The following is a 134,707-nucleotide window of genomic DNA, read 5'->3' as shown; positions in this document are numbered from 1 at the left end:
GTCCATTTTTTATTCTCCCCCACTTACTAACCCACATTCAACATAATGTTTAACATGAAAATCCAAAAGCTTTCCTTTGAGCCTAAACCACAAGAATCTACAGTTTGCACTGCATTGCCTTACTCAACAGGAGGAATAATAGTCCTTGCATTTGAATACGTGCGCCGCGCAGATAAAAGCATTGCAACCCAAATTCACTGCTTTAGAGAATTCAGTATGCAACTCATTCCAAGCCAAGTGGACCAGGAATATTCCATACACAAGAGGGTAGAAAACCAAGAGAAGATGGAGTGGAAAGGACCAGGTAGGACAGTAGCCCCAATAGCAATTAATAGCCCCATATCAACATCAATGACAACTCTACCAAGGTGATGAGCAGCCTGATGAGACTTGTTAGCACAGTGACAACACCAGACAGGGAGACAGACTGGCCAAAAACAGTACCCAGTCCTAAATGTGGTTTAATTCACAGACAATATATGGAAACTCCACAGCTTTGTCCTGGGAAGGGAGAAATCACCCTATTCTAATTTCTATTTTCTAATTATATTCTAATTTCTAATAATATTATATTCTAATTTCTATTCTGTTTCCCCCATGACACTTTTTTTTTCCAAAGTGGTTTGAATCTTTTGTTTTAAAAAAAACCACAGGTTTTTTGCTCTATCGAACAAGTCAACACTTAATTAATTTTTTACCACGTAAATGGGTTCGGTGGATGAATGCAGTTTTTAAGGTGCTTTAGGTGACTAAATATTGATAGAACAAACAAAATAAAAATATATAACAAGTATTAATACAACAACCAACCAGGTAATGGGTTCTGCAGATGAATGCAGAATTTACAAGACTTCACTAAAGTTTTCTCTGCCAGAAAAAAAAAACTTTTTTGTGTGTAACTCGTTCAAACAGTAAAAAACTGAAACCAAACGTTGAAGGTGACCCAAGAAATTCACACACACACACACACAAAGAGAAAGAAAAACACCAGGTGGAGCATTGCCCATCACCACCTCTGCCCCAGCACTGAATTGCTATGGTTTGGTTTCAATCAATTAACTGTTTTTTTTTTGGTCCCAGATTTCCAACTCAAGAGTTAATTTCGGATCTCACGAGTGGGTTAATTAAGCATTGGTTTCCTACCTTGCGTTCTTCCATCCTTGCTCTTTAATGCAAACGTCTCAGCAAAAAAAAAAAATCCTCAGCACCCAGGGGTGCAGTCTGCACACCAACACTGGGTGATGGGGTTGGGGTTGGGCTTTGGAGACCCACCAAACCCAACAATAGCTACTTGTTTCGTCACAGAAAGTCACAGTCACAGGTACCTCCTCACTTACACCCCCCTCAAACCACCCCCACCCCCCCACCCCCAAAAAAAAAAAAATTCTCTTTCTGTTCACATCTCAAACTTTCTATATGGAGGGTTGAGAAAAAAAAGTTGGGGGTTTATCAATATTCCTTTGCAACTGGGGGAGTTTGCCTGGAATAAAGCAGTGGGTGGGGTGGGGTTGGGGGGGGGGCAAAGAGTTGGGGGGTGGGTTTAGGTTCAATCTAATCTCAAACTTGTGCCAGTGAGGGGTGCCCACCCTTGTCAAGGGGGTGGGGAGGGGGGGGGGAGGGAGAAGCCTGGCTGGTAAGATGGTGACTTAAATGTATTGCATCCAGACTCAGTGTTGCCCAGAGCTACAGCGTTCCCTGTTGCTAAGATCTCCAGCTGACAACACTCAAATGATCTGAGCTCAAAAGTGGTCGGATCCAGTGTCGGAAAACACGTCCAACATGTTCCTTGGCCAACACTCTTGTTAGACACTGATAGTCCAACTTACCCCCACCCCTCCCCACACTCCCCCCACCCACCCAGTTACCTGGTTACAAAAGTGCCCTGTTCAGCCCCACCACTAATTGTTTTTTAAAAAATAAAGGAAATTGTTCTTGGAAAAACCGCTCCGAAGGTATTCTTATTGATGTCAGTTAATGTTACCGACCTCTTTTTATTCGACCGGAGCGGTCCTTTAAATTCCGGTTAAGTCTTCTGCCTGCGGGTTGGCCGGGTATTGCTCCGCGGTTTGGTTTTCACAAGGATTGTCGATTAGTTTTTTCTGGTTTTTGTTTTTAAAAAAAAACCAAAATGAATTGTTTTAACGGTTCGTAGCTCGGAGGGAAAGGAGGCGAGGCGGAGAGAAATAGGACATGGAATGCGGTGTCTGTCGGCTGGGCTGAGACTTGCAGAATGCTGCCAACTGAGGGGTGTGGGGTGTGTGGGTGGTCTAGTGTCCCCACTCCTTCAATGACCTCTGCTGGAAAGTGCCCACGTGTGCTACTGTACACGATTACATAAGGCGCAGTGCTGTACTGCGTAAGTTCTTTTCCATTTCCGTTGAATTACAGAATCGTAGAATCTTACAGCTCAAAAAAGGAGGCCACACGGCCCATCACGCCTGTGCCAGCTCTATCCAACTAGTCCCACTCCCCCCTCTCTCGCTTACCCCACAGACCTGCAGAATTTTCCTTTTCAAGTGCCTATCTGATTCCCTTTCGAAAGCTATTATAGAATCTGCTCCCCCCGCCCTTTCAGGCAGTGCATTCCAGATTGTAACTAACTCTGGGTAAAAAAAAACTTTCTCCTCGTCTCCCCTCTGGTTCTTTTGCCAATTATCTTAAATCTATGTCCTTTGGTTACCGACTCACCCGCTGGAGGAACAGTTTCTCTCTATTTACTCTGTCAAAACCTCCCCTATTCGGACTGTATTTTTTTTTGCTGGAACAGAGGAGATTGAGGTAGAACATCAAGGGTAATTTACTTCTAATCGTTGAAGTCATATTTCATTGAGAAATCCAGGTGAAAGGTTAAGATTATGCTGCAGGGGACCCAAGGTGAAAAATTAACAGGAAAGGAAATGAGAATGAACATAATAACAGCAGTTGCATTTGATATACCACCTTGAAACGCCCCGAAGCACTTCACAGGATTTACTGTAAAGCGTAGTGACTGCAAAAAACATAAAAGTGAAAAATAAATAACTAAATAATAATTTGGTCACTCAACCAGAGACTCTTTGTGGGACACTGCTGTGCACAATTTGGCTTCTGCGTCTCGCCCATAAAATATACAGTCAATTCAGTTTAAAGTATATTCCGTGAAGAGGTTTGAGACGGCTTGAAGACGAAATAAGGTGCTACAACAACAACAACAACAAAATTACATTTGTGCAGCGCCTTTCACATCGGGAGAACATCCCAAGGTGCTGGACAATCAGCGTTTCCGACCTGAGCTGGGGGCCTGGATCGGGGAAGGAGGCAAGGGAGGGGGCGAGGAGGAGGGACTGCGGGTTGGAGTTTCAGAGGGTGGGGGCAGAGTGGCAGAAGGCCCACACGCCAATGGTGGGGCGGAGTGTGCATCCTTGGATGGTGGTGCTGCCAGTGCCTGAGGTGTAGAGTCAGGAGGGCCTTGGTCTTGTTGACTTTCAACTGCAGAAACTGTGGATGATGTCACCAAGAGGGAGCATATAGATATTGAAGAGGAGGTCAGAGCCCTGAGGACCGCCGGAAGAGACGGTGCGGGGGCTAAAGGAGAAGTTGTTTGTGGAGATGAAGTGGAGATGGTGTGAGAGGTAGGATCTGAACCATTCCAGGATAGAACCATGAAGGTTGAGATGAGAGGGAGAGCGGTGGATGAGGATAGAGTGGTCAACTGTGTCGAAAGCAGCAGAGAGGTCAAGGAGGATGAGGAGGCAGAGATAGCCCTGGTCGCAGATGGACAAAATGTCATGTGTCACTTTAACCAGAGCGGTTTCTGTGCTGTGGGCATCACTGATTGGAGGGGTTCATAAATGGAGTGGAGGGGAGGAAGGAGCGAAGCTGGGAAGCAACAACTCGTTCCAGGACCTTGGAGAGGAAGGGGAGGTTGGAAATGGGATGGGTTTGTTTGAAAGCAGGGATGGGTCCAGGAAAGTTTTTTTAAGGATAGGACTGATGACAGGCGTTTTTAGAGGGGTGGGAATGGTGCCAGTGAACAGGGAGGGGTTTATGCCGTCTATGAGTATGGGGGCAGGGAGGTGGAGCTGGGAGGTAAGGAGAGGGGTAGGGATGGGGATGAGGGAGCAGGTGATTGGTTTCATGTGGGTTATGGTGGTGATGAGAGAGGAGGGGGAGACAGGATCAAAGATGTGGAGGGAGGGATGGGTAGGGGCCGGGGTGTGAGGGGGAGATGGGTGGGGGGGGGGGGAGTGGTCAGAAAGGCAGAGGCAGCTGAGCGGATCCCCTCGACTTTGGTTTCGAGGAAGTCCAGCATCTCCTCGCAGTTGGCATTGGAGGAGAGGATGCAAGGATTAGTATTATAAATTTAATTTTGTTGTTATTATTGTGTCTGTAAACCAGAGTACAAATCTCCTGCAATAGTACCTCCCATTAAACATTAAACATAATTCGGACACTGCTCAGAGGTACGCATCATATTGCCATGTTTTATGCATAAGTAGACAGGTCATGCAAAACCCATCAACCCGCAGTGCATAGAGAAGGCATACGATAGGAGGTATTAAAAGCAGTTAAACCTTAAAAGTGTCAGATTGCTTTTTCGGGGGTAATAGACCCTTCAAAGGTTTTTTTAAAATATTCATTTGGTCACTTCAATCCACGACTGTTTGTGGGACGCTGCTGTGTGCAATTGGCTGTCGCATTTCGCCTACAAACATACAGTCAATTCACTTTACAGTGTATCCTGTGAAGCACTTTGAGACGTCTCAATGACGTGACAAGGCACTATATCAAATGCAAGGATTATTATTACTATTAATAATAGTAAATCATTATTATTAATAATAATAAAAGTGTACGTCTCATCAAATTCATACACCACTTTCCTTCTCGCTGCAAATTATGGGATACTCCAGGTGCCATTCCTCCTCCTACATTCATCATTGTTCCATGTTAAACCTTTAATAAATAAACAAACAAACAAACAAACAAATAAAGGGTGGTGAAAACACACAGGTTAAGTAAATTCAGTAACAAGGAGAAATTATTTCTATTAATATTCTATAGGAGAAATTATTTCTCCTTTGATGTGTTGGATACTTTGAAACTTAGTTCGTTCCATGTTTTCCTGTAGTCTGGGGGAGGGCAGTGGTGGAGGGTGGGGGGGGGGGGAATTGCTGAGCATCCCCCCCTTTTCTCTCTCTTAGTTTGTAAGAAATTGGTGAATGCAAAATTGTATTGACTCATGCATGTACCTTCTGGATGATTTTGATCAGCTGTGTGTGCTGTTTCCCAGTTAGTGGTTGGTGTCAGTGGTTGGTGTTAGTGTTGGTGCTGCTCTGAGCCACTTGTGTGCCAAGCTCCTACCTGAAGGAGGGACCAAGGGTAACCCCCCTTCACTTGCTGCCTCCCTCCCTCCTCCAAAGGCAGGAGAGATGCTCCCTCCAGTTGCAGTGTAGAGACTGTCAAGCGATCCCACCATGGTCCAGCCTTTCCCAGACCCAGCCTCACCTCCTCTCTGCATGTGGATGCCCTGCGTTTTGCTACTGCTGTGTCTGGTGGCTTCTCCTGGACAGGTAAGGAGCAACCCTCACCCAGGTGGGGCTTGTGTGGGCAGCCTGTGGACCCTCCAAAACAAGTCCAGGTAGAGAGAGAGAGAGAGAGAGAAGAGAGAGAGAGGCAATGGCTTTCAACTTTCAGTTTTAAGTAGCTTAGGTTGGAATCTGATCCCATTCAGGGATATAACTACAATATGACTCTAATATAGAAATACATATAATGTGTAAATATATATATATTAAGTGTGTTTTAAAGTGAGTAAAGTCAACACTTCTTAAGATATCATCTATAGTCTTTTTATCTAGATGTAATCTAGATATATGATCTATAGATATACCAAATGCAAGGATTATTATTATTATTATTAAAACGTTGCAAGTCATTGCAAAGCTTTGCAAGTTTTTATAATTATTATTAAAACCTTGCAAGTTTCAATGCCTTTCTTTGGTCAGCTGGACGCAAGCGTCTCCAAACTAATTTCCAGAGTTTCACGTGTTTGCGAAATGATCGGAACCCATCGTTAGGAACAGAGTAGCTGAGCAACTGGATAAATATCACACAAATCAGAATGGTTTGGCAAAAGGGACAACGTTTCTCAGAAATCGAGTTGTTTGACAGAATCACTGTCTAGTTACGAGGAGCACTGGTCAAACCACAGTTGGAATATTATGTTCAACTTCTCCCTCTGGTAGAGGGATCCAAAATGGGGGAAGAGCGCGGCAGTCTTAAAGTTAGAACTCGGACGGTTAGACGTGAGATTAGAAAACATTTTATTCACACAGAGGCTGGTGAGAGTACGATAGATACTTGCTCCGAACGTTGTATAAACAAATCATTCGAGGTGTTTAAAGGAGAGATAATAATACTAATCCTTGCATTTGATATAGCATCATATTACATCGCCAATGTTAACCTGAGGTCAGCCTGTTCAGGTGGATATTATAGATTTTATGATACTATTCGAAAAGAGAAATGAGTTTCTCTCAGTGTCCTGGCCAGATTAATTGGTTATTCACCTCAACAACACAACGTGCATTTACATAGCGCCCGTCGTGCAGGACTGCGCCTCGTGGGTGTTTATTGGGACCTGGCTGTGTGCAAAATTGGCCGCTGCATTTGCTGACAAAATACACATCCATTACATTTGACAGCAATTTCCTGTGAAGCAATTGGATTTGTTTCAACTTTATAGGCCATCTATCAAAGGATTATTATTTCCTTATGCTATGATATGATATATACTCTCTCCAGTCTGGACAGTGCCCCAGTCTCTGTGGGTCCTGGTGTGGTCAGCCCTTGCCTTGTCCTGCCATGTTCTGTCCTTGGAGGCAGCCTGAAGTTTGTCCTGCGGTTTGGGGCATATCAGCAGTTATAATGTGAGCACACTGTAAAAGCACCCTCATATAGATAAGCTGAACGTCTTTGGGTACTGACAATATTGACATTCTTTTCTTATAGTTGGCACGAGATCACGTCAGTTTGCCTGAAATTCCCAGTCTGAGCATTTTTACCAAAGATTAGCAGTAGTTGCAGCTCACATTAGGAGCCAGTCCTTGCTGCCCTTGCCCTTGTCCTGGCAGGAGGTCCCACCTGCTCCTGGTCACCTTTCCATCAGCCCCACTGACACACGGTTGATGACCTTTTTATCCGAAAATGTACGGGAGCCAGTGTTTAATAAGCTGGAGCTGGTGTTTAACAAGCCTGGCTTACAGGAAAGTTATTGCGCTGCTCAGCAACAGGTGCGTATTCAGGTATCTGTCCCCTCCCCCTCTCCCCCCAGCGAGAGGGAGTTACACACAGTGGTTGACAGCCCGGCCACCAGTGTTGGGTCAGAGGGAGCAAGGGAAGTGCAGTCGGCCCGTGTTTATGAAGCCGGGTGTAAGAGGAGATTGCAGGGGTGGGGCAAGGACATGGAGGTCAGCATGAGGATCTTGAAATCAATCAGCTGGGAAATGGTGAGCCGTTGAAGCCTTGCGAGGACAAGAGTGTGCTCAGGTGGTGGGCTAGCGAGTGGGAGGGGATAACGGCTGTAAAGTTCTGAATGAGCTGGCGCTTGTCAAGAGCAGAGTTAGAGTGAGGCCGGCAAGGGGAGCAGTGAAGAAGATCAAGTTTAAGTGGTGAGGAGGCAGGAATGAGGTTTAAGACAGAAGGGTTGAGAACGCAGCAGAGCTAGGTTTTTCCAGTGGAGGGAACACAACGGCCTCCAGTCAAAGACCTGATATACAGTTTGAGAGTGAGATAACGGTTAAACAAAATGGTAAGATTACACATGGCCTCAGTGAGCTGGAGTGATGTTAATGAGGCCAGAAACAAGGAGGGGGTGGTAGAGCCAGGCAAGAAGGCTTTGGTCTTGTTGACTATTGGGTGTATGAAGTTAAAGTCCATCCAAGTCTTGGTTTGATAGAATCAGGACAGCAGTGGTCCTCAAATCGATGGTGGGGGCAGTGAAGTATAGTTGGGTTCAGTGTACATGTGGAAGTTGACCCCATGCGTGAAAGAGACTTAGGGGTACTGTTTAACTCATCCCTTGTCAAAACAGTGTAAAAAAGAAGTAAACAAGGTAAAGAGCATACAGAGTTAGACTGCCAAATCAGTTGAGTTCACATCCCCAAAGGTCATGATCGAGCTACGTAATGCTCTGGTAAGGTCGTACCTGAAATATTGTGCATCATTTTGTTTGCTATGTCGTGTTGGGTTAGTCTAGTTCCTACAGGTATCACAGAGAAGATGATCCCCAGTGATATGACAATTCAATTTGAGGAACAATTACTTTCATATATTCCAGGGTAGAAATTCCAAGGCAGGGAGAGAAAATGTTCAGAGTGCAAGAGCGGACAGTGCACTTACGGTGGTAGTTAATGAAGTCCATCAAAGCAATCCGAGATACTACCCCACTAAATATAAATACAAATTATTGTATCTTTCTGGGCTGGACCTTTGAAGAAATAACAAAACTGTTGTGAGACCCCGCACTGTGAAGCGCTTCGGGACGCTACCCCACGTGAAGGGAGCTATATAAAATGCAAGTTGTTGTTGTTGAACTGGTGGACACGAGGAACTCGGTACAGGTGTTGCCTGGGTTTGGGGCCAGGCTCAGAGCCTGCACTCGGAAACCAGATTTCAGGAAAGGTAGTGAAGACACAGCAAACCATCCAGATACAACAAGTGACTTGGGCAATGCTGGTTATTTTGAGTGGTCTGCCTGCCAGCTCTGAATGTAATTAACATTTTATAGGATTTTATGTGGATTAGGGGCTGGAGTTGTTTAAACATAGGCTTGGTCTCCTGATTGAATTGATGGTGAACTCTGAGCCAATGTTCCCTATAAGCAAAACCAACCCTATGGAGCAAGTTACAGCGAGTTTAACTAATAAAATGGTTTGGTTAGTTGCTACTGTATATACAATGAGGTAACCCCAGGAGTTAGTTACAGACTGGAGTCTAAACTGGGTGTTTAGATGGTTTATATATAAATATAGAATAACAGATTCTGAGTGTAAGTTACGGGTTGGAATCTAATCAAGGGATTCAGGAGGACACACGCACCCACCCACCCACCCACCCATCCATCCACACACCCACGCACACAGTGATTATGGGATCTTATTGTGCATAAAATAGCTGCCATATTTAACTATAATAAAACAGTCATTAGGTTTGATAGCAAGTTCTATCTTCTTTCAGGCTGCGTCGTTTTCACTCTACGAGGACACTGTCCGAAAGTGGTGGCAATATCGCAATGAGTGCTTCCAAAAGATCACATCTGAGCCATATCCACTGACAGGTAACAAACACTGACAGCGTGCAACCCGGGAACATTAACTAACACACTAACTGGCAGGTAAAGCAAAATAGTCCTTACATGGATGGCAAACTAGATGGACCTTGGACTTTTTTCGTCTAGCATTTCTTATGTTTTTATTTGATATAAGGCTTATCAAGTCATCGAAACTTCTCAATGTACTTCACAGTATTTTACCGTAAAGCCTAGTGACTGTCTGTAGTCAACTCTGACTAACATACTTACTATCAGGCAACACTGACCAATACACTCGCTTTTTAATACAGTAAATTTGTCATTCACTTCATGGCTGTCTGTTAGACGTTACTGAGTGCAATTTGGTATCAGGTCTGCCCACAAATACACAGTCACTACACTTGGCAACGATTACCCGTGAAGTGCTTTGAGACATTTTGATTTTATAAGCGCTCTATCAAATAATATAGAATAGAGGCTGCACTCCCAGAGAGAAGGAAGGTAAAATCTTAACTCCAAATCGAGAGAGAGAAACGGGAGCTGCCTACGTGAAACTGCAGTGAATGTGTTTGAACTGCACTTGAACTACACTTGTGTGGCAACTGATTAACTTATCTGTAAGAATTAAAGAAATTTTTATTTGAACAACATTTTACAGCCCGAGACACATTATTGATATTTCCGCTTTTAACAGACTAAGAAGAATACCGCCACAACATTTGTACTTACGGGAATTAGTGCACAACCCATAGGCTCATAGAGGAGCCATGTTTGGGTGCAACTAAAAAGAACTAGACTGGGTAGAAATGAAGCAACCACTGAGGGCATTAGATAAGTTCAACTCACCACAAAAATATATCTCCTGTGGCGCAGATAAATGTAAGAATTACTTTTTATATCATGTAATAACAAACCGTCTCTAATTCAGCCCGTCCTAAACTTGGTGTTTCCTTTTGCTCAGGAGTGTTCTGCAATCGTACATTTGACATGTACATTTGCTGGCCGGATGGTTTTCCTGGAACAACAGTGAATGTTTCGTGTCCATGGTACCTTCCTTGGCAGAGTCGAGGTAACACACAATTTGATTCAATCCGTATCCCCAGTCACTGGTCTCCATCTCCAAGTCTTGTTAATGGGTCAGCACAGCTGTGTCACTGAGTAAAGTCTATGCTCTTGGTTCCAGTTAGGGATCGCTACGCTTTCCGGTATTGCAGTGACAATGGGAGCTGGCTGCTGGATTTGGTCTCACAGGGGCCTTGGGCTGACAGCTCGCAGTGTGCTGAAGATGATGCCTTTCTACATCAGCAGGTAAGCAGATAGACAGGGCCTGGGACGGACACGTTTCTCGAGCCTCAGGTGACATGTACCTTTGTCTACAGGTTGTAAGGCACAGTATCCAGCGCAAGCTACGCTTTGTGTACACAGCAGGCTACACACTTTCCCTCATCTCACTCGTGGCAGCAAACCTCACACTCATCTCATTGCGGTAAGTTTTTCTACTTTTCTCTATAGCACATTAGGTTCTGTTCTAGCACAGCGCGGGTCAGCTGGCTGTAGGGTGAAAGGGCAGAATTGAGGGCCAAAAGTTAACCACAGGGTAAAAGCTGATCAGTTTCTCTTGTCGCACAGGAAGCTCCGATGCACAAGAAACTACATCCACGTGAACCTCTTCAGCTCGTTCATCTTGCGGGCCATCTCGGTGTTGCTGAAAGACAGCTTCACTGACAGCCCTGACTCTGAGAGCGTCCCGACAGAAGGCACGCACAGCACTGGCTCCGACACGGTGAGGAAGTCCATGCTTTTCATTGCCTCGGGCCCAATACTGTGGACGCAGGGGGAAGAGTTACAGTTAGCGCCTCTGATCTGGGCTGAACTGCACTGCCTCAGCTGAAGGGCTACAGTATATTATACTAAGAGCATCTGTAATACGGGCAGAGAGAGAGCGCATTCCATTCCAACAATCTAGCTCTGGGATTTCCATGTGTAGGGTGGGATGCATGGATATCTCAGCTTGGTTTGGATACTCTTAAACACGGTGATGGGTTCCCGCATGGGTCAGACACCCGACTAACCCCCCCCCCAAAAATGCATTGTTTCATGCAGGAAGCATCTGTAAAACACTGTGTTATTCTGGGAGGATCTAACAGTTATATGATACCTGGAGTATCTGTAATACAGTGTGTTATACTGGGAGAGTTTATAATGGGCTCCATTATACCACTATTACTACTAATAATAATCCTTGCATTTGATATATTTGATATAATGATATAACGATTTCACAGAATATACCGTAAAGTGTATTTTTCAGCATAAATGAAACATTGATTATTTCGCACTTTAGTTGCGCCGTGAGATCAATGTACTGTAAAGTGAATTGACTGTATATTTTGTGGGCGAAACGCCCATACCCAATTGCGCACAGGGAGTATCTGTAATATAGTGTGTGGTACAGGGAGAGTGTAAAACAGTGTGTTATATGGAGAGCTGCGAGGCACTTTGGAGAGGAAGATTGTGTATCTGCTCATGTATCTTGTTGCTGCAGGTTCCTTGTCGGGCTGCACAGCTGCTATTGCATTACTCCGTGGCCAGTTCCTGGTACTGGCTGCTGGTGGAGGGAATCTTCCTCTACACCCTCCTCGTCCTCTCAGTCTTCTCACCAACCAAGAGTTACAGACTTTACCTGATGATAGGCTGGGGTATGGCAGAAGGAATCAGTGTCATAACCCCTCCCCCCTTCTCACACCTTCCCCTTCAATCCCTATATCCTCCCCGTCATACAACTTACAACTATATAGCGCTTTTCACGCAGGGTAGTGTCCCAGAGTGCTTGCCTTTCCCCTTCCCTTCCCGTCAATACTCTGGACCTGTATAAATAATATTAATAATAGGCTTGTATTTCACATAGCACCTTATCATGTCGTTGAGCCATCTCAAAGCGCTTCACAGCAAAGTGGATTCACTGTGTATTTTATGGGCGAAACACAGCAGCCAATTGCGCACAGCAGTGTCCCACAATCAGCCGTGGATTGAGTGACTAAGATTTTTGGGGGTCTTATTACCCCCCACCCCCGGAAAGCAATCTGCCAATCAACTAACAACCGGGTTCCATAATACCTTCCCACCAATATTGTCTCACTGGTCACCGTGAGTGTCCTGTTGCCATTGACGGGATGACTGAGGAATGTTGAGACCTGTTTATAACTCTCTCCACTGTTTACAGGGCTGCCCCTGGCCCCTCTCATACCCTGGACGCTTGTCAAGTACTTTCAGGAAAACAGTGGGTAAGTGCACAACGTTGCAATCCCATTGGTGTCTGAGCCCATGTGTCATGTCCCATAACCGTCTACTCTCTAAACACACTGAACAATCTTTATTCACCGAGTGTAGCTCAATCTCCTGGGACAATTTTAAAATTCTCTCATCTACACTGCAGTATTTTGTTTGTGTGAAAACAATGAAAAGGGTCACATCTTTTCAGAACAGATTCTTGTCGAGGGTGGACCTTTCTGAAGTTCTTCTTCACAGCGGGATGAGAACAGAGGAATTTCAGTGCCCATCTCTAGGGTCGAGTTCTGTGCCCACCTTACGAATAGTGCCACCGTTTAGGATTCCCGCTGATTGACAAGGACGATATGGTCACTTGGCATCTGCTTACAAACGCTGCCCTGAGATACTGTACAACAATAAAAATAAGTTGCATTAATGCTGTACGTCTGCTTGATGCTGTGCCTGGTCAAGCCAACGTCAGAGTGTGTTTGTGTTTGTGCAGGTGCTGGAGGCAGAACAGCAACATGGGATTCTGGTGGATACTCCGAGCGCCACTCCTGCTGGTGATCTGTGTATGTAACTAACAACAACAACTTGCATTTATATAGCGCCCTCACACGTGGTACCGTCCTAGAGCTCCTTAACTAACTGAGCACTGAAACTAACGCTCTGACCACTGCGAGGAACAGTGACTGACCAGCACATTGAACAAAACACTCATTACTTAGCTGCTGACACAGAGACTAGAGAGCAGCTCACACCCACACACCTAGACTCAAACTCACGCCATCCCACTCACACTCTCATTACCACACATGCTAACACTCTCACACTCAAATGATAACGACACTCACAAACTCTTACCCAACTGCACCGACACACACACTCACGTTCATACACGTTCTTACAACGCAGCCCCAATTATAGACTATCAGTGTACCACATTTGTACATAAGATGGTGTCAGAGTGGACAGTGACCTGATGGCGGTGATTTGCTGCCGGTCAGACAATGGGGACTTAAATCAAACCCCACCCCGTGTTCTTAAAGAGATGTTCAAACTGCGGGACTTGCTAGATGGCAATGGTCTTTGCCTGTCCTACTCCCTCTGTTGTAACCACCAATTCTCATCTTTCCTTCAGATAAATGTCGCAATATTTGTCCGAATAATGATGCTTCTGATCTCGAAGATGAGATCTCACCAGATGCAGAATACAGACTTCAGATATCGGTGAGCAAGCTTTAAATAATATAATAAATATTTTGCACTATACTTAGAGATTAGTATCTAGGGTATACCCCAGGGATCCCAACCCAGGAACAGAATGGCTTAGGTACAAAGTAAAGCTCTTCTTGTTTAGGCACAGTATGGGTTAAAGACAGGGTAATAACTCCCTCTACACTGTCCCATATAGCACTCAGTTCAGCTACTGTATTGATAGTTATAGTGCCCCACCCTGTTCTGTCCTGTTGTTTCTTCTATTGTTTGACTTTACAGGCTAACGAAATCCACACTCATTTTAATTCCCATGTTGGGAGTGCACGAGATTGTCTTGGCTTTGGTGACGGATGAGATGGCAGAGGGAACATTACGATACTTGAAGCTCTCTGTCGAGCTCTTCTTTGGCTCTGTCCAGGTTCAAACTTTATTGCACACTTTCTCAGTGGGGTTTACTATTGCTCAGATTCAGAGGGTGAAACACTCGGATGACTGAGTGAGATACCAGGAGGATTTCAGTATCTGACACACAGCAAAACATCACTGTGCTTAAGAATCTCCAAAACAAATTACCGAGAGTTCAACGTCTGCATGCTTAACAGTCCTCACTGTCCAATATTGCCTCACCTCTGAGTGCACTGAAGCACACAAGGCTAACAGACATTGTGTGCAAATTGGCTGTCCACATTCGCTAACGAAACAATCTCTACACACTACAGAAAATTCCTGTGAATCCTCCCGACGTGAAAGGCGCTAAATCAAATGTAAGGATTATTGGGTAATTTTAATGTCAGGGCTCATTCATCAACCTGTCCTCACTGTGCCATCCTCATCCCTTTGTTTTTTGCCTTTTAGGGTTTCTTGGTGGCTGTTCTTTACTGCTTCATCAACAGAGAGGTAAGTGGGCAGCAGGTCAATTCCTTTAGCCCATCAGAAATAACTTGAGCCAGGGGAAATGAGCAAAGGGGGGGGGGGGGGGGAAGAGAGGATGGGAGGTGTCCAACAGATCTCATCTAGACACAGCAGCGAGGCTATAGTGTTAGAGCTGGTATACCTCATGTTCACTGTGGACTGGTTTCTCTATCTCTGGTCTGTAAAGTGCTCCGAGACACTGCTCAGCATGAAGGGCGCTATATAAATGCAAGTTGTTGTTGTTATTATAGGTGGTTTCTTTTTCTATGCCCAGAGAATAACAATTTGCCTTCTTTCACACACTTAGGTACAGAATGAAGTGTGCAAGGAGCTATTCCAGTGGAAGGTGGCAAAATGCCTGAGCTGGAAGCGTAACAGCCCTGTCACTAACTCCAACTGCTGCCAGCAAAAAGGCACGAGGAGCCACGATGAGCCTGGAGCCCGTGAGGAGCTGGACTCCCCCTGTACCGATGAGGCGTTTCTCAGCATGGCCAGCTCCAGCTGTGAACTGGAGCTCTGCCACCAGACCCCCAACACCTTGCTCCAAGTCTCTGCAGTTTAGGTGTTCTACTCCCACATACACCCCTCCTCTCCATGTGCTGGGCTCGGTCTCTGCCCTGTCTGTCATACTCACCCTCTCTTCTTTCATCTTAGGAACGCAGAACTGGGAGCAGTAAAACCCGTGAGAAATAAACCACTTACCTGCATAAGTCACCACCTGCTTGTGGCAATCCTTAGCGTTCTTCAACTACCACAAGGAGTAGGTGAGGTGAAAAGCATAGATGCATTTCAGGGGAAGCTAAACAAGTACATGAGGCAGAAAGCAATAGAAGGTTATGCTGATGGGCTTAGTTGAGGAAGGGCAGGAAGAGGCTCACGTGGAGCATAGACCAGTTGGGCCAAATGGCCTGTTTCTGTGTTGTATATAATCTATGTAATTATGAATCAACCTATCTACATGTTATTACTGTTAAAATGTTTGGGTTGAATAACTATTAGTATAAAATACTGCAGAACTATTTATAGCATTTCTCCTACAATTTGTGGAGATCTTTTGATACTTTTATTTTCTAATTCCAGAGATGATTTACTTTGATTTTTATTTGTTTTAATCCTGTGTAATGTTATGTTGAGCTGTATTCACTGTTTGGCTCTTAAAATCTATCAATTGCTCCAAATAAATTTAACATTATTATTATTATATAACATTGATTGAAAGGCAACTAAAAACTTTCCTGGAGGATTGTTGGCCAGGACACTGGGATAAACGGCCTTCTGTTTTTCAATAGTGTCACAGGATCTTAAAACGTATAATAATCTTTGCATTTGGTATAGCGACTTATCACGTCGTCGAGACATTTCAAAGCGCTTCACAGATTGTATTGGGAAGTGAATTGATTATATTTTGTGGACGAAACGTCCATCTGTAGTACATCCAGACAAACATCTCCACCAAAGGACAGCACCCCTGACAATGCACATTCCCCCAGTGCTGCACTGAATAATTTAGACTGCAATGCAAGCTCAAAGCCCAGTGTGGAGACCTAAACCCTCAACCTTTAGACCCTCACGTTCCTAAACTCTCCAAAGAACCATCTCTCACCGCTCAGCAGGAGACTCACTCCACTTGAGATCATGAGTGTTGTGCCAAGGAAACAAGACATGTAGTTTTGAAAAAGCGCCACATAAAGGCTGACGCCCTGCTCATAAACCGAAAGGCAACGGAGGCGTGGGCCGGTGTGGCAATGGACTAGAATGACAATTAGACCATAAGGGTGGCATTCCTTCCTCAACTGAATCAATGCACTGGACGAAACTGCAAAGCAGACAGTCGGAGACAAGCACACAAACTGCATCGCTTGGTTTATTTACGAAACAGGTAAATTCCGACTTGGCAAGCCAGAAATTGCTGGTAACACGAGCCCTTGTACTGTACTTCAGCCGAGGGAAATGGCAGCAGTGGGCTTAACAGAGGGTCGGAGGTGGAAGGTGGGAATGTACCAGCTGCTCCGTGGGCCTGTGCCTGACGTTTAACAGGAGGTCCTGTTATTTGCGCATTCTCTGTGCTACATTCGGAAAGTACCTCTGTACCTCCAGTGACAATCACAAGCCAGACGGGGTGGTGGCCCTTTAAGGCATGTGTTTAGAGACACTGTGCAACCTCACCGGCCTAACGCCCAGCACACAGCGGGCCTGCCCGCCGTTCACAAGCCACCTCCTCTCCAGGGAATCCCAGCTAGTCCGTTTCTTTTCCATTCATAGCAGCGCTGAGTCGAGCGAGCCGTCAGTCAGTCCAATGCCATGCAGCTACTTCACCCTCTGGGTCACATAAATAGTTCATTTCTCACTTCACACTTCACGAGGAGTTCTCGATGTTGGCCAGGAATTGCTTTGCCCACCACTCCTCCAAATCAATGGGGACAAAACCTGTCCAAAAATAAAACAAGCACAGAGTTAAAACGGTAAACCATGGAAAAGCACAACATCCTCTACACTGTCCCTTCCAGCACTTACAAGTCAGGTACAGCAATGTTAGATAAAACAAAACCCCATGATGTTTAACATGGACACTTCTTCATCAAGGCACAGACTCGATTACTTTACACAGAACACACTGATCCTGTGGAAAAAGGTTATTCAAGGAGGTGGTGAAGGCAGATTGTGTCCATATGCTCGATCGGACAACGGAGGGAATTAGACAGCAATTTGGTGAAAGAACCAATTGAGTGGGGGTATTAAAGTGGATTCTTCTTTTGTGTTGATAGCAAACACGGACAGATTGGTCTGGTCTTAAAACACTCTGTGTTGTTGCTTCTCAAGCTTTGCACCTCTGACTGCTGGGTCACACAAGGAGGCCTGGCTGTGGGCTGGAGGCTGGCACAATGTTCTCACACATCACGTGCAGCTTTTGCTCATTATAACGCTCCCGAAGTTTGCTCAACAACAAAATTGTGACTATCCTGCCTTTTGGCTCCATGGTGCCTGGCAAAGGGAGCAAAGCAGAGCTCTGTGCCTCAGTGATCGGATAACCAAACCAGGTACCTCTGCAGCACTTCAGGCTTCTGGATTTGGACATTAAAGGACAGTTTCCCCACCCCCCAAACTGAACCAATCATCTTTATACCTGAGGAACCAAACCTGGGAATCACTGCAATGAAGTCCCATAATCTGTCACAAGGAGATGCTCATGTTGTCCTCTGAGAGACTCGCTCGCTACTTACCCTTGAGGCTGGGGTTGGGCGTGTTCTCGACATACTGCACAGTACCGTGCCTGCTGTCTGGACCCTCACTCGCTCCCAGCTCCTCCTCCACCTGCTGCCACGCTGCAAGAGTAACCAGAAGCGATCGCCCATCAGTACAGCTACACAGTCTTGCTCGTGGGGTGTACAGGTGCAATGCAGGGCACAGACAGGCTGGTTAGTATTCGTCACTCTTAAAATTATGCAATTTGTTTGGTTGGTAAAAGAACAACGCAATGCTAACTCAGAGTTCAACCCAGGCCAGAAAGATCTGGTTTGTGCAAATATATGCGGTACTGCCCCATTTACTCTTCCAATTGCGCCACTCACACAGACTCCTTCATTCCAAATGCAGTTTCAACCCTGATCTCTCTACTGATGCCATGTGTCCTGAATGCCTCTGCTCAGAAATCTGGACCAGAAATGTGGAGCTTTCTTTTCTCAATTACTAGAGCACGTTGTGACCAGTGAAAATAAACAAGCTCTCTGTTCTCAGAAACTTTTAACAGTTTTCTGAACTGAACTACATTTTTCTGAGCTTTTTTTTTGATAAAGAAGGTTCTTTGGCTCATTATTTTAGAATATGCATCCTACCATCTACCCATTAAAAATTCAAACGGTTTCTTAAACAAGTCGAGAATCCAGCCTATACCATCCACCTCTCCTGGTAACCCACTCAAGTTGTTCATTACACTCCATGTAAAGAAATACTTTGTGGTGTCTACTAAAATTGACCGTCGCACTCCTGAATATATACCCACCTGCCTCGCGTATTCCAACAATACTTTTCAGGATTTCCTTTCACTATCCCAATTTAGCTCTTAGGTTCCCGCTGAGATGTCTCATCTCGAAAGCAAAGGAGTGCTAGGTTATCTGCTCATTTCTCATAGCTCAATGCCTCCCACACTGGGGATTATCACACTGTTTTTCTCAGCTGCTGTATGCGAACACTAAGTTGTGAACTGCCCTGATTTGCTTTTCATTTAGTTGGGATTCCACTCTGCAGACATAGTTGCTGGAACCAGTTCCATGTAAATGATCAGAGTTCTGCATCCTCCATTTCTGGATTCTCCCTGGATGTTCCCCAATTACTGTCTGAAAGAACCCCTGGCAATGCTGTTTCCCTGCCACATGAATAGCTGCCTTTTGGCTCTCACGGTGGTGTGAGGCTACCTCCCAGACTTCCAAGTTGCAGGAAAAACTACCACGAGACTTCCGCAATGGGCAGCCCAACAGATGAGTCAAAGTGGTTAATGATTAAAGTACTAAATACACAATATCTGCTAACAGCGGCCATCTGAAGGTTACAAACAGACTAGAGAAAACTGCATTTCAAAACAGACAACACCAAACCTCCCAAATACATTGCAACCAAGAGTAGAATCTATCCAGATGTTGGCAACCAACTATCATCCTTAGTTATTGCTGCCTCGCTCACATGGCTTGGACACGGCGAGTGACAAGTCAACATACATCTCTAGGTCGCTTTCTCCTTCCACCTCAACCTCTTTGCCTATAAAAACTGGCATACATATGTGGAACTCTGTCAAATTTGGATACTCCTACCATTTCCCACCTCCACCCACTACCTTTCCCCTCAGGCCACCGAGACCCTACTCCGCACATCCATCACATCCATGTTAGATTACGCCAATTCCCTGCTCACCGGGTACCCACCTCTTCCCTTCGTAAACTGCAGACTATCCACAACTCTGTACCGGACCCTGCAAGCATATCCCCCCCATCCTCACCTGGCTACACACGCTCCACATCTCCCAGCAGATCAAGTTCAAGGTCCTCACCCTAACTATTAAACCCTTCCACGATCTTACCCCACCTGACCTCTTTGACCGCCCCCACCCCCACCCCCTCAAACCCTCCAAACCTGCTGCTCCCTCCGCTCGGTGGGCACCCACCTCCTTCGCGTCCCCCCTCAACCCACCCCACCCCACCCGCGCCCCCCCTCAGGAGTCAGCGTTTCAGCCCAACCGCTCCCGCTCTCTGGAACTCCATCCTGGAGTCCCTTCGACTGGTCCCTCTCATCTCCGTCAAGGTTCTGCCCTAAGACCTTCCTCTTTGACCGCACTTTCGGCCATCTTCCCCTACCCTGGGGCCCCCCCACCCAATCCCCCCACCCCATCCCCCCCTGCCCTGGGGCCCCCCCATAACTTGTGTTGTCTCTGAGCCTCACCCCCGACCCATCTACACCTCCCTCAAGGTCACTTGGGCCCCAAAGCAGTCGCTTTTACGACGACTGTACCGAGCGCGGAACCCACGCGACTCTTCGCCCTCTCTCTCTCTCTCTCGGCTGCCCCGGGGCCCGGGGCCTTGGGCCTGGGCCGCCGCCTCTTACCTTCGTAAACAAACCGGACGTTTTCCTCGTGCGCCTGAGTGGGCACCTCCTCCTCCTCCCGAGGCTCGCGGCCCCCGAGGCTCTGCACCCGCTTCCCGTTCACTCTGCTGAACACCAGCTTCGGCACCGGCCGACTGAGCGGGACACAGAGAGGGGAGTGGGGGGGTCAGGGACACTCACTGCGCCTGCGCCAACTGCCAAACGCCGACCCCGTGCGCGCGCGCGCGCGCGGAAGGGCTCAGAGCTCGCGTTGCCCCGCCCCTGAAGGTCACAGCCCCCCCCCACCCGCCCTTGAACGGCGCTAATCCCGCCCCCGAAGGTCACGAGCACACCCGTTCCGCCCGCCCCCATCCTCATCCCCACCACCACCGCCCCGCCTCTGAAGGTCACAGCGCCCCGCCCCCTGGAGATGACAGAGCGCCGCCCCCCCCTAACCCCAACCGCCTCCTCTCCTCCTCCTCCTCCTCCAGCCACGCGCCTGAAGGTCACCGTCACCCAGAGAGCGCGCGCGCACTTCTCGCTCACGCCGCCGCCTGTAACCTTCCTCAAGGCCGCCCGCCCGGCACTCACCTTCCCGCCGGCCAGGGCCCCGGCTTCTGCTTGAGCTCGCACCCCGACTTGGCTTCCACCTGCTGGGAGGGACCTGCGGGGTAGAGAGAGGTAGAGAGGGGGAGAGAGACATTGAGTTGAGAGGCCCCGCTGCTGGGGGGGGGAGGGGGGGGGAGAGAGACTGAGGGAGAGGGGGAGAGCCCCGGGGGGTAAGCGGCACTCACCGGTCCTGCGCTGGGTGGCCAGTCTGCTGGGCCCCCGGGTGATGGTGTACATCCCTCGGCCTGTCTGAGCCCGCGCCCCCCGCTCCTCACTCCCGCCACACTGACTGACTGACTGACTGAGACAGCGATGCCCAGACCTTCCTCCACACCTCCCCCCACCCCCCGCCACACACACACCCCCCCCACACCCCCCCCCCCCGAGACACTCCTCCACACTCACCACACACACACACAGCCCCTCCCACCCCCGAGACACTCCCCCCCCCCCTGAGACACTCCTCCACACTCACACACACACACACAGCCCCTCCCACCCCCCGAGACACTCCCCCCCCCCCACACCCCCCCCGAGACACTCCTCCACACTCACACACACACAGCCCCTCCCACCCCCCGAGACACTCCCCCCCCCCCTACACACACACACACACACAGCCCCTCCCACTCCACCCGCCCCGAGACACTCCCCCCCCCCCCCGCAGCCCCTCCCCCAAATACCCCCCATAACAAGCCAACATCACTCCCCCCCCGGACACACACAGGCACCCCTCTGCAACACACACAGATTCCTTCCCCACCCCCCCCCACACACACAACCTCACCCCCACAACACACACACACACAGCCCCATCCCCCCCACACACACTCTTCCCCCCCCCCACACACACACCTCACCCCACAACACACCACCACACAGCCCCACCCCCCAGACACACCTCCTCCCCCCCCCACACACACACATCACCCCAACACACACCCCACCCCACACACAAGTCCCACCCCAGAAATACTCTCCTCCCCCCCCCCCATACACACACACACACACACATCCTGTCCCCAGAGAACAAACATCTCAATGTCCATGTCCACGTGTTAATAGTCCTCAGGGTGACCTCACCAGAAACTAAATGAGAACTTTTCCTTCAGAGAAACAACATAGAAATCTGTCCCGGTCATTCCCGGTGGTTTAAAGTGCCGAATGTTGTACAACCTCAGATCCACAACTTGCCAAGTTTGCAAATGACATTCAAACGAACAAACAAAGGCTTAAATGCTCGTAAATCAAGCTTGGTGTACATTATAATTTCAATAAAACTTAGGCATATATTTACACGTTTTGATCAAATACATTGCCAGATAAGCAAATAAACTGGTAAACTAATTAATGTCGCAGAGAGATGATCTTTAGTTTCTGGGTGTGGTCCACTCAGGCTGAGATGTTGATGCAACCATCCACACCCTTTTGAAAATACCTCATTTGATTTATTTGTAGCACCTTGGGAAGTCCTCCCAAGATTAAAGGCACGAGATAAATGCAATATGTTATTTTTTCAAAGTGATGACCAATATTCTAAATGAGACATTACTTCTAAGATATGGGATCTCTCGTTCAGAATTCAACCCTATTGACCACCTTCGTTCTCCATTGAAAGGTCTATCAATAATAATCTTTGGATTTAATACAGAGCCTTATATTGAGACATATCAAAGCACTTCTCAGAATTTTAGTATGAAGTGTAGTGACTGTTTATTTGGAGACGAATGCAGCCGCCAATTTTTGACCAGCATAATTTGTCCCACAAACAGCCAAGCAGTAATCACTTAGTTTTTAATTTGGAGGATTGTTGGTCAGTATACCTGGGAAAATTCCCATTTTTCACGTCAGGAGGGCAGTGTTCCTGACATGAAAGGTGCTTTACAAATGTAATTTTGTATGGCATATAATGCCATGGGATATTTAACATCCACCTGAACAGGCAGATGGAGCCTTGGTTTAATGTCTCATCCGAAGGATTTCACCTCTTAACAACGTATCACAATCCCAACTCCGCATTGGAGTGAGTGTCAAGACTGAGTTCAAAGTCATGACATGGGTCTTAAACCCATAACTTTCTATTCAGAGGCAATCTGAAGCATACCCAATACCAAACTGCACAAGATAATAATATTAATTAATTGCATTTGCCTTAACACATTTTGGAGATGTCTCAAAGCCGGGTGTCTAAACGTATGTGGAAACCTATCACTGTGCCTAAGAATATCCAAATAAGACAGTTTGATATATGCCGCCTACATATGAAAATTCCTGCATCTGGAATGGAATTTGCATTCTCTGTCCAGAGGGACTCAACCTACTTACCTAATTCCAGAGAGTATTAAGTGCAGGTTGGCAAGAGCCGAGGCTTGAGGACCCCAACACGGGAGCAATGGGGTATTGCTGGAACTTAAACAGCTAAAACTTCACAGCTTGCCATTGAAAACGCTGTTTGACAGGCATCCTGCAGTTTGTCCGGGTAGAAGACCACTCTCCCCGTCGACACGAAACGCGTGAGAACTTTGCCACCATCTTCCTGCCCACAACTCGAGGAGCTGCGGTCGTGGAGGATAGACAGCACCACCACCACCAACAGCAACAACTTGGAATTACATAGCGCCCTCCACGCCGGACGGCGTCTCAGAGCGCTTCACAGTAACGGATCCCGGGGCCGAGCCGGGGGGGGGAGGGGGAGGGGGTGGGAGGAAGGTGACCAAAGGCGCGGTCGAAAAGAAAGGTCTTCAGCAGAGACCTGAAAGTGGGAAGGGAGGGAGGGAGGGAGCGAGACGAAGGGAGCGAGGAAGGCAGTCTCACCGTGGGGAGGAGGCGGCCACTGCAGCTCTGCGGAGGAACATGTGGACAAGTTATTGGAATGGCAATAGCCGGAGGGGGGGATGTGTGTGGGGGGATGTGTGGGGGTGTGGGGGTGTGGGGGGGTACGAGGAGACTAACATCGCTGCAGCCACTGACGTGGAACACCCGGTTGGGTTGCCAGTCTGTCAGGGAGCCCAGGGCTGGGAGCTCTCTGTGTGTGTGTGTGTGTGTATGTGAGACTGCGCGGGAGGGTTTGAATTTCCCGCCCCGCCCTCCCTCACTCTACCCACAATGCTTGGCTCGTTGCTACGGGAAACGGAAGCAGAACAACAGCGGGGCCTGTGCCTGTGTGTCATGGACAGAGAGAGGGATAGGACAGGTCAGAAGAGGGAGGGAGTGAAAGGAGAGAGTGAGTGAGTGAAAGGAGAGAGGGAGTGAGTGAAAGGAGAGAGGGAGAGAGAGGAGTGAGTGAGAGGAGAGAGTGAGTGAGTGAAAGGGGAGAGGACAGAGGGAGTGAGAACAGAGGGAGTGAGAGAGTAGAGAGAGAGTGAGAAAGGAGAGGAGAGAGTGAGAAGGGAGAGGATAGAGGGAGTGAGAGGAGAGAGAGAGAGAGTAAGAGAGGACAGAGAGAGTGAGAGGATAGAAGGAGTGAGACGAGTGAGTGAGTGAGAGAGAGAGAGAGGAGTGAGAGGAAGGAGTGAGAGTGGAGGCTCGGGCCGCCTGGAGAGACAGTGACCGGGAGCCTGAGGACAGGCCGCGGGTCAGCGACCGGCCACCATGTCCTTCCGGGATCTCAGGAGTGAGTATATCTGGTTCACAGTCAGTGTTATTTACAGCCATTGCCGCCCGTGTCCTCAGCCTTGGTTTGGTCAGGTCCTTGTGGTCTGCTTTTTATCTGACCCGCTCCTTACCTTGTGGGCGTCCTGTAGCTCAGCGGTCAGAGCACTCGACTGGCAAGCGAGAGACCTGGGTTCGATTCCCGGCCGGTCAGGGCGAAACCTTGGGCAAGTTTCCTTGCTCCACACACACACGCACACGCACACACACACGCGCCTGATAATAATCCCTCGAGGAAAAAAAAAACCATAATAATTTGGTCGCTTCAATCCACGACTCTTTGCGGGACGCTGCTGTGTGCCATTGGCTGCCGCGATTCCCCCACAAATATGCAGTCAATTCACTTTACAGTATATTCTGTGAAGCGCTTTGAGAAGTCTACAAGATGTGAAAAGCGCTATATCAAATGCAACGGTTATTATTATTATTATTATTATCATCACTATTATGACCTTTCTTAAGTATCCACACTCCTCTCCGGTGGCCGCTCTGGCCTCCCGAGCAACACATCTCACTCTGAGGACATCTCACTCTGTTGTGTGGGAAGACATGAATCGTGTACTCTGGAGCAGGTAACTTGAAAGCAAAAGCACTTTACTCCAGCAACGATCATAGCTCCTAATGGTTCTTCCCCCCCCCACTCAGACTTTACGGAAATGATGAGAGCCCTGGGGTACCATCGGCTGATCTCCATGGAGAATTTCAGGACTCCCAACTTCCCATTAGTAGCAGAAATTCTCGTCTGGCTTGTGAAGAGGTTAGTGTTCATTGATTAAATTGCTGGAAGTGAAGCGAGAACTGAAAGCCTGATATCAATTGTTTTAACTTAACCAGTGAAAAAAATTAAGATGTAAAGTTTGTACAGTGAGTCTTTCTCCAATCATCTGTTTCTTTCTGATTCTTTTGCTGCGTGCAAATTGGCTGTCATATTTGTTTACAAATACACAGTCGCTCTACAGTACTTTGTAGAAATCTTGTAAAGCGCTTTGAAATTTTTCAGTGTGATAAGGTGCTCCATCAAATGAAAGGATTATTTTTATAAGTGGGATTACACCAGATGGGCATATGGAGAAAATACTGAATCGGTCTGTGTTGTAACATTCTGTGCGAGTTAGAAAAAAGACAAGTTGTTTGCAGGTGTCTGTCTGCGAGCTGTGATACTGGGACATACTGGGCTGTCTGCCTCTGAAGAAATCAGTGACTGATGTTATTGAATTTTGTTTCCAGATATGAACCACACACTGATATCCCAACAGATGTGGATATGGAACAGGACCGTGTGTTCTTCATCAAAGCTGTAGCTCAATTCATGGTAAGTGACGCAAAGCAATTCCTGCATCCAGTGTAGGGCAGGTGCCTGGAGAGTACAGGCCTGTCTTTGCAACATTAGCCACTGCACGTCTTAAAGACTTAGCAGATTAGTAAAGGAGAATAGCAATTTGGAAAATAATGTTTTTTTTAAACTTCTCCCAGAGGTTATGAAGCTCCTGTTATTGACTGCACATGATAATTTTTTTTTACACACACACAGCACACAGACGTGGAAGCTTTCCAATTTAAAATATTGTCACAGTTTCTCAGTAATGCTGGTTTATGCTCTACGTTATATTGTTCATTCTCAGGCTACCAAAGCCCACATTAAGCTGAACACTAAGAAGTTGTATCAGGCGGATGGATATTCAGTGAAAGAGTTGCTGAAAATCACCACAGTGTTGTACAATGCAATGAAGACCAAGGGCAGAGATGCAAGTGAGGACACTGAGGAGGACACCAACAAATTTAAATTTGACCTGGGATCCAAGGTGAGCTTCTGCTCATGTAATGATTCTCACGGTAAGAAATTTGTGATGATGGCTAGGCTGTCTGTTGCCAGCCTCCTCCCCTTCATAACCAAACACCAACCCACACACAAATCTGCAGTCATGTTAATGATATTGTACCAAGACTGCAAGAGATCTGGCTGAGCCAGCAGCTGGTTACTTGCTTGTAAATAAGACAAGAAGTGGTAAGGTTTAATGCTATGTATCGTTCCCTCTACAGATTGCGGACTTGAAAACTGCTAGACAGTTGGCCTCTGAGATCACCTCCAAAGGGGCAACAGTATTTGATTTACTGGGAAAGGAGGTAGATTTGAGGGTAAGTAGAGACAATCCGGTTAGATTAAAGGGATAGATGTTGTTCTTTTAGATGAGATGTTAAATTGAGATCCCCTCGACCTGTCCGTGACACAATTTGAAAAGAGAAGGGAGATTCAGGTGGTCGCAAGATATTCATCACATCTGGGTGTGCTCTGGATAGTGTCAAACCCAACTTTAATCCTTAAATCAATAGCCTTGCATGGAATCATGCGGAAACCCATCACCATGCTTAAAGACTATCTAAACCAAACTATTTGAAAGTTACAAGTATGCGTGGCTCAGTTCCACATGTATACAGATAACATCCAACTCTACCTTTCCATCACCACCCTTGATTCCAGAATCACTACTGTTCTGAAGAGCTGCCCTTATGCGGTGGAAAACAGTAGGTAGTTGTCGGTGAGGGAAGAGTCCAACAATAAAGCATGTTGGTGGCAGGGATGGTAAACAGGAACTCCATATTTTGGTTTGATGAAGAGAAATTGCTACTAGGAGCAGGTTAAATGGTTGTGATGTTTTACAGGAGATGAGGACAGCAGCGATAGCTCGGCCTCTCGAAATCAATGAGACGGAGAAGGCACTGAGAGCGGGAATTAAAGGTATTATGGTGAGGAGCTTCTTTCATTCAAAGCTTGTAAAGAAGCGGGAGTTTCTTTCATTTTGTGATAACTGCTGGTCACTATATGTGTATGAGAGCAGTGAGGTACACAGGGGCAGAGGTGGTCCTGTTTGTGGGAGAGCACGTATGGTGAAGTGTTGCTGAGTGTTTGTAAGAGAGATAGCACATATGCAGTGAGATCATGCTGTTTGTGTGCAGGAGAGATAGCACATCTGCAGTGAGGCGATGCTCTGTGTGTGTGAGAGAGAGAGAGCATCCATGCAATGTTGAATCTCTGATATAGGAACAAGTTCAGAAGACAAAGGAGCTCCTGAACAACGTGGCGTCTGATGAGGCCAATCTGGAGGCCAAGATCGAGAAGAAAAAACTGGAGCTGGAGAGAAGCAAGAAGCGGCTGCAGACGCTGCAGAGCGTGAGGTGCATCTAAAAATGTTATCGTGCAATTGTGAAACCCTCCCCCCAATGCTGTTAGGCCTCCACTGCTACCATCTCTGTGACTCTTTTTTTTCCCCCTGTACTCCCTCCCTGCCACCACTACATTAGCCTTTCCCTACCCTCACCTGTGTGACCCCGATATCTCCCTCGCCCATTGCCACGTGGCTTACGCACAGTGTGTTTGATTGCCAGACCTGCCTTCATGGACGAGTACGAGAAGATGGAGGAGGAGCTGCAGCGTCACTACGAGATCTACGTGGAGAAGTTCCGCAATCTCTGCTACCTGGAGCAGCAGCTGGACGACCTGCATCGCATGGAACAGGAGCGGTTTGAGGTACGAGAGGAGCGAGCAGCCCTGCACAGTACAACAACTTGTATTTATATTGCACCCATCACACAGGGTAACGTTCCAGAGCGCTTGGGGTAGGGTAAAGTCCCAGTACCCTCTCCCCCATTATGTCTCTTCCCACCCCCAAGAATTCCTACGCCACCCCACAAGCACATCTACCCACTTGTGCACCAACACATGCATATGCCTGCAGATACCAGATAGTGGAAATCTTGTTGATCTTGCATTTTGACTTCAATCTTACATGGTGTTTTCTGAAAGTTCACGTGTGCAAAACCAACAACATTTCCCCACAAAAAAACATGTGCTCAGTCATTTCAATAAGTTAATTCCATTAGTAAAACTTGCAATTCTGCACTTCTGCCTGTGATCAATTTATTCTTCTCCAGATTTTTTTTATCAGTTTTTTTTCCCCACCAATATTTAATTTCTGTTCCTTAGGAAACCGAAAACACCCTGCGCCTAATGCAAAATAAACTAAAGGAGGAAGAAAAGCGTCTGATGAAGAACCCAGGTAAAGCACAACTGAAATGTCACGCTCTGTGTTTGAGCACCTTTCTACGTGGTCACCATGAATTTTTCTTTTGCTCCGCTCTGAGGACTGCAGTCCAGACTGAGACCGGGTAACTTTGCCAAAGACCGAGGATGGGACCTGGGTCTGTGTGTTTGACACCACCTAACATTGTATTTATACCCGAGCTGAGCATGTGTCAATATAAAATGTCTAATGTTTTGTTAACCAGATATTGAGATGAACTCTCCTCTCTAAAACAGGGAAGGACGATTACTCTGATACGGAAATCCCAGATGATGAAGGATCTGACAGTGACCTGGAGGACAGGCGGCCATTAAAACCAAGGCTCAGTCGGGAGCCACCTATCCAGGGTATGACCATCTTCCCTCCAAACCTAGCGCTGTAACCCAGGAGCCCGCAGCCCCAGCCTGTAAGGAGTTTGATCCCTCAGCCCCAGCTTGTACAGGACACGCTGGTCTCTGTGCACTTCCCCTGATAACTGGATGTAATATGTTGTCAGTAAAGCATTTGCAAAATGCTCTACCCTGTCGTAACCAGGATACTGAAGACTTCAACTTGTTGGCTTACTGTGAAGTTCTCCTCGTTGCCTCTCACTCCTGAATTTTCTTTCTTCTGTTGTGCTAACAGGGAGAGGAGGCGGCCGAATAGTTGGGACAATGCATGGCGGTGACACTGAAGACGAGGTAGAAGACGAGTGCTGCTCACTCTCCCTGCACTTGTCCCATCCATATCTTAGCTTATCATCTTGCTCATGTTGAGAATATGGGAACCCTCCAATCCATCTCTTCCAACATTTTCCTGCACCAGTGACCCTGAGCTGGAGCCCATCAACTTGGACTCCTTTCACTTCTCTGATCCCTCACCAGTTTCCTGACCTCAGCTCCTGCATCACTTGTGCTTCTGTTCTCGGCGCTTTTCGTTTTAATCTCTTTTTTTTTTCTTTTGAAGTGTGTAATTTCTCTCTCTCTGTTGCTCCTGTCATTGCATTACTAAAGCACAAACCTGCTAAACACAAGGGCTCATGGAACAGCAAGCAGGTTGGTTTCTCAGGCAAAGGCTGCACTTTGCTTACTCGCTCGGAACCCATCCTGTAGGGATAGCCTGGGTTTTACATCATTACATTGCTTCACTGATTTAATGTAATTTGTTGTTAATTCCCCAGCAGAACAAGGGGAAGTTCCGTATCTAGGGCCAATCATCTGAACCAACAGTGGCCTGAGGTGGCAGACAGTTTATTTAAAGTAGATTTACAGTAAGCTGACCTCTGCAGTAACAGGGACAAAAAACTAGCAATAAGGCAAATAGGGTTCCATGATTTATAACCGGTTGCATATCAAAGTAGGGAAATTAAGTTGAAATTGAACAGGGCAGTGATTATGAGTATTTTATTTAGTTTTGAGCTCCTCATTGAAGGAAGGCTGGGGAAGGGGCAAGTGCAGATTCACTAGGACGATAATGAGTATGAGACAATATTTGGGTGAAGAGAGGCTGTCTGAATTTTTTTTTACTACTGGAGCAGAGGCAATTGAGAGGGGTTATGGTTAGAGGTAGTTAAGAAGCAGAAGCATGACAGATAAGGGGGAAAACTTTCCTTTATTTGGGGATTTGGTGAAAACATTAGGGGAGAGATTAGTGCCGAGTAAAGCTGGAGCAATAGAATTGTTCAAGAGAAACTGAATAAATACCTGAGCAGCAGCATTACGGGATATGGAGAAAGCTGCAAAATGGATTCATTTAAAAAATAATCTAGAAAAACAGGTAACAGTGGCATAAATAAAGCTGAAAAATATGGAATGAGAAGTGAATCAGAAATTGGATCCATGTTCAGCAGGAGCTAGATACCTAAAAAGGAGAGAAAACCCACATGACAGATCTTCTTTCCCTTTCCCTAGGATGACTCTGATGATAGTGAGATTGATGTGGAGGATGAGGATGAAGATGAAGTTGCTGAAGATGATGACGACAGTGTTGACATCCAGGCAGAGAAAGCACCACGACGAGTGCACAAGCAGGAGCCGCTGGAGGAAAGTGACAATGACTTCTAGTCCTAGAGCAGTTTGGAGTTAGCGTTATGCTAAATAAATTGGTCCTTTGTTTCATGGCTGGTTGTCAGACATTGCTGTGTGCAATTGGGCTGCCATGTTTGCTTACAAATATAGTCACTCCATTTCGCAGTAAAATCCTGTGAAGTACTTTGAGACATCCTCCCATTTGGCACTACACCAAATGCAAGGATTATCATCACACCATCATCTTGTGCAGGGAGTCATGTTTAGGAAGTAAACCAATACCATTTTCTGTGCTTACCATTCCATCCTGTTTGTATCCTGCATGTGTGTTATACAGTCAATGTTTTCACAACTGATCAGAATAACTTCACTGAGTAGGAAGTTCATATTTGCTTTAAATTAAAATTATTTATATTCATTCCAATTTGTACCATGTGGATTTTGTTTTTAAATCAGCTTACACACAGCACTCGATTTTCTCTTGCTTTTCCTCTGAGCCCCACCACCCTGATCAATGCAAAAAAAAACATCAGGCTCATGATGGTTGTTAATCCGCATTTTAATTGCTTCATCACTGGGCATTTCCAGTAGTTACACTACACCACTCATTCCCTGCCCTACACCCAGCTGCCACTTATACAGGTATACATACACTGACTATTCATTTTTAGGGGTGCAATGATGCTTTCACAACTTGGCTCGTACCATAACTGAAAATACTTCTTAAATAACTCAGTATCTTAAGGTTCAGTCCTGGAGTTGCAGGATGTCACCTCAGGAGCCATAGCACTGACACCTCAGGGATTCCCCAAGCTGCTGGTAGCCTGGGGTTTGAAATGATTTCCTGTATAACCAACAAGCACAGGTGTTGAGCAATAGCTCCGGTGAGTGTCATGCCAAAACATTTTTCATATATAAAAACTACTGAAATGAGTTGCTCCTGATCACAACATCTTTGAGGCGAGTTTCTTCAGTCACAAGAACAGTACATTGATAGGACTTGCATTTTAAGACTTTTTCCTTTTTTTTTACATAATTAACAGCATCATCTTCAGTCGGGCAGGAAAGTACATCAACTCAACACCCATAAAGAAATCAGCATTGAGCTACTTTCCTCCCTCACACACAAACGTGAGGCTATATACTGTACTCAGCAGATAAGATTCCATTGGAGATAGCTTTCTATTCCAGCAGAGGTGCCTTTGTTCTATAAAAATAACTATTTCTACTCTGAGAGGATATAAAATTCAAAATGTACACAAGTTTCTTCAGCAGAATTTACAGGCACACACGGCATCCATTCTGGACACGCAGCAGCTACAGACGAACAAGAGACACAACCCCACCCCCTCCCCCATTGATGGGAGTGGGATGTTCGGATAGGGTTGGCCGGGGTGAGGGTTGGTGCAAGTGGAGACTGATCAATTCCTGCAGTCTCAGCTGTGACTGTTGTTGATGGGCACCAAGAACAAGTGCGTGTACAGATTAGGGAGTACCCATCATCTTAAATAGTAATTATCTGGTGACACACCAAGGAATGAAGAATAAAGGGTGGGATTCTATGAGAGAGAAGCTGGGTTGGTACCTATAGAGCAAGCTTGGTTCCTGGGAATGTGAAGTGGACAGGACGAGTTTAATTAAATGTAGATGGCTGGTGACCTGCCCAGAGCATCACGAGGAATTGCCAAGTTTCATAAAACAGCGACTATTAATGCGCCAATAAACGTGCAAGTGTGCTGTGTAATTAGTGTCCATGTGCAAATAGTGTTCTATCCCTGCTAAGGCCGGAGCAGTGCTGGAGATTCACCAGCTCGTGAGCCAAGTCCCAATGTATGAAGACCGAGATTAAACCAAGTTGAGCCTCCCCAGTGGGCATTTGCTTTGGTGAGTCGGGAGAAGAGATAGATAAGGGATCCCAGTACAACACTCAGGTCCAGCACACACGGGAGAGACCCCACACCAAGTGCTCACCAGGGATCTGCTCCAGCAGGGAGGTGGGTGGGGAAGGGAGGATATGGAAGAGAGGGATCCCAGTCCACACTGGAGCTGTGTGGTACTCCTCAGGACCCCGATGACAACAGGTGAAATGGTCAGTGTTGAGCACTACGTGCGTTCCTGCATATGCTTGATCTCCAAGATGGACGGGTTAGTCTCCATGATGGCGACAATGATACGGTCGATATAGTCTTGCAACCGGTAGTTGATCTCTTCTTGTTTGTGAATGGCATCCATCAGCTGGAATTAAACACACAGACAAATCAGGCAAAGCACTTTCCGCCCATACTTCTCCCTCCCAGCTCTGACACTATCCTAGTCATTGGAAGCTTTCACAGGAAGTTGGAAGCTCTCCAAAAAGGAATGAAGCACATTCGCGGACCAGGAGAGTTCCAGCATCCAGCCCCGTCTGTACTGATCTAAGCCTAGGGCAGCAGCCTGCAAGAGACTGTAATCCGCCTCAATTAGAAAGGAAAAAAAATCAGCCAACATTCCTGTCCTCATCCTTTTCAGTGAGCTCCCCATCTCCTCCTGCTGTTAGTTCTGGCCCCGTTGCCTCTTCTTCCCATTTCTGTTGACCGGGCTTCAGTTAGTCTTCTCCCGAAGCCATGGATAACTTCAGGTCAGTGAATGTTTGTGACATACCTCATCTCTGGAGACGGAGCTGATCTCAGACGCCAGTGACTCTGCCATAGATGCAGTAAAGAGGCTCTTTGCTCCTTGGATGCTCAGGTTAATGATCTGCCCATTTAGCTCATCATTCTGTTCCTTCAGAGCTCGATTATCCTGCAAAAGCAAGAGACCGACTCGTCAGAGGAGATCACACAAGGTGGGGAGGAGAGGAAGAGCGAGGGGAATTAAAATGCTGCTCTACCTGTTTGAGCCGTTTGACTTCATGTTCAAGTTCAGCCTCACGGGTTCTAATACCTTGGTACCCGCGGCCTGCACTGTAGCTGCGTCCTCGCTCCACGTCCAGCTTGAAGAGCTGCAAGTGCTCCAGCTGTTTCCTCAAGTCCTCGATCAGCTGGAGAGGAGAATGTGTAAAGGTCATTGTTAGCTCATCATCACTGATACAGAGAACGGATAGAGGTGGAACAACATTGCTGTGGGTATAGCAATGTTGCAGTGCCTATTCTAGGTACATGCAACCGAGCAGCACAATTCACAGTGACAGTAGTGAAAACAGGTAGACATTTGTATGATCACTAGAATAATTCTATTAAAAAAATCAACACTCCCCCCACCATCCCCTACTCTCACACACACACACACACATCATACTGAGCTTTTGGTCCTCTCGGCTAACAGGCATGAGCAATGCAAACCCAGAACTCTGCAGCCCGTGTCATCTCCCGCACCAGGCTCCATGACCCTATCAGCCCCTATGAATCCTCGCCTAACTCCACTGGCTTCCCATCACACAGAGGATACAGTTCAAGATCCTGGTGCTCATCTTCAAAACCCCCCCATGGCCTTGCTCCACCCTACCTCTGCGATCTCCTAACCCCCTTCCAACCTACCAGCTCGCTCAGCTCAGCAGACTCCGGCCGGCTTCATATCCCCCGCCTCGCTCACCCCACCATTGGTGGGCGGGCCTTCTGCCACTCTGCCCTCACCCTCTGGAACTCCATCCCGCAGTCCCTCTGCCTCGCCCCCTCCTTTGCTTCCTTCAAGACCCTCCTCTTCGACCGTGCCTTCGATCACCCTACTTGCCCCCCCCGCCCTCCACCCTCCCCAATTCTGACCCCCAGCTCGGGTCCAAAACACAGACTGACAGCCCCTTGGGATGTCCTCCCGAAGTGAAAGGTGTTACACAAATATAATTTTGTTGTTGTTGTGAATACTCAGTCAAGGCTAGGTTGGAGCTCACCTCCTGAGTGCCTTCCTTTTCCCTCTGGAACAACTGGCATTGGTGCAGCACTTTATCTGATAGTTTCTGGTTGCTTTTCTGCTCCTCGCTCAGTTTCTGTGACACGTCTTCAACCTCATCGAGTAATCTCCGCTTCTCCTGGAACACAAACCCAGTCAGCGAGTACAGGGACGGGGCCTGGCACCCCTCACAGCCAGTGACGCTTACGCATGCCACCAGGATCAAGCTAACTCAGTGGGCTCCTTAAACCCACAGGCAGAGTGGAGAAAGGCACAAATCTGATGGTGGTTAATAGTCAGAAGTTTGCTAACACTACTGAGCGCAGAGCAGCCAATGGGAAAAAGCAAATTTGCTTACCTCCTCAAGCCTCTGAATGTTGGCTCGAAAGCAGGGGATGCAAGCTCGCAGCTCCCCCGTCTCCTCATCCAGAAGCAGAAGCCTGTCAGGGGTAAAAGGCACAATGTAACATCATTCCTCACCACCTGCCCCTGCTTCCACTATCCAACAAGCACAGCGAATCACTGGGAAATTTCATTCCACTCTCCAGCTAATAATAAGCCTTGCATTCGATATGTTGAGACTGACTGAAAGAGCTTCGCAGAGTTTTTAAATAGAGTGTAGTGACTGTATTTGCAAGCAAGCAAAACAGATAATTTGTGTATAACAACATCCCATGCAAACGAGGGCTTTCCTTACCTCGCTTGCAGATTCTCAATCTCAATGTCCCGTTCTCGTTCCACTTTGCTCAAAGCTTCTTTCTGCCTTCGAATTTCATCAACTAACATCTGCTCTGAATGATTTTCCTGCTCCTTGAGTTGCTCCTCCAACGCATTTGCCCTGCAAAGATTCAGACAGCGTAAGCGGGCAGAGTCTGACACCGGAAAGGATTGGGGGAGAGTCCGACAGATAAGCGGGCAAAGTCAGGTGTGAATATAGTCTAATTGAGACAGTAATTAGTTTCATAAGCATTGAACTACAGTGAAGCCTCTGCAGTGCTCAGCCAATTCCAACAGGAGGTTTAGAAGCGCTGTTAACAGGCGTGGCTTTCAGTTGCATTTCTTGTTGCTCAAGATCCTACCTGTGCACCAGCTGTAAATTCTCATGTCTCAGGCGGCTCTGAGCTTCTCTATGGGTGGCGCTGTCCTTCTCCAGCTCAGTCACCCGCTTCTCCAGGAAAGTTACCTGCACAGGAAAAACACAAGGTTATTAACAGTAACAGTTGCATTGAGCCTAAGGAGTGGACACAATCCTGGTAATAGTGTGGGGATGAGAGAAGAGTGATTTGCTCTTGCACAAACCCATGTCGGTGTACGAAGAATGAAATCGTGACACTTATAAATAAAATAAATAATAATCCTTGGATTTGATATAGCACTCTCACGTCTTTGAGACGTCTCAAAGCGCTTCACAGAATGTACTGTAAAGTGAATTGACTGTATGTTTGTGGGCAAAACGTAGCAGCCAATTGCATTGTCCCACAAACAGTCGTGGATTGAGTGACCAAATAATTATTTAAAAAAAATTTTTTTTTAAGGATTATTATCCCCAGGAAAGCGATCCACCAATCGGCTGACAATCAGGTTCCTACTTATTGCTAGGTAAACAGGGGTATGTGGAGCAAGGAAACTTGCCAAACATTTCGCCTTGCTGGGAACAGAACCCAGGTCTCTTGCTTTCAAGTGCTCTAACCACTGAACTACAGGACTCCACAGGACTCTGCGAATGGCACTTGGCGCATTCACAGTGCAGCTGCAAGCTACAGAGTGGGGTAATGTTGCCTGCAGTGCTGGCAGATGCATGATCTGGAGACTCACGAGAGAGCCCATTGGAATATAGTCCCCGCAACACCTCACGCAGACTGTCCTGAGCAATGCTGCACCAGAGTCAATGCCTCATAGTACGAGTGGACCAAGTATGAGATGGTCACTCACTAAGTACATACACTGACGAGTCAAGGATTACACAAACATCTCTCTCCAAGTGTTATATAGTACTTGGACTAACCTTGTCTGTGAGGTCCAATGGAGTGAGATTCTGGAAGTCCTGAGGAAGCTCTTCCATGTTACCGAAGCCGAGTGCACTGCACTGTTGCAGATGCCTGCGATTGCAGAATCGTGTTTTAGTTACAGATAAAGACCAGTTGTACAGCTACTCGTGTTGGGAGATACTCCAGCTCACAGAGGAGCTGTGCCAGGCACCTCCTGCTCCACAATCACGGCTCAAATACAATGTGCCCAGCTTGTGGCTCCAGGCGCTTAGATCTCAGGATCCCAGCAGCTGGAGGCCAGTTAACCCAGTATGTCTTTGCCTTTGTTAGCTTCCCCATCAGAGCTATGTATTCTAATCCAATCCAATGTTCTTTCCCCAAACATTTTCATATTTTATTCTGTCTAATCTTCTTGTGTATTGGCTTCAGCGGTTACTGTGGCAACATTACACATCCTAATAACACATCCTATCGTGTATAAACAACTGCCCAAGTCAATCCCCCCCACATGCTCCACCTCCATCCCACCTTCGGAGCTCCCTCCCCACTTCCTCCACCAGGATTTCCCCTTTGCATCCCCCCACTCCCGTTCCACAACGTCCCCTCCCACTCCAACCCCATAAAGTATCGCAACACAAAGCTGCACCCCCATACAGCCAAACAAAAGCCACATTCCACCAGAAAACAACGTAATCCCCACTCTAGCACAGGCAGTAAACAAAATCTACTCACCGAGCCACCTTCTTGCTACTGAGCTTTTTCAATGGACTAAAAGGGAAAAACAGAATGAAAGTGAGACGCAGGCACCTATAGCCCCATCCTCTATGTCCCCTGTGAACCTTCTTTCCTACCCGCTCCTTCCCCTGTAAACCTACTGACCTACTCCTCCCACTCCATTCCCTGTAAAACACGGTAACAGTGTTTTGTTACCGTGGCCAAACAATGGCCAGTCAGGCCCCAGTTACCTATTCATTTCCAGATGGTTCAGACGTGAGGTCAGATCTTCCAGACGATTGATTTGCTTGTGACATTGACTGCAGTAAAATTCCAGCCTTTCTTCTCCAATAATGTTTTGCAATGTTGAGGCGAAGTTAGTAACACTAAAAAAAAATCAGAGGCAGAGGTTGACTTAGTGAAGCATTAAGCATAAGGCCACACCACATGCAACAACTGAACTAGAAGCAAGTGATGCAAAACTTAAGAGGAAATGCATTTCTTTATGCAGATTGGTGTTAGACTGGCTCAGTTCACAACACTTTTGCCTCTGGTCCAAAGGTTGGGGGTTCAAATCCTCCCAGTGGCCTGGCCAACAATCCGCCAGATAAATTTGTCATTCATATCCTAGCTGTTGTTGGGATTTTGCTGTACATAAATTGACTGCTATATTCACCTAAATACACTTTCAATAATTACTGTAAAGCACTTTGAGATGTTTGTACATTTATAGGCACTATATCAAATGCAAGAATTATTATTCCTAATTGATTATTGAGGTTGGAACAAATAGAATATTCAAAAGGGAACTGAATAAACACCAGAACAATAATACAAAACATTAATGAATATGGAAAGAGAGCTGGCAGTGGGATTAAAATGTGATTTAGAAAAGCCAGTAGTATTGGTTCAGACACAATGAATTGTGCAGCCCCCTTCGTACAGAAAATTTCCATATTTTTATGAACCCAGGGCTGGCTCCGAAGCTAACAGTGGATTCAGAACACAAACCTCCTGCCATTGTCCTTCTAAATCTAAAACTCTACCATTGCCATGTGTAACTCCATGATCCTCATCAAATGGTCCTAAAAACCAGAACCTGTGAAACAAGTTGGCTTAGTACGAAGTGGAGCATGATGAGTCTTTTGTTCATCAAAAAAGGGCAAGAACATTACACTGCAGTCAGACACTTAGGACTCAGGTTTAGGTTATTCAGCCCTAAACTTGCAAGACAGTCGGAGATGCCCATAGTGATAGCAGACACTTTTTGGCTCTTACCTGGGAGCCAGCAGTGCTGAGCACTCCAGGTGCCCGTTCATAGGTGAAGCTCCGTCCTGACAGAGACTACTGGATGCAAAACCAATCTCATCGTTTTCTCCATAATCTTCAAAGTGCTCCCCCGTGCCTTCCAGCGACATGTTGGAGTCCAAAAAGAAATCGTGCTGATGGATCCTTGCAATAAGAAACACCAGAACAAAGTATAAATAACAAAAACAGTATTGAATATTTTAATAAAGGAAGTGCAACTACTTCTGCAATGCTTTTCTTCATTGTTTGAGTTTGAATCTGCATATATGATGCAATACTCACTGTATGCTGTGCAACCATTGCAAATTGTCTTTTAAAGTAATGTCACCCTGCAGCTGGCCTTGTCACCAGAGCACAACCCAGGCTCTCCTCGCTTCTTGACTCAGCAATTATCCTTAAAGCTTGTAAAGTACTAACATAGGATTCCCACACAGTGATGACATGCAGCATGGGATTCGCACACAAAGCTGACATTATTGGGGCTCAGGCCCACTGTTCTCTTTCACCAGAGTTAAGGCTGGCTGAACGATTCCTCACACAAAGATCTCTTTAATGAGCCAAAGCCCAAACAGCTTGGATTGTACAGGTAGCTGAAAGAAAATCCAATCTATGCAAACTTTTAATCTAGAGAATAATTATTAGCACTAGAATAGTCTGTTTTTTCTTTTATATTATAGATGCCTTGTTATAAAGCCCAGGCTCCCTCCCATCAGCTTTCAAACTAGATTTTACTGATTTATGGATTTCGACCCCAAGATCCTTCTGTTCATTGACCCTTCCTGCATGTCCATTTGGAACTTCACTACCTCTATTCTCTCATCCAGAGTGTACTAACTTACACTGTATTAAAGCAAACTGCATCTGCCATTGTTTGGTTGACTCACTTAGGAAGTGTTAATTCCTTCACAATTTACCAGATCAATTTTCAGCAAATGTGGAAATACTCCTCTACATTCCAATATCTAGACAATTTTCATATGGGGCTCCAACTTTATGTAGTTTCACCTCCCCTTGCTCAGTCGAAGGAATTGAGGGTGGAGAAAAGAATGTTCAGTCTGGGTATGGCTCTGTGGGCGGGAGAAAAGAAAGGCTCAGTCCAGTGGGGCGGTTGGTCTGAGATAATCTTGGTCGAGGTCAGAGTCTTGGCTCAGGGGTATCAAACTGTCTGCAGTGGAAGTTAGCTGGGATATTCCCTTACAGGAATAGAAACAGAAGGTAACACTGGAATAAATTACTATCAGCACAGATTGTGGAAACTGAATGCGAAATCCATAATGCACACCACACCAAATGTGACATTTCTATCACTGCTTTTGATTTCACACCGTGTAAGAAAAGAAGTATTGCGTCACAATACAAGAGCAACAATTTTAGCATCACAAATAGCAGACCTGCAGCTCTCAGCAATGAAAGAGCCATTTAATAGGGTCTGAATCACTCATGTCGTTAATGCATCAGAACAGGAGCCATGAGCTGAACAGAGCCGATTAAGCTAAGCTGTCTGTACACAAGCAGAATCAGAGAGTGGGTCCCAGGGATATGTGGGCTGCAGTCAACGGGTGGTCAAGTAGGAATTTCAGCAACGGGTGACCATTTGGCCCATCGAGTTAAACTGGTACAGAGACTGTGCTGCCTGACCACATCCTGTGGTGCATAATCTCAGTGCAGACTCGATTTTAAATAATTTGTGGGAGCAGCTCCAATGGTGTTGTGGTCAGACCTACTGGAGCCTGTTGGCTCAAATCCTGGTTCGTGCTGTTGGCTCGATTCAACCAGGGATGCACCAGGAGTCTAAATTGGCCTTGGCTTTACCAGGATTGGGGAGAGGAAAAATCACAGTGAAGTGGCCTGCCGACACTCACTGCCAAGACTCACACGTGAATACTGCTATTGACGGAGTTCAGTTCCATTGGAACCGCACTCTAGCAACAGTAGGCCAGACCAGGAGCAGAGAAGCATGTCCTGGGAGTGGGGTTTCATNAAAAAATATAAATTAAATGCTTTGTGTGTAGCCTGGAACTAGAAAGATGCCACAAACAATCTTGCTACACCTATGAACTAGGGATTCCAGAACAATGATCCCATCCACGTTGAATTTGGAGAAACAGACAGGAGTCATTGTGAATAGTAATAAAATAATAATCCTTGCATTTGATATACCGCTTTTCACGTCTTCGAGACATCTCAAAGAAATGAGAATCCTAAAATCCAAGCCGATGACCCAGATTCAGGATCAATTAGATACGCTGCATTCTAACGTGGACGATTACTCACGTATTAAATAACCTCACAAGTGACGACCAGCACAGCTTCAGAGGGACAGATCCTGTTTGACCAACTTCAGATTTACAAAGTACCACACAAAAGACTACTTCACAACAGGCATTAACATGTCATTTATTTACCCAGAGGGTAATTAACAACTGGAATGGATTACCAGGAAGGGTGGTTGATGAAACAAAGTCTTGGACTCGTTTTGGCAGGGACTCGTTTTTTTAAAAAAATTGAAACTAAAACTGTGCAAACCATCTAGCTATAGGCAGGCTGCCGAAATACACATCTTCCAATCCCTGCACAAACAGCCTTCGTTCTACTGAATCTGGTACACGTACTCCCCCTTCTACTCTACTCACGTACACACACTCTCCCACTCTACTCGTGCATAGTTATCCACCACAATAGTCAATCCACAGACATTTTTCCCAAATCTGGTTTCATACAAACTCACAATTTAGGCAAAGACCTGCTTCACTTACCAACGTCCCTGCCCAAACCCCCATCTCTTTGTACCCCACAACCAGCGGCACTGCAGGTCACATACCTGTGTAGCACGCGGGCACTGGTCATGTTTAACGGTTGCTGTGCCGTAATCAGGTACAGCACCATGTCCAGGCGCTGAGTGCAGCCAGTCCCTATGCTAAGTGCCTTAGGCTAGCTGTAAGCAGCTTGTGTAGACAGCTGACAGGCCCCGATGCACCCTCCTCTGCTTATAATCTCCTCACACATTAATCTGCTAATGCAGCCTTCTAAATACACCTTCCAGAGAGGGGATTGTGAGGTAGAATTCAATAAGAACAAAACAAAGTTCTCCTTTGAAGTGTAATTTTAATTGGAATTTTTAAACAAACAATTTGTTGAAAACTCTGGGCAGCAACTTAATCAGTGGAATTGTAAGACTGGCAATGACTCTGGAGGGACAGTCATCTACCTTTGCAACTCTTAAAAATTTTGTCACCGACTTTTTAAATTAAAAAAAATCGTACAAATCTCTCATTGTAGAGTGTGTTTGCACATCCAAGATTGCAGTGGCACCAAGGGTTTGTTGATCATACACATTCCAGTGGTCAAAATGCTCCTGATGTACGAAAAAGGGCAGCTCCAGTGCCTGAAAGATCCCACCGTATGTTCATAATATCATGATTGGGCCTTCAGCAAACGACCCTTCAACATGCCATCTTCAATCCAACCCCCAAAGCTCCAGTGTGACATTTTTATTCCATTTGTGGTATCTCTGAGAAAGAGATTAAGTTTAGGGCTGTTCATATTGTGGTCTTCCTGGACTTTCCTAAATCTATTTCACATGCAGTCTCATAGCCAGCAGAGTTGCCTGTATTTTGGGTTTGATTCATGTAGGTGGACAGAGAGAAATTCCACTGACACTCAACCACAGAGAATTTAAGTCTGAGCGGGACTCACACAAGCCTGGAGTAGAGGAATTGGAAACGTTCCAGCGCAACTTACCCACTATCGCCATTAAATGGAAGCCCATTGTCAGTCTCCTGCAGCATGTCTGTGTGTTCTGAGTTCAATGTGGCATCAGTAGCACTGTCCGTTTCCACATCGTCGTGCATTCCAGGGTGCACCAGCGTCCCAGTGTCCTCATCTGTAAACGTCTCGCACTCACTGTAGGTGCTCTCAGAGCCCATGTATGCACTGTCGCTCACCTCATTCGGCTGAAAAACAGAACAGGTAGAAGCATAGATTACTAAACGTCCCAGTGCAGCGCTAGGAAGGCTGAGTTATGGTACAGGAGAGCAGACATTCAACACAGTATAGTATATACAGTTTGTGCTGCAGGGACCAAAGCTAAACTATAGTGTGTGTAACCAGTGCTGGATACAGGAAGTAAAATAGGAGCATATATACTCCATGGTCCAAGCAGAGACTATCGAGCGGGAATAATATCTTTTTCTCCCTCTACTGATTTATAGAATCATACAACAGTAACTTGTATTCATATAGAAAATGTTTGGTGAAATGTCTCAAAGCGCTTCACAGATATCAGAGAATTTAAATATTGGTGAAAGTGACATTTTTAGGAGCATTTTACGGCAGAGAGAGACAAGGAGCAAGTTGAAGGGATTTTAGGAAATCATTTGGAACAGAGAATTCCATATTCCACCCACTCTTGATGTAAAGATTTATTTTTTCTAACCTTTTAATTTCTTTTGTGATTAACTTACAATTCTGCTCTTGTGTTATTGACTCACTGCCCGATGCAAATGAGCTATTACTATCTAACCTTTCAAAATCTTTCATAGTCATGAAACCACCATCAGGCCACCATGTAATCTTCTCAGGATTAAGAGGTGTTCCACACTTACTTTAACCTTGACCCTTCTTGTGTCCCGTTTCCCCTCCTCCCCCCTCAACAGCCTCCATTTCCAACCCCAGCTTAGCAATTGAGGTGAGAGAGCGCTATCAACTAAACTCACCTCTACACACCTACCAATCAGCCAAGTGATTTGAATTTTCTTGGATGCAAATATAAAACAGGAAAGAGAATCAGGAAATCCACTAAATGGCCACCTGAACTGCAAGGACGACCAGACAGGAGTTAAATTAATGAATCAAAGGGAATAAAGATAACAATCTAGAAATAAACTCATATTTAACACTGAATCTAAGCAGTACATCAGTCAATAAGTGCCAGCAACATCCCACAGAGTGAAATGAGTATGGTATTCAAATTAATTTGAAATATTTTGGAATGAATTTGGATCGGAGAAGAATACTGGCCATGTATCACTACATATACAATTACAAGGAAGTAAAAGGATATTCAAACATTAAGGTTCGGTTGAAGCTACTCTTTTGGATTGGTAGCCTGTTGAATCCTTGTGAAGTTTTTTTTAAAAAAGAGAAGCGTTGAAATTTAAGTCTACATACCCACGAATCAGCTCTCTCCTATACAACCTGGACACTCTCAGCCCCCTGAGACGCTACCCTGCGTGGAGGGCTCGAAATAAATGCAAGTTGTTGTTGTTGTTGTTGTTGTGTGACACAGGTTTTCAGCATTGTTATTTCAGGCAGCTGTGTTTAATGCAGCGGGAGATTGTGAGCCAGTCGGGCACTCTTCATCCACTGCAACAAACTACTGTAAACACTGGGAGGAGCCACACTGCACGGTGGGACTGCAACACATTACAAGAACACTAGGCGGAGATATATTACTGCTGTACAGCACCACAGTTCGGTTTCTAGAGATTTCCTGGAGATGCACTGAGAATCACGAGAATCCTGTTTGCATGTAGCCAGCCTACCTCCAGTATTTTCCCTTTCTCGTTTAACAAATAATAATAATAATAATAATCCTTGCATTTGATATAGCGCTTTTCACGTCTTCTAGATGTCTCAGAGCGCTTCACAGAATAGACTGTAAAGTGAATTGACTGTATATTTGTGGGTGACTGCAAATTTCTGCCTTGCTGGGTACAACCTTCTGTGGCCAGATATATGCACAATTATAAATAAAGTCCTTGCATTTGATATAGCATCTTATCACGTCAAGACATCTCAATGAGTCATTAATGCCATTTACCAGGAGACTGCTGAGTCCTCTAATAATGACTTAATGCTGTATACACACCATGCAGCAATACAATTATAATCAAACACTGGTGCATACAATCTTACTGCCCTCTCTCACACACTTACTTCTGTCACGTTCTCGATAATCTGTTCAGAGAATCTAAACCTTCAACTCAACAGTAAGACACATCCTGAATATTATTTGTAACACAGGTCCTGAATATTAGTTGCATAAAATTAGTCTCAACAAATTTGGAATTAAGATTTTTGGGGGCAGAATGAAAATACCTTCCCTTTCCTGAATGGTATATTCAAATGCCTTATATACCCTGCAATCTAACACACAAGCACGATGTGACTGACAAGACTGTGTATGAAAAGCATGGACTGATGCCAACAGAGGTAAATTCTCTTTTTGAAGTGGAGAGAATCTGCTGGTGGTGGGGACTGACAACGCAGGCTGGGGCAGTTGGGCAGATAGGGAAGGCAGAGCAGTGGTGGGGGGAAGAGAGAGAAGGATGAACTGAAATCTAACCAAGCTGTAATATAGCAGGCAGCTTGTTCGGGAACTGAAATCTAAAACCTCAAGTCATTCTGGTCATATAAATCTGCATAAACCATGCGGGTTCATGTGGGCGAGGGGTGGGGTAGAGAGAGGAGGAGGGCGAGCCTGAGCAGATTTTATTGTAGTGGTCTTACCTCAAAACCTGCAAAGTCCTCAAATTCATCGGCACAGGCTGCTACATCCTCCTCATTCCCCAACCCCATGTCGGACGTCTGGCTGTCGGAATCTGTGCGACAAAAGTACAAGAATGAAGCAATGGAGGATACATACTTCTGTATAGTCATAATTATTTAGTTAATGGACATCACTGGGAGTGCTTCATACTAGTCAATAGGTGGCAGTGCAAAGCCAAGCAGGTGTATATGTAGATATAAAGAGAGCGTCCCCATACAATCCAGTGCGGCATTGGGTACAGGTTATACAATAATCCTACCATGGATATCCAAAATGGGAGGATACAGAATTTTAGCCTCAAAATAACGGTTTCTCCCAGTTTCAAGAAGTTGTCTGAATATCTTTCGAGAAATGCATTAGCATAGTAGTATCACTGGCACAGTGTATGTACTCAGGCAACAATGCCCCTAACAACTAAACATTCCCAGGAGCGTGGTTACCTTACATTCATGCTCCGGAACCTTTGGGATAACTTCTTCCCTAAACTACAAGTAGGCCAAGAAAAAAAAAAACAGGTGGGAATCTCCTGGCATCCATTACCACTATTTAAGCAATAGTCTATTACTAAGATCCACAGGACTTTATAGAGGGCTCAATGCTTTGGGCTTGTGCATATTTCATATCTGCTGCGGTCGTGAGCAAAGCCAGATAAGATAAGGGTCTTGGTCAGCTAACTTTTTACAATGCAAGTTTAACAGGTTTAACAGTCACCCTCTCCCAGCTATGACTCGCTCTGTTTTACATTGCAAAAGACAGGATTATAGAGAGGAATTCGCTTAGATAGCCACATTTACAGTAATGTAATGTGGTAGGCAAGCAGCTTCAGGCCATACGAAACCATTGGTGCATGGCGTGACAATGTGTAAATTGTCTTCTACAAAATATGCCACGCTGGCAATTTAGCCATAGCCCACAAGTAGAATTCTGCATGCTTTCTAATGGTGTTAACATATTATATTGCAACAACATTCAGTCTTGCTCCCCAAACCTCAATGTCACCCAATCAGTTACTCATTCAATGGAACAAACACTGATGTGTTAAAACCAAGAACTCGCAGAAGAGAGTAGTGGGGTATTAAGCACGCTGAGACTCTACCCTGTGTGGAAGGCTCTATATAAGGGCAAGTTGTTGCTGTTTATTACCTGAATCCCTACACCCATCGACGCTCCCCATCTCTGTGACCTTCTCCAGCATCAATCTTCTGTTCATCCCTACAATCAGAAACTCCTTCCCCCTCCCAGTCTTTAAAATCCGGAAAACCCAGCTCTTTGATGATATCACCGCTTACCTCCACCCATTCCAGCTCAGTGCCTGGCACAGTCTCGGTAAAATGCTTCGAGGCATTCCCTATATAACATAAGTGGTTGCCCCACATCTACTGAGCACAAACACAAAACTGACCTCCATTCCTTACCAGCTCTCTGTCAAGATGACTGTTTTGAAACACTCAGTTGTTCTACTGTCTCAGAGAGAAAGAGAGAGAATGTCACATCCAAATAACTCACCTTGATTTCAGATCTGATGCTGAATGGACCAAATAATCATCATAATCCAATTTATTAAATTAGAAGTGGGAGAAGGGCTCACAGTCTCTTGNTTTTTTTCACAAAGAAGATTCCTACTTTAACGTAACAGCTTTAAAGCATTCATGGACGTAGGATCAAAAGACATTAAGACAGGAGAAGGCCATTCATCCTATTAAGCAGGTTCTGAAATAAGCCATGACCTACGTACTATAATCTCACTAATCCTACCTACACATCATTTACCTGAATATTCTTTTTAATTCTCCAAGTATCTATAAATCTGTCTTAAATCTTTCAACTGATTTCACATCCATAGCTTTCTGGGGCACTGCATTCTCAAAGCACTTCATAGTATTTACTGTAGAGCATAGCGACTATGAACTTTGTAGACAACTGTATTTAATGCAAATATCAGGCTCTTTACTGTATTGAACTACATTTGTCAGTGATCAGAGCATGTGTTTAGCCTATTGAGCTCATTTTAGAAAATCCTGGCTCCTCTGATTTCACAATTCCACTAAATTTGTGTCATCTGCTAATTTAAAATGTAGTTTTCCAATTATTTAGGTCACATCAAGGGGTCTGTAGTTGCCAAGTACAATTCTGTCACGTTTCATTAACGATGGGAACCAATTGCTTCCAGCATGGGTGAGGTACGTGTGGAAAAATACCCCAGTGAAGGAAAAAGGAGTCAAAGGCTTTTAATCCTCACAGGATGTCTATTCCACCCACCCAACTGAAATAAGTTAATGCATAGAAGGTCAAAGTATAGAAACGTGGGAAACACTGTGCACTAGACTCACCTCCATTGCTTCTGATGGCAGCAATTCCTCGACAGAAATCATCAAAAGCGATCACTCCAAGTCCGGTAGGATCTAGGTATTTGGTCAGTTCTTTTACCTGAAAAAGATCAAGACAGCGTTTTAACATTGATACAAAACGATTGACAATTCTCAACTCTAAGCTGTGGGTCGGGATTGGGGAGGGTGGAGGGCAGGGGTGGGAGGAAGCAGGGTGATCGAAAACACGGTCGAAGAGGGGAGTCTTGAAGGAGGTGAGGGGGAGAGACTGTGGGATGGAGTTCCCGAGGGTGGGGGTAGAGTGTCAGAAGGCCTGGCCACCAAGGGTGGGGCGGGTGAGGGACATGAAGCAGGCCGGAGCCCACTGAACGGAGGGAGTGGGCAGGACGGTAGGGGGTCAGGAGTTCGCAGAGGTAGGGGACAGCAAGCCCAAGGAGGGTTTTGAGGTCAGGACCAGGATCTTGAACTATATCCTCTGTATGATGGGAAGCCAGTGGAGTCGGGCGAGGATGGGGGGATAGGGTCATGGAGCCTTGTATGGAAGAGGACATGGCTGCAGAGTTCTGGACGATCTGCAGCCTATGGAGGGAGGGAGTAGTTGAGGAGGCCAACAAGCAAAGAGTTTGCATAGTGAAGCCTCAATGTTATGAATGCATGTTATGAGGGTTTCAGCCGCCTGCAGTGTGAAACTTTAGCAGATCCGGGCAATGTTGCTGAGGTGGGGAAAGGCAGAGTGGGTGATGGCACGGATGTGGGGTAGAAAGGATAGTTGAGGGTCAAACAAGACGCCAAGATTCCAGACTGGCTTAGTAAGATGGAGTTTGCATTCATAGATGGTGAAGAAAGTTAGCTCTCATCCAGGACTTGATGCCTGACAGACATTCTGTCAGAACAGCAGTGGTCCAACAGCAGGTTGAAGGCAGAGAGGTACAGTTGGGTGTCATCTGCATACATGTGGAAGTTGACCCGATGTCTGCGGATGATGTCACCAAGAGGGAGCATATAAAATGTTGAAGAGGAGGGGACCAAGGACAGAACCCTGAGTAACGCCACACGAGACAGTGCGGGGGCTAGAGGAGAAACCGTTCGTGGAGATGAAGTGGAGACAGTGTGAGAGGTACAATCTCAACCATTCAAGGCAGAACCGTGCAGGTTGAGGTGAGAGCAGAGGCGGTGTATGAAGATAAGAGTGGTCAACGGTGTCGAAGGCACCAGAGAGGTCAAGAAGGACGAGGAAGCAGAGGGAGCCCTGGTCGCAGATGGACAGAATGCCATTTGTTTCTTTGACCAGGGCTGTTTCTGTGCTGTGGGCGGCACAGAAACCCGATTGGAGGGGTTCGTGCAGGGAGTGGTGGGAGAGGAAGGAGCGAAGCTGGGAATCAACTACTCATTCCAGGATCTTAGAGAGGAAAGGGAGGTTAGAGATGGGGCGGTAGCTTGAGAGCAGAAATGGGTCAAGGGTGGGGTATTTTAAGGCTAGGAGTGAAGGACGCAATACAAGTATAATTTGTTAATTGTTGTTATGCTCTACAACTGTCCCATTACATTTTATAAGCTAGAGCACAAACAAAAAGGGAAGAGAATAGCACACCTCCACAAGGAAGCACCTGCCCAAGATTTAGAAAAAGTAGGACCTGGTGAATAAATGGACAGTGCAATATTATAAAAGCCCTCTGACAGGTGGATACATACACAAATAAATCTCAACTACAAAGTAAATGGTGGAAACACTCTCAAGATACTGTAGTGCAGAAATGGTTAACTGGAGCAGAAGCAGAAAAAAATTCTGTCAACAGCTATGCTTGCAAATCTGTTGTGTGCAGGTATGTTCACAGGGTAGGTGACATGCCCCTGATCCACACTGCTATGAAATATTGATGAAACTGACATTGATCCTCTAACCTGGAGAAACAACAGCTCTGTATCTAGGCAACAAGTTAACTCATCTGAGAAACTTATCATTCACACCTTAGGCTGGCAGCTTCCACAGTCCCAGTACCACACCCACCCACTCACTCACTCACTCACTCCCCTGCTCTCACTCCACACCCGCTCACTTCCCTGGCTCCTGTACCCTCCTTGTCATGACTCCACATATACTCTCTGCCCTTGGCTCATATTCTCACCTCTACGTTGAGATTTTTCAATGTGATAAGGCACTATAAAAATATATGTTATTTACTTTCTGATGATTAAACCAGATTTCGACGAGCTCCTTCCCCTGAGAGCTACCAGTGTACACAGCTGTTATTTTTGTTACCAGTCATATAATTCTTTACCATCATGACTGGCTCAAGGTATAGCTGGGACCTTGGGGAGAAACTGGATAGCTTGGGGAAAGGGATGGCGGAAATAGAATTATAGTGGAGGAAAGCAGCGTAGTGAAAGGTAAAATAGGACATTTGAAAGAGGAAAGTAGAAAAATATGAGAAAGGTCATTGGTGTGGGGTCCAAGAGTGCAAAAATGTTAAAAGGTGGACAGCAGACAAAAGATAAACAACCAAATGATTTCTGTGCGATTTATAACACACGTGGAAGAGGTGAGGTCAAGCTCCTGGTGCACCTGGAGTAACAACTAGGCACATGAATTTGGAGTAACGCTACATCTCATGGGGAGGTAAGTTTCACCAATAAGAGGCTAAGGTTGTGCAATCTAGGCTTGTCCCTAAATAATGCAGTTCTGGTGGGGGCACGACACTAGTCAGAAGCCTGATTCATGCCCTATCCACCTCACCATCAATGGCCAAACTTTCTGCCAGTCTGCTCCCAATCTTTGGAATCCTATCCTGGAGACCCTCTGCCTTGCGCCCTCCCTCCCCACCCAACCTGCCCAAGGCCCCTCTTGTACGTGCTTTTATATAAATTGGTTGAGATGCCCTTCCCCTCCCCCTGACGTAAAAAGCACTATATAAATGTGAAGTGTTGCTGCTATGTTGTATAACATTCATACCTTGTAGGCAGGAATTAAGCATTTGACACAGTAGGGTACTATAAAGATGTAATTTTTTCATTCTTAATGACGTAATTCTAGATTACTTTCTACAGAAAATCCAGTAGTTACGTGATCTTTTTAGCAATACTGCAGAATCTTTGCTCTAATGAGAAGGTACAGAAAATATGGAGATTTTCCATTTTTAAAGACCTTCTGTATAAAACAATGGTTGGCAGCTGGATGGACAGAAGGTAGATCCAGTTCATGAATAGAGATTAATACTGGAAGCACCATTAAAACCAGTGCTTCATTCATTGAACTAAAACAGATGGAATGTGCAATAACGTGAAGCTGGAGAAGGGGAACCACATACGCAGGACGTGCTACCTCTCAAGGCTCATTAAGTCTGGGTCAAGTCCAGGAGACGCAATGTTTTTCTGTACTCTTAATTAGAAACAAACAGTACTAAAAATGACAGACCTCCAGTCAGGGAAAAACATTGGAGTCTCATTAGTAAACACCATCAACTCCCAGTAATGCCAACAACTGTACTTTCACCTAAAAGTTGCTTTATTGTGTTTTGTCTTCCTTTCTGAAAAGCACTAACTTATGCTTGGGGGCAGTTCCATGTGGACCATTCCAAAGGGACCATATGTACTCTGATAGCTGTGTTGTCCAAGTAGCTATTCCTCATGTGCGAGTCGAGACAAAGAGCATCAAAGGCTCTTTGTGAGCAACCAGATCACAGTTGAGGCCAATGCTGTTCTCACACAGACACAAATTGTAACAAGAGGTTCGGATTGCGACCAGAAGTAAGAACACGGCTGATTTTCCACTTCCCAAGCAAACTAATTGAGGCAAATTCGATATCTGCTGCCTAGGCTGAGATCAACTGACTCACAACAAGCCTGAATCCTCCTGCTCTGTACGACTGTCCCACAATGACAAGTGCTTTACAGTTCAAACCACACATTCGGAATTACATAGATTGTACAGGCCATTTAGCCAATTGGTCCATACCAGTTGTTATACTCCAAAGGTGTCTCGCACATTCTAATTCCTCTATTTCCTTCTCCCTTATGTAGAGTCATTAGAGTACAAAATTCATCACTGCAATAGTTAATTCATACTAGATCAGTAGAATAATTCAAAGGGCACCAGATAAGCACGTGACAAGTAAAAACGTTGAGACATGGGGAAAGGACTGGAAAATTGGATTAATAATAAAGGATGACCTAGAAAAATGTTGATGGATTCAATGGCCTCCTTCTGTATTAAAAAAAGTTTCTAAAACTTACCAAATTATAAGTAAAGTTGTGGATACTATTTGTAAATTGTCTCTATCCTGCATTTGCACAATGTGCATCCAAGACCTCAATGAGGGTTTTTTGTGCGCAGACTATCTAGTACTCCACCTCAGGAGAGAGCATTTGTACATACTATTAGTATAGTGTAGGCTGAGGTAACAATTCTGTTTTGTAGAATGATTAATAAACGAAGTGACGGGTAAAACAAATCATTCTTTCAGATCGGTAACTGTATATTAATACGTGCAACAAAAATCGCTGATTGTGTACCTAACCCAGACAGCACTGTAAACTCACTAATAACAGCAAAATTTAACTCCAACTTTAGTTGCTTTTTGACCAAGTTATGTGACTGAGGAAGAGGATTATAGCTCGAAGTGCATTTAACCCTCAGTTTCAATCCGAAGCCTCTCAGTTAGTAACTTATTAAAAGCACCAGAGCTTGGCTGCCTCAGAGGCTTTGTAAAACTGTAACAAGGTGCAGTACTATGCCATCGAGACCAAAAGATCCCAGTTTTGATCCCTTTCTATAAAGGGTTAGTGCCCAGGCAACTCAAGGACGTAAGGACCAGTGTTTGCACTCCTAACTAATATGCAGTGATCCTGACTTGAGATACCAGATGAAGCAGCAGGTCACATCAGCTAAAGAGAACAACGTCAGCATAAAAGGCCAGAATAGCCCATCAATCCAGCCATTCCTTCCAACTTCAGTAGAACATTCTAAATGATGTGAAAAAAGTTTAACCTTTAACAAAGTTCTCCACAATTTCTAAGGTAACTCCAGGTTACAAAACTTCACAGCCACCAAATTCCTGTGGTCTCTCCACCATATCATTATCCTCCAGTGCTAATTCACAACCTACACCAGAAGTCCTCTCAATCCTATTTATCCAGCTCACTTTAAGCAGATATATCCTTAGCTGTCTTTCCTGAGGGTCAAGGTTACATATCCATTATACGTTTTGGGGATTCATTAAACAAAACACAAAATACTGCTGATGCTGGAAATCTGAAAACAAAAACAGAAGTCGCTGGGAACAACACTCAGCAGGTCAGGCAGCATCTATGGAGAAAGGAAAGTGAGTCAACGTTTCGGGTCCATGACCCTTCGTCAGAACTGGGGCATGTTGGGAGGGAGAGGCGTTTAAGGGCTAACAGAGAAGGGGGAGGCAGGGCAAGGAAAATAAAGGAAAAAATGGGGTAGAGGATAGGGGATGATGGGTAAAGTACCTATCATCATTACCCATGGCTCGTGGACCCGAATCGTTGACTCACTTTCCTTTCTCCATAGATGCTGCCTGACCTGCTGAATGTTCCCAGTGACTTCTGTTTTTGTTTTGGGGATTCATTAATTTGGCACTTGCGTCCTGCAGTTCTGGATCAGAGTGTGTTAAATAACCCGCTTCCTTCTCTTGCACTAGGACTCCTCAATAACCACCCACCCCCAAATGAATTTATATAGCATCTTTCACATGGGATAATGTCTCTGAGCACTTAACAACAACTTGCACTGATATAGCGCCCTCCACGCAGGTTAGTGTCTCAGAGCTCTTAACAGTGGTGGAACCTGACTCCAANGGGGAGCAGAGAGGTGACCGTAAGCATGGTCGAAGAGGAAAGTTTTCAGCCGGGACTTGAAAATGGGGAGAGAGGGGGCAAGGCGGAGGGACTGAGGGAGAGTGTTCCAGAACTTTGGGGCATAGTGGCTGAAAGCACAACCTCCGATGGTGGGGCAGAGGGTGTGAGGGCCGAGCAGGTGGCCGGTGCCAATCGAGCACAGGCGCCGGGTGGTGGATTGGGGAGAGAGGAGTTCTTAGAGGTAGGGAGGTGCCAGAGAGTGAATGGATTTGAACATAAGTGTGAGGATCTTGAACTCGATCTGTTCGGTGATGGGAAGTCAGTGGAGCCTGGCCAGAACTGGTGAGATGTGGGTACGGAGTTTGGTCCGGGTCAGTATGCAGGCGGCAGAGTTTTGAATGAGCTGGATCTTTTGAATGGTGGAGCTGGGGAGACCGGCGAGGCATGCGTAGGAGTAATCCAAGGGGGAGGTGACAAAGGCATGCACGAGGGTTTCGGCTGCACTTGGGATAAGGTACGGGCGGAAGAGAGCAATGTGGTGGAGGTGGAAGAAGGCGGTACTGGTCAGGACAGCTGGTGGTCGAATTGGACGCCTAGATTGCGCACTGGTTCAGTGAGTCTGAGGAAGAGCCCAGGGAGGTTAAGGAGTTCAGATCTGCAGGAGTGAAGACGTTGGCGGAAGCTAAGGAGTATGGCTTCCGTTTTGTCCATATTCAGCTGCAGGAAGTTTACATTCATACAGGCGTTGATGTCTGCCAGACAAGCTGATAGAACATCGACGGACCTGGAGTTGGTACTGGAGGAGGCAAAGCAGTTTTGTGTGTCATGCGCATACATATAGAAGTTTACTTCGTCTCTGCGGATGACATCGCCCAGAAGGAACATATAGACAAGGAAGAGGACCAAGGATGGAGCCCTGGGGTACCCCAGAGGTGACCAGGTGGGAGCGGGAGGAGAAACTATTTCCTGAGATGAAAGGAGACGTTGGTTAAGCAGGATTCGAACCATGTGTGTGCGGTCCCACTGAGGTAGATGAGGGAGGAGAGCCGATGGAGGAGGATGGCATGGTCGACTGTGTTGAACACAGCAGAGAGATCCAGGAGGTCGAGGAGGAAGAGGGAGCCCTGGTCACAGATAGAGAGAATATAGTTTGTGACTTTGTGTCTCTGTCTCTCTGCTGTGGGCAGGGTGAAAACCAGACTGCAGGGGCTCAAGGAGGGAGTAGAGGGACTGAAGTTGACCTGCAACATTGCTCTCCAGGGCTTTGGCGACAAAGGATAGGTTGGAGATGGGATGGTAGCGTGAGAGATTAGAGGCATCGAGAGTGGGCTTTTTGAGGAGGGGTGTGATGACAGTGGTTTTCAGGGTTAGTGGAACAGAGCCTGAGGAGAGAGACTGGTTGACCATGTTGGCCAGCAGGGGGAGAGAAGGGGAAGTTGAGTGACTAGCAGCTGGGTGGGGAGGGGGTCGAGGTAGCAGGTGGTGAACTTCATTTGGGTGATCATGGTTGAGAGGGAGGAGGGATAAATGGGGGCAAAGGAGTGTAAGGAGGAGGGAGTGGCAGGAGCCACAGCAGAGGGAGAAAGTGGTGTGGATGTCTGGGTGGGGTGGAAGGGGACATGGCGGGGGGGTGGGCAGGAGAGGACGATTACATTTGAGGAGAAAACGTTTAGGACCTCTTCGCACTTAACTTCATTATGACAATAATAATTCTTTGATACAGCACCGTTCACGTCAGCAGGACATCGCAAAGCGCGCATGTCAATCTGGCTCAGTTGGTAGTACTCTTGCCTCTGAGTCAGAAGGTTGTAGATTCTAGCCCCGTGTCGGGACTTGGAGCCCATGTAGTCTATACTGACACTCCAATGCATTGCTGGGATTGCTGCATTGTCAGAGGTGGCATCCTTCAAATGAGACTTTAAACCAAGGTCCCATTTGCCTACCTGACTGGATGTTAAAAATCCCATGGCGCTATTCGAAAAGAAAAGGGAATTTCTCCCGGGGTCCATGGAATCTTTAAGTCCACTTGAGCAGGCAGACAGGTTCTCGGTTCAACCATCTCATCCAGAGGATGGCATCTCCAAAGCAGCGCATCGCCACTGCATTGGAATGTCAGCCTAGGCAATATGTGTTCAAAGCCCCAATGTGGGGCTTGAACCTACAACTTTCTAACTTAGAGGAGAGTGTGCTACCAACTGAGCCAGGCTGACAACTGAAAGTCAGTTCTGCAAATCTCTCTCTTGTTTAACTCAAAGCCCTAAGTTCCAGGCCATCAAATCTTTCAATTGAATCCTCTCCAATGCATCAATCATGTTTAGAAAATGAATCCAAAGTGCCAAATTGTATTTGCCAATTCATCCACAGGCAGTTATCAAGGCATAAACCACCAAAGTGTCAAGCACAAGCTTCCTGGCTCTCCTAATAGAGAAATGGTTACCTGCTACATGTCTCCCTATCCAGGGCAGTTTCACCCAAATTGAACAGCATGTATGAACTCTGGTGCTAGACTGCAAAATTAACCAACCTTTCAGCCAAAGAACAAAATAATGGAATTTTTAGATCAAATGCAGGGAGCACGGTTCTGGATTCAGCAGATGCTAGGCTTCCTCAACTGAAGCTTGAGAGATTGCACACGAGTGACTAATATGAACTACTGCATTTGATTGGTGCCTTTAAATCAATTATTTTGACAATCACACAAACCCTTCCACCTTTATATATGATTAGCTATACCCGTTGCAACCACGTTTGCAACCAAAAGATCCAATATGGAATGTAGATTTCACTGGCATGTGACATGCCATAAACACTGTGTGTACACTTAAGCAAAACTTGTGATCAGCTTGTTTAGGTCATTGCTTATCAACGATAGGAGATCCGCCCATGACACTCCCCCATGCAAGACCTTTCCAATAAGGTATAAATCATGCCTCTACGTCAATCTGTTGCGTTATTGGCAGACACACAGACCCACAGAAAGACATTTCGTCTTTATTAGTACAGAAGAAGACTAATTCACTAATGCATGTTGTACTACCGGTTCAAAACCAGTCTGTCTAATTCGTCCAGTATCCTTACACGTATCTCCTCTTCATCGGTCACCTGGTCACATAGCTTATCAATAGCAAATATTAAAATATCACATGTACATTTTCTTAATAGTGTGAGCCGCAGGGGACATGAATAATGAGCTGCAGAACACCCATCAGACAGAGTTTTCTGTTATTATTCTGTTATTTGCACCATTGATAAAAGTAAGATTTGCTTTCAGACGTCAACTTTTGTACTCATCAATATGAAGGTTATGAAGTGGATTCCTTTCATTCACCATAAACACTCCCAGGTCAGATGAAAAACTAAAACTTCCTCAACTCAGCAAGACAGAACTCAGAAGAACTCCCTCACAGCTCTGTTTCCATTTCTCACTCAAGGTTGAAATTTCAAATCACCAACTTGCCAGAGACTTTCAGCTCCTCTCCAGTGCACCAAAGCCAGAAGCATCACCCAGAGCTGCACCCAGAGGTATCACAAGAGAGTCCATGAATCATATTTAATGTTTCAAAAACAACTTCTAACTAATTATTTCTAAATGTTTAAAAGCTCCGTCACAACCAAAACAATTGCTGCCTCGGTGCACTTTATAGTTTATATTATATTCTATGAAGTGCTTTGAGATGTTTTGACGTGACGAAGCGCTATATAAAACACTAGGATGATAATAATTGAGAGGCTTAATAATAATAATCCTTGCCTTTGGTATAGCACCTTATCACGTCGGAAGGACGTCTCAAAGTGTTTTGAATAGTGCAAGTGATCTTTAACAGCCATGTGAACAGCCAGACCGGACCTCTCGTCCAAACATCTCATCCGTAGAACAGCACCTCCGACAATGCAACATCCCCCCCCCATCATTGCATTGGAGTGTCATCTTAGACTATGCAAATTCAAGTCCCAATGCGGGACTTTAACCCACAGCCTTCTGACTCAGAGGTGAGAGTGTTCCACTGAGCCAGGTTGACACACAAATACACGCTTTTCAAAGAGAGACAGTCTCCTGGAGGAGGACTGGTCAGACAAGCTTTGCACTTCACACTTTATACTGTGCTGCTTCAGAACCACAGCCAAGAATAGACTCACATCTGAATAACATGAAAGGACGCTCTTCTCACTCTTTGCAGTTTATTTTTAACCATAGTGGTTACAGGATATGATCCAATGACAGATTATAAAACAATTGAACAAAACAACACTCCAGGAGAACACAGAGCTGCTGCAGATTCCAAATGTAAACCACCATCTTCCTGAATACAGGATCACCCTGCAGCACAGTCTCTTATAAACATCTCAAACATTGTTCATTAGCCCTGCGGCCTTTGATGAGACATTACTGAAGTCATCGGCTCCACTTCTTCCTGCCTGGATGGTCTCAACGGGAATGGCTAAGTAGCTTTAACACAAGGGATTTCAGATGGGACAGCCCATAAAAGTGTGACACATAGGACAACTCTGCTATAAGGTGTCTCAAAATAGCACAGGACTGCCTTTAGTGTATTTGCACAGTGGATCTGCAATACACTTTCGGCTTCTAGTACTGACTGGCCATCTTCCTGCGCATGCATACCATACAGGAAGGGTCATAAGCAGGGCTTCCCTGCATAAGGCACTAACCGGTGAACATTTGTATAGCGTAATGCATTACAATGTAGGGTCCAAATTTACAAATCCAAATTTGTCTGTGTATCAATCAAGGAAGACACTAAACCCAGCATATGTTCAAAAACACGTACTCTACGTAACGTCTTACAGCAGCTGTCACCTGAAGCTTCAATTTCCTCAGAAGAATGTGTTTGGACACACGTTTACGTGCCACAAGCTTAACCTGCAAAGGAACTTTGCTGAAGAGAAATGAAAAACCGAGCGTCTTTTGCCCCTTCTAAACCTAACCCTGCTGATCATTGTCCAAGCAAAAGTTTGTATTCATCACCACCGATACCAATGTTCTCCATGGCGCTGTTGCCCTCATCCAGTACTGATATGGCCTGTCCAGAGATTCAATGGAATTGTTCATGAAGAACAGCAGAACAAAAAAAAGCACTGCATTTCAGGGTGTGGATTCATGACTAAAATTGACTAATACCCACCCTGTACTGAAACTATTAGATGATCCATTTAAGTCGGACGGCCCAACCAACCCAACAACGAGCTGCTACTCCAATGTCAAATTTCAAAACTATCTGATGAACACCCAACCTTCTGCATTTGGCATTCCTTCCCCCATAACCAATGAACATAAGCAACCCGGTCACACCGGGTATGACCTGGGACTGCTAGAATCCTCCAGCACAAAAATTAATTAGCCATTTTGGGTCAGAATACCCTCTGTACTACTGTGTGTAATTCACTAAGATGACACCCCCTTATCAACCCCAAAGCACACCCCTTGCCCACAACACAGTTACTTTGGATAGATTTACTATTGAATGTACTATACTAGGTTTCTGCACTCTACTTTTACACATCAAATAGAGTTCAGAGCCTGGAGAACACATCATCACATTGCTAAGCCACTTGTGAAATGACATGTGCTCATAAGCAGAGAGAGATTTTTTTTGTCCCTCTTTACTTTTAGCCAAATATCATACCATTGCATAAATTCCAACCCTTAAACCACTGACCTGAAACTGCTGTTTAAATAAAGTGTCTCACACAAAAAACACTAACACATACATCACACACAAAATACATATGCAGAAATTTGAATCTCATGTAAATTAAAGGGTAATAATAATAATCCTTGCATTTGATATAGCAGTTTTCACATCTTCTAGACGTCTCAAAGCGCTTCACAGAATATGCTGTAAAGTGAATTGACCGTATTTTATTTTGTATATGTAAACAAGTGTACATTACATCACTAGAGCTAAAGAGAACAATATTTAATAAACTATCAACATTTAATAACGTTTAATGTTACTTTCGACTCTGCCTGCAACTTAAGCAATGCCCACTGTGCCAGCAATGGCCAGATCTACATAGAGAAGGATGATGTCTCACTAGTTCAATAAAAGTCATCCATTAGGTTCCAATGTGGTAACATGGAGATGGGAGCCAATAGACTTCGTCCCTTCCTATACTGTTATAGGATTGTTAACTACCTCAAAATCAAGCAGCCTGCAAATAACAGGATAGAAGTTTCTAGTCTTATTTAGGTTATGAGTACCAATAAATTTGAGAGAAAATATTGCATTTAGGTCAATATACTTTTGTGTGTTCTGTACTCTCAACGCATTGTCTCATATTTCTTGCACCACTCCCAGCAGTGAATAGCTTGTTACCTCATCTACAAAGCCACAGGTTCACTCCTCAGACACAAATATCTGTGATTGCACTTAAAAAAACATTAACGTTATTATATTATTATTATTATTATATAAATTGTTTGCGCATAAGGGGGCATTTGGCCCATGTGCCACTGCTCCTTATTTTGATAGGTCACTCCTTTCCATCATTAATCCCGTTTACTATCAACATTCTTGCTCTTTCCCCATAATCACCTAATGGTCCACTCCACGGTTGGCTTGTCCCAGTAGCCTTGAGATTGCATCGATCCGATCTCAATAGTACTGAGTGATGTGTGTGTTAGAATTCAGGGGGGGGGGGGGCAGAGCGTCACTCGTTTACACCACCATACTTGATGAAAACCACAGTGAAAACACCAGACAGAGGTCCATCCTCGCCCCCCACCCCTCCACCATCTGAACCACCAGTTTATTGATGGGAACAATTTAGGACCATCCGACCGACAACAGCTAACGGAACATGCGTTAGTTACACACCAGGCCACTAACTATCTGCAGGATGAGTGCACAGATAACACTGTACGTGCGGAGAGGAGTTGAAGTACATTAGTAACAGTCAACAACCACCACCACCACCTCCTCCTCCTCCCGGATTCTCTTTCCACTGATTCATTCGGGTGGAAATTTCAAGAGCGTGTGTTTCCCACTGCCGTGTCCCCAACCCACGCAGAGCCTAAAACCCGGGGGCTCCCGCCCCTCTGAGACATCACACCCGGCGACCACGAAGTGGCATTTTTTTTTAAATTAAAAATAAAATAAAATTTTATTTTTTTAAATTTTTTTTTTAAAAATTTTTTTTTAAAAAAAAAGCAATTTCGAATGAAACGGAACGAAATGCAATGTAACGTAATGCAATGCGCGGTACATCGAGAGAGAGAGAGAGAGAGATGCGAGGGGGTGGGTGGGGGGGGGGAGGGCAGGTGTGAATCTTTGTCTGAGTCCGAGATTCGGGGGCAAGAAATTTTTTTTTGGTGGGGGGGGGGAGAGAGGGGAGGGGGAGGGAGAGGGGGGGGGAGAGGGGAGGGGGGGAGAGGAGAGGGGGGGGAGAGAGAGGGGAGGGAGAGGGGGGGGAGAGGGGGGGGGGAGAGAGAGGGGGGGGGAGAGAGAGGGGGGGGAGAGGAGAGAGGGGGGGGGGGAGGAGAGGGGGGGGAGAGGAGGGGGGGAGAGAGGGGGGGGGAGGGAGAGGGGAACAAACAAGGAGCTCATCCCAGCGACCCGAAAGTGACGGTGAACACCAGGGGCGAATAGGCCCCCGTGTGGGTTGGGGTTCCCACCTGCTCGGCTCCATAGCTGTTGGCGATCTCGATGAAATCCTCCATCCGCATGAGGCCCTCCCCGGCCGAATCGAACATGTCAAACACCTGCCGCAGCCCCGCGCAGTGCTCCAGGCTGGAGCCCGCCACCGTCGTCCCCCCCGCCGCCGCCGCCGTCACCGCCGTCTTCTCCTCCTCCTCCTCCTCGCGGCCCGGCTCCATGGGGAGGCGGGCTCGGTCTCGGCTCTTTCGAGGGCGGCTCTTCTCACTGAGGGTCGTCGCGCTCCATCACCCACACGGCGCTGTCCGGCCTGGGCCTCACGTCTCACTCCAACACTGCCTCCGCAGCCTTAGAAACAGGCATAGCAACCACCCGCGCCGCACTGCGCCTGCGCCACTGCCGAGTGAGTGAGTGAGTGAGTGAGCGAGCCTGGGCCACGCCCACTGCCGACCCCCCCACACTGTGCCTGGGCCACGCCCACTGCCGACGCCCCCCACTGTACCTGGGCCACGCCCACTGCCGACCCCCCCCCCACTGTGCCTGGGCCACGCCCACTGCCGACCCCCCCCACTGTGCCTGGGCCACGCCCACTGCCGACCCCCCCCACTGTACCTGGGCCACGCCCACTGCCGACCCCCCCCCACTGTGCCTGGGCCACGCCCACTGCCGAGCGCCCCCCTACTGTACCTGGGCCACGCCCACTGCCGAGTGCCCCCCCCACTGTACCTGGGCCACGCCCACTGCCGAGCGCCCCCCACTGTACCTGGGCCACGCCCACTACCGAGCACCCCCCCACTGTACCTGAACCACGCCCACTGCCGAGCGCCCCCCTCACTGTGCCTGGGCCACGCCCACTGCCGAGCGCCCCCCCTCACTGTACCTGAACCACGCCCACTGCCGAGCGCCCCCCTCACTGTGCCTGGGCCACGCCCACTGCCGAGCGCCCCCCCTCACTGTGCCTGGGCCACGCCCACTGCCGAGTGCCCCCCACCCCACCCACTGCGCATGTGCAACAGCCCAGCTCCACAAGCTGCTGACATGTCCGGTTTGCAGGTCGCTGTGGTCCACAGAGCAGCCACGGGGCATCTTTTTAAGGGTCGCTTTCTCCGGCACTCATCGCTCCACCGGAGAGCGCATCACTCAGTCTGGCCCGCACCGTGTTTCCACCGCCCATTTGGGGGGGGGGGACATTGCACCAGAGCGATATTGCGGGAGTTAGTCCGCCGGGACGTGTGCGCTGGGAGCTCACGGACAATGCTCGGGCACGATGCGATTATCTGAGACATAATGGGAAAGAACCACCTTATTTATGTCAGGGCCTTTGGGCGCCCTTCCGACTTGAAAGGCGCTTTATAAGTGTAATTTGTTGTTTGCTGTCCCCTCCGACTGCAGCAGCACTTGGGGTCAAACTGAGCAGAAAGTGACAGGTAGTGGGTTTCGGTTGCTTTATTGTTGAAAGTTTATCACGTGAGTAGACATTCTCAACAGCCTTTGAATGGTATAGAGACAGGATCCTCACGTACTTCACTGGCTTACATCTTGGAGGAGATGAGCATTGCTGCCGGGTTGTTGGCTGCAGTCAGCCAATGCCCACCATCTGCCACTAGGGTGGTGCCAGTTACATAGGAGGCTGCAGGGCTCACAAGGTACAGCACACCATGTGCTATCTCTGTTTTATTTCCCACTCGCTGCAGAGGAATCATTTTAAAATGTTCAGCTGCATCTGCCGTCAAACCACCTAGAGAGAAGGGGCAGAGGAACCAGGAATAGAGACAAGTTTGTGAATGAGGTGACAACGGAATCTGCTTATGGGGCTCAAATCATTTGTGAACACTATGAACCAACCCAGTTTCCCATATCCTTACCCAGCTTTCGAAAGCCCTCTGTTCCAGAGACAGGGCCTGGGGCCAGGCTGTTGATTCGGATGTTGTCAGGACCCCATTCCACAGCTAGGTGCTTTGTCATCGCCTCTATACAGCATAGACGAGGAAAAGAAACAGAGTTGGTGAGATAACCAAACAGGTGCTGGTCAACAATCCTCCAAATAAAAGTCTTGATATACCTTTCACATCAAGGCTTCAGATTTATAGCGATGACAAAATATTTTTTTTAGGTTGGGATCCAAAGAGTCATTGAAACAGCAGCTAGAAAGACAATACCAATAAGGGATAATAATGAGCAATGGTGATGCTAGCACTTCCTCCATCCCTCTCCCCCCTCACCATCTCATCTCCCCGGGGTACGACTGTTTGTGGGACACTGCTGTGCGAAACTGGCTGTTATGTTTTGCCCACAAAATATACAGTTACTCCACTTTAACGTGTATCCTGTGAAGCGCTTTGAGACGTCTCTATAATGTGATAAGGCACTTTATCAAATGCAAGTTTTTTAAATTATTTATTATAGTGAAATAATAATCCTTGCATTTGATATAGCGCCTTATCACGTCTTCGAGACGTCTCAAAGCACTTCACAGAAAATACTGTAAAGTGGAGTGACTATATATTATGTGGCGACACGGCAGCCAATTGCGCACAGCAGTGTCCCACAAATTCTAAAACTTAATCATAAAAAAATCCTATATTGACAGCAGAGGTAGAAGAATTTAAAGTGAAGCAACTTGTAAACTGTTAAGAGTGCATTATTAATCAGCGAGTCTCACACTGTATGTTAAGCAGTGAGTCTGTTAGAGATTAGGTAAAGAGAGAGTGTGCACTCCATACCAGACATACAAACTATAGTTACTGTATGTGGAACTCTTAGTAGTTTGATTTGTAGGCTCTTAAGCATGGTGAAAGGTTTCTGTGTGTGTCAGATACCCATTTGACCAAATAAAATACACTGAGTTCAGTCAGCAGTCTCCCTGCTGCTCACATCCTTTGTAGAGATCCTTGAGATTAGCTGTAACTGCAGGGCAAATCTTTACTGGAGTTTTTACCTATGGCAGCCTTGGCAGAGCCAGAGTGAACCTGCAGCGCCTGTCCTCTGTAGCTCAATGTAGCTGTGATATTCACGATAACTCCACCATGATCCTACAGTAACACAAAGAGGCGACATGTACCATTGCACAGAACCTTCTCTTTCAATATGATTACATAATGTTTAGTAATGTGAATCAGAACTAAATGTCCAGGAATTGAACATTCTCTACAGGTTACTCTGTACCCATGTAAAAGCCAGTTTAGAGAGAATAAGATTAGATGCTTCAACATGTGTTTTGAAAGATTTTTGAGAAACTGGACAGGATAGGAAGAAACTTTTTTTGTTTAGAAATTCAGAGAAATAGACTGCTTTGCAGAATTGGAAAATAGGTGACAGATCCAATTTAATGTAAATGGTGAGAAACAATGTGGGGAAAAAACACAAAGTAATGAAGTGTCTCCTGACAGTAAAGTTCTTAGTGTACAGAAACAAAGAGATCTAAAGGTGTAGAAATATAGTTCTTTAAAGGTGTTGGTGCAAGTAGAAAAGGCCATAAAAAGGCAAATAGTATTTTATATATCAGGACAATGACAAAAAAAGCAATTTCATTGGCTGTCAAACCCAATGAAAAAGGTGCCATGTATATTTGCGCAAATGGCAACAGGGATGAAGAATTGTAGTTAATGAGGCTAGGACTAAAATAAAAAAATCTGTTTTCACTGGAACAGAGAAGGTTAAGGGATCTAATAAAAATCTTCACAATTCTGAAATACTCACTTTGTTGTCCACCTTCTTGGTTAGGAGTTGTGCACTATGGACTTAAGGAGAGGCATCTGATTCCAAACTGCAATGAGCGCATCTCACCTTAAACCACTTTTGGTAAAGGACCTTGCTGGTGTTGAAGGTTCCCATTGTGTCGATGTCCAACACGGTCCTGAAGGCATTGAATGAAAGGCCGCTGGCAGGACTCAGGAAGTTCCCTGCAGCACCTAGCGAACAAGGAAGAGCATTGAAAATATTGGTAATACATTTAAAGCTTAGGGTGAGACGTTAAACCAAGAGTGCTTGAATGCTAGTGTCATGCATCTGGTGCTATGTCATGCCATGCTGTGCAGTGCCTGGCAGTGAAGTTCTGCGTTGCCTCAGACTTACTGTTAATCAATATATCAATTTTTCCAAATTTCGACAGGGTCTCCTCCACAGCAGCAATAATAGTCTGCGGCTGCCTGACATCAGCCTTCAGTGGTAAGCAGTGCTGTCCTGTTGCGATTTTCAGCTTCTCCGCAGCCTGCAGCACAGAGAGTTGCAGGTATCCATCATTCCAGCTACTTATTCTGACATCTGGCACCACCTAGACCTACCAAAGCAGATTCCCTGTCCTTCCCTCACACGATTACCCCAAACACTGTTCCATCTAACTCACCGCTTGCACTCTCTCCAGGCTTCTGCTCGCAATTGCAGTCTGACACCCATGTCTGTGACAGAAGGGGCATGATTAGACTCCAGTTGTGAGATACATGCCAAATACAATCATCACTGATCTCTAATCTGATCTCCTGTCTGCAGCATGTTTTGACACTACTCAACTACTGAATGGAACATGGTAAAGAAAGCTAATAACAGTGCTGAAAACTCAATAATGTAGAACAGTCATAGCAGCAAAGAAAACTCATCACAGAACATTCATATAGAGTGGGAAGACTCACTGTGGCATGTATTTACCTCATGAGAATCTCTACAATTCGGAATCCAATGCCGGAACCGCCACCTGTCACGAACGCCACTTTCTCCCTGCTCAATGGAAGCAGCAAGGTTCAAGAAGGATTTATATTCATAGAAGATTGTATGCAGAAGTATAAACCACACACTGATTTGTATAAGGTATCAAAATATGCTGGTTTATGAAAAAAGGGCTTTTTTCCACTATACCCATTCTGGACATCCACCCAATATGAAAGGCACATATGTAAAGATTAATCTTGTATTAATATCCTCCCCTCCCCCCACCATCTCCACCTCCATACCCCCATAGATTATGTTCTCATCAGGACTGTGGGGCAGGTTGTGGCTTTATTTTAGATTGGGGAATATCATAAGGCTCAGAGGAAACCCATCTGCATTGCATTCAGCAATTTTCACAAGGCTTTTGACCTGGTTACATTTCGTAAATGTACACAATGTAATCTTCTTGTTGTAGTTCCTCATGAAGAAACTGAAAGCTATGGAAATACATGGCCAAATTTTGGATTTTATTCAGAATGTGAACGTGTATTCCAGCTCCATAATCCATGTAAAGGTTGACTGTAACTCACCAAGCCTATCTCTCATGAAGGTGGTGGTGGGGGGTCAGAAGGCTGTCCACTGTCACCCACCTTATTCGATGTGTTCATCAATGATGTATTGGATGGCATTGAGGGGGGACAGACATGGTATACCTTTTCCTGATAGAATTGTGGCGCTTCTGTTTGCAGAAGCTATTGTGATTTTGACATCAAAATCTCTCTGCCTGTCAACCTGGACCTAATACTTTCCAGAATTACGTAAGCATGGGTGGGTGGGTGGGTGGGTGGGTGTGAGTGAGTAAGTGAGCATTCCATTCCACGCACAGCATGTGTAGGTGGGACGCATGTAAATTTCAGTTCGGTTCGGATACTCTTAAATGTGGTGACAGGTTTCCCGCGCGCGTCATACCAAGAAAACCTCTCCCCTACCCCTCCCCTCCCCCCCCCCCCCCCCCCCCCCACCCAGTCTTTTCCTACCTCGTCTACCTACACGCGACCTTCTAGCCGCCTCCTAGCGGGTAAATGCATATCTTACTTACTTCAAGACAGAAGGACTGAAAATGTAGGAATAGTTCACTAAGCACTCGTCACTGTCCACATCCTCGGGGACCGTGCTGCTGCCGGACATGTCCGCACTTTCAAGACTTATTTGAAATGAATGTGTGTCCCAGCAAATGACAGACAGACAGACAGACAGACAGACAAGACAAGACAGCCTGACTGAAGCAGCTTCTGACACGACTCCGAGCCCCACACACTGCGGCTGAAACGACTGAACTCTGGACCCAGCAGCTGAATCAGTGGCACACTCTCGGGGTTCGCTGAGTCTGGTTCAGTTCACTGAGTCAACGGCACCGGTGTCTCGTCTGAGACACTGATGGGGCCTCTTCCAGTGATTCCTTCCTCCCATCAGGAGCAAACCGTGACCTTTGCCCTCCTGGTCTCCCTGAGCCTGGGGGGGAGGGGGGGTTCGCGGTGGCCGATGGGATCTGTAGTTCGAGGCGGGGCTGCCGAACCGCATGTCCCAGAATGCCCGGGATTCTATTTAATATTTAATATGTAATATTTAATATGTAATACTCTATTACATTTGGATACAGGCTCCGTATCCGAGCGCTCCGGGACGTGCTCCTGGCGTGAGAAGCGCTGTTACAAATGTAATTGTTGTTGTTGTTCACCCGAGTGAAGGGCGCTATGTCAATGCAAGTTGTCGCATGTTCTTCGCTTGAAAGTGGATCGGGCATTGCGTGATCTGGAGCGAGGTGCTTTTGTGGTTAAAAATGGAAAGCAAGGTAAAGGGAGGCAGAGCTAGCTCTGAACTACACAGACTCGTTACTGTGGAGTCGTGTAGCTCAGTGGTTAGAGCACTCGCCTTGCAAGCGAGACACCTGCGTTCATTTCCACACTCCTAATAATAATCCCTCCAAAAACAATAATAAATTGGTCATTTTCAATCCGCGACTGTTTGTGGGCCACTGCTGTGCTCAATTGGCTGCCGCGTTTTGACCACAAATGTACGGTCAATTCAGTTTACAGCATATTCTGTGAAGCGCTTTGAGACTTCTAGAAGATGTGAAAAGCGTATATTCAAATGCAAGGATTATTATTATTGCTTAGCTGCCAGGAGTCCAAGAGGCAAAGTCCACTTTACAATGGGCACTTCTCTTTACCGAAGCTCCTTGCATAACGAATAAACAGTTGGTAAGGGATAATCAAGGACACAGCATTGGGCTTGGATCTCCAGAACATCAAGGTGGCTAGAATTTCATACGTTGCTCTATATAGATCCACCACATAGCTGATTAGGAAACTGAGACAGTGATGAAAGATATTAACTAGAGCCCAGGTTAATAATAATCCTTGCATTTGATATAGCACCTCATCGTGTCATTGAGACGTCTCAAAGCGCTTTATAGAATATACTGTAAAGTGAATTGACCTGATATTTTCTGGGTGAAATAAGGTTATGAACACATGCTGAAATGTCAAGGGAACGAGATGGGAATGTCAACGGGAAGTACGCCAAATGATAGGTTGTCTGGGTTAGACTCCAGAGGTACCCCAGTCCACACGATAGGGTCCCCAAATCTTGTCAACCCGTGTGTGAGTTGAGGGAGGGAGAGAGAACGAGAGAGCGAGAGTCCACGCCATTAGAAAACCGGGGCTGGAATGGACACCTCGCCCCCACCGCCCCGAGAGTCCGCGCAGATCCCGCGGAGGGGGCGACCGTCACGTCTCCCGATTTGCGGCGGGCAGTCCGGTCGGCGACCGCGACCCCGACCCCGGCCGAACCCGGTGGGGGTTGGGGGGGTGGGGTGGGGGGGCCCCGTCTCGCGTCTCCGCCGCCCGCAAACGAACCGAGCGCAAAGCAGTACGACGGAGAGCGACCAATCACAGCCCCAGAGAAAATAAACGCAGCCACGAAGCCGACACCAGGAATTAATTGTGCGGTGAGGTCAATGGTCTGACACGACGCTGGGATTCAGGGGCTGCAGCTCAGGGTGGGGGAGGGGGTGGGGGGGAGTGGGGGAGGGGGGTCGGGGGAGGGACCCAGCAAGACCGACGCTCCTCATTGGTCCTCACGGCCGCTTCCGGCGGCGCCCCTGGGCGGCGTTGCCAGGGTAACCGGGGAGGACACGGTTGGACGGGCCCGAACCGGAGCTGCCTCCCAGGCCGCGGATTAACGGTAAACGAGCGGCCCGGTTTAAGCCGCCGCCGCCCGCCGCCGCCGCGGAGAGAAAAAAAATCCAAAAAGCCAACACCGGGCTCTTCGGTGCGGGCGTGAGGTCGTAGCGGAGCCCCGCAACCCGCCCAACCCGCCCGGGGATTAGAGTAGCGAGGCTGCGGCTCGGTGCGCTGTCTGGCCCGGGCCGGTTGAGGCAGCGGCAGCGGCAGCGGCAGGTGGGGCCTAATGTCCGGTACAACTGGCAAATGATGGTGATGATGATGATGATAATGATCCTCGCGTTTGACACAGTGCCTTTATCGCGTCTTCGAGACGTCTCTCAAAAGCGCTTCGCGGTTTACACGGTAAAGTGTAGTGACTGCGTTATAACGTTATAACGCGGCAGCCACCTGCGGCCAGCGACGTCCCCGCAAACAATCGTGGGTCGAGTGACCGATCGTATCATGGTTTTAAGGTGCCGCAAAGCCGCTGGCCTCGGCAGCAGCGCCACCTTTAACCTTTATTATTATTATTATTATTAACCTTTAACCCGGGTCGACGTGAGAAAGTTTAGCGCTTTCCCCCTCGCACTAACCCGGTTACCACGGTCGGTGCGGGTTGGTACTGATTGACGTCTTTAACCGGTTCTGATGCTTTTCGTTTAATTTTTTTACTCATTGGTAAACCGCAGTTTTCGTGGAAGGAAGAAAAAAAAAATCCTGGGAAGCAATAGCCTTAAATTCACGATTCCACTATTTACCTAATCAGGTATTTAACAACAGAAAATTGACACGCATCGTACGGTGCGATTCTGCCACCGACACTGCAGTGCGATGCTGGGGGAGTGCTACATGGTTGGAGGTACTATCCTTCAGTTGAGACGTTAAACTGAGATCCCCGTCTGCCTGATTAGGTGGACATTAAAGATCCCATGGCACTATTTGAGAAGAGAAGGGAGTTTCTCCTAATGTCCTGGCCAACAATCCCCCCGATAAAATTGGTCATTCACTTGATGCTGCTTGTGGAACATTCATTGCTTGTGCAAAGTTATTAATGCCTTCACCTATAAAATCCTGTGAAGTGCTTTGAGACGTCTTGATGATGTGATATGGCACTGCATCAAAGGGAACAATATTATTTAATCACCACTGAGCACATCTAGTGGTAGAATGTCATAACTACGTTTTCAATAAATTTCAATACAAATGAAATCTTTCCAATCTCTTCTGGTGTAAAGCTTTAAGAAACCAATGCCTGTAAAGGTAATAATAAAAGCATTCTCACAAATACTAGCTCTAGCCACACATTAGATCTTTGAGTTCACAGTTTGGTTTAACAGTTCGGTACAGCGCTGGAGAGCCATAGCATTGTCAGAGGTGCCAAACTTCAGATGAGACATCAAACCAAAATCTTGTCGGCTTGTTCAGGTGACAGTTAAGATGCCAGGAAACTTTGAAAAGAGAAAGGAGTTTATCCTGGTGTCTTAGCCAACAACCCTTTTGATAAATAGATCTTTCACATCATAAAATAACAATAATAAATTGGTCATTTCAATTCACGACTGTTTGTGGGACACTGCTGTGCGCAATTGGCTGCCGCATTTCACCCACAAATATACAGTCAATTCACTTTACAGTCTATTCTGTGAAGCGCTTTGAGACGTCGAAAAACATGAAAAGCGCTATATCAAATGCAAGGATTATTATTATCATGGGCCCCTGCTGTATGCAAATTGGATGTCATGTTTACTTACCTACATTTAACAGCAAATATTTACAAAGCGATTTTGAGACATTTGATGTTATAGCTGCCAAGATTGAGATGCAAAGATTATTAATACACGTTTCTTGTGACTACTGGTTACTTGAAGGAAAGGAGAAAAATGCTGCCGTGAGCAATGAGGAAAGCAGAAGATATCCCATTAGATTAGGCAAACTAAGCAGTGTGGGGGAATCTGTGTTTGCACTGTAATCAATGTAATACTTTGAGGAGACTAACAATAACATAGATTTTGTATGGTTTAGTATTTAGCCTGTACAGTACTTGACCTGGGAGTGCTGCATTGGACAGTGTAGAGGGAGCTTTGGAACTGTCCACTGTATGTGATTGCTTGGTCTAACTTGCTGTTATGTTTTAGGTCTCCTGCCTCAGTGGGTGGCTGGGATCAAACTTGCAAGCATGACTTCATGTTTTATTACTCTGTATGCTTTTTATTACTCTCGTAATGGGAGCTATGAATGTTTTGTTTGAGGATGGTGTGAGATTGGAAGAAAGAGCATATCAGCACTGAGTACAGCAGCTGGAGCTTTCCTTGGGTTGCTGGTAATTTATATGCTGCTTAAAATGTCATGATTTTCTTACAGAACTGACCAGAAACTGAGTGCAGACATGGCAGTTTACTTTGATCATCATGTTGAAGCCCCAGATACTGCAGGTGCTCCATCACAAATAGCTTGGCACATTAGCCATCCATTGCTGGCAGTTGCCTCTGTCAGTGGCACTGCAGGGGGCAGTGTAGACATCTATGGGGAACAGGTGGGTATCCTGTGGTGTAGTGAAATACTATGTAGATTGCATGAGGTTGTGTTTATTGTAACATGGACAAGTGACTGCAGTGAGAGAAGCTGGAAACTGAACAGACCTATGTTCAGGCATACTGACAGCTCAGAAAGGCAAGGACGGGTAGTATAAGGCAAATATATATTACACATAACTGGGTGAAGGACAAGGGAACTGGCACGAGGCCTGAACGATCCTGCAGTGAAAGATATTATCTGTAAAATATTGTAACCTAAACTGGGCACATCTGTCTGCGGAGGTTTGAGACATTTCAAATCTGGGGCCCTTGTATATATGGCTCAGTTATGCATTGGATAATACAATTTCCGGCAGAGTCAACCAGATTTGTTTTATAGAGAGTTTAAGAGAGTTAAGAAGTGAAGTGAAGTTTATTCACTCCTACGTCAGCAATAGCCCTATGCCTCTTTTGCTTTACAATCTTTAGACTCCAATTAGATATTAGATTTTTACAGATGGGTATGTACATCCCATGTACAATGTCTGGGAGAATTGTGTGCAGATTTCAGGTAGTTCTGCCCAGTGTCCAGGAGAATTGTGTGTAGACCTGTGTGGAACGTAATTCACTTCAGTACCAACCCTTTGAATTTCCAATTCTAGGGCGAGCATATTCCAAATGCACACTTAGAGCGATTATTTCAACCAACAGCCATCTGTTGGCATCCATCTAAAAGGATTCTGGCAACAGGCTGGGAAGCAGGAGAGATCATACTGTGGAATGAACAGGATGGGGAGGAACAACAGTCAGTCACTGAAGCACACTGTGCTGATATCACCCTGCTGGAATGGAGCACCAATGGCAACCGGTTGATTTCTGCTGATAAGGTATGCGAGGGAAAGGGACACTTTTTCTGGTGTAAGTGTCTACAGCAGTGGTGATAGAAATCAGAGACTGAGTGATACTGAATCTCTATAGCTGATGCTTACTGACAAGCTAATCCATGGCTGATATTTTTTGCTATCCCACAAGCAGAGGAGGTGGTAACTGGTAGTGGTGAGGGAGGAATGGTGTTTGAGTGTTTCTGATTCTCACTTCACACCAGAGTATGATTCTGTCATCTTAAGGGACAGGATAAGGATTGTTTCATGAACTGCTATATAAATATTTGGAGACCTGAGTTTGCACAGAGCACTCTTTCACACTTGAAAGAAAATGTGGATACTGAGGATTTATTTTACAGATCTGCTGATCTTTTTACCACTTGAGTTCTTTATTACCACAAGAATGAATTGCTCTGTTTTCTCCCTGGGTGCTGTTAGCTTGGTGTTCTGCTGGTGTGGCGGGTGGATCAGCGAGGACGTATGCATGGATCGCCTCTCTTTAAGGAGGAATATAGCAGGCATCTGTCCCACTGTGTTTTCAGACCAGCTGCCCTTGGAGAGTAAGTATGCACAAATTAATCTGCCTCTCACTGAAATATGAGTCTGCTAAGAGCCTGTACCATGTGTGGCAGTACTCCTTGTCCTTTACACATTGACATTTAACTACTGTGTTACCAATAAATGATATTTCCATAGGGACCTGGTGCAGTTGGCTAAAGCTGCAGTTAGTGGAGATGAAAGTGCACTGGACATGTTTAACTGGAGAAAGACTGGAAAGGGAGGTGCACCACTCAAAGTTGGACCCCAGGAAGGACTAGCTTTCTTCATCAGTGCAACAGATGGTAAGCAAACCAGGCACAGCATGGACTCAAGAGCTCTGTCCTGCTGTGTAATACACTGAGATACTGAATTGCAGTAAATGCACTATTCAAGCATGATTCATTTTGCTTTGTTCAAATCATAATAATAACTCCTTTCTGTTTCCATGAGACTAACCTTTACCTCTTGTACTAGGCTCTGTATACTACATGGACGAAAGGGGGAAGACCTCACAGGCTTTCCATATGGATGGACCGGTCAGGAAACTCATGTACATGGAGAGCAAGGACATCCTGGTTGTGGTGACCGAGACACTTGTGCTGTCGCAGTACAGTGTCAGTGCAGACGGGGCAACTCAGGAGGTCATAAAGGTACGAGTAGTTTCTCCTGAAATTCCATGGCTTATTGGAGGCGAGTCTTATTGGGACGTCCTCCTGACATGAAAGACGTTATATAAATGTAATTTGTTGTTGTTGAATCAAAGAGATATGAATGAAGGAAGAAAAATGTTTCCTGACTCAATTATTAAACATGAATTTAATTACATCACACATGCCTGAGGGTTAGAACCTGATTTTCTGTTCTGCTGTGTAATGATATTGAGTATTTTACTACCTTAAATGCTCTGTGGTTTCTCTCTACCTAATGGTTCCTTGTTTGTAGGTGAAGCTGAGTGGAAAAGCGGGTCATGCAGCTGATATTATCTGGGCAGAGAAGGGACTTCTTCTCACAGCAACAGGAGAGATAGTTATAAGGTGAGATGCTGACGAGATCATCAATGTTTTCTGCTGCTTTGTGAGAGAGCAGGTTCAGATGTGGTTCAGACGGGCAAGCGAAAATGCAGGCGTGCTATATTGTCTGCTGCTTGATGGACATGGGCTACCTGACATGGGTATGTAGAGATGGGTATTGGTGATGTGTGGATGAACATGTGGATTAATGATATTTTTCAATGTGATTGCATTCAGTGCATTCTCATTATCATATTTCCCTTAGACTCTGGGACTTGGAGCGAGATGAGAACTATGTGTTGATGCTGGAGGAGAACTTGGGCTTTGTTGCTGGGGAAAGCATTAATTGCATCTCGTATTGTGCAGCTAAAGGTAAGTGTCAGTCATGCAGTCTAAACTTGTCCTCAACTAGATCAGCACAAGCGAAGTCAAACTGCAGATCACCTATTGCTACTTTTTTGACATGAGGCAATACATATCCAATACTGGGTTGGACACATTATGGAGGGTATTTTGGGAGAGGATTTATTTCCATCAGGGACATGGATGTTGTCTTTCGCCCACACACCAGAATTCCTGTTGGAAGTCACCTTTAGAAATCATCTGACATTGAATTGAGATTGGTGTCAAACTGCAGTTCCACGAGAGTTCCAGTAGGTTGGTCTGATTGATTTATCGCCATCTCGGAGTGCTTAAACAGGATTGTAAGAAAGTTCTGACCAGAAGAATTGCTTGCTTTTCTCCAGGAATCCTTGCAGCCGGCACCAACAAGGGGCACATTGCCATGTGGCGGAAAGTGCCAGTCAGCAGGTCGTCTGTGTGGAAAACGGAGGGTAAAGAGCGATGGAAACTACAGACTCCAATAGAACTGGAGGGAAATATCTCACAAGTTAAGGTAGTGGAGGTGGACAGGGTGGAAAAAAAGGGGAAGAAAAACACGAGGCAGGGAGGCCAGGGGGCAAGCAAGGAGGGTAATATTTTATAAAATCAAATAATGTGATTGCTGAAGGCCAATGTGGCCTGCGCGTAATAGCTGCAAGCTACCTTCCACTTGTTTCGGGGTGAAAGTGAGGAGATGCCTGATTCATTGCTGCTCTCAGTAAACTATCTGTGTGTTTACCTTGTGTGTTTTATATTAGTGGGGCTGCAGTAAGAATCTCCTGGCTGTGAAGAACGACAGCACGATCCTCATCCTCAGCGAGCAGGTCATGTCTGCCCACTTCAATCAGCAAGTTGCAGCCGTGCAAGTGGCACCCAACCTACTAAACCTCACCACCTTCTCCTCGGGCACCCAGCAGGCTCTCCGCACCAACATCCATGTTAAAGGGACTTTCGTCACCAAGGTACAATGCCAACAGCACAGAGAGACTAACAGTGCTGTATTATGCTGGAAAAGAGCATTTTTCAGATCCAAAAGGAAAATAGTTGGCTAGCTAAATGTTAACTGCTAAACAGCAGTGGGGAAGATTTACATTTGAGAAGGATAGGGGACAGAATGAAACATTACAATTAGGACCACAGAAACATTGCCAGAGTTCAAGGAACATTATAGATGTTTAAGGAGATTAAGTTAGTGTTGATAATAGATGTAATCCACAGGTACAGAAGAATGCAAATGGGAAATTAGGAGACACCGCATCCCACAGAGCACACACAGAATTCTCACACTACACACAGCCACCCATGCAACGTAGCCCTGAACAGTGCATGTATTTGTACCTTTAACTTAACCTCTTGGATTTACCATAGAATTCTGACACTGTCCTTTCCTCCTGATTGAACCCATAGGCGCTCCCGGCACATTTTGTCTCACTGACATATTTTCCTACACACACACAACACATTGTTCCCCTGCCTGTCTGCCCCCACATACCTGCTTCCTCATCCATCCCCCAATTGCTGTTCAGTATAACCTGTATGTGGATTGTGGTGCTGTTAGTTGCTGTTGAGTATAGCCAGATGTGGAGTATTGCCCTGCTGTTCAGCATAGTTTGGGAGGGTTGCTGTGCTGCTCATAAATCTTTCTTTCTGTCTATGTAGGAGACAGTTACAGTGTGGAACGGAAAATCCATCACAGTCTTCGAGCCATTTGGACCATCAATGAAAAACACGAGTAAAGTTTCCATTTACATTTTTCAGCCCATTCCTCTCCCAATATTTTCCTTTCCTCTCATGAAGTTGGGATGCAGTAGCATAAACGTGCATTCATCCTTTGGTCCCTCTCCAAAATGGTAACTTGTTGTGTGAGTTGGCAGCACATCAGAGCTGAGCTTGATGCTGAACTCAGCCAACATTGAGGGACAGTGGGTACCCTGGCACTCCTTTTCCACTCCCCGTCCAAGCATTATGTGACTGTTTGTAATCTTAAAGCTGATCTGGCTGAGATCAACTAACAGCTGTGATGGGGGAACCTGGTGAACCATAAACGCAGTGTTTTTAACAACTGAGCCATTGTGCAGTGAGCAGTACAGCTTTGCTCAGTGTTGTTTTAACCTTTTTTTCTGCTCTGATATTTGATAACAATGCTCTGCAGTGTATATTTCTGTAAATTATTTCTGTTTCAGGCTCTTTCCCCTGCGACTCCCCTGTTGTGGTAGTGCACGAGGAGAACATTTACACTGTGGAGCCAAATCGGGTCCAAGTCCGCACCCTGCAAGTATGTGTCGTGCTGAACCCACAGCTCAGCCAAAAGCTGTAACCGCCCTCAGCAGTGTAGGCTAGACCTACCCTGCACCTTGTATACCACTCACATGCACACCTGAGCATACTCTCATGTTTGTGCATGTATGCATGAGAGTGAGTGTGCATTCAAGTGTGTGTGTATGTGTAATAATGATAATAATCCTTTCATTTGATATCGTGCCTTATCACGTCGTTGAGTGCTTTATGGAATATACTGTAAAGTGGATATTCTGTGTGTAGGTGTGTGTCTTGTGTGAAAATGTCTGTGCGAGAGGAGTTGTGGAGGGTGGGGGTTCATAGATGTGCACCATTACTTCTGTGTGACTGTCCTGTTTCTAATTGTCACAGGGAACTGTTAAGCAGCTGCTGCCTTTCACTGAGTCGGAGGGAAATCCCTGCCATCTTCACATTTCTGGGAACTTCCTCGTTGTGGGAACAGATGCAGCAAATGTCAAAATTTTCGACCTTTCCCGCAGGTATTGAACGCATACCTGAGCTTTACCTTTCCCACAGCTATTGGTCATAGGCTTCAACCCTCCAGCATTAAAAATAATTCTAATATCTTTCCACAAGAAGCCGAGTGAGCTAGAGAGCTATTGAGGAATCTGACTGATTTCAATGGGCCTTAAAATGGTATTTTGGTAATCATTGGGAGTAAATCAGACACATTGGAACCTTTTAGTTTTGATCAGGAATGAATAGGATTCTGTTTTCATGAGGATTGCATGGACCTGGATTAAGAAGTTAGTGCTAGTTTGCGACATTGGACTTGGATCTCCAGAACATTAAGGTGGTTGGCACATCTTAAATTGTCCTATAAAGGTCCTCCCATCACTGAGTGCAGTAGCTGTCTCTCTTTCCTTCTCTTATGATATTGCAGTATATGTGATACCGGTGGGTGAGACCTGTTGTGTAAAGGTTGAGGTAGTGCACCAGGTGCCATGACATGAGGGTAAGTGGTGAGCTGTATTAACTTGCTGTGCATGAATTATAGGATAGTGCTGCAGGTTTCAGGCTGACTGAGCTGTTCCATCATGAATATAACTATACTTCTGTGCTCTAAGGGAAGCAAAGCCGCACTGTAACACCAAGAATATGACAGAGCTGATCCCAAACCTGGCGAGCATTGCATCTGTGCGCTGTAATTCAAACGGTACTAACGTCAGCATCCTCACCAACAAGGTATGTCGTGTGAGTACGTGTGTTGAGTGAGTTTTTGTGCATGTGAAAATGAGCGTTTGTGTGACAGGCTGTGTGTACTTATGTGTGAACGTGCGAGCATTTGTCCAAATATGTTGTATGTATTATAATAAAAATAATAATCGTATTTCATATAGCGCCTTATAACATCTTCAAAACATCTCAAAGCGCTTCACAGAATATACTATAAAGTGAATTGACTGTATTTTGTGGGCGAATCGTGGCAGCCATTAGATAAACTTTACAGCCTTGAAAAGAGATACCTCAGAGGGGACCGTTTAGTGATATACAAGGATTATTATTATTTTTATTGTTATTACTAACACATTCTGTTTTGTTCTTGTGTCCATTCAGGCAGATGGCACACCAGACTCCAAGATCTATTTCTATGATGTGGAGATGGACACTTTAAACTACTTTGACTTTGAAAGTGGCCGATCAACTAATGAGGGCTGCTCGGCGACTCGAGGGGAAGATGGTGATATTGAGAAGTGAGTATCTGCTGCACACTTTCTACTGCGTCCATTGCCTCCTTCAAGGCACGTCTCAAGACCATCCTCTTCGACCAGGCCTTCGGCCCCCCTCCTAACCTCCCTGCCCTCCCACCTTCAAATCCCTAACTGTCCAGCTGCTTGGGACGTCCTCCCGCCGTGAAAGGCGTTTTACAAATGTAATTCTGTGTTGTATTGGGGGAGTGAGAGCCTGCATGGTGTGGCTGGTGATGGTGGGGGAGGAGGGTTTATATATGGGGGTGGCTAGACAGAATTCCCAGTAACAATCCAAGAGATTGCTGCCTCTGCCCTCTCACTGTCACATGTTTGTTACAATGTCTTTGTTTGGAGCTGTGATTTATGTTTAATTTACAGGGGGCGCTCTGAAATGGCCGAGTTTCTGGGTCGCTATCCGGTCAGTCATTTCTGGGATCAGAATGAGCCCAGGCTGTTTGTGTGCGAGGCTGCTCTAACTGTCCCACTACCAGAGCAGGCTGCAGGCAAGAAAACCCAGAACATTGAGTGGAAGGTGGGTGTTGTCTTAAGAATGTTAAAAAAAATCCAAAGTTTTCAATTTAAAACAGCCATCTATATACTAGTGTACCCACATGTAATAATAAATAATAATCTTGGCATTTGATATCGTGCCTTATCACGTCGCTGAGACATCTCAAAGCGCTTCACAGAATATGTTGTAAAGTGGATTTACTGTATATCCACTTGGCTGTGGGTGAAACGCAGCAGCCAATTGCCAAGTGATTTAGCAAAATATTGTTTCTGAAACTCAGTCTGGATTTTAGATGCTTCGATTGAGCTGCAGTATAAAATAACATCTCCATAGGAACAGGGAATTGAAAATAGCATTGTGGTCCTGCTGGCAAGTTCGAAAGTAAAAAGAAAATTCTATACTAATCTCTCATACCTCTCAATTAATTTCTTCCCCAAATAGCTATCTCATTCATTGTTTATTTCCCTGATGCAATTTTGGAACCCTTACACTGCCAGAGGCCTGTGCCATATCCAGTCCCACTTGACTAGCCTTGTGTCCTAAATATTTTTTCCCACTGAAATAGAGGGGATGTGATAAAAGTGTTTTAAGATAAAAGATGTTTTAGATTGGGAAGACTACTTCTTTCAATTGGAAACTAGTGATTTGGGGGCACAGTCTCAGGAATGTTAGTGGAAAATATAGGGGAGAGGTTGGAAGGAATTTCTTCACTTTTTGTTAAGTTAAATACTATGGACCCGACTCTGCAGATTTACCATTGAGAATGGGATGGCGCGGGGGCACTTGATATGCTAAATACTGCTAAATGACCCCACATATACACTGACTTGTATTGTCTCTGATGTTAGTGCAGCTGAACACTGGTTGACATTGATAATCCAATGCCTAATTGCACACTGAATAAAGAGGTGGCTCTGACCTATTTTTACAGATTGGAAGTGTGGGATTTCCTGAAGGGATAGTTGGTTGCTAGCCACCATTGCCCTTCTGTTTCCACATTCCTGTAGGACTTGTTCTTTGAGAAATGCTGAGACCAACCTGAGTTGCTTACTGCGCTTGAGAAGAAAATCCCACTCTGCAAATCAGGAGCTGAGCTGGTGGACGGGACTAAGGACTGAGATGAAAATCATTGTCAGAAATTAATTGGAGATAAATGTGTGTAATGAGCTGAACCAGCCTGAGGATGTTGTGCTGTGTGCATGAGTCCTTTGCTTCAGCTTGTGCAAGGGCTGAGTTTGTCTGTGTGTGCATGAGAGTGGATGCTGATGATTGCTGCAGGATTTTAAGTCTTCCCTTCCTGCAGGTGGAGGTTCTGGTGGTGTCGTTCTTCAGTACTCAGGAACATGGCCTCCTGTTGCAGGACAGCTTTCCCAAGATGGCTGCCCACGAAGCCCTGCTGGGTCTTGAGGTTCCCTATTACTACTTCTCCCGGAAGGTACGATATCCACCGTCTGGTAGCAGCAAATTATCTGCAGCTTAGGTAGGCTTCAGGCCCTTGATTTTACCATTGGTATTTGATTCATTCCTGACAAAATCCATCAGTTACAGCATGTGTAATAAGCTTTGCATTCATGAGAGGTCATGTGTTCCAGTATTATTGAATGTGTATTTAGAGGTTTAAGCATTTGTTCTAAGTCTGGAGTATATTTGTGCATATTCATTATAAGTTGGTGCATCTCAGTCATGCTGTGCGGCTCGGAACAATAGATATTCTGAATAACTAAGTGCTAATAGTAGAAGTGGACACATCACCAGAACCATTAGCATAGTAGCAATAAAGATAAACATGATCTTGGGGTGTGTAGGTAAAGGAATAGCTCATAAGTCACAGGATGTGACACCTGACTTGGACGTAGCACTGGTCTGATCTCGCCTGGAGTACTATGTGCAATTCTGGTTCTGCGGCATTGCTGTGGCATTCTTGTGGACCATTACTCATTCTGCTACTTTATTCTTCTTGGTACTAATTCACTTTTTGGATCCCACAGAGGTCCTATGTCATCCTTGGTTATATTTCTGCAATGAATGCATTTATTAAAAACTCTTTGGATCCGGCTATATCAAATTAAAGGATTATTATTATTATTATCTGATTATATGCAACTTTACGCAGGTTGAAATTCAGTCAAACAGAGAGGAAGACCGTAGCAAAGAAACATTCCTAGCATTTATCCGAGACTCAAAAATTTTGGAGAGTTTAAAGAATGTTGCTGTTAGCTGGTGGATTGGTGACCACAGGTTACTAACTCAGGATTATCATTGGAAGAGTAAAATGGGAGATCAGAAGAAACATTTCCATGTTCAATGTTATTAAAGTTATTTGTCACAAGTGCCCATTGAGATCGAGACTATAGCACCATTTAAAAGGAAATTGGCTAAACATTTGAAGAGAAAGAATATAAAAGGGTGCGGGAAAGAAAAATGGTTTAGAATTAGAGAACTCCAGAGAGGGAGCTTGCACTAGCATAGACCTGAGGAGCAGAATAGCCTCTTCCTGTGCTGTTATTTCTAGGATTCTGGGCCAAAATTCTATTTGTTAAAATCAGGTAGAAGTTTGGAGCCTAACAGCCTGAGCTTGTTTGTCCTTATTGATTATGTCTCTTGCTTTTATTCGCTTCCAGTCAGGAGAGACAGCGAATGTATCCGAGGGGACTCCAGGCTCATCTTCCATTCCACAGATGGTGGCAAAGCGGGCTCTGCGAGACTTTGTTGGGCTGGAGGATTGTGACAAGACCACGCGAGATGCCATGCTGAACTTCAGCTTTTATCTAACCATCGGGGACATGGATGAGGCGTTCAAATCCATTAAACTCATCAAAAGGTGAGGCTTTTTTTTCTTCTCTGAAGTTAAGTGAAATTGACAAAGCAGAGTGTTACTATGTCAGACTTGCTGTGTAATTCTTCTGTCACTGGCACAGAATGTTTGGCATCACTGGGTTTGTATCATTGGGACAGGGAAGTTTTGAGATTTCTGGAGCAGACGGTTTTGAGAATTCTGTATTTTACGTAGTAACATAATGTGTGTGTGTGTGTGTGTGTATGTGATAAATTCTCTCCTTATCCCCTTTGATTCTCCCCCCACGCCCCTAGCTTGGGTGCCCAACCAGCATAATCTTTGCGACGTCCTCCCAGAGTGAAAAGCATTATACATAAGTGTAAACCATATTACAGGTTTTAAATTTAGCTCACATGAGAGATTTAAAATATTATAGTGCACACATGCTCTGTACTACAATTGTACAGTCACTGCTTTTTAAACACAATTTAGCCCTTTTTTTCTTGGCCCATAATGCTGTGAGCGCTCCATGACATTACCCCATGTGAACGGCGCCATATAAATGCACCTTGTTGTTGTGAGACAGTGACCTATCAAATATACTTCGAATTCTGTGTTGTACATTTTACATGATGGTAGTTAGTACAGGTAATCCCAATAGTGGCTGCTTGCCCTCTGCTGTCTGAATCAAGTCAGCAAACTAGATCCAAGGTTTGGGTTTTAGATAAATACCAGCGCAAATTACACAAGCACTTAGTACAGGTATAGCACAGCTGTCACAGTGAAGCATGGGCATGGGTACAGCAGTGCCTAATTATCTGATCTCTAAGACTGATTAACCCTCATCCCTGCTGCTCGTTTCTGTGCTTTGTGGTGTCCATGAGCAGTCGGGTTCGGCCCCTTACCCTCGCGTCGCTCTCTCCGTTTCATTAATGTCAGAGGAAAAAGCAAAAAAGTAGTCTCATACAAACAGGATTTTAGGCAAATCATTATTTCAATGCAAGGTATAAATTATATGTATAGTATTATATCCTATGGAAATTAAAGTTTAGATTATCCATCTGGTTTCTTTAATGATGGTTGTGATAGCAGAGATCTCATTGATGGGAATGTTGTGCATCTGAGAGAGTGGCTGGTTAGGTTCAGAGCTGGCAGGCAGTGAGGTGGGCTGTGTTCTGTATCTCTCACCCCGCAGGTGGGCACTCCTTCACCCAGTTACCTGCATAGCTCATTCAATAGCTTGAAAACCTCATTACAACATCCTGAATATTTCCTCCATCACCATCTCAACAGGGCGTGTTGGCTCGGATATAGAGCAATTGTTTACTTGAAATATGTGCTCCTGAGCAGGTCCCGGCAGACCTGTCCACTTATAGCTTATTCCATTCAGAACTTTGTGCACAAGCCATCCTGGGACCCAACTTCAGTATCTGCTCCCCCCTCTCACACCCAACCCTCCAGTTGCTGGCATTGGGTGGTTGTTAGATCCATGGTTAATAACAGAAGACGAGATCCCGTGGATCCCGCACGCTTGTGCACCGCTGGTGCTTCTCAGCACGGCGACTCCACATAATCGTTTTCAAAGCGGGGTCTGAAGCGTGCGCTGAGAGAGCGGCGGATTACGATGACACGAGGCGCCAGGCAGTCCTCCCGGCGATGCAGGATGTTCCAAATCAGCATGGCAGCCGCCAGGGTCGCGGCAAGGCAAGCTCCGATGTCCAGGTAACAGGACCAGGACAGGTGTGTGTAGGGACCAATCCGGTAGAATGTCACCAGCCCAATCACCAGAACGAAACCTAGCAGTGAGGAGAAAAAAAATAAGAGTACTCAAAGGTTTGCTGCACATCAACACTCTCTCTTTTCCCACTGGCCGAACAAACCATGCACTTAATAATCCCAGAATCCATACATTGACTGATACATCCCACATACACTGATTGACGCACACAAACATGCACAGATTGACGTAGAAAATTAGATATAGAGAAGGCTAATAGTCCTAATTGAACCTTTTCCATCACAGATCATTCCACGGTATGTTCATCTCACACACACATGCACAAATGAACTGACACAATGAATTAACAATGTATTACTGACTGACATGCCCATTGAGAGACATATGCATCGCACATATTATCTTTCCTAGAAGGCCATTTGGGAAGAATTGGGATATTTAAAAGGGCCATTGATAGATACTTGGGAGGTAGGTTAAAGGGCATGAAGCAAATCTAGGGAAATAGGATTATAAAACATCTGCAAACTAATAAAATGGCAGAGCAGAAGTTTCTCATGCACATTCTGCCAATGGTGTTCTGAAGCTGTGTAATCCAGTTAGTTTGCTCCTCCCTGTTCTGCCTGCTTCTGGACTGTCCGGTGGAACATCGTTCATCAGCTGAAGGCAGGAAACCAGCTTGGAGCTTCCACCAGGGCCCAAAATAGCCATTTATTTCAGTTCAGTCATTTCCCTTCACAGGCCCTGTGCGTGAACTATGAAATCAGAAAAAGTACAGGGCGGAGATCCCACAGCCCCCACCCCACCACACCCCCATATATAAGCGTGTGTGTATAAATATATAATACACACATATACTTCCAGCCCCCTCCTGTTTACATATGTGTTTGTGTATAACCTGTGTACGTGTATGTATGTTTGTGTGTATATATATACACTCACACATATTCCCAGTCCCCTTCCCTCCCAGGTAGGCAGACACTTTACCAAGTCCCCCTTCTCTCCTAGTACATGTGTGTCTGTATACAGCTATATGTTGCACTTTAAACTTGGGGGATATACTTCATCTACATTATAGAAAAAGCTATTCTTTTTGTTGAAACTCAATTTGAAATAAATGTTTTGTCTGAGAAATTGAGCATGTTCTGGTCTGCCGATAAAGCTTAAGTGCTCTGATACACAGCCCTGAGTGAAGGGAAGGGCACTATATAAATGCAAGTTGTTGTTGTTGTTGAGTGTTTGGAGTTGTAATTTTCTTGGTAGTGAGTAATGCCACTTTCCCCCCACCCCCAGTTAATGATTGTGTCGGGTTTGCAAGTTACACAGGTTACTGCATCACCTGGGCAGCCTAGTGTACACACCTGGAGAGTCCTAACCTGCTGCTGTCCACCAGAGCACAGGAGAATCCAATCTTGCCAATTGACCCTTCTGGTTGAGAACATTCATTGACCATCCTCATAGAATAATAATAATTAATCGTTGTATTTGATATAGCTCCTTATCACGTCTTCGAGCCGTTTCAAAGCGCTTCACGGAATATACTGTAAACTGATTGATTGTATATTTTGTGGGTGAAATGGCAGCCAATTGCGCTCAGCAGCGTCCCCACAAACAGTTGTGGATGAAGTGAAGAAAAATTGAACTGACCAATTTTTTATTATTTTTGAAGGAATTATTATGCCCGGAAAATTGATCCTCCATGCAATGCAATGCAATGACCCACAAAAATCCCTGGGGTGAATGGTAATTAACCTGGAGGGTATTTTATGGCCAGGAGAAACATCTCTTCTCTTATCATACAGAGTCAAGAGATCTTGTCAACATAGAAATTCACAACACAGAAGGCTATTTGGCCCATCGTGTCTGCCCTGGCTCTTTTCAGAACAATCCTTTCAGTCCTGTTTACCTGCTCTTTCCCTCCATATTCCTGTAGTTTACTCCCTTTTAGGTGTTTATCGACAAGAATAACAACTTGCATATAGCGCCCTTCACCAGGTAGGGTCTCAGCGCACTTAACTGTAGTGTGGTTTGACGCTAAGCTGGAAAGAGAGGGAAATGACTGAAGGTGTTCAAGCATTCGATATGCTAAATGAACTGTGTGTGAAAAAATATATTACAACACAGCAGCCATTCCAGGCTGATGTTTTTCTCCACATGGGACACCTAATTGAATCCTACTTCTCTGTTCACACCCCCATTATCTTTAATATTCCTCTTGTCAAGCGTTTATCTAATTATCTTTTAAAAGACAACTTTCCTGCTATTTAACTTGTGTTTTACCCTCGTACTCTCAACAGCAAAAATAATATTGAGTGTGCACCAGAATAACACTGGGTGAGCTCATTTGCTGCTGTAGTACATTGGAGAACTCAAATAATGAACTATCACACTACCTTGTGTCCCTCTATTTCAAATGAGATGCTTGAGATCTCAATTGGCTGTGTAAGGGCATTCTTGCATGAATTCTGCACACATTTCTACTCGTTTATTGTGCATCCCCACCCACCACATACATTACTACATATTTCCTCTGAATTCCGATGTGTCCTGTACATTCACCATAAACTTACTGTACTGGAGATTTTCTGTACAGTGTTAGGGTGGGGAGGGGGCATTTAGCTCATCATGTCTGTGTCACTGCTACCTGTTTTTCTAAATTGTCTTGTTTTTATTATATTTTCCAACTAATTTCTCGCACCCTTAATATCTTTACTGCTCAGGGACGTGTCCAATTTCTTTTCGGACGATTCTATTGACGCTATCCATTCCCATGTGTCCTATACCGTATATCTGCATTCCAACATGCATGACACTTCCCATGTGCCCAGCTCTGTAAAATATTGTGCTCCACAAGTACTTTTCTCTTTTGTATTAAAAATGCAGCCTGTTTAAGAATGAAGTGCTGGGCATGTAAGACAGCTAAGTACCGATACAGCAGAGAAGCCCCCCTCAACCTTTTCAGGACTACTGCAAGAGGCAAGATATGTTGGTTTGCAAGTGTTGAACATATTTTGAGGCTAGGTTTAGAAAAAACACAACATGGCATTGACATGACACAGACACAGAATAATATAAACACAGCACAATAAATACCCACACAAAGTGACACAGACACAGAGTACCCACGATACAAAGGATACAGAGCAGCTGCTCTATTACATTGACAAAACTTTTTGAGCCCCAGTAATAAAGTTGCAAATGTCATGTTGATTTCACCCCTTGTGTGGTGCACTACTAGGTGAGTGCCATGTGGATAGTTTTTGAAGGCTGCATTGAAATGTGAGTGATTGCACGTTACTGTTAATTGTGAAAGTGGGATTTCCCTTTGGCTACAGACATCACCTGATACTCAAAGCCTTTACGTCTGCTAAATTAATCTAATGTTCAAATATTTTATTGCACCCATATAATATTCAGAAAATTTTATTACTGTAAGGAGATTTGTGAGTACAGCAGAGAGCGCTGCTCTGACTACCAGCAAAGCTCCCTCTGCTCTGCAGAGCTTCAAGGCTCCTCTTGCGTAACAGGTAACAACAGGCATTTCCTGCTTCTGGATCGGGATATCCTGGCGCCCTCCAGTCGCTCATCGCACTTCGCACAGACATTGGGCAGCGGGTGCAGATTGTTGGGAGCTAAAATTAGCAGCTACACAGAATGACAGGCCAGCTCACTGTTACTGTAGCAGCGCAGAAACATGCAGCTAGCTTCCTCTACATAACCGATTGGCACAGGCTCCTCCTGGGAAGGATTTATATTAAACAAACGTTGAAGAAGAAATGCCACCTGGATCTAGATTTACTCTATTTTCTTAGCATTTCAGAGCACACAGTACTAGAATAAAATAGTGTCTCACAAAACGTGACTGTTTGATTCCGTCTTTGCACCTTCTTTTTTTGGTCAATTTATGTTAGTCATGAAATCTGGGATTGCTTACAATGCTATCCAGTAACTTGGTGACTCCCTGCAGCAGCATGACTGAGATCAGGGCCTGTACTGCTGTACTCCTTACTCTCTCTCTCCCTCTTTCAGCAACCAGGCCTACAGCTCTCCGGAATAACCTTCCAAATTATCTTTGCCATGCCTCTATTTTTTCCCTCTGCCTTTATATTCCTTCGACTATGTCTCCAGTCAAATATATATATACACATATATAGAGTATATAGTTTGGGAGTATATAGTATAGGACATGACATGTTAAACGTCAGGATGGTGGAAGGCAAACTAGATGGATTTTGGTCTTCTTTTGTCTAGCAAATTCTTATGTTCTTAATGACCAGTCAGGACAGTAGTGTTGCACACTGACTGAAGAGCACAGTGCTGCACCGATTCGTACACTCATATCCGACACCCCAGCTGCTCACAGGTAAGAGTAAGGTAAATGAGTTACTCACTGGACAGCTGGAACAGGGCTGCTATGGCTTCTTCCCACCACTGCGAATCCTGGGTAATCAGTGGCAGCTCCACCAGTCCCAGCAGGAAGATGAGCTGACCTGCTGTTAAGGCTACTGTGGCAATCAGGTTACAGGCTCGCATCATGTCAAACTGAACTGTGGAGAGGGAAGACACAAGACTGAGTATGCCATTTTGTCAGTTTGTAGTTCTATTACCTCAGGACAAAGTACTGAAAATATAATGTTCAAACAGGAACGAACCACTGAAATAAGAATCCAAGCATTTGAAACCAATCCTGTAATGAAATATAAGAAATGATGTACGGCTAGAAATTGGGTTAAACAGCCACAAGCCCTGAAACTTGACCAGGAACCTAGTGCACCTGTAGACTGGCCCACCAGGATCGTACGACAACCCATTGTGACCGGTGCATGTGATCTGTCCCACACTGAAAGCGGTCCTGGACAACGGGGATGGTGGGGCTATGTTCCAAGGATACTAATTATATTTTGGATGGTTTAGTGGTTTGGAATAAATAGTAGCTTAGTGAATTATTCTTAAAACATTGATTGGTCTTTCAAATAAAGCAAGTTTCTGACACCTCTTCTAATTTTGCTCTCTAATTTCCAGTACTGCCTGTGATCCTATATTTTCTTTATCAATCCCGTTAAATAGTTTGTTTCAATGAAGTAACAACATAAATCCTTCTATGAGAAACAATAATTCAATACATCCACCCCTTAGGGACTCCCAAGAAAAGAGAATGGTAAGTAAGGGGTTATCTCATAGACATTTCCAAAGCGATAAATAGCTTTAATAGGGTAAATAGTGCTCAGCTTGCCTTGAGTCTAACCCAAGGTCAAATTAATGTTGGGTGAGTTTTTAGAAAACACGTGACTCGAAGCATTAAAGAGCTCCATTGTAGAGTTTCCAACCTATATATTGTCTAGCTGAAGATGTTTTATTGAACAAGAAGGAAACTAACTGAAAAGCTCTCTTGTGTTGTATAGAGTATTAGTGATGAGCATTGCGGACAGTATGTTCATGTGCGATAATCGGAATACATGAAAGGGATTATTAACCCCCGGTAAAGTGATCCAGAGGAGACCGAGTAGTTAAGCTGACACATTAATAATAATAATCCTATCATTTGATATAGCGGCTTCTCACAACGTTGAGACATTTCAAAGCACTGCATGGAATATACTGTAAAGTGAATTGACTGTACATTTTGTGCATTAAAATTGAAGTTAATGCTCATAGCACACATGGATGATATTTGCAAGATTTTGTTGGAAGAGCTGCCAATTATCCTGTTAACGCCATACTAGACAGGAAACCTTCCCTGTTAGGAATATTAGAACTGAACAGCAGCCAACCTGAGCCACACAGCTTCCAGAGTTGGAGATCCACTGCAGTCTCCATTAGTAGACAGCTTGGCTCCTCAGAAGATTGCACACATTTCTCTTTGAGGTTGCAGACACCTTAATTGCATCACAGAGGCATCTGCGCTGAATGTTGGGAACAGGCAGTGGGCACGTTTATTAGATGTCAGTTTGGGCCATTTAGTCGCACTCTCACATCTGGGTGAGAAAGATGTGCAAACCCCCTTTGAAACTTGAGCTCACTCCTGTGCATGATCCAATAAAATAATAGCACAGGTTTGTCAGCTGAACAACTACTCTTCCTGTTCCTAAAAGCAATGGAACGAATAACTAATACACCAGAGATTTTTGAGAGTGTGAATTTAGATGAGGAAGGAATATTGACCCAAGATACTGGTAGCATTTCTTGCAGTCAATTTACTGTATATCCTGTGAAGCGCTTTGAGATGTCTTAATGACGTGATGAGGCGCTATAATAATAATCGTTGCATTTGATATAGCATCTTATCACATCTTTGAGACATCTCAAAGTGCTTCACAGAATATACTGCAAAATGAATTGACTATATATTTTGTGGGCGAAACGAAATGCAAAGATTATTATTATCAAGCTTTATCATTATTATTATCAAGGTAGTTTGGGACATATGACCATGCGACCGCCAGCAAGGTGGAAGCCGAACTAAATGGAGCATGGTCTTTTTTCATCTAGCATTTCTTATATTCTTATGTTCTTAAGCCTGTTCCAACACTTTATTAGAACATGGCTGATCTGCAACTTAATACCATTTCCCTGCCCTTTCACCATATCCCTTGATACCCTTACCTACCAAGCATTCATCATCCTCCTTGTTAAATAGTTCAGTTCACCTGAAATACTATGCCTGCTGTACCTAGTTTTGACTGTTTGTGGGACACTGCTGTGCGCAATTGGCTGTTGCGTTTCGCCCACAAAATATACAAGTCAATTCACTTAACAGTATATTCTGTGAAGCGCTTTGAGACATCTAGGAGATGTGATAAGGCACTATATCAAACGCAAGGATTATTATTATAGTGTACAACACGCAGGAAAGATATCAGTGACGACCTGAATGACCTGGAAGTTTCCACATTTTTGCACTTCGATTTAGTGCAGGGGCTGAAATTATGGGCCCAAACCACAGTGTCAAACACAGTTGGCTGGTCTTTACCAATCCACACCAATCAGTGGTTTCTGCACCCTTATTTCCCCCGTGTAAAGTGGCAGCAGAATGCAGTAAGGTTAAAGGGTTTGCTTTGGATGCCCAGCATTGGCAACAGCACTTTCCGTAAACAGTAAAGGTTTAACTTCTGTAACACCTGTCAACATCCTCACAGGAAAGATAATAATATAATAATGATCGTTGCATTTGATATAGCGCCTTATCACGTCTTCGAGACATCCCAAAACGCTTCACACAATATACTGTGAAGTAGTGACTGTGTGTGTATGTGTGCGTGTGCATGTATAATGTCTTGTAACTGTTTCCCCCCACTGTATTGGAGTTGTGTACACTTACGTTTGACTGTACTGCGAGATTCCTGAAATCCAGGGTAGTCCGATCCCCAGCCCAGGCTCTCACACTCACGTTCCAGCGTCTGTCCATGCTTGCTTGTCCCTTTGCCTCTCTCGTAGCACATCTTCCACAAGCCCACACTGCGCTTTCTCCCATCCTCCAGCGCCTGGTACACCCAGTTTGGAGTGAAGGCCGCCACATTGTTCAAAATCAGAGACAGCAGTGCAACTGCCACAGCAGTGGCTAGTAGCTTTCTGACAGCCATGGCCTTAATCTGGAGCCCTCTGTAGTTAACAGCTCCGCACGCCTTGTTATTCCCACGCTCAACCACGTCTGCATTGACCGTGCAGTAGAGTCAAGAGCTGCTAGGGCAGGTGAGCTTCCATCTTCTTATCTGACAATATCAGCATTGAATTCCAAATGTTATACCGGCTGCTCCAGATTACCAAGTACCAAGTGCCTTTATCCACCCTCTTGGGCTTTCTTGACCGGAGATGCAGCAGTGAGAAGCTGGTGTGCACACAGGTCCATTGCTTTGTTACAAAAACAAGCACACCAACTACAGGGCCCACAATGAACCTGAGAATCCTGTTAGTGCTGGCCTCAAGCACCTGTCTGCAGCTTGCTGAAAGCCAGTGTAAACAGCCTTGTGTACAGTCCTGACACTGAGGCAACCCTTCCCTGGAAAGTGAAATATTAAGCTCTGCGGTGAAGTAATCCTGATATGAAACTGCAATTTGTGCGTCTTCTCGCAGTACACACCGTGCTAGGCTGGGCACAGAGCTGCCGGGATACCGGGAAACGTTCTGAAATCAGAGGAAACGGTTGTTTTTCAGGCTGTTTTGGTGAGCATTAGGGCGTTGCTGCTGCAACAAACACTGAGCACTGGCACTTCAGTCAAACATTAACAGGATGCGTTTCCTTTGAGGAAGGGACCCAGAGCACAATCAAAGCATCGCTTCCAGCTCCTGGCTGGAATGAGATGGAAACAGCTCCACTTCTTCTCCTGTGTCCTGTTCTACGGACAAGGTCACTGTGGAGGAAATGGGGCATGTCACAAAAATGGCCCAAGAGTTTATCTGCTCGTCTACCCCATAGTAATCCCCCAAATATCTTCATTATCAACATCTGCGACTCTTACAGACATTAAAATTAAAATCTGAAATGCTGAAAATGCACGTTCAGTAACTTAGCAACTGGAAGGAGAGAGATAGGCTCAATTATTGTTGGTCACATTTCGAGTGCAGCCTACAACAGAACATGCTGCAATAACATCCAAAATATAATCCCAGCATATTGCATTATTTTATCATGTTAGACCATCGCACAACTATTCTAGTGACGCTTGTTGTCGAGGCTCATTCATAAAGATGGGAGACTTATGCAGGGTCTTAGAGTTTCAGCAACTGTGGAACCTCACCTAAGCACGTCAGCACCTTCAATGAGAGGAGGAAAGAACAAGTAAAAGAACAGTTGTAGATATTGAAAAGCCTCTCAAATGCACTGCTGCTGTAATAATAATAATCCTTGCATCTGATACAGCGCCTTATCACATTGTCGAGATGTCTCAAAACACTTGAGTGTGTGAAGCTGCTAACTGTAAATTTGTGTGGATGTATATGCATATATATAGCAACCCTTTGCACACCAAGGCAGAAAGTATTTGTATGGTAGATGCCCTGTATTAAGTAGAGAGGATTGTAATGTAAGATGATTTGTGTTGAGCTTGTGACTGCCGCCAGTAGATTACAATGAACTATTCTCTTGTTGCATGTAATTGATCATTACTGTCCCCACCACAAGCCCTTCGGCTCGTTTTACACTGTCCCTCACCATGGACGTCAGCGGAGCCCCATGTTCACATCTGCTGCCCATTGAAAACCCAGTTGCTATTTCCTGTAGGTTAGATACATGTGTTTGTCATTGTGTGTAAGTCAGAACACAGGAAGAACCAGGAGCATTGGAGAATGGATTTTCCACAGTCTTTCTGGGTTAACCCTTGCTTCAGCAGAAAGCTATATATAGGTTTGGACAGAATGTCCTGGGATTGCCAGGCTTGAGGGCAAGTGCACTTTCCACTTTAAATGTCAAGCTGTCGACATGCTGACGGCAGCCATGTGGAGTTTACTTACTGCAATAAGCAGTATGACTCTGGTGTGGAATACACTGCAATAGTACTGTATCCTTATGTGAATCTCACTCTGGTAGATTAACCCTATGGTATGAAATTTGCTCCCAATAGTGTATCCGTGGTGTGGACCTCACGGCAATAGTGTATCCTTGGTGTGAAACTCACTCCAATAGCACTGTCAACCCTGGTGTGAAACTCACAACAACAGTGATCAAGTCAGAATGTGGAAATCTTCTGCATATCCTCAGCAGCCTATATAGAGCTTCCTTTTGTACAGCCCATGTAGTTTAACGATCAAGCAATCTGCTAACACCCAGGTAACAGCTGCCAGTTCTAGTGTAACCCCAGTCATCCCCTTTAACCTTGGCTCCTCCAATCTTTCCAAGTCTTTCTATGTCACCAGGTTCTTATATGATCCCAGTAAATTTCAGTTGCACCCTCTCTATAGTTATCCTTTGTGTAATGAGGGGTACATTATACTGGGTACATTATTACACTAACTTCAGCATAACCAATACCATCTCTATCTATGCAGACAAATTCCCTTTAATACTAATGTTTGCAAATAGCCTCTCATATGGCACCTTATCAAATGTCTTCTGGAAATCCATATAAACAACATCTACTCAATTCTCTTCATCTATACATTCTGTTATTTCCACCAAAAATTCTGTTTATATGAGCCAGAAGTGACCTCCCTTTCACAAGCACATCCTGGATGTCCATGGATTACTATATCCCATAGTAGCCCATGTCTCATGTCTCTTTAAGTGATTTGGTTCCTTATTGTGAACTCTGGAAGTTTATACACAGCTGATGTGAGACTAATTGGCGCATTATTATCCCTCTTCTCGCTTCTTGACTGCCGCATGTACACCGTCTCTAAGTCTATTAAAAAGGAGTAAACTATAGAGTATGGGGAAAGAGGTAGGTAAATGGGGCTGAAAGAATGGCTCTTACTAGAGCCAGCAAAGATACAATGGGCTGAATGACCTTCTTCAGTGTTGTAAATTTTTACGATTCTATCATAACACCATCCAGTGCAGTAACCTAAACAACCATTTTATATTCCATTCCGAGTCTGGAAATGTGGCATAAACAGGAGGCAAGTGCTGTATTTCCAAGTGGCAGGACTTTTACCTTCCCTATAGAAGCTGCTTTTCAGAAGGTCTGAGTAATCAGGGATAGCAATGATCAGTTATCGCCTTTGGAGCCCTGTCTTTTCTTTGATCACTCACACTTGCACCAACGGCTGATCTAGACTATGCTCCTTGGGGGAGAGCTAAGCAAGGTCTCCTCGGAACTGAGCTGACTCCAAGGTGAGATCTTAACACAGAATGTTGAAATTAAGTCAGCCCTCTGGTGGTCTTGTTTGTCGGATTCCTGAGTACGAGAGGCTAGGGAACTGCTTATGACTAACTAACCAATCTTGCTCATTGGCAGGATGTGGAGCAGGAGACTGTGACCAGAGATCATTCCTACTCAGCTCCAGTCACAGCCCTAATCAGTAGGGTTGGTCTTAGCTGAACAAGTAGCTAGAAGTTTGCCAGGGAGTGCTCTGGATGGGAAGTTATGCAGTTTTAGCTGGTTAAACCTTTTTAAAATTTTGCCAGCCCACACTCTGGAATCCCCAAACCATGGCTCCTGCCAAATCCACTTAATACTCTCCAGAATTAAGTAAGAATGTGCATCCCTTCAGGGAGAGAGTGCATTCCGTTCCAGACACATGGAAATTTTGATCCGTATGTAGAACTCTGTCTGGTATGGATAATCTTAAACATGGTGATGGGTTTCCTCATGGGTCAGACACCAGGCTGACCAAAACAACCCCAGTTGATGTGACTGAGTTGGTTCCTACTCGATTTAGAGTCAAGAAAACTAGATGTTGTATGTCTTTAGTTGCCTCTGGAGACAAACAAGTGTTGTAAGAGTTTAGTTTATTGATTGGCGTGGGATTGACATCTTTGTTATCCATTGGCCTCTGCATAAATGTAAAAGAATCTCCCAAAGATAAATAATTTACTCTGTTTCCCTCAAACGAATGGTCAGCGATGCAGAAGCGTTCGTCATCCTTTCATCTTACTGTGGATTCAGACTTTGAGGATTCTAATTTATGAATGATTCATTGGGATTCAGCTGGTTTTAACCATTTAAAGAATGGCATTTCCTTTTCAGCCTTCGAGTCTGCTTTCAATTACACAATCTGGAAACCATCCTGCCTTTGGACTGCAAAATATTCCAGAACAAGCCTGGGGAATGCAAACCAGAAACTATTTTCTTCCAAACTAAAGTCAGCTTTGATCTTGATCTTGCTGCTTGTGGCTGTGTTCACTATAAAATGTTACAGAATGCTATCCAAGTATAGGCAGCAAACTCAATTTGAAAAAGGAGTTCCCACGCTATTTTTGAATCCTAAATCATATGCGATGAGAATTACTCAACAAATATTGGACTTAAATGTGTAAAACGTAAATATTGGAGATGTATATTATATACTGTGGCTTTTCTTTCATTTTTAAATAAAGGACAGGCCTCTTGTTTTGAAGCTAAGGGCACATGGTATTCTTGAGTACTGTAAGTAACCAACATTCTGAGACATTTCGCACACAAAACATACATATATAAAATATATATATAAAAATATATATATATAAAAAATATAAAATATACACTTTACAGTATATTCTGCGAAGCGCTTTGAGACAATTCAAAGACGTGATAAGGCTCTATATCAAATGCAAGGATTTTTATTATTATTATTATCCCGATGCTTAAGATGATGTCTTAATCATGTAGGTGCCAGTGTCCTTGTGACTTCAGTGGCCTTGTGAGTGATGCCAGAGCCTTAACGACACTGATATCAGTTTTGTTGCGATGCCTGTTTCACAGTGATTGAAACAGAAATTTTCTACATAGACGAGGGCCAATTGGCTTGCCATCATGTTTTGCCACTGCTATCCGTTTTTTTCTTTGTTGCTCCAGTGGATGAGGCAAATTTCAAAGCAACAGGAGGTTCATCTGCTGTACAGAACAATATCTAACCCACAGAATACTAGCTGCAAAGAATGCCAAATGACCAGGAGACAGCATCATGCTGCAGAAGAAAGAGAGCTTGTATGTAATAAGGAAAGGCTATTGAATTACCGGGTCTGGTCGGGATGTGGTCCTGAAGTGGCTTGGGTCACGAAGCACAGGCAATGATTCCCTCCTAGATGCAGAGACTTGACGAGATATGGTGGGCGTTATAGCATGCAGGCGTGCACATGCACAAGGTCTCAGCTCAGATAAACAAGCAGCTTTCCTTTAGTGTGAGGCTCCGGGATTAAGGCTGCAGCCTCTGTGCTGCTGGCTCTCTAATCACACAGGCAGCAGCAACAGCAGCCCCCAGCTGGGAGTTCTGACATACAGGAAACCAGTCTGGAAGAGGGGGTGGGGCAGGGAGAAGGAAACATGTTAAATGGCATCAAAACCGTCAGGAAAACATAATAAATTGGCTGATTGATTCAGCCTCTGCCTCTGTGTGAGGAAGAAGATTAGCTTTACCTGTCGGTTCATGAATTTTAAACTCACTTTAGAAACAATGGATAATTGGCTGAAAGGGGAAATAAACAATAGCCTGACGGGGAGTGAGGGTGTTATCTGTTGGGTTGCTGTGAGTATCTGCATTCAAATATTATGTGTTTCTACTTTTAAGTTGCTGTATATACTTGTATTGGGATACTGTGCATATCTGCATTAAGATGTGTGTATCTGTGTCGGGATGATGTGTGTTTCTGTTTTGAGGCCTGTATTGGGATACTGTGTGTGTTGTTCTGCCGGTGATAAATTATAATAATCCTTGCATTTGATGTAGCACCTTATCACATAGTCGAGACGTTTCAAAACGCTTAACGGGATACACTGTAAATTGAGGACAACGATCTTGAATTGTTTTTTGGGGGGAATGGGGGGATAATGTAATCAGGCGAGGATGGGGGTGACAGGCTCACAGAGCCTTGGAGCAGGAGAGGTCACCTGCTGCAGAATGTTGAATAGTCTGCAATTTATGGAGTTAGGAAGAGCAGCGAGCAGAGAGGTATAGTCCAGCCTGGAGGTGATAAAAGGGTGCCAGGTGTCAATCTGCCAATTTAATTACTCCTTTAGGTGCTGGAGGGCTAGAAACTGGGAAGCGCTTTGTTCCTAGTACTAGCACAATTGGCAGCCACTTGCAGTTGGTGTTCGAGACCCGGTACACCCCCAAGTTTCGGTGATGCTCTTGGGAATTACTGCACAGTAATTCCTGTTATCCTCCCTGTTATCAACTGCGATACTGACAACAGAACCCGAAGTTCTCTGGATCCCTTGTGAATCACGGATGTAGTGAACCAAGAAATATATCCTCAGCCCACCTCAACAGCCCCTACTTCTTTCTCAACCATCAACAACCCCTCCCCCCTGCTCGGCATTGTCCAGTGCTTCCTTCCCATGGATCACCATGCTACTGAGGCTTGGCTGAGAAACGTGGGCAGTACCAGACCCATCATGAAGCTGCTGCCGATCGTGAGACAGTGGTCTGATATTTACAAAGTATATCTGGTCCTTTTCCATTCAGTCTTGTTCTGAATGAGCCCAATGTGTCTTTATGCCAGCGCCCAAGAGAACTGTATGATGGCAGCAGCCATCGTCTCATTCTCTCTTTCTTCCTGCAGTGAAGCTGTGTGGGAGAACATGGCCAGGATGTGTGTGAAGACCCGACGCTTGGACGTCGCCAGAGTGTGTCTGGGGAACATGGGTCATGCCCGCGGTGCCAGGGCCCTGCGGGAGGCTGAGCAGGAGCCAGAGCTGGATGCCAGGGTGGCCATGTTGGCAATACAGCTAGGAATGCTGGTACGGACAGAGCAACTCACACAGAAACACACACACGATACACACAAGAACCTCCTTTAAACCACTGAACACAATCTGTATGAAATTATGATCTACCTTAATGCCTGTAATACCCACTTCATTTCCACCAACATTCAGAGCACTCACATAGAAACACTTGTCTTCCCTCTCTCTCCCCTGGCAGAGAAACACTTTCCCCAGGCTGATAGAGAAATACAGTACTCCCTGTTCTGACAGAGTAACATTCCAGCTCTCACACCATGATGTATAAGAGTCTTAAATGTACATGGATGTGCAAGCTCCTGGTTCAGGCAGGTTGTTAAAGAAACAAGCTGTGAGAGAATTGCTTAACTTTATTGCTATGTCTGCAGGAGGACGCAGAAAGGCTTTACACAAACTGTAAGCGATTTGATCTTCTGACCAAGTTTTACCAGGCTTCGGGGCAATGGGAGAAAGCCATCAGCACGGCAGAGAAGTCTGATCGCGTGCACCTCAGAACCACTTACTATAACTATGCAAAGCACCTGGAGGCCATGGGAGAACAGCACCTTGCACTCAGCCAGTAAGTATGCCCTCCGCAAGTAAGTGTATGATCGTTCAGTATTTATTTCCCGACAGCTTCCCAGCTGAGATCAGTAATTCAGTATTGATGCAGGACTGCACTAGCCAGTGCCTTTATCCAAGACATTGGGGAATTAAGAGGTGATATTCATCCCACTGATCTGACTGAATTTTACTCCAACCCCAAAGAGGACTATTGTGCCTCACTGCACCACCCAGTTCCAAGTTGCGTCCGTGAGGTAAAGGTCTGTACAAACAACAACAACAACTTGCATTTATATAGCCCCCTTCACGCAGGGTAGCGCCCTGGAGCGTTTGCCAGTGGTGGAGTCTGACTCCAAGCCGGGAGGACAGAGTGACCGTAAGCACAATGAAAAAGGAAAGTTTTTAGGTGGGATTTGAAAGTGTGTGTAACTGTGCACGTCACGTCTCTGGTTATTACGTCCCTGACCAATATGTCCCTGAACGGCGTGTTTCTGTTTTCTCTGTGCAGTGTGTTCCTGCACAGTATCAACTGGATTGCTGTTAGTTTGACAAGCTGGATTGTTTTGTATTAACAGCTATGAGAAATCAGATACGCATCGCTTCGAGGTCCCCAGAATGCTCTTGGAAGACCTGCAAGCACTGGAGATTTACGTCAACAAGGCAAAGGACAAGTGAGTGCTGGCCTACAGGACTGTACATTGCTTCTCTAACCTGCTCCTCTACACTGCTTCTCTGCACTGCTCCTCCACGTTGTTCCTATGAATTACTCCTGAACACTGCTACTGTACATTGCATCTGTACGTTGCTTCTGCAAGCTACACAGTTATATACTAGTCTTATATGCTGCTCCTCTACACTGCTGCGTACACAGAGTTACTACACACAGTCTCTGCACACTGAGCCCCGTTCTTGTTATCGCAGGAGTCTGTGGAAATGGTGGGCTCAGTACTTGGAAAGTCAGGCAGAAATGGATTCCGCCCTGAAGTACTATGAGATGGCCCAAGACTACCTATCGCTTGTCCGAGTTCAGTGCTATCTGGGCAATATAAGCAAGGTGAGGAGGAGGCTGGCACAGTCGTGTCAGCAATCTGATGTAATTGCTGCCATTCTGTTTTTTTTCTGCTTGGCTGAGTGTCGGGCATTTCCACGTGGTTCGATTATATATTTCACAATAATCCTTGTGGCTGCATTTGTCACAATGCTCCTGAAATGTTTTTTCCTTTGTGTCTGGAACACTTACCTCTTTCAGATCCTTTAAAGTGTCTCCCAAACATTTCCAGGGAGAGACACTGGGTAACACCATGAGATGGACACAGGACTTCTGTGTAATGGTCCCAATGCTTTGATTGGAACCTGGGTTTGAATCCAATCCAGACTGATGGATCATAGTTTGCTCTGTGTGCAGGACAATCCCTGTGAAATGAGTGTAAGCGGTCTTGGACTTGGCTCACAGCACAAAACTGCCCGAGATATGGCAATCTCACTCCCACAGAGCACATGGGACTGATGTGCAGAGTTGAAACTGGTGCAGCCTTCAGCATTTAGGAGCTATGCTTTGTATCTATCCTGTGTTGTATCTGACCTGCGACTGCTAGTTGGGACAATTATACAGGTAGCTTTACTCTAATCTATCCCATGACATTGTTGGATGGGACAGTGTAAAGGTAGTTTAACTCTGCAACAAACCTGCACTGTCTCTGACGCAGGAAATGGATGAGAAAGTAACTTTGTGCTGTTCCATTTAAAATTGCAGCCATTTGCTTTAATTCAAACTAGATTCTTGTTGCAATATTTTCTAAAAGCAATTGACAGTCCTAGCTTCAGACAATGACACACTGTGACTCCTTTTAAGGCTTCTGAAATTGCCAATGAGACAGGGAACAGGGCAGCCTCCTATCATCTGGCTCGTCAATATGAGGGTCGGGACAATATGAAACAAGCCATTCACTTCTACACCCGCGCACAAGCCTACAACAACGCCATCCGCCTCTGCAAGGTTAGTCTTCCTTCCTGGCTTCTCTAGCACTTTGCTCTGAGCTCCCTGTCATCCCTTATACCAGGGCTGTTCCACCCAGTCTGTGTCTCTCTGTTTTTCACCTGATTTATCTTTGTTGTTGTCTGATGTTATCAATGGCAAGCTCTGCGTTTTAGATGGTTAAACTCCAGCAGTACTCAGTCGAATATTCTGCAATCCCCAAGTCTTGGCTCCTGTCCAACTTGCACCTAATGCTTTCCAGAATCATGTAATCAGGGTACATCTCTCCAGGGAGAAAGTATGCATTCCATTCCAGACAACTAGGAAATCCCCATGGTTATGTGAAACTCTCAGTCGTATTTGGATATTCTTAAGCATGGCAGCAGATTTCTGGCTGACTAAAAATAAGCATGACGAGGGGTTGCCACATGTGTCAGACATGAGTTTGACCCCAAAACAATTAGAGTAATGATCCAATGCCAAAGATTTTAGCATCTCCCAGTTAGTATGTGTCCACAACGCAAAAACTGGAGACAAATTGGCTTCATTCAAAGAGATCGCAAGCACCATTTTTTTTACAGCAGGGGGCACTGTTTAGACTTTGAAGCTCAGATTTATTGCTGGGTAAGAGCAAAGGGACTGACTGCATCTGATCTAAACTACACCTGACTGGTGTCAGAATTGTGAAAATGTTCTAGTCTTATTCCTCATTATAATTTATACCCTCACCATATAAAAGTACCGTAGATAGGCCAGTACCAGGATTGTTCCCAGAGACAACGGCACAGACCACAATCTGTGTAATGGACCCATGCAATGCTTTGATTGTGCAGGACAATGGCTTGGATGATCATCTAATGAACTTGGCTCTGCTGAGCTCCCCGAGGACATGATGGAAGCTGGCCGCTATTATGAAGAGAAGGGACAGCAAATGGACCGGGCAGTGATGCTGTACCACAAGGTATCACAGCGCTCTCCCCTGCATGAGGGGTGCAATATAAACGCAAGTTGTTGTTAACAGCTAACCCTCGCTCGTCTTCACTACCCCAGTGACCTACACATGCAGCCCAGAGGTGCTACCTGGCATGGTAAGGAACTAGTAATATTTTGAGTGTGCTATAACGCATCGATTAACTGGATCTCCATCCTCTCGCAGGCTGGTCACTTTTCCAAGGCCCTGGAGCTGGCTTTTGCTACCCAGCAGTTTGGAGCATTGCAGCTCATTGCTGAAGAGCTGGACGAGACATCAGACCCCGCTCTTCTCGCTCGTTGTTCTGACTTCTTCATTGAGCACAAGCAGTTTGAAAAGGCAGTGGAACTCCTCGTCATTGCAAAGAAGGTACAAGCAGGCAAACTGAAGGCAAATCTATCATCAGAAGTAATCAGGAGACTATCAAATCCATTCTAGGGTTTCAGTATAAGATCATGAATAAAAATAATAATCCTTGCATTTGATATAGAGCCTTATCACATCTTCGAGACAGCTCAAAGTGCTTCACCGAATACCCTGTAAAGTGTAGTGACTGTATATTTTGCGGGAGAAAAGAGGCAGTGCGCACAGCAGTGTCCCACAAACAGTCGTGGATTGAGTGACCAAATTTTTATTGTTATTATTTATTATTATAGATCAATGTTGACAATTATCCACCATGCTTATGGGGCGTGAGAGGGTTGCTGGTAGGTGAGGAATGGAAAGTGGGGGTATGTGCATGAATGGTGCAGGCAGGTGGGGTGTTTGCTGGGGGGCGAGAGTGCAGAAAGGCTATTACACCAGGGTCCCTTCTCTAGTGCAGATGCTGTCACCACTTTGTGCCTCTGCTTCCAGTACTATGAGGCTCTGCAGCTGTGCCTGGACCAGAACCTGACGATCACAGAGGAGATGGCTGAGAAGATGACGGTGTCGAAGGATTCAAAGGAGCTGGCGGAGGAGATGCGTCGAGAGCTGCTGGAGCGCATCGCGGACTGCTGCATGAGGCAGGGCAACTACCACTTAGCGACCAAAAAGTACACGCAGGCCGGCAACAAGCTGAAGGTGAGCAAACCACATCACTGGGGATGTTGCTTGGGATGCTGCTGGGCGTCATACAGCAGAGCAGCTATAAACATCAGTCTGTTCATCCTCAGGCCATGAGGGCTCTCCTGAAGTCCGGGGACACGGAGAAGATCGTCTTCTTTGCAGGTGTTTCTCGTCAGAAGGAGATTTACATCATGGCGGCCAATTACCTGCAGTCACTGGACTGGCGGAAGGATCCCGAGATCATGAAGAATATCATCAGTTTCTACACCAAAGGTCGAGCCATGGATCTGCTAGCGGGCTTTTACGAAGCCTGTGCACAGGTCAGTTCTTGCCACAATATAGCCAATTAACTGTCTTATGTATTCACCCAATATCTATAGCTCTGTAACTAGCATACAGTACACAAGTCATGTTTGCCCGGAGTGGAGAGGGCAGCAGGGCAGTGCGAGGGCGGAAAATGGTACCAAAGACTCACCTTATGTCTGGAGGGACGAGACTGTTAATCTTCATTCTTCCTTGTGATTGTATTCCGGACTCTGATCTGATGCCCTTGGCTCACGAGTAACTCTCCTCCTTAGGGGGGAAGCTAAGCGGAGACTTTGGTGGTCTCACTAGTCCAATTCTGAGCAGCGGAGAGCTAGCAGTGTTCACAATGTTAAACTCCAGTAGTACCACAATATACACTCTCGGGTTCCCAAGCTTTGGCTCTTGCCAACCTGCTCCTAAACTCAGTGTGTGCTGGATGATTGGATGTAGGAACTAAAGACAGAACACTTCCAGTGTGTGTTTCCTCTGCTGAGAATCTCACTGTTGTTTCTGTCAGGTGGAGATTGACGAATACCAGAACTATGAGAAAGCTTTAGGGGCCCTGACTGAGGCATACAAGTGCATGTCTAAGGCTAAAATGCGGAGTCAGAATGAGCAGGAAGAGAGACTGGGACGACTGCAGAACAAGCTGGCCATAGTGAAGAGATTCGTACAGGTCAGAAGGTGAGAGACACGATATCCAGCCATGCTCATTACAAACAAGAACCACCATAGCACCACAGTAACTAAACACAGGACCAGCTCCATTCCTGCTCTGTAGTGACCGCTTCTCCAAACTGAGGCAGTGTGAATCTTTTTATTTGAACCTCATCTGTGTTTCAAATTTTCCAAGCCTGACCAGGTCCACTTTTTTTCCATCTCCAGAACATCACACCTTTATACCCCTATCTCACTCACCCCCAACATAGCCAAACTCTCATTGAAGCTTTTGTCACCCTCAAGACTAGATATCCTCTCCCTAACATTCAAATTCTTTCATGGTTTCCCCTTATACATTCTGTTCAAGCTCTGTTCCCTTGTCTATGCCCATTACTCTTCCGAATCTGGTCAATTGCTTATTCCTAATTCTCTTTGTTCCACCAATAATGGCCAAGTTTACAACCACTATACTATACTGATAACACTTCTTACAATTGATATAGCGCCATTCACGTCAGGACCCCATCAATTCTCCCCAAATCTTTGTGTCTTGTGCCTTCAAAACCCTCTTAAAAACGGCTTTTTGACAGTTCCTGTGGTCAACACCCTCAGACTCCAGCTCCCAGGGGTATTGACCACAGGAATGGTCAAAAAGGCATGTTTCCTCTCTGCTCAGTGATCCCCATCATCTTGTGCAGCCCTTTGAGGGAATGCTGCTGCTGCTGCAGTTGTTGAGGGTAACGCTGTGCTGCTATGCAGGCTGTATGAAGAGGATGCCATGGAGGCCATAACTCAGTGCCAGGTGCTGCTGGAGGAGCCAGAGCTAGACCTGTCAGTGCGGATCGGTGATGTGTATGCCTTCCTGGTGGAGCATTATGCACAACAGGGCAGCTTCCAGCTGGTGAGTATGAGGAGCATGTGGGTGAGTGTCAGGAATATGGGGGTGGGGGAGAGAGAAAACGTATAGATGTGTCAACAATCTGTTACTCTAGTACTTTGGGGCTTATATGTGAATAATCAGTACAAATATGTCCAGTGTTTGAGGTGCGTTTGAAGGTCTTAAATCTATTCAGTTAAGAAACTGCATGAGAGAGAGCGAAGCCTGGTGTTAGGCAGTGTTTGGCAGTGGTGGTCACAGTGGGCGATTGTTTCAGGGGAGGGAAGTCCTTCGAGCAGAAAATCATCTGAAGACTCTCTGTCACCTTGTGTTACAGGCGTATCAGTGCATGGAGGAAATGCACAAGAAGCTGCCGTCCACCAACGTGGTGTATTATATCAACCAGCACACAGTGGACAGCGTGTGTAAGGCTCTCGGCCTCCCCCTGAAGTGGAGCTCAACAACAGCCGCCGAGCAGATCGAGACCAACAACACCGAGGATGGGGAGGAGGTGGAAGAAGAGGTCCCGGAGGAATCGCTCCATAGCCCAGAGGATTGAGCTGCCTCCGAGACCACAAGAACCCACACCAAAGGCTGGAGCCTCAGTGCTGTACAGTGAGTGCTTGCTGAACCTCAGCTGTACTTCACTCCCAGGTTTCAATGAAATTAAAAATGACACTCATTAACAGCCCCTCCCCCATGTACACAACAGCTCGCACTCCAGTGAGACTGGTTTCCTGCACAAACTGTCAGCCCACAGGAAGTGCCAAGACCTTTTATGACAACCCCCATCCCCCCAATTGGTGTACAGTATATCCTGTGCTCAGCCAACGAATGTGTAAGGCAACTAGAGCAGCCCGGCTTTGCTGTAATGATGTCTCTGATGTCCCTCCATGAACCTGACACACACTCACATCTAAACTTAAGGCTGCTGACTAAGCTCTCAGCCCAAGGTAACACGAACGTCTGGTTTCCATTAGTCCTGCAGCCAAATAACAGGGCCAGACCAGGAGCTGTTTGCATGAGCTGCATTGTGGATTATGACGGTCATTCCAGCTGCACTAGGGCTCCTGCTATCTTATCTTCTCTCTGGGGTTTGTTGAATGTAATTGTTTATTTACACTTTTATATATATATATTTTGGTTAATATTTATTCAATCGATCTTCATATTTGTAATCCAATTTGTATGTTGCAGGATGTCGCAAAACAAACATTCCTTTTCTGCATAAAAATGGAAGTTTTTAAATATTTTGATCGGACCGAAATGGTGAGAGACAACCAATGGCAACTACCTTTGTGTATGTGTTTGACTGTGGTTAGGAGCGTGTGTATGGATATGGTGTAACAAAGAATGTAGAGAACAGTATAACAGATTACAGTATATAGTGTTATACTGACTATGTACTAGGACTGAAGTTTAGCTCAGGTCCCTGGAGAAGAGGAGACTGAACATTGAGTCTGTGTACAGATAGAGAGTGAAAGGAGCAGTGCACAACGAATGACCTGTAGCACATGTCATTTATTGGGCGCTGAAGGATTGAAGCTACCTACACGGCACTGGGACAGAAAGACGGACTAATACCACCATGTTTTGCAATTCATTTATTGAAACAAAGATAAATAAACTATTGTAAATAACATACTGTACACACAATCAACTCACAAGAGAAGGATTGAACATCTGTCTGTCAGCTCGCACCCAGGGTCACGCTCCCAGTTCGGGCCCACATGTTTCTCCTGAACCAATAACCGAAATGCTACTCAAATAGCTTGGCTGGTTACATGGGCCGGGAGTCATCAGTCCAGCTATGGAATGGCTTACGTTACTCTGAGCTGGCACTGAGCACAAAGCCCAACAGCAATGCTGTTAATTTAATGAAATAGTCACTGCTTATTTACCCATATACAATACAAAAAAATACAATATAAAATTACATTTGTATAGCGCCTTTCAATACACTATATACAACTCTATGATTCGTTGTCAATCACAGTGGGAGAATTGGTGTCTGCCCCTCACCAGTGCTCAGGCACTGTGGTTGCTGACGAGATGAATTCATTCAACGTAAAATGTGGCAATAAATCCAACACCAGGAGACACTAGTGACCTCTAAAGGCTTGAGAAGGTGACAGTGGCTTCACTCCAATGAGCTTGGCCTAGCTGCAGGGCACTGGGCCTGACCTCACTCTTCAGCGCTGAGCCTGTCTCACTCCCCGGAACGAGTCTGGCCTGGTCCCAAGCCTGGTCCGAATGCCCTCAAATCTCCACACTACAATGTGGAGATTTGCTTCTGATCTCTGCAGCAATCACTTTTGCTCCTGACTCTCCGATCTTGTTGCCTTGAAGACTGCAAATAAACAACGTAAATAAAGATGAGGTTAAGTATAGGAAATCTTTAATCTCTGGCCAAAAGATTTCCAAATGTGTCCATATAATTAACAGAAGGATTTTGTACTATCCATGCAGCGCTCCCTCCCAGGTCAGGTTCAACATGTTAGACGCAGTGCGGGAGTGTGGCAGGTGCTTAGATGTGGGGGCACCAGGCTTTCAGAGGAGGTGTTGGTTGAACGTGGGGTGTTGCTGATCCATTCCATTGCCTCTCACTCAGACACAGAGCAGCTAGTACTGACACGAGTCTATGCAGGCCTACACAACCACAGCAATAATAATCCTTGCATTTAATACAATGCCTTTCATGTCAAGAGGATGTCTTTATACGCTTTACAGGATAAAGTATAGTGAATGTATTTTCTATGCAAACACAGGACATGGGAAGACGCAGGAAACAAAGAGGTCGCATTTGTGATACTTTTTAATGGGCTTCCTCAATAACGAAGTCGATCATAACAGAGTGTAGATCAGAGTAAAGCAAATATCTCCATTGTTCAAGAAAGGGAAAAGGGAAGAGCCTGAAGCAGTTCACGGAGACAGACTGGAAGCCCGAGCAAGGTGAGGAAATAAGGGTCATAGGAGGAAGGTGATAAGAGTTAGGCACTTGGTGGCTAAAAGCTAGGCACCAATGGGTGTGGAAATTGTGCAGCAAACCTGAGTTTGTGGAGCGGAGGGAGTGGATGGGAGAATGGGGCTAAAGTTGAGAGGAGGGACTTAATGTTCAGAGCAACAATTTTCAGGTAGATCCATCGAGGGACAGGAAGCCTGTGGAGCCAGGCAAAGATCAGGTGATGGATTTGCGGAGTCTTTTCCCGATATCCCCTAAAATTCTAAATTCCCTATCTACAATGCTGCCGTGTTTCATCCACAAAATACACAGTCACTACACTTTACAGTAAATCCTGTGAAGTGCTTTGAGACGTCTCGAAGACTTGATTAGGCTCTATATCAAATGCAAGGATTACCATTATTATTCTTTCAAACATCCCAAAACTCTGCCTTGTTGGTCTCTCGCATTCTCACGTTCTCTGTGCGTCACTTACTTGATGTGCCTCAGGCTATCGTTGTAGCTCAGGGCGATCGCGATGCACATCGCTCCATCCAGGCCCAAGGAGTTCTCCTGGAGACTGCAAATCACAAAAAATGCCGTGTAAATTGTCTGCACAAAATGTGCCTAAAATCACATTTTATTGAACCGCATGTTGGGTTTTCACGCAAATACGATTGAAAGCTCAGATGTAGCAAATATTTCTGGCTAAAAGGTTTCAAAACATGTAAATATAATTAATGGCCTCAACTGCAATCATAGACACTTTCTTCCTCTGAAGGAATCTGCCTGGATTACTCCATGGTATTAATGCAACCTCCCCACCACCACAGCCCCTGCCCCAACACAGGACCCATTAAATCTGCAAACATCCCTCCACCCTCCGCGATTTTCCCAAAGGCTGTTCACCACGAAATCCTGTACTTCTGATGATCTGATGATCTCTTGCTGACGTGAGGTGGTAGGATGTGAGTTACTTACTTGAGATGTCTCAGCACGCGGTTGACTTTCAGTCCGTTCGCCATGGCCTTCACTCCTGCCACCCCGATTGCGTTCCCACGAAGGCTACAACAGAGTAGGCAGCACAATATTACTCAGGAGCTGTTATAGCGAGGTACAGATTTAGTATTAACAGTGAGTGCATTACTACAGACAGTGGTCCCCCACGGGGGTGGGCTAGTTACCGGGAGTAGCCTGGGAAGGAGTTAATTAACGGGAGTAGCCGGGGAGGAGGTAATTAATGGGAGTGGCTCGGGTTACTTACTTGAGGGTCGTGAGGCTTTTGTTCACAGCCAGCGCCTCAGCCAATGCCTCTGCACCTCTGACTCCGATGGAGGTTCCCTGCAGACTGGAACAGGAGCAGTTATTTGTGGTTAGCCTCGGGGCCAATATATACAACCCGGCACCAACACATGTATGTTACTCGCACAGCAACATTGCCACAGCAGTGTGTGCGACAGCAGAGATACACATACACACTCCACATAGAATCACAGAATTATACAGCACAGGAGGCCATTCGGTCCATTGTGTCTGCCGGCTCTTTGAATAGAGCTGTCCAAATCAATCCCACTCCCCCACTCTCCCCATAGCCCTGTAAACATGTCCTTCCCAAATAATTATCTACTCTCTTAAAAGTTATGATCAAATCGGCTTCCACCATCCATTCAGGCAATGCATTCCAGATCTGAACAACTCAAAACATTTCTCTTCACCTCCCCTCTGTTTCGTTTAACAACCATCATAAATCGGTGTCCTTGGGTTACCGACCCACCCGCCAGTGGAAATAATTTCTCCTTGTTCACTTCATCGAATCCCCTCATAATTTTGAAAACTTCTAAGCCTCCTCTTAACCTTCTCTGCTCCAAGGAGAATAATCCTGGCTTCTCCTGATAACTGAAGACCCTCATTCCTGGCACCATCCTGGTAAACCTCCTTTGCACCCTCTCCAATGCCTTGAGATCCTTCTTAAAGTGTGGTACCCAGAACTGAACATATACGTCATAGCAACAATGCTCTGTTGATCATTAACAATGCAAACACTCGCCTCAATACAAAGATACACGGAAACTCAACATCTCAACACAAAGTAAACACACCTAGGTACATAGGAAGCACATGCACACTTCAATACATGGGAAACACACCTTGACACATGGGACATACACATCGCATTACCCCCCTTGAACTTACTACAGTGAGTCCAGCACGGAATTACATTTCAGGGCACCGGAAAGAGCAATAATTCCTTCATCCCCAATGGAGTTTTCCTGCAGACTTGAAAGAAAATGAGATAAGTTGTTTCTGATATATTCAATAACAGCGGATTGTTGCACCAGCTAGACTGCCTGCAGTTACAGTCCTTACTCCTCCCCTCAGGCAATGAACGCAGTGACTTTAACATGGGCCCAAGACAGATACCACAGTAAGGAGTTGTACTCAGTGAGAACAATCCTGTGTCAGGTTCCCAAGCCCTCTGTGACACTGCTCATCAGGGATTCACCCAGGTTTGGAAAGCGAGAAAGCCTTTAACACCATGGCTTCTGTATGTAATGCTTTAGTCATGCGTTCTGTAGATTTAGAGATTTATCATTTTTGCAAAGTATATTTTGGGCCTGAGGATGGTTGAGAGTTTGTCCTCAAAAGAATTTCTGAGCAACTTTTCCATCTCAGATCCATGAGAAGCACGCTACTTTTGGGTGCAGCTGGCTCCTGAGGCCATTCAATAATAATAATAATAATAATAATAATCCTTGCATTTGATAAAGCGCCTTATCACCTCTTCCGAGACGTTTCAAAGCGCTTCACAGAATATACTGCAAAGTGAGTTGATGTATATTGTGCGGGCGAAATATTTAATAAACTGAAACCAAAAGCAAAAATCGTAACAAGGGGATTTCAAAGCAAGTCAATAGTATAGTGAGCAGCTTACTCCAGGCTGGTCAGACTAGTGTTGGTTTGCAGAGCCTGGGCCAGTGCTCGGGCTGCCTCCAAACTAATGAAGTTCCATTGCAGACTGGAGGGAGAAAGAGAGAGAGAGAGCAGGTCAATAGTGGAAAAATATCAAGCCACAGTGGTACAACATCAAATGTTGACATGAAGTAAGATACTGTGTTTGTTATTGTATTTGAGAGTCTTATCCAGAGTGCATATATAATAACAATCCTTGTATTTGATATAGCACCTTTCATATCAGGAGGACACCTCAAAGGATATGCTGCACTGTGTAATGACTGTATATTGTTGTAATGACTGTATACAGTATTGTGTAGATGAATGCGGAACAGTAATCGTGTTCACTTACTGCAGGGAGGTCAGTGTGTGGTTTTCTTTGATGGCTAAAGCGATGGCTGCTGTTCCTTCATCATGCAACAGATTAGCTGTTAAACTGATGAGAGAATAAGAAAGTGTATTCATGAGAGGTGTATACAAGTGCTGTACAAGAATAGATACGATGAGGAGAGAGAGCAGGGGAATAGGATTAGAGTGCAGAGCTCCAGTGAAGGTGACAGCACCAGCTCAAATACAATGGGGCAAAGAGTAGTTAGAATCCAGCAACAGCAACATGCATTGATGTAACGCCCTTCATGCAGGGTAGCATCTCGGTGCTCTTAGATAGCTTTAGTGGGGAAGCTTGATACAGTGGGCCAACTGGCCCCCTCCTGCTGTAAAGCTGTGATATACTGGGAAGAAAACTTCCTTTACTGGACATCAGGTGCGGCCACTGTTGAAACTCACTCCAAACTGCGTAGCGCCTTGTTTACACGTAGAGTCTTGGCAATTTCCTTCGCGCCGTGCAGCCCAATCGAATTCTCCCGAAGACTAGGAATGGGAAAGAGGCGTTAGTCAAGATATGTCTGATCATGTCCAATTAGTACAGTGAATGTGAAGCCACGAGTGTTGTGTGTGTGTGTGTGTGTGTGTGTGTGGGTGGGGTGGGGAGGTCTCTCTAGCTGAGTGGGTGGGCTCTTGCTGAGTATGGAGAGGGCTTGGGCTGGAAGGCTCTTGGTGAGGATGGGGCCCGGGGTGGGGGGAGAAATAGTCTTACTTGAGGTTGATGAGTCCATGGTTGAGTTGTAAAGCTTTGGTCAGTTTACTGGCCCCAGTGTTGCTGATGGAGTTGCTCTGGAGACTGGAGAGAGAATATTACACATGAACCAGAAACACCTAATGAACCAGCATCTCACTCTACTGTAGTGCGCTGTGCAGTACTTCATTACGTGAAGTTACACTGAGCTGCACAGCAAGCTCCTGCAATTTCAGCACAGGCACCACAGAGTATTTCATTACACACAGGATGATTAAAAACTGGAAAATTTAAAATACTAATAATAACACTTGCATTTAGTATAGCCACTGTCAGACCAGGAGGCCAACTCATAGCACATCGCAGGATAAGCTATAAATTGTGGTGACTGTGTATTTAGTCGGCAAATGCCTACTAGTTAGCAGGAAGGGTGCTTAGGCCATATCTCGTCTCAGAAAGAGCTCGATGATGCCAGGTTGGGAGAACGGTATTCTGAAAGGATGAGATCAAATGGGCAAATGGCCTTCTTCATCCAAACCTCTGTTGCGATCTTCTAATACTGCCCTGTACTACGTTCCACATCACTACAGTGAACGGCACCACTTTACTCTGTACTCCACTGAACTGAGCTATACAGTGATCTCTTACTGATCTGCACTGAAGTGAAATGTGCTGCAATGCCTTCTCCTGGCTATAATGTACTACAATGCATTGCATGGGGGTAATTCCAGGTTGAAGCTAACTGGGAGAGACTGGGCATATCCAGAAAGTCCTTTCAACACATCTCTCCTGTAACAATCGACAGAAAAAAAAATAATTTATAGAATATTACATCACAAGAACAGCTGACCATATCTAAGCTGGTGATTTACTCCACATCAGCTGCCTCATCTCCTCCCACATGTGCTCACCAAACCTTTTAATATTTCTCCTTATCAGGGAGGGTCCACGACAGTCAGAGCACGGACTGCCCTCCTTGTGCCGGGACCTTCAACACACAGAGTGCAGGGACAGAACTTACTTGAGGATTGCGAGGCTGTTATTAACCTTCAATGATTCCGCGATAGCGGCTGCTCCTACGTCGCCCACACAGTTACTGGAGAGGCTGCAAGAGAGACAGAGACAGCTGCGAGGTCAGGCAGTGACTAACCACCCTCACACAGTCCATCGTAACAAGCCCACCCCAACCCTCACAGAGTCTCTCCCCCCCACACAGTCCCCTCCAGTGTCCAGTTCAGGTAACTCTTGACTGGATACAGGCTAATGCTCGCTCACTCTGTCTAATTCCAGCCTCAGAAGAGCTTCCCCACTGCACTTGCCCGGCATCTTCCCATTCCCAGATCAGCCGTCCTCTCAGCTCTCAAAGCCGAGCTTGACAAAGAAGAGCAGCCGTGCCTCCCCACATCTGGTCTGTATTTTAGCTCCTGTGTCAGGTCGGTTCGGTGCTGGGCGATGAGTACAGTGTTGTGGTGACAACAACAAATTACATATGTATAGCATCTTTCACGTCGGGAGGATGTCCCAAGGTATTGCACAATGGAATTGACATTATTAACCCCCCCCCCCCCTCATATCACCAGCACTTACATCAGCTCTTTCAGACTCCGGTTTATTTTTAGGGCGGCTGCAAGACGTTTGGCCCCCTCCGGCCCAATGGAGTTTTTCTGGAGACTGCGAAAAAAACATAAAAGACTCAGGTACCAATCCCAGCCCTGCTTTCTCTCCCCTCAGCACCGCCTTCTCTCCCCTCAGCACCGCCTTCTCTCCCCCAGCCCTGCTTTCTCTCCCCCAGCCCCGCCTTCTCTCCCCCAGCCCCGCCTTCTCTCCCCTAGCCCCGCCTTCTCTCCCCCAGCCCCGCCTTCTCTCCCCCAGCCCCGCCTTCTCTCCCCTCAGCCCTGCCCCCTCTCTCCCATCACCGCCCCCTCCCAGCATCGCCCTCTCCCCCCAGCACCGCCCTCTCGCCTCCTCCCCTTGGCACCACCTTCTCTCCCCACAGCCCCGCCCTCTCTCCCAGCACCGCCCTCTCCCCCTCCCTCCCTCCCTCCCAGTGCCACGATGCTCTCCCCTGGACACTGGGGTGCAGTGGTGGGTGTGCTGTGTTGTGCATCACTGGTGTGTGCTCTGCCGAGATGCTCTTACTGCAAGGAAGTGAGCTTGTGGTTCACATGAAGAGCGTCTGCTGTATATTTGGCTCCCTCCTCTCCCACAAAGTTATTCTGCAAACTGAAAGACGGAGAGATTAGGATAGAAATAAGTAACCCGACTCCCCACACCACCCTCCACCAACCCGGTCCCCAATCCCTCAGATAACTCCTAAGTAACAACAAGCTCAGCACTAGATGTCCCACCAGAGGCTTCTGTCAAGAAGGCCCAGCAGCTTTGCTGGTGCTGATAATGGGGGGGATTGGTACTCAGATGTTGGTACAAGGATGCCAGGGGCCAGCCAGAGGTGAGGCTCAATGTCTGACTGAGGCCGTCACACTTACTTCAGAGACACCAGAGCCTGGTTTATTTTCAAGGCGTCAGCCAAAGCCTTGGCTCCTTTGGGACCAATCGAGTTACTTCTGAGGCTGTTGGGGAATAATGAAATTAGTCATCAGACATTCCTCCGCATCACAGTGTCACGGCCCACAACAAACACCTAGTTCTCACACACACACACGCGCACACACAACTGCAACACACACCTATCCACAGCCCCAAAACATGCGCAGCCGCAGCTCTGCACATGCACACAATGCTGTGACATGCACACCCACAGCGCAATTGCACTTACTCTAAAGTGCTGAGCGTTCGGTTGACCATCAGGGCTCTGGCAATTGCTTTCGCTCCTTTGTTGCTGATTAAATTTTCCGCCAAACTGTTCAAGCAAAACAAAATACATGGAACATGGGAATAATCAGTGTCACACTTTACTGTGGGGGAAGGGATCTGATGCTCTCCTCCTCTCCTGAAGACACTGATCTTTGTGTGAGACAGACTGCCTCCAGTATTCACCAACAATCATACCTGTGCAACAGGTCAGGAGTGGTAAAATTGGCTGATTTCTGCTCCTGACGCTAGGACATTCAGGCAGATTGGAACTCTAACTACTGGGTCCAAACAGGTCCAAATCCTTGACTGTCCAGCTCCTTGGGACGTGTAAGACCCCTTATACAAATTTGTTGTTGTTGTTGCTGCTGCTGGCGAGACTGAAGTCAGTGATGCAGCACAGAGAGCAAAGGCCACATTGTCTTCACCCACTGTTTCCCGCTATAAGGAGGCTGAGTTTACCAGGAAATCAAGAGAAGCTTCTTCCCTGCAGTCTGGAGAGGTTGGTTGACTTGACTCCCTACTGAAGTATTCACATACTAATGACAAGGACAGGATAACCTAGAATCTAACGCAAGGCGGGACAGTGCGACGAGTAAAAAACAATGTTAACCACAGATATTGGGAGCAGTGTTTCACTCCGAGCTCTGAGTGGCTGTTGGAGATTGGGGACGTGAGCTCTGGAATAAGGATAAAGTTTATTATTGCTGACTTCCCCTCGCACACACTTTCTACTGTGATGCACAGGTTCCCAATTACTGGGAGAAGGCAGCAGGAAGCTTCCAATTACTGCAATGGGTAGTGCAGATGCCCACGTCACAGTGTGTGTGACGTACATTCACAGCACAGATAAACTGGGTCGCTCGAGGGCTCTGCAGTGTAAGGATGTGTGCAGTACCTGATCTTTCGGATCTGACAGTCTTTGGCACTCAGCAAGCTCCCCAGCAGATCCATCACATTATCCTTGAATTGGTTGTTTTCCAGCCTGAAAACAGAAGGAAGCCGCTCACAATCTGTGAGGTTTAATCCTATCTCTACATTTAGAGCACAACAACAGTGACTCTTACAATGTCTAATACGTCGCACGTCTCAAACGACTCCACCAATTGTCAAGTGTAATGACTGTGAAATGCGGCAACCAATTTGCACGCAGCAAAGTCTCACAGTAACCACAAAGTGAACAACCGATTTAACTGGAGGACTGTTGGTCAGGACACCGGGAGAATTCCCTTCTCTTTTTGAATACTATCTTTGAATGACATCTTTAATGGCCGCCCAAATGGACAGATGGAATCCCCTACAACACAGTGCTCCAGCAGTATTGCACTGGAGAGACACCCGAGAGGATAGCTCATACTGCGCTACATACTTTTCCAACTCAGCTCTCCGCTCATTCCTCACTCTCTCCATTGTACGTTGATTCCCTCTTTTCTCTGCTATGTCTCTTCCCCAGTGGAATGTCAGCCCTTTGCATTCTCAGTGATGTATCTTTGAAAGAATTCCAAATTTCCTCTGTCCTCTTCGCTGCTCATGGTCTGTCCAGTCCAGCTCCTTAGTTCCTTCCTCAATCACTCAAACGTTGCCTCCTAAAAGTCTGAGGCTACATGAACCTCTCCTTCTTCATTGTGTTACACTGACCGTGCTTTTGATCTCCCTGCTTCTCCCTCTGCCCTCCACCCTGCCCCACCTTTACAAATGTAATTTTGTTGTTGTTGTCCTCTATTGCAAGCTCACAATGCAGTTAGGGTTATAATAATAATAATAATTATCCTTGCATTTGATGTAGCGCCTTATCATGTAATTGAAACATCTCAAAGCGCTTCACAGAATATACTGTAAAGTGAATTGATTGCATATTTTGTGGGCAAAACGTGGCAGCCAATTGCACACAGCAGTGTCCACAAATAGTTGTGGCGTGACCAAATTATTTTTATAATTTTTTTGAAGGGATTATTACCCCCGGAAAGTGAGCCACCAATCGACTGATAACTGGGTTTCTGCTTACTGCGAGGTACACAAAGGCGTGTGGAGTAAGTGAGGTTTATCCCTGCCCGGGAACTGAACTTGGGTCCTCTCGTTTGCGAGGCGAGAGGTTAGCTGGTCACCCTCGTTTAGCAAAGAGCCGGGAGCAATGGAAAATTCTTACCTGAGGTTCTGGCAGTAAAGCAGGCGAGGTAGTAAGCTTTTGAAGATGTTGTAGCTCAGACAGTTGGAGAGGTTCGTCTCCTCCATGCATTCCTCAGACACCTGAAGCAGGTAGGCCAGAGCCGAGCAGTTGATGGGGGTCAGCCTTCCACCCAGGGTGCCGGTGCGCAGTGCCTCAGCTACCGCCTTGGCAACCTCAGGGTGCTGCAGCTCCTGCAGGCAGTGCATCATGTTGACAGTCCGGGAGGAGATGATGTAGTCGGTGTTTAGGCAGCACTGCAGGTGGTGGATGACAGGTCCCCTGTAACCGTTGTGCTCATCCTTCATCAGGAACAAGCCCTGCAGGAGCTTGTTCACCTCCGGTGAGAGCAGCCCCGAGAGGAAGCGCGCAAATATATCCAAGTGGCCATCATCAGACAGCAGCGACTTACTAACTGCATTCTTAAAGTGATTGTGAAAGCCTAACTTTGGCCAGGACATGGCATTGTCCGTGAAGAGATCAAATATGGCTCTCTTGGCTGCGATATAATAGTGTATGGCAGCGAGGTACTCCTGGATGCTGATGTGAATGAATTGGTAAGTTGTGCACATGTGCAAGTCCTCTTTAGTGAAGATCCTGGAGCAGAGACCGCCCTGTAGTGACGTCAGGTCTATCCCGTGGTTCTTCATGTCTGAGTCGTAGAAGACAGCCCTACGCTTGATCAGCCCGTAGAAGGCCAGTCTGCTCAGGTTGGAGATCTGCTTCCGCTGGCTATTGAAGGCTTGCTCAATCTTCAGGGGCTCCGGCTCCTTTTCCTGCCAATCTCCGCTTAGGACCATCTTGAAGAAGTAGGTGTAGATTTCCGTTAGGGTTCTAGGGAAGCCCCCGCTCCTTTGAGACTCACTGGCTTTGAGGAAGTAGGCGATGGAGGAGCCGACAATCAGGCAGAAACTGGGCACCGAGCATAGGATGTAGAGCGACTGCTGGGCCTTGATTTCGGTGAAGACCTTGGTGGCCGTGACTCTGTCTTCGAAGAGGGTCTGCAAGAATTCTTTAATTTCCACCTCTCCAAAGCCTCGAATCTCTGTCATTCTGTCCACCAGCCCAGCTGGGATCTGGCTGGCGGCTGCTGGCCGGGACGTGATCCACACTGTGGCCTCGGGGAAGATATTGCCTCGAATTATGTTGGTGATCAGGTTTTCAATCTGAATGTCCTTCTTGGGGTCGGTGCAGGGCTGGGAATTGGAGAACTCCAGCGGGTGCCGGAACTCGTCCAGCCCATCAAACAGCAACAGGACCTTAGCCATCCCGTTTAGGATCTGGCTTGTCTCGGTGATGTGAGGGAACGTCAGTCGGAGCAGCTTCTCTGCGGAAATCCGCTCAACGCTGTTCAGATCTCTGAACGTGAAGGGGAATATGAACGTGATATCCTTGAACATTTCCCCCTCCAGCCATTTGTACATCAGCAGCTTCACCAGGGTGCTCTTGCCGATGCCGGCCACCCCAACGGTCACCGAGATGCGGGGCGGGATGCTGACTTTAGTGAGGGGCAGGAAGAGTTTGTCGAGCGGAGTCTTCTTCAGGCTGCTCTTCATACCCCGCGTCGCCTCGATCTGCATCACATCGTGCTCCTTCTCCTGGATGTCCGTCAGCCCGTCGATCAACAGCAGGTTGCTGAGTCTGTCCCGCAAATGGCCCGAGCACAAGCTCCTGACATCACAGCCACTGCCCAACTTATACTGCAGCACCTCAGTGTGTTTCTGCTTCATCGGCTCTGCACAGGGTCAGAGGGCACTGAGTGAGAACAGAGTTACGACTCGCCCACAAAATACTCAGTGATTCCACTTTACACTACATCCTGTGAAGCGCTTTGAAACGTCTCAACAACATGATAAGGTGCTTTATCAAATGCAAGGATTATTATAATTAACAGCACCATCCCCCACTCCCTCCAGCCTTCCATCATCCCCCACTCCCTCCAGCCTTCCATCATCCCCCACTCCCTCCAGCCTTCCATCATCCCCCACTCCCTCCAGCCTTCCATCATCCCCCACTCCCTCCAGCCTTCCATCATCGCCCACTCCCTCCAGCCTTCCATCATCCCCCACTCCCTCCAACCTTCCCAACATCCCCCGCTCCCTCCAGCCTTCCATCATCCCCTACTCCCTCCAGCCTTCCATCATCCCCTACTCCCTCCAGCCTTCCATCATCCCCCACTCCCTCCAGCCTTCCATCATCCCCTACTCCCTCCAGCCTTCCATCATCCCCCACTCCCTCCAGCCTTCCATCATCCCCTACTCCCTCCAGCCTTCCATCATCCCCTACTCCCTCCAGCCTTCCCACCATTCCTCAGAATCTAATTGGTCAAAAGGAAAAGATCCGAAAGGTTAAAAACATTACAAAAGCAAAACCAATAGAAGGAGGTCTGGAGAACAGGTAACCCTGAACTGATCAGGAGAAACCCATTGGGTCAGAGTGCAGTTGGCTCAGCTCCCTGCTAAATCAGACAGGGTTAGGGAGCAGGAGAGAATTAGGGAAGGAAGTAGATTATTATTAAGAGTGCAACTCATTGGCCCTTCGTCAAATGCGAAGATGATTAGTAACTGACCATAAAGGGTGATGGAGAGATAGAGCTGTGAGTTTGTGGTCTCGATAAAGCTCTGCAGAGACTCCGAAGCAATGCTGCCCTTTGTGGCCAGTACATCGATGGCTGCCTGCACCTGCTCGGCTACTCCACTCGCCTCCTGTATAAGATTCACCTCCTCAGCACTGATCAAGTTCTGCTTCTTCATGTAACTGATGATCTTCTCCAGGAAGGGACTGCTGATTGCCCTCACCAGCTGCACCCGGTACCTGTTAATCCAGATTCCTGAAATACACAGATGTAAAGGTGAGGAAATCTCAAAATCTTCAGTTGACCTCTTGAGTCCTGGCAAAATGTCTTAGCCCTGAGCCTTGGGACGTCCTCCTGATGTGAAAGGCGCGATGTGAAATGTAATTTGTTCTTGTGGTGTCTGTGCATTCCATGCACTGTGCACCTTGCTATGGATTAAACCAATGCTACAATCCATTACACCATCTAGCTCAGAAGCTTGTGGGTTCAAGCTCCACAATATCACATGTTAGTGCAGTACTGAAGGATCTCACTCGCTACCCATCCAACTTCCCAAAAGATTCCTCCTGTTGTATTCCTTTAACCCCATGATCTAATAACCCTGAATTATTTTCGTTTCCAGGAACAACTTGTTCAACTCCTTTTTGAAACCCTTCATACTTGCTAATCCCATCACCTGTTCCACTAGGGTGCCCCATACCCCTATTATTTTACTAAACCTATTTCCCTTGCACCTCCTAGTTGTCTTCATGTTGTTGTCCTTGCTGTCAAACCATTTCCTTTAATTTTCTACAAGCCAGAAAAATGTACTTTCATCCCGATTTTCCTAAACTCTGTGTAATTTGAATTCTACACACCTTCCATTGTCATTGCAAGGGGCTAGCGAGGGTATGTGCACAGTGACATTGCCCGTCACATCACTTTGAGCCACTTGTTGCAATCGATGACTAGCCAAGTGTCGGACATCAGCACCGAAAGACAGCTTGCAACTGTCAGCCACACAGCACATCCAAACACCAGCTCCCAGACTCAGGCTCCCTCTGCGCCACTGCAAGGTAAACAGACACTTTATTTAATTTTCAGAACATTGGTTTATTTAGATTTGGCCAATTTTCCGCAGTTCACCTTTGAGACAAGAGCGGCTTTTGCCCCTGTTTGTCTACTCCCTGAGGTCACTGCCACGATGGATATTGGAATGAAACCACTGAGAAGTGAGCCTGTGTGGGTTACCTTCACTGTGTCCAAGTAGCTTCGCCTCAACTGATTGACTCAAATGCCCACCTTATGATTCTGACCTACTTCGGAAAAAGGTTTCCCAAGATAATAGATTACAGAAATTATACAGAAACACTGGAGAAGGTGATTTGCAAAGATGATACCGGACCTTCAAGGTTATACCTATCAGGAAAGGCTGAACAAGCTTGGAGTCTTTTGAAAAGAGAAGGGTGAGGAGCGACGTAATAGAGGTTTTTAAAATTATAAAAGGTTTTGATAGGGTAGCCATAGAGAAGATGTTTCCACTTATAGGGGAGACCAAAACTAGTGGCAATAAATATAAAATAGTCACCAATAAATCAAATAGGTAAGTCAGAAGAAATTTCTTTACCCAGAAAGTGGTGGGAATGTGGAATTTGCTATCACAAGGAGTAGTCAAGGCGAATAGCATAGATTCATTTAAGGGGAAGCTAGATAAATACATGATGGAGAAAAGAATAGAAGGTTTTGCGGATGGATTTAGTTGAGGAACGGCAGGAGGAGGCTCATGTGGAGCATAAACCAGTTGGGCCAAATGGTCTGTTTCTGTCTTGTAAATTCTATGTAATAATGACGCCAGTGGGGACTTGCAGAGCGTTCAGTTCAATCGAACAATGCCCTGCTGGTAGCTGATTCAATGCTGCTGAGGTTACTTTTTGGGAAGATGCTGCATATGAGAAAGTTTTAATGAAGGTAGATGCACCTTTAGTATTTTAGATCTCCTGTTGGCTTTTAGTTACACTGCTAAAGAGCCAATAGAAACTATTCAAGGTGATATCCCAGGAGAGGAATAGATACCTATTCCCGTTAGGAGATCACAGGGGTAGGGTTGAGCAAAACCATGCAGGGCTTTGAAGGTGAGGACCAGGATCTTGAACTGTATCCTCTGTGTGATGGAAAGCCTGTGGAGTCAGGTGAGGATGGGGGTGATAGGGTCACGGAGCCTGGTGCGGGAAAGAACACTGTTTTATGGCTTCCCAGCTTCGCTCCTTCCTCTCCTGCCACTCCCTTCACGAACCCCTCCAATCGGGTTTCCGTGCCACCCAGAGTTCTGGATGATCTGCAACCTATGGAGGGAGAAGTTGGGGAGGCCAGCAAGCAAGGCATTTAGTCACACCTCGATGTTATAAATGCGTGTATGAGGGTTTCGGTGGCCTGTGGTGTGAGACAGTGGTGGAGCCGGGCGATGTTGCAAAGGTGGGGGAAGGCAGAGTGGGTGATGGCACAGATATGGGGTAGAAAGGATAGTTGAGGGTCAAACAAGACCCCAAGGTTCCGGACTGGCTTAGTAAGGTGGAGCGTGCAACCATGGATGGTGATACTGTCAGTGCCTGAGGTGAGGAGGTGCTGTCAGGAACCAATCAGGAGGGCCTCGGTCTTGTTGACGTTCAACTGAAGAATGTTAACTCTCATAACTGGTCACTTCAATCCACGACTGTTTGTGGGACACTGCTGTGCGCAATTGGCTGCCGTGTTTCACCCACAAAATGCAGTCAATTCACTTTACAGTATAACCTGTGAAGCATTTTGAGACGTCTAGAAGACGTGAAAAGTGCTATATCAAATTCAAGGATTATTATTATTATAAAAGGTGCAGAGCAAATTCACTAGGATGAAACTGGGGATGAAAAAATAGACATGTTAAACAAAGGTTGGCTGAGTTGGAGCTGTTTCCACTGGAGCAGACATAATTAAAGCATTTGAGTTTCTGATTGGGCAACCTCAGGGTAGAGAAGGGAAACTATTTTCTTTAGTTAGGGAATCAGGGTCTCAGGTTCGTTAGCAAAGAATCCAGGGAGATGTTAGAAGAAATGTCTTCACTCAGAGGGTTGTTAGTATTTGGAATTTATTGCCACGCATGGGCTATTGACCTGGATCAATGAAATCATTCAAAACCGATGCAATGGATAAGCACCTTAGCAATAACAAAACATGTAGGGATATGGGGAGAAAGCTGGAAAATTAATGTTTTTTTTCAAATATTTTGAAAAACTGATAGCACAGGCATGATAGGCTGAATGGCCTCCTTCTGTGCAGAAAATGTCAACTTGTATGTTGCACATTTAGTTGCAACCATTTAAGTGCTGGCGCAGCAAGTGAGATCGTTTCCGTTGCGTGTTCAGATCAGATTGATTATCCTTTAGTTTTTGTTCTAGCGACTAGTCACATTGTCGAAACGTCTCAAAGTTTTTCGCAGGACATATTGTAAAGTGGATTGATTGAAAATTTTGTGGGTGAAACGCAGCAGATAGTTTGCACACAAAGTTGGCAGAAGCCAGTGTGAAGGGAGCAGCAGAGAGGAGACGCGTCAGGAAGTTGTGGTTGGGTGTGACCAAGCTCAGGGTTGTACAAAGCAACCTAGACAAGTGTAGGAGGAGTGGAAGACTGAGGGAAGGGGAGTGATGGAATATAATCACAACAACATGTTTTGTGTCCTGTAGCTCAGTTGTTAGAGCACTCGCTTCGCAAGCGAGAGGACCTGGATACGATTCCCAGACAGAGTGAAACGTTAGGGAAGTTTCCTTACTCCACACGCCTCTGTTTTTACTAGCAATAAGTAGAAACCCAGTCGTTAGTCGATTGGCTTTTCCGGGATAATAATCTCTTTATAAAAGGAAAAACATTTGTTTTAAAAAAAATTTGGTCACACAATCCAAATTTATTTGTGGAATACTGCTGCCGCGTTTCGTCCACAAAATATGCAGTCAATTTACTTTACAGTATATTTTGTGAAGCACTTTGAAAAGTCTCAAAGACCTGGTACGATATTAATGCAAGGATTATTATAATATTATTATTGAGCACCACTTTTAAGATGCTCGGAAAAAGTGAATTAGAGGAGGAGCAGGTATGAGGAGACAGAGAGGAGAGAGAGCGTGTAGGACACAGGCTTTGGGGAACAAAAGCAAATTGCAGGGAGATCGAAAGCACAATTGAAGAGGAGGGTCTTGAGGTAGGTCTTGAAGGTGGCAAGGGAGGGGGCGAGACGGAGGGACTACGGGATGGAGTTCCAGAGGGTGGGTGTAGGGTGGCGGAAGGCCTGCCCGCCGATAGTGGGGCAAGCAAGCCGGAGGATGTGAAGCAGGCCAGAGCCCGCTGAGTGGAGGGAGCAAACAGGATGGTAGGGGGTTAGGATGTCGGCGAGGTAGGGGGGAACAAGACCATGGAGGGCTTTGAAGGTGAGGACCAGGATCTTGAACTGTAACGTCTGTGTGATGGGAACGTGGGTGACCCATTGTGATTTAGTTCTCAGTCAGTGGTTCTCATCTTAAATTCCAAACCCCCCATTCCTCCTCCCTGTGTCCTTATTGTGCTGGAATTGGCTCTTCAGATATACAATACAAACTCCCAAATCTCTAGATCCCTGACAATAATTTCCAGCCACTTGCAGGGCACAGAGTGTCACCCATGGTCACAGAGCCCTGTCACAGGGCCCTGTAGAACAGTATATCACTGCGTGTCATTGTGCACGTTAGCATGTCAGCAGCTGCTCGTTATCAGCAGGGCAAAGCCGCGTGACCCCGGACATGGCGTCAGCATGAACTATTGAGCTCAGGAACCCTGACACCACAAGAGATGAGAGAGAGCTGCACGCAAGGTAGACAGCAGCCGTGTAGTGCAGAGTAACCACATCCACTCGTACAGCTTCTCTTCACACTCCAGCTACACCTCAATACAATACGAGCTGTCTCTCCCACTTGTCGTATGTCAGATCTGGGTTACTTTGTCTCTCAGCTAAGGCCACATCCCCAATAAGGCATGCTCACACTCTAACTACACTGATTGAGTCAGGCTGCACCTGAAGTAATACATACAGTTCCAGTCACTACAACAGAAGGACATTGTCCTCGCTTGAGTTGGCAGTGAATGGAAGAACAGTCTCATGGGGATAATAATAATAATAATAATGATCCTTGCATCTGATATAGCGCTTTTCACGTCGGGAGGACGTCCCAAAGCGCTTCACAGAACACACTGTAAAGTGAATTGACTGTATATTTGTGGGTGAACGCGGCAGCCAATTGCGCACAGCAATGTCCCACAAACAGTCGTAGATTGAAAATGACCAACTTTATTATCGTTTTTGGTTTTGGAGGGATTATTATTAGGTGTGTGGAGTAAGGAAACTTGCCCAAGGTTTGGCCCTCTGCCTGGAATTGAACTCAGGTCTCTCGCTTGCAAAGCGAGTGCTCTAACCACTGAGCTACAGGACTCCACTATATAGGGATGAGCTATGAGCAATGATTAAACAAGATAGGGCTTGTCAGTCTGGGAAAGAGATGCTTCAGAGAGCATCTTTACCAGGAGGGTGTTCAACAGTGTATGGGCAGGAATTGTGTACTGCTCTGATGGTATCAAGGCTTGGGAACAGAGCACAGAGGTCCCACTACACTGTGCCATGAGCACTCGCAGAATAGCTCCCCTTATTCTCATCCTCCCCTCCCTTACACTAACGTTGTTTCAACCCAACTGCAGGATTCCCATTAATTTGAATCTGTGCCATTGTCTGATCCGCGTCAACCGGATCAGACAGCCCTGTAAACCGAACTGAAGACTCGTCAACCAGAGACCCCCCCACCACCGCATAGTCCAACTAGCCAAGCCCCCGCCACCAGCACTGCCGACATGCTCGGGTGATTTCCCAGACACAGCTTTACTGACGCACGAAAGTCAGCAATTAATCTTTTTTAAATATCATCTCAGAACATTTCATTTTGTTGTCCTACAATTTCTTACTTACTTTTTGCCTTCATTTATAATTTTTTTCCACTTTAGCTTTCTTTGTCTCTTGCTGTGTCTTTTGGAATCATCAATGTGGGCTTGATCACGCTCCTGTGTCAGTGTATGTCTCTCTCTATTTCTGGCTCATAGCATAAATTTGACCACAAGTGTAGACCAGGTTTTTTTCAACAGTCATTTCTGTTTGCCTACAATATAGTCGCTGCATTTTACAATAAATCCTTTGAAGTGCTTTTGAGATGTTCCGCCTCACATGTAAGGCTCTTTATCAAATGTAGGATTATTATTATTGTTGTCTCCTGGCACAATCGTATCTTACTATTTGTCAGCCTCAAACTCAGAGGCGATACTGTGGAAAAGGTCAATGTCGCTTTTGTACAGCATGGTGGTTTCTCTGAGCTTTGGATGAAAGTGTGTGCATCTGCATCTCATCCATTCTGTGTCTGGTCTGGGAGTGCCGAATGGGAGATTATGGAGGGAACTTGGGGATCACTTTCATAACCAGGACAGTTTATCTAGTAAGTGACTCTGCCTGCTGGACCTTGGTGGGAATACAGAAATCTATACTAATAAAGACAAAATGTCTGTGTGTCTGTCCGTCAAGAATGCAATAACCAATTGACGTAGAGACATGATTTATATCTTATCGGAAAGGTCTTGCATGGGGGAGTATCATGGGCATATTATGGGGGGATCTTCTAACGTTGATGAGCTATATTAATAAATATATTAAAAATGCTTTGATTAAGCCCCCAAAAAGGTATGCATGGTATTCTTCAACAGAGGTCACACACCCTACTAAAGGGATACATCTATACTAATGAAGATAAAATGTCTATCTGTCTAACCGATTGACGTAGAGACACCAACAGGAGTCCTCCTAACCAGGCATCCTCCCACAGAAGTCCTCCCACTGAGTTCTCCCAAAAGGGTATGTGCGCAAATATGTGAGCAAGCGATGCTAATGAGTTTAATAGGTATCTTTATCCCTTAAGATTAATAAAATGTGCTAAGAAACAAAGATCAAGCCTTTCGAGGCCAGATAAAAATGTCAGACAAAAGAGAGAAGGCCGATTAAATGAAACTGTTGCAATGGGTACAGCTAATTATCAATAATAATAATCCTTGCATTTGAGATAGCTTGTTTGAGCCAACTAAAAGTGCTTCACAGGGTTTCCTGTAAAGTGTAGTGACTGTATTTTGTAAACAAATTAACAACTGGAATGAGGTTACCAAGTAGTTGAGACTAAGGCTGTAGGAGTCATCTTGCTATAATGGGAAGATGGTAGGGCTGGGAAGATATTAATAATAATCTTTGCATTTGATATAGGGCCTAATTACGTCTTCAAGACGTCTCAAACGCTTCACAGAATACATTGTAAACTGAATTGACTGTATATTTTGTGGGCGAAACTCGGCAGCCAATTGCGCACAGCAGTGTCCCATACAGAGTCATGGATTGAGTGACCAATTTATTTATTTTTTGAAGGAATTATTATCCCCAGAAAAGCGATCCGCCAATCGACTAACAACCAGGTTCCTACTTACTGCTTGGTAAACAGAGTCGTGTGGAGTAAGGAAACTTGCTCAACGTTTTGCCCTGCGGGGAATTGAACCCAGGTCTCTCGCTTGCGAGGCGAGTGCTCTAACCACTGAGCTACAGGACTCGGATGGGATCAAATGGACTGAGGAGCCTTCTTCACCTATTCCTCTCTTTTGATCATTGATTTGGCTAAAGAAGAGGCTGACATCCTGTGTCAGTGTCAGGCTCCCTCAGCCTAGCTGCCCTGTGGACTCTCTGAGGGTAATGATGAATTTGCTGGAGTTGGAGGAGTTTGGGCCCAATGTCACGAACTGATAGAGATTCTCCTTCATTAGATTCAGCAGCATTACAACAAAAATTCAACAACAAAATTACATTAGAGGCTGATTCTAACCCATCCATTCCCATAGAACACAGAGCAGCCCAGACATGGTCTCAGAAAGTGAGCAATGTGACACCTTGGAGTTTGAAATACATTACAGATAAAATAAACTTTAAATTACTGGTTTTCTTTAGTTTTCTTATTTGGCTGCTCCTTTATAAGACAATATCATTGACTCCCTCCTTCCCTCGACATGAGAAGGCACTTCCCATAAGAAGACAAAGCTTGGACAATACCAGCTTGTTGAATTTATATTTGAGAGCTCACTAACCCACTAACTCATCAGTCTACCCAAGAATCCATGATAAATCGCTCTGAAAATGAATAACCTGAGAACAATGTCTCTATTGTGATGAGATGATAAGATGCTATACCAAATGTAAGGATTATTATTATTTTCAGATGAAATTCCCAGAAGTATCACTCTCCCATTGTTAATGAACATCTTCATAGTACAATAGAAATTACAACACAGGAAGAGACAGTTTGGTTTATCAGCCTGTGATGGAGCAGCAAGCTCCTCCATTAGAACTACCTAATCCCGGTCTCTATGTTTAGACAGGTGTTCAAACCCCATGTCAGGACTTTTAGTTCATAGTCTAGGATGACACTCCCCAATGCATTGTTGAGGGTGTGAAATTAGATACAAATAAAGTATTAAACTGAGCTCCCACCTGTACCCGTTCAGGTGGACGTCAAAGATTCTAAGATGAAAAGAGAAGGGAGCTCCTCCCAATGTTCTGGCCAATAACCCCCAAATAAAATAGATCATTCACTTCACGGCAGTTTGTGGGATATGGCTGTTCACAAATTGACTGCTGTGTTCATCTATAAGTAGACAGTCACGATACTTAATGGTAAAATCCTGCCAGCGCTTTGAGATGTTTGGATGACGTGATAAGGCAAATGCGAGGATTATTAGTTTATAATTATAATTCTATTCTTTCCTCAACAAATCTGTACTGGTGTTAGCAACTCCAGAGGAACTATCTACTCTAATCCCAATATTGTGCTCTTTTCTGATATTATCCCCTGGAAATACCTACTCTATGCCCATTCCATGCTCTTTCCCCCACATCTTTTATATTTCTCTTCAAATATTCAGTCAATTTCTTTGTAAAATGTTCCCTATTAACTGTTAATGGGTCTCAGTCTCAGCAGGCATTATGTTAAGACATCCAATGTTCTCATTCTCTCTGTGCATGAGTATCTTCTAACCTTCCCTTTTATTACTTAAAAAACAGACACATATAAATGTTATGTATAGGAGACCATCAGAATTGTGTCTGTGCCATTTCTACTTGTTTTTCTGACCAATTCTTTCTAATAATCCCACTTTTCAGCTCCCACATCCTTTAATGTTTTTTGCTCGTGAGAATCTTAAACAGTTTCCTTTTCAACCATTCTACCTCAATAGCCACTTGTGGTAATGAATTGCAAACCCTAACAGCCTGCTGACCTTCTAACCGAGAAATTCCTTTTAATCTTTTGCTGCTAATAATAATAATCCTTGCATTTGATATAGCGCTTTTCACGTCTTCTAGATGTCTCAAAGCACTTCACAGAATAGACCAGTGTTTCTAATACTGTGTTTCTAATAATCCAGAAACACTTGATCCCCAACTAGGGGTAAATAGTTTTTCCCTATTTATCTTGTCACACCCTTTTGGTATCTGAAACATATCTACAATATCTCATTTCAGTGTCTATTCCAGTGGAGAAAGCTCCAATTTAGTCTGCCTTTCATTTACCTATGTTGTCTTATCGGTAGTTTCATCATAGTGAATATGCACCACACCCATTTCCATCTCTGACATTTTTTCTGTGATAGAGCACTAAACACTGAACTTAACACTCCATCTGTAGTCCAGGCAATGTTCTACACAATTCCAATATGATTTCCCTACTTTTATCTTCAGTGGTCCAGTTTATAAATAGCGTTCCGTAACTGCTGTCCCAGTTTTAATGATTATGTCTCCCAGTGTCAAATCTGAGCTCATTGCCTCCTTTTATCGATGCACCAACCAGTGAAAATAATCCATCACCATCTGCCCTCTCAAAATCTTTAAAGTTTTGAAGACCTCTGATAGAACCTTTTTAGTTAGAACTAAAATAACACTTTTTTTTGTAACATTATCTTCGTGAATCCTGCACCCCTGGTTGCACCTGGGTGAACCTATTCTCCAAGGCTCCAATGTCCTTTCTGTAATTGGATAGCCAGAACTTTGTGTAACTCTACAAATGTGGTCTAGTCAACATTTTGTAGAACATAAGAACGTAAGCACTGCTAGGCAAAAGAAGACTGAGGTCCATCCAATTCGCCTTCCACCATCCTCGCAGTTGCCTGACATTTCGTGACCCAAACTACATATAAATATAACATCATTTGTACTCGGTGCCCTGATTATAAAATCCAACGTTCAGTTCATGGCAACATATCATTGCAAAGTAGAAAAGCAACTCACCAAATTCCCCACGCTAATTGTCAGTGTTAAAGTCGGGCTGCGATTATCTGATGCTCGTATTCAGTCAGACGACAAGCCAAGTGCCACAACCCATGCTCACGGTTTCTCTGCATCCGCTTAAAGTTCAATTTCAAGTACAGATGTTTTCAAGCGTTTAAAAAAGAAACTCTGGGTCTGAGCCAAAGGTACCAGAGAACTGCAGCATATCGACTGCTTAGACCCTATCCCTTGTTTCTGTATTTAAACGACTTATCTATGGTTCAAATACACTGTGTCCAGGGAGCTGGTCTGTCTCTAAGGTGCTGCACCTCCCTGGAAATTATTGCAATTTCTCCGTTTTCTTCTTAGACAGTGGCAGAGAGCTCGTGCTCTCTTTGTGGTGAACTCTTTTCCTGTTTCTCTCTTCCTGTTAGTCTGACAGAAGACAGGATGTCATGTGTAATTAACACACGGTAACAATTAAAGCAGCAACCAGATTCGGTTATACCAAAATAATAGAGAAAGTGAACAATCCCAGGCAGAGACGGCACAAAGGGATGTTGGGAGGGAGTTCCAGCAAGCGGGGCTGAAGGCTCTGCCACCAGTGGTGGGATGGAGGGACTAAGTACCTTGTAGTTAACCGGTATAGGAAGATCAAAGGACTTGGGTGGGAGAATTGGGTTGGAATTGATGATATGAAGGGATTTGAAGGTCATAATGATTTTGGTACCTGGAGACAATCTGGGTGTAATGGATGTGTGGATCTTGATGCTGAGGGGATAAAGGCTGCAGAATTTAGGATCAGTTGGAGTTTGTGCAGGGTGAAGCTAAGGAAATTGGCGAGGAATGCATTGGAGAAGTCTAACCTCAGGTGAGAAAGGATGGAGAAGGTTTTCATGGGACAAGAGGGGAATGTTCTGGAGATAGAAGAGTGTTATTTTGTCAAGTTGATGGTTTGAAGCAGAGGTGGGAATCAAACGGGGTGACAAGCTTCCACAGTGACGAGTTTAGCCAGAGAGCAGTCAGGGAGATTGATGGAGTTGGAGTCAGAGGCAATAAGTGCTGTTGAGAGGCAAAAAAAAGGCTTTAGTTCTGTTGACATTCAGCTGAAGGAAATTGAGGTTCAAGTCTGATAGGCAATTAGTGCCGCAAAAGGTCTGCTCAGCACTAGGTTTTAACTTCAGTTTCACATAACTGCCACCAGCTGTCTGTCGTACCCAACTATGAATTGGGTAACTTGGCCTTTCAGTAACATCTGGGTAACATAGTTGTTATTGCAAACAGACTCAGACGCAAACAGGAGGTCACACTTCTGTTTATTTTAATATAGACAAACAAATGTAACCAGCAGTGAGACCTAACACCCAAATACAAGAGAAAGCCTGGTCAAAATATAAAATGTTTAGTTTGTTTTTCCCAAAACTCCCTCCAAACAGCAGCAGGATCTCAGATCGGAGTGTATCTCTTTCTCCAACAGCAACTGCAGTTGCCTCTCCCTGACCTGCCTCCAGCAGCACCTTATATTGCTCCCAAAAACATCATCTGTGGCACAAGTCGCTCCCCATATTTGAAGTGTCCTTATGGGGTGGGGCACTTAATAATATCTTTGTGATTCATATAGTGCTTCATCATGTCTGTGAGATGTTTCAAAGCACTTCAAAGAATATATCGTAAAGTGGAGTGACTGTGTATTTTTGTGGGAGAAAAGCAGCAGCCAATTACGCGCAGCAGTGTCCTACAAACAGATGTGGATTGAGCAACCAAATTATTATTTTTTTTGGAGGGATTATTACCCCTGGAAAGCGATCCGCAAATCAACTAACAGCTGCCAAAACTTTAACACTTTAGAATTTTAATACTTAATAGCCCCCCACCCCATTTCCCAAACAGTTGAGATTTATACCGTGCTTAGCTCCTTCCCGCCTATCATGTATCGATCATGTGATTTTGTTGTGAACTATGCAGTTTGTCCCTGTTCCCTAATCTAACGACCCTCATCTTCGACCGTGCCTTCAGTTACCCTCTTAACCCCAATCTGCCTGCCCTCCATCCCTCCTGATCCCAACCTCCAGCTCAGAAATCACATCCTTGACTCTCCAGTGCTTTGGCACATCCTCCCAATGTGAAAGGTGCTATACAACTGTTGTTGTGATTACTTTGGATTTACTGGTGGAGAATTTTGAAATTACTGCTGGGGAATTCCTAGGAACTGGTGGTGAATTTCCCCACCACTTTATGTTGAAACAAACCTAGAAGGAAGTAATCAACTCATCTCTCTTTACCTGATATAATCACTGCCTTTTACAAATCTATGCCAGCTGCCAATCACCCATGCCTCTCTGCGTGATGGAGGGCATCTGTCTGTTGATGTGTGAAGGAGCTGGGTTGTGGCTGGACTGTGCAGGGCACTGGCCACATGTGTGTGCTGTGACATACTGGGCTGTGAACAATCCTGTTGTTGGCCTGGTTTGACATAAGACCACATTCGTTCATTTGCTTCATGGCTGCGAGGCATTACTGACAGCTAAATTCACCTACCAAAATACACTATGACCACGTATTACAGTGAATCCTCTGACACTTCCTCTTGATATGAAATGTGGTGTATCAAATGCAAATGGAGGATTGTGAAACACAGGGCCTCGGATAGCAGTAGAGGCAAAATCAATTGGAAAGTTTAAAACAGCTTCACTTATATAGCGTCTTTCATGTGGTATAAACATCTTAAAGTGCATTTACTAGGGAAATAGAGTTGGCAAGTACGAATATGACAGGAATGTGTAGAAAAGATGGGAAATGGGACTTTTCATTGGAAACTGGCAGAGCAGACTGAATGATCACTGCTATTCTTGTGTGAGTAACAAAATAGCAAGTTTGCTTTTTAAAAGCAATACGTGTGAAGTGACCGTTGTAAAACACCTGCTTGTAGCGTATGTAGGAAGTCAGCAAGGACATTATTACCCTCTGACCTTGCGACAGTCACAGAGCAAACTCTAACCCAGAAGTGCAGTCACTTTTTCCACTGCAGAAATTACCGGAAACAGTCTTGAATTCTAAGAAGCTGAGTGAGGATTGGTGCAGAGCTGGGGTTTGTGGTCAGCACAGACTCTGTGGGTTCAGCTTATGACCACATCGATGGGCCATGCTGAAACAGGCTGTGCCACTGCAACAGGAGCCTGAGCACTGTAATGCAGCATCAATGACATCCATGGTGCCAGAGAGCTGTTCCACAGCAATGTGTAGAGTTAGCAGTGGCAATGCTCAGCTGGGTAACAATGCATGGTTCAAGAAGTGGGGGAAATGTGGCTATTTCAGCTGCAAAATGTTGGTTTCGAAAGTACTGTTAATCGTAGAGTTAACCACTCTTAAAACTTGAACATTTGAGCAGCTTTCTTAAATTCACACTTAATTTGGAAGCTCAAACTGGTTTTCAAATTTTTGAGAACGCTCCACAATTCATTTTGTCCCTGTTCAGGGAGGAATGGAGGGCAGGCAGGTTGGGGGGTTTGAGGGTGACTGAAGGAGAGGAGGGTCGTTAGTTCAGGGAACAAAGTAAAAAGCTGAAGAGATCTGACATACAGTTTGAGACGGGTTCCAACGCATTCAGAAAATAAACTGGCTTAAGTAATGTTTGGAAAATAATTCTTCCTGTTTTATACAAAAGAGTGTCCAAGAAACACAAACAACTCAGATTTCTTGTTCTTCAACAATATTTATTTTTCTCTGGCGGAGTCTGCTCAGACACCAGTATCACCTGTCCCAGTTAAGGGGACATCACAATTTACACTCTCATAGATGCTGTCAATGCTACATGATGTGTTACAGGGACAGCACAGGCCTGGCTGCTGCTCAGGGCAGCCGTCAGTGTGGCTCCATCTCCTCCTCTACAGCTCTCTCACCACCATGCACACTGGTCACTACATGGGGAGACTGGCCCATGTCTGTCAGGTCAAGATGACTCGAGCATGTTGCATCAGACAATGTCAGATATTTTTTAACCCTTCCCCTCTCTCGCACATCAGCCAGCAGCCCAATTGTGAATAAAGGAAAATCATTTAGCACGTGCACGTGAGTATAGCAGCACAGACTGCAGTGTGTGATCTGATTCAGTCAAGTGCTCAAAGAATGCTAGTAAATGTAGTTATAGCAAAAGTAAATGAGCAAAGAAATTAAATCTGCGAGTAACAGATACTTGCAAATCTTAGAACAGTAAAGTACAGAAGAGAAAAAGTAGCAGATGCTTAATTTTGCAGTGTTGCCTAATGTCCAGCTAATTTCATTAATAATCCCAATACAATTGTGTGACTACCATAACGCAATTTAAAATAATTCACTTTACATTCAGAAATGAAATCAAATCCCATTTAGTTATCCTAAGGGAGACATCCAAGGCTGTGCCTTGTAGCCTCAGGCTAGAAAAACAAGCTTCAAGTGACATGCAACCCTCGACCTATTTGAAGACTGTTCAAATATGTATCAAGTAAAATCACACTACCTAGGGTATCAGCAAGCAAATTCAAATCCATCTTCTTATTTTGAATTGCATTATTATCCACTGAAATAAAAGATGGCTGGTATTGAATAGCAGCATTTCACATTCAGGGACACTTAACACTACAGTACTGCTGCCAACTCGCTCCGTGAAGATCCACGTTCATTCCAAAGTAGAAGCTACAGCACAAGGGCCACACATCACCTAGAGACGAAGCAAAGGAATTGGTTATAGGAAATACTGTAGTTCGGGTGATAACCTGATATCCTCACTGCATTTACATCCCCTCTATTTGAATATCATGCTGATCCACATAAGGTGTAACAGGCAGTCATGGAATATGAGTTATGCTGAATATGCTGCATTAATCTACCAATAGTAAGGCAATGGGTTTGGCAAGATGTTCCTTTGGAAGTAAGTACTTACCTCAGTCTGAGCCAAATCTAGTCAGAAGAATGTAGCTTCTCGGATTGAAGCGCATCATCGCTGCAAAAGGCAAAAGAGAGGACCCAGATTTATAACACAGAAATAAAAATAAACCAAGATGATCAAAAGCTAACACTTCACTCAAACGTTCTAACTTTATCTTGAACTGATCAAATTGGTTGGATATGCTTTCATTGAAGTTACAGTTTGCTTTCTCTGATTGCTCTCTCCAGCAAGGCTTTGTCAGATAGTGGGGAAGTGAAGTCCATGGACTTGTTCTCACACACTAGTAGAGTGGTTATAAGATTGTTTTATGAAACAGACACTAAGTGGTAGAAAATAGCTTACAGAAATCAGGCTTCAAAATTAAGACTATCTAAAAATCTACCAAATTCTAGAAGCTTTCATTCAAGAGCTGGCAAGTATAATACCTGCGTGGCAGCTGTGATTACACATTCAGAGCTGGAATCCCTTACTTTGTCTTATTTTCAATCCATGAAGTAGGTGGTGTAACACGTCTAGCTCGAATTACTTCAGGCCGATCCCTGTTGTGATCCACCGTCTCCTGGATTTCTAGCTCTGGGAAAAAAATGGAACAACATTGTTGATTCCTACATTTCCCAAAGAAACTAACAAGTGAGCAGTGTGGAATAATACATTGTCTTGTACAAAGCTGCTTGGTTACTTGGTGGGGGCAGAGTTTTCCATATTCTTTGATTGACTTTTAATTGGCATATTCAGGGGGATCCCATGGATGTTTACTTAGAGGTCAAAAATAAGATTGGTATCAGAGTGGAATTTTTTGGGGTCAGTTTGAAACCCACCAGAGATATTTTAATTAACGTAAGGAATTGGGGATGTTAACATCCAAATTTGTTCCTATTAACCAATGCCACTATTCCTTAATTATCACTTACCTGTAATCAGGTACCTGCAATTTGTTTGCCTACAAATACAGTCACTACACTTACAGTAAATCTGTGAAATATTTTTGAGATGTCCTCCCAATGTGAAAGATACTTTATCAAAAGCAAGGATTATTTTATTATTATTAATTAATAATTAAGCTCTCGTAGCCTCTGATCTCACACAGATGGTTCCACATCAGCTGCTTGGGGGAAAAAAGAAAATGGATTTTATAAAGTCAGTTTCCTGATGAAAGCTTTTGAAACAAGGTTATAATTCTAAATACAGTGAGGAGTTTTAACTGAGAATA

General features: G+C 45.4%; 9 protein-coding genes and 1 non-coding gene across 14 annotated transcripts in view; 4 read left to right on the top strand and 6 right to left on the bottom strand.

The window, feature by feature from the left end:
• The first annotated feature begins 5,456 nt into the window (after positions 1–5,456).
• Positions 5,457–15,552, top strand: LOC103178856 (glucagon-like peptide 1 receptor). Its single transcript, XM_042341170.1, has 14 exons — positions 5,457–5,552; positions 7,116–7,286; positions 9,220–9,319; positions 10,221–10,420; positions 10,457–10,600; positions 10,672–10,778; positions 10,922–11,159; positions 11,838–11,991; positions 12,516–12,576; positions 13,065–13,134; positions 13,704–13,792; positions 14,060–14,198; positions 14,636–14,677; positions 15,000–15,552. Exons 1-14 carry the CDS (start codon positions 5,457–5,459, stop codon positions 15,252–15,254), a joined length of 1,866 nt encoding a protein of 621 aa, XP_042197104.1. The 3' UTR covers positions 15,255–15,552.
• Positions 15,553–16,540: 988 nt separating this feature from the next.
• mcrip2 (MAPK regulated corepressor interacting protein 2) lies at positions 16,541–21,196 on the bottom strand. The gene is given in 5 exon segments (NM_001292151.1): positions 16,541–17,119; positions 17,914–18,015; positions 20,285–20,418; positions 20,855–20,927; positions 21,058–21,196. Coding segments are annotated over 5 exon segments (432 nt in total). The 5' UTR covers positions 21,110–21,196; the 3' UTR covers positions 16,541–17,048.
• Positions 21,197–24,347: 3,151 nt separating this feature from the next.
• cluap1 (clusterin associated protein 1) lies at positions 24,348–31,032 on the top strand. The gene is made up of 12 exons (XM_007893687.2): positions 24,348–24,485; positions 25,169–25,280; positions 25,751–25,835; positions 26,146–26,325; positions 26,564–26,659; positions 27,185–27,268; positions 27,564–27,697; positions 27,908–28,049; positions 28,506–28,578; positions 28,839–28,949; positions 29,227–29,282; positions 30,492–31,032. Exons 1-12 carry the CDS (start codon positions 24,464–24,466, stop codon positions 30,642–30,644), a joined length of 1,248 nt encoding a protein of 415 aa, XP_007891878.1. The 5' UTR covers positions 24,348–24,463; the 3' UTR covers positions 30,645–31,032.
• trnaa-ggc lies at positions 24,606–24,682 on the top strand. Its single transcript has one exon. It is a non-coding gene; the product is annotated as a tRNA-Ala (tRNA).
• A 117-nt stretch (positions 31,033–31,149) lies between the features above and the next one.
• Positions 31,150–61,180, bottom strand: rab11fip3 (RAB11 family interacting protein 3 (class II)). Of its 3 annotated transcripts, XM_042340963.1 has the most exons (15): positions 60,810–61,180; positions 47,363–47,459; positions 44,993–45,084; positions 42,224–42,435; positions 38,453–38,626; positions 37,426–37,560; positions 37,193–37,228; positions 36,478–36,571; positions 35,552–35,655; positions 35,170–35,310; positions 34,831–34,912; positions 34,474–34,611; positions 33,478–33,627; positions 33,249–33,389; positions 31,150–32,843 (listed from the first exon to the last, which is right to left on the bottom strand). In XM_042340963.1, exons 1-15 carry the CDS (start codon positions 61,008–61,010, stop codon positions 32,712–32,714), a joined length of 1,929 nt encoding a protein of 642 aa, XP_042196897.1. In that variant the 5' UTR covers positions 61,011–61,180; the 3' UTR covers positions 31,150–32,711. The 3 variants fall into 3 exon arrangements, with proteins under 3 accessions (XP_042196897.1, XP_042196899.1, XP_042196898.1); XM_042340965.1 differs by lacking the exons at positions 47,363–47,459; positions 60,810–61,180 and adding an exon at positions 46,448–46,464; XM_042340964.1 differs by lacking the exons at positions 47,363–47,459; positions 60,810–61,180 and adding an exon at positions 46,435–46,451.
• Positions 61,181–62,220: 1,040 nt separating this feature from the next.
• Positions 62,221–66,941, bottom strand: decr2 (2,4-dienoyl CoA reductase 2, peroxisomal). The gene is made up of 8 exons (XM_007893686.2): positions 66,533–66,941; positions 65,434–65,502; positions 65,135–65,186; positions 64,864–64,999; positions 64,576–64,700; positions 63,728–63,821; positions 62,655–62,759; positions 62,221–62,527 (listed from the first exon to the last, which is right to left on the bottom strand). The coding sequence occupies exons 1-8, from the start codon at positions 66,619–66,621 to the stop codon at positions 62,322–62,324; spliced, it is 876 nt and encodes a 291-aa protein (XP_007891877.1). The 5' UTR covers positions 66,622–66,941; the 3' UTR covers positions 62,221–62,321.
• A 1,719-nt stretch (positions 66,942–68,660) lies between these two features.
• On the top strand, positions 68,661–105,332 carry ift140 (intraflagellar transport 140 homolog (Chlamydomonas)). The gene is given in 31 exon segments (XM_007893683.2): positions 68,661–68,679; positions 71,022–71,193; positions 71,836–72,060; positions 72,496–72,617; positions 72,754–72,899; positions 73,072–73,247; positions 73,540–73,631; positions 73,873–73,979; positions 74,354–74,502; positions 74,747–74,950; positions 75,648–75,720; positions 76,172–76,263; positions 76,638–76,765; positions 77,354–77,471; positions 77,844–77,980; positions 78,356–78,509; positions 79,792–79,923; positions 81,110–81,309; positions 97,134–97,311; positions 97,683–97,873; positions 98,433–98,528; positions 98,779–98,911; positions 99,710–99,853; positions 100,666–100,708; positions 100,711–100,793; positions 100,989–101,171; positions 101,658–101,864; positions 101,957–102,169; positions 102,673–102,839; positions 103,575–103,716; positions 104,030–105,332. Coding segments are annotated over 30 exon segments (4,404 nt in total). The 5' UTR covers positions 68,661–68,679; positions 71,022–71,046; the 3' UTR covers positions 104,252–105,332.
• tmem204 (transmembrane protein 204) lies at positions 81,316–95,950 on the bottom strand. 2 transcript variants are annotated; one of them, XM_042341270.1, is made up of 4 exons: positions 95,590–95,950; positions 90,318–91,347; positions 87,391–87,546; positions 81,316–83,060 (listed from the first exon to the last, which is right to left on the bottom strand). In XM_042341270.1, the coding sequence occupies exons 2-4, from the start codon at positions 90,577–90,579 to the stop codon at positions 82,816–82,818; spliced, it is 663 nt and encodes a 220-aa protein (XP_042197204.1). In that variant the 5' UTR covers positions 90,580–91,347; positions 95,590–95,950; the 3' UTR covers positions 81,316–82,815. The 2 variants fall into 2 exon arrangements, with proteins under 2 accessions (XP_042197204.1, XP_007891872.1); XM_007893681.2 differs by having other exon boundaries at positions 90,318–91,120.
• Positions 105,333–105,355: 23 nt separating the features above from the next.
• On the bottom strand, positions 105,356–128,946 carry nlrc3 (NLR family, CARD domain containing 3). The gene is made up of 19 exons (XM_007893685.2): positions 128,595–128,946; positions 119,068–119,258; positions 118,205–118,465; positions 115,618–117,370; positions 114,370–114,456; positions 113,437–113,520; positions 113,147–113,230; positions 112,800–112,883; positions 112,248–112,331; positions 111,682–111,765; positions 110,682–110,765; positions 110,372–110,455; positions 109,938–110,021; positions 109,566–109,649; positions 108,827–108,910; positions 107,898–107,981; positions 107,615–107,698; positions 107,130–107,213; positions 105,356–106,042 (listed from the first exon to the last, which is right to left on the bottom strand). Exons 2-19 carry the CDS (start codon positions 119,078–119,080, stop codon positions 105,952–105,954), a joined length of 3,297 nt encoding a protein of 1,098 aa, XP_007891876.1. The 5' UTR covers positions 119,081–119,258; positions 128,595–128,946; the 3' UTR covers positions 105,356–105,951.
• A 3,319-nt stretch (positions 128,947–132,265) lies between these two features.
• The window catches only part of LOC103178760 (dentin sialophosphoprotein-like), a 13,036-nt gene continuing 10,594 nt past the window's right edge, over positions 132,266–134,707 (bottom strand). For both annotated transcript variants that reach the window (XM_007893680.2, XM_007893679.2), the window contains 3 exons: positions 133,968–134,070; positions 133,492–133,551; positions 132,266–133,269 (listed from right to left, as the gene is read on the bottom strand). In XM_007893680.2, coding sequence (XP_007891871.1) covers positions 133,509–133,551; positions 133,968–134,070 — 146 coding nt within the window. In that variant the 3' untranslated portion in view covers positions 132,266–133,269; positions 133,492–133,508. The remainder of the gene's footprint in view (positions 133,270–133,491; positions 133,552–133,967; positions 134,071–134,707) is intronic.

This window comes from Callorhinchus milii, unplaced genomic scaffold, assembly GCF_018977255.1.
Source record: "Callorhinchus milii isolate IMCB2004 unplaced genomic scaffold, IMCB_Cmil_1.0 Scaffold16, whole genome shotgun sequence".
NCBI lineage: Eukaryota > Metazoa > Chordata > Chondrichthyes > Chimaeriformes > Callorhinchidae > Callorhinchus > Callorhinchus milii.
The sequence above is the reverse complement of the archived record's forward strand: the minus strand, read 5'-3'. Positions and strand labels throughout refer to the sequence as shown.

What these genes read in the sequence shown, in the direction of transcription:
- LOC103178856 (XM_042341170.1), top strand. Translation starts at nt 5,457, where the DNA reads ATGGTCCAGCCTTTCCCAGACCCAGCCTCACCTCCTCTCTGCATGTGG. An exon ending in AATACAGACTTCAGATATCG is followed by an intron (nt 13,793 to 14,059) that starts GTGAGCAAGCTT and finishes TTGACTTTACAG; the next exon opens with GCTAACGAAATCCACACTCA. An exon ending in ACTGCTTCATCAACAGAGAG is followed by an intron (nt 14,678 to 14,999) that starts GTAAGTGGGCAG and finishes TCACACACTTAG; the next exon opens with GTACAGAATGAAGTGTGCAA.
- cluap1 (XM_007893687.2), top strand. Translation starts at nt 24,464, where the DNA reads ATGTCCTTCCGGGATCTCAGGA. An exon ending in CGGGAATTAAAGGTATTATG is followed by an intron (nt 27,269 to 27,563) that starts GTGAGGAGCTTC and finishes TCTCTGATATAG; the next exon opens with GAACAAGTTCAGAAGACAAA. An exon ending in TCGGGAGCCACCTATCCAGG is followed by an intron (nt 28,950 to 29,226) that starts GTATGACCATCT and finishes TTGTGCTAACAG; the next exon opens with GGAGAGGAGGCGGCCGAATA.
- rab11fip3 (XM_042340963.1), bottom strand. Translation starts at nt 61,010, where the DNA reads ATGGAGCCGGGCCGCGAGGAGGAGGAGGAGGAGAAGACGGCGGTGACG. An exon ending in CCATTTAATGGCGATAGTGG is followed by an intron (nt 38,627 to 42,223) that starts GTAAGTTGCGCT and finishes TCTTATTGCAAG; the next exon opens with GATCCATCAGCACGATTTCT. An exon ending in ATTGAGAATCTGCAAGCGAG is followed by an intron (nt 34,913 to 35,169) that starts GTAAGGAAAGCC and finishes TACCCCTGACAG; the next exon opens with GCTTCTGCTTCTGGATGAGG.
- decr2 (XM_007893686.2), bottom strand. Translation starts at nt 66,621, where the DNA reads ATGTCCGGCAGCAGCACGGTCCCCGAGGATGTGGACAGTGACGAGTGC. An exon ending in CTCTGCCAAGGCTGCCATAG is followed by an intron (nt 62,760 to 63,727) that starts GTAAAAACTCCA and finishes TATGCTGTATAG; the next exon opens with AGGCGATGACAAAGCACCTA. An exon ending in AGAGGGCTTTCGAAAGCTGG is followed by an intron (nt 62,528 to 62,654) that starts GTAAGGATATGG and finishes CCTTCTCTCTAG; the next exon opens with GTGGTTTGACGGCAGATGCA.
- tmem204 (XM_042341270.1), bottom strand. Translation starts at nt 90,579, where the DNA reads ATGGCTGTCAGAAAGCTACTAGCCACTGCTGTGGCAGTTGCACTGCTG. An exon ending in ATCTCGCAGTACAGTCAAAC is followed by an intron (nt 87,547 to 90,317) that starts GTAAGTGTACAC and finishes CCCTCTCCACAG; the next exon opens with TTCAGTTTGACATGATGCGA. An exon ending in AGCCCTGTTCCAGCTGTCCA is followed by an intron (nt 83,061 to 87,390) that starts GTGAGTAACTCA and finishes CCTCACTGCTAG; the next exon opens with GTTTCGTTCTGGTGATTGGG.
- nlrc3 (XM_007893685.2), bottom strand. An exon ending in TCTCTCCATCACCCTTTATG is followed by an intron (nt 117,371 to 118,204) that starts GTCAGTTACTAA and finishes GACCCTGTGCAG; the next exon opens with AGCCGATGAAGCAGAAACAC. An exon ending in CAGGCTCTGGTGTCTCTGAA is followed by an intron (nt 112,884 to 113,146) that starts GTAAGTGTGACG and finishes TCCGTCTTTCAG; the next exon opens with TTTGCAGAATAACTTTGTGG.